General features: G+C 44.1%; 2 protein-coding genes and 1 pseudogene across 2 annotated transcripts; 1 reads left to right on the top strand and 2 right to left on the bottom strand.

Moving 5' to 3' along the window:
* Positions 1-4,377: 4,377 nt before the first annotated feature.
* On the top strand, positions 4,378-6,587 carry LOC106583371 (somatomedin-B and thrombospondin type-1 domain-containing protein-like; annotated as a pseudogene).
* A 6,195-nt stretch (positions 6,588-12,782) lies between these two features.
* Positions 12,783-80,722, bottom strand: LOC106583532 (potassium voltage-gated channel subfamily B member 1). Its single transcript, XM_014167832.2, has 4 exons — positions 80,346-80,722; positions 75,779-76,452; positions 15,502-15,712; positions 12,783-15,340 (listed from the first exon to the last, which is right to left on the bottom strand). The coding sequence occupies exons 2-4, from the start codon at positions 76,352-76,354 to the stop codon at positions 13,530-13,532; spliced, it is 2,598 nt and encodes an 865-aa protein (XP_014023307.1). The 5' UTR covers positions 76,355-76,452; positions 80,346-80,722; the 3' UTR covers positions 12,783-13,529.
* Positions 80,723-91,244: 10,522 nt separating this feature from the next.
* On the bottom strand, positions 91,245-103,759 carry LOC106583533 (prostacyclin synthase). Its single transcript, XM_014167834.2, has 10 exons — positions 103,549-103,759; positions 101,171-101,294; positions 100,710-100,885; positions 99,637-99,783; positions 99,285-99,412; positions 98,628-98,836; positions 95,993-96,158; positions 95,336-95,517; positions 92,681-92,832; positions 91,245-91,646 (listed from the first exon to the last, which is right to left on the bottom strand). The coding sequence occupies exons 1-10, from the start codon at positions 103,617-103,619 to the stop codon at positions 91,496-91,498; spliced, it is 1,506 nt and encodes a 501-aa protein (XP_014023309.1). The 5' UTR covers positions 103,620-103,759; the 3' UTR covers positions 91,245-91,495.
* Positions 103,760-116,105: the final 12,346 nt, after the last annotated feature.

Below are 116,105 nucleotides of genomic sequence, written 5' to 3'. Positions count from 1 at the left end.
ATGTAACTTTGCTGGTTGCATCACATTTCCCAAATCATTAATAAAAATTGAGAACAACACAGGAGCTAAAATGGAACCCTGGGGCACACCTCTATTAATGTCAAGAAAGCTAGTCTTGTGATTGTCAGTATATACACATTGTGTTCTGTCAGAAAGATAGTTCCAAAACCAATTTACTGCCCCTTCACTGAGACCAATGTTCCTGAGTCTAGCTAGCAACAATTCATGGTCAACTGAATCAAAGGCCTTTGATAAATCCACAAACAGAGCAGCACAATGTTGCTTTTTATCAAGTGCATTAATGATATCGTTTGCCACTGCCATAGCTGCAGTTGTGGTGCTGTGCCCTGATCTAAAACCAGACTGAACCCCCTCAGTATGTTCTTTTCAATTAAGAAGTTTTAAAACTGTGAGTTCACTAGGGATTCATAGACTTTGGCCAGGATAGGGAGTTTAGAGATAGGACGATAGTTATTAGTATCTGAGGGATCTCCACCCTTTAGCGGTGGGAGGACATAAGCATTTCCAAATGCTGGGTATGGAATTGGTCAAGAGACTCAAGTTGAAAATGTGAGCCACAGGTTAAGTAATAATACCAGCTACTATCTTTAAGAGGTAGGGGCCCAGGTTTTCTGGACCTGCAGACTTTTTAGTGTCTATAGCCTTTAGTGCTTTATAGACCTCAGTATAAGAAACAGGCTCAATGTTAAAATGGTTCATAAGGGCCTGTATCATAGTTGACTGTAACAGAGTTTACATTAGAGGCCTGGGCCCCACCATTATCAAAAACTGAACCAGCAGATATGAAGTGCTTGTTAAAAACCCCTACAATATTGGCTTTATCCTTCACTTCATTAGAATCCATCATTAAATGGTCAGGAAGGCCAGAGGATACATTATAACCTGAAACTGATTTGATTAGTTTCCAGAACTTGGTAGGGTTGTTTAGGTTCTCTGTAACTGCATTTAAATATTAATCTGATTTCAACTTCCTGATCAATCCTGTGAATTTGTTTCTTAGCCCTCTGATGGAGGCCCAGTCAACAGGAGCATTTGTATGTCTAGCTTGAGCCCAATAGATATTTCTCTTTCTAATTAATTCTGCCAAGTTATCTGAAAACCAGGGATTGTCCCTTTCACTGATTCTAAATGTCTTCACAGGGGCATGCTTATCACAAATCGACACAAATTTCATATAAAAATAGTCACAGGCACTGTTAACATCGGGAATCAGACTTACTCTGTCAATATTATGGTACAGATCATGTAAGAACGCTTCTTCATCAAACTGTCTAAAATGTTTTTAAAAAATATAACAGGGTTTGGCTTTGGTCAGTTTTGTATTTCTAACACAAGCAATTACACAGTGATCACTGACATCATTACAGAATATCCCAGTCGATGTGTATTTGTGAGGGGTATTCGTTAGAATAATGTCCAATAGCGTTGATTTGTTAGGTGCTCTGGGATTCAGTCTTGTAGGCACATTCATTAATTGAGCGAGATTCAGAGAGTCACACAGTTCTTTAAAAGAGTCCGATACAGATGTTAGCATATCCCAGTTCAAATCTCCTAAAATAATGAATTCAGAGTAATTAGCTTGTGTAGGACATCAGAAAGAGAGTTAAGTGCGTCTCCCGAAGCCGAGGGCGGTCTGTAGCAGCCGACTACAGGGATGTGGGAGTCCTTATATATGTTCACTTTAACTGCAAGCAATTCAAAATGTTTGGCTTTGGTAATCGAGAGAATTTCAGAGGTGTTAAACTCGGATTTCACATAAATTGCAACCCCTCCTCCTTTACTCATCCGATCCGTTCTAAAAACCGTGTACCATCAATAGAAATCAAGTTATTTGACACAGATTTCTTTAGCCAAGTTTCTGATAAAACCATTATGTCTGTGTTTGTCGTTTTGGCCCATATTCTAATCATGTCTATTTTTGGAAATAAACTTCTGACATTAACATGCAAGAGGCCAACACCTGCTCTGTTTTTAAAATCATATGGAGTCGGTAGAGATTGCATGGTATCTACCGGCCCAGGGTTTGATTGCACATTACCTAAGATCAACAATAAACGCGTAACAATATATCTCAGTTGCCCAATGCGTGACGACTTGGTGGAGCCAGCACCATTGTCAATAAAACAGACTGAGTCTTTCGACAAGTTGAGGAGACTAAATTGCTTGGTCTATACCTAGATTGTAAACTGACATGGTCAAAACGAATTGATGCAATGGTTGCTAAGATGGGGAAATGCTCTGCTTTCTTGACATCACAATCAGCCAAACAAGTCCTACATGCCTTAGTTTTATCACACCTGGACTACTGCCCAGTTATATGCTCAAGCTCTGCAAAGAAGGACATAGGCAAATTACTGTTGGCCCAGAATAGAGCAGCATGGCTGGCCCTTAAATGTACATATCAATCTCTCCTGGCTCAAAGTAGAGGAGAGATTGACTGCATCACTACTTGTATTTGTGAGAAGTATTGATGTGTTCAAAGCACCAAACTGTTTGTTCAAACAGCTAACACACAGCCCGGACACCCATACATACCCCACAACACATACCACCAGGTGTCTCTTCACAGTCCCTAAGTTCAGAACAGACTCCGGGAAATGCACAGTACTACATGGAGCCATGACTACATAAAACTCTCTTCCACATCAGATAACTCAAGCTAGCAGTAAAATTAGGTTAAAAAAACAGGGAAACTACACCTCACAGCACAACGTGGACTGTGAAGAGAGACACACACACTCTAACATACAAACTCTACACACACGCACACATTGTAATATTTTATTGTTGAAATATTGTACATTTTATATTTACAATTTGTAATGGTGAAGCAGTAGCCATTTGTGAAGTGCAGAATGTCTTGTGTGATGTATTGTTTTATTTATTTATTTTGCCCCTAGAGCCGCATTTGGTCTTCAACGAGATCCGGAGGGCCGCACCAATTTTTGGAAATATTTCTTTGCCGTCAAAATTTGCAATAAATGATCCCCTATCCATCGTTTCTGTCATTTTTTGTGCTCCCTGACTGTCTAGCTTCTATTTTTTATTAGCAAGCTGGACACAGTCAAGGAAATGTATGAATGAAGAAGGTCCATTAATATTCCTACAAAGTTTCGATTTGGTTTTAGTCATTTTAAAGTGTATTGAGTTTGCCCCCGCCCTGCTTGATACAGAGACAAAAAGAGAGGAACAGAAGGAGTTTGAGAGAGAAGGAGGCAGAGTTATTGCTGCTATGTATGCCACTCAGAGAGAAGTCAATATATAACACAAATCTTTCAACAGGTAGACTACAATTATGAACTGATAATTCTGAATTATTGAATGAGTTTACTATGTGTGACGCTTATCTGATGACCTGGGGAAACTACCAAAGTAACATTTGATTGCACTTTGAATACGGTCTGTGTCTTTGGACTGTCTGTGACAGTTGGAGCTGACTAGGGGTTTATTAGAGTGGTAAATGCAAAGGTTCTTCATAACTCCCAGTGTACACCAGGACAGAGCCCCTCACACTGTTGATATGTGTGTGGAGAGAGAGGCACTGCAGTCAGGTCAATGCTTGGGAATATGCCCCCCCCCCACACACTCAGTCTTTAAGTAGCTGGGAAATGTGTATCCGAGTGGAAGCCCTGTGCTACCGCATTGTTCACAGTATTGTTTTTTTTCTGCATGAATGGCCCTGGCCATAGGAATTTGATTAATCCACTCCTTTCACATGTTGAGGAACAAACAGCCAGGAAAACTGACAGCCAATGGGTAGAAAGGATGGGCTGTGCAAAGCAAACAAGCTATTCATGCCTCCCATTAATTTAACCAGGGAAAATTGACATGTGGCCCCTGCTACACATACTGTCACTGTAGGCTACTGAGCATAACATAAACCTCATGGATATATACAGTAGGCCTAAGTAAAGCTGCTCATAGGCATGTACCACGATCATATACATTTTTAAATGCACACCCACATACCATGCAATTATTACAATATAGTAAGGAGTAGTCTGCTTAATTGCCATGTTATTTGTAATTAGGAGCCCTGCAGGATAGGCTCTTATGCAAATATGCAAATAAGGAAAAAGCTGTGATTCACAGCTGTACTGTTTTAATTTATTTAATAGACTACCTACTGGACACACACTGGTTGAATCAATGTTATTTCCACTGAACCAACATGGAATAGACATTGAATTGACGTCTGTGCAGGTGGGTAATGAGCTTCCTTGTAGGGAGCGCTGTGGTTAGAGAAACTAACTGTCCCTTTAAGAGAGAGAGTGAGAGAGACATGGGGTTGACATAGGCCATTGCGTAGGCCAGAGATTGCAGCATGATTGCCCGATGACACTTCGACCCAGCGCACAGAAGTAGAGGGTACAGCAACAGCCTGCCAGGGTGGTTTGTCTGAGCAAGAAGAACAATTTGACATTTGAATTCATGGGGATATTTGGCTGAACAAACTTGGTGTCAAAAACATTTCTGAATGATATATATTTTCTAAAATCGAATTACAGAGATGAACAACATCAGAAACTCTCTCAATTTGAGCGTGTGAACGAACTGCTCTCTGGGATTTTACAAGTGTTGACTGCGGTGCCAAGTGGCACACGCGGAAGTAGGCTACTCCTCTGTGCCATAGCCATGCCCCCGTTCAGGTATACTGTTACCGGCCGCTGGATCTATTATTGTGTCGGGCTGATGGTTTTCCTGGTCGTTTTTTTGGATGCAGGGTGTGAGGAGGCTGGTTTCTGCTGTACCGGCCGCGACCCGTCGTGCATCAGTAAGGGATAGAGAGCTGACCGTTCGTATGGCACCTGCTATTGCGACCAGGCTTGTACCTCTACCCTGGACTGCTGTCATGATTATGAACTAGCCTTCCCAGGTAAGAAGTTTGACAAATTATATGTCGCCCAAATTGTGTCAATTTCAACAACGCCACACTAACCATACATATGGTGATTTTTAAACCCAGTTTGGGGCAAAGCTAACTGAGTTTCTCCTGGAAGTGGGTTTATTCATTTCTGTGTCAGACATGATTTGTTTGTAATTCATATATGTCTTGCTTATAGATGTACTGTATACCAATATACTTTATCTCTCTCACTTTGACTACATGCTTTTTCAGTAGCAACATGGTAGAGGACACTACCATAGATTCATGCTTGTATTTGCTTTTATTTCCTCCCTGCTATGTCCTCACCCAGTCCTGTCCTCCTTCCTAGCGGTGTCCTGTGTGGTGAGTGAGTGGAGTGTGTGGTCTAGCTGTGCTGAGCCTTGCAGGGCCACAGTTCGGATGAGGAGCAGGCAGGTCCTGCAGGAGCCCCAGAACGGGGGGGTGGAACCCTGTTCACACGTAGAGGAGCATGCCGGCTGTGCAGAGTACAGGGACCACCACCGGCAGTGCAACAAATCACTGGGTAAGTACCACAGCCATACATATAGCCTTAGGTTGCATCTAGCGTTGGTTAGGACCTTACCCATATGCCGTTAATGGCATCTTGTCTATGTCAAATATTTCTCTGTCTTCAAATAAAGGTTACCTTCCCAGGTCCCTCTTGGGAAAGAAGTCTTCTGACCTCTATGATACTACCTGGTTAAATAAAGGCTGAATAAAAAAAACATATTGTGTGTGGGGGAACTAAATCTGTTGTTGTTGTCATGATGTTGTTATTATGGATGTTGTTGTCTTTGCAGTACCGGCTCTCATCCCTACCCTTGGCTATGGCAATGCCAGGAAGAAGAGAGACATCCCTGTTAACAATGATGATGATGTCACAGGGTGAGAGGCCCTGTTTATGTGTTTGTGTTATTCCATGGTATTCCTGTTATCTTCAGAGAAATATGATATCTAACCCGTGTTTATGTGTGGCAGGTAGCCTAGTGGTTAGAGTGATGGGCCAGTAACCGAAAGGTTGCTAGATCAAATCCCCGAGCTGACAAGTTAAAAACCTGTCGTTCTGCCCCTGAACAAGGCAGTTAACCCACTGTTCCTAGGCCGTCATTGTGAATAAGAATGTGTTCTTAACTGACTTGCCTAGTTAAATAAAAAATAAAAATGTGTATGTCTATATATATGTGTGTGTGTGTGTATGCTTATCCATGTACTGTGTGCTGACCTCCCTGACCCCTGGGTGCCAGCGTAGTGTGGGGCAACACACACGCTGGATGCAGTACCTGAAGGAGGGCCAACAGGTGTGTGTGGAGTGCCAGCCTCCTGCCCTCGCTGCCGGGCAGAGTCATTGCTCTGGAGACGGTGAGGAGGAGGAGAGGTAAGACAGGCTGGGCCCACAAGGAGAGGCTATAGATATGTAGTAAAGATTTAAATAATGTTTACATACTAACCCAATATTGTGTTTCTTGTTTGGAGAGTCAGATTTCAGCCACTAGGTGGCAGGCATAGTCTAAACGAGTGCCTGATAAAAACTGTCTAGTTAACAACAGTTGTTTCTCTCTCTCCAACTCCCACCCCCTCCCCCCTCTCTCTCTGATTTTCTCTCTCTTTCCCTCCCCCCTCTCTCAGTGGCAGGCAGTCTCTGCAGTGGCAGGAAGTGGGTAACGTGTTTGGAGACTAGACTCCTGCTCCTGTCCCACCGTCCACAGCGTCCTCTTCATATAACCCTGGACAGCTTCCTCTTCATATAACCCTGGACAGCTTCCTCTTCATATAACCCTGGACAGCTTCCTCTTCATATAATCCTGGACAACCTCCTCTTCAGATCATCCTGGACAGCTTCCTCTTTGTATTATCCTGGACATCTTCATCTTCATATAACCCTTGACAGCTTCCTCTTCAAATAACCCTGGACAGCTTCCTATTTATTTAACCCTGGACAGCTTCCTCTTTATATAACCCTGGGTAGATTCCTCTTTATATAACCCTGCACAGATTCCTCTTTATATAACCCTGGGTTACTGTCTACCTCCTCTTCATGGACATACAGACACAGGACAGCACATGGATCAGGCATAATCAGAAAGCCGCTCAGACAGTGTGTGCATGCATATGGACCAGACTGTACCAGTATCTCCCATAACAATTGGTATGAAACCTCTGCCAACATATCATTTTGAAAAGAAGGTTGACGATATCCGATCCTCGTTTGCTAAGTCAAACGACACCGCTGGTCCTGCTCACACTGCCCTACCCTGTGCTTTGACCTCTTTCTCCCCTCTCTCTCCAGATGAAATCTCGCGTCTTGTGACGGCCGGCCGCCCAACAACCTGCCCACTTGACCCTATCCCCTCCTCTCTTCTCCAGACCATTTCCGGAGACCTTCTCCCCTTCCTCACCTCGCTCATCAACTCATCCTTGACCGCTGGCTACGTCCCTTCCGTCTTCAAGAGAGCGAGAGTTGCACCCCTTCTGAAAAAACCTACACTCGATCCCTCCGATGTCAACAACTACAGACCAGTATCCCTTCTTTCTTTTCTCTCCAAAACTCTTGAAGGTGCCGTCCTTGGCCAGCTCTCCTGCTATCTCTCTCAGAATGACCTTCTTGATCCTAATCAGTCAGGTTTCAAGACTGGGCATTCAACTGAGACTGCTCTTCTCTGTGTCACGGAGGCTCTCCGCACTGCTAAAGCTAACTCTCTCTCCTCTGCTCTCATCCTTCTAGACCTATCTGCTGCCTTTGATACTGTGAACCATCAGATCCTCCTCTCCACACTCTCCGAGTTGGGCATCTCCGGCGCGGCACACGCTTGGATTGCGTCCTACCTGACAGGTCGCTCCTACCAGGTGGCGTGGCGAGAATCTGTCTCCGCACCATGCGCTCTCACCACTGGTGTCCCCCAGGGCTCTGTTCTAGGCCCTCTCCTATTCTCGCTATACACCAAGTCACTTGGCTCTGTCATATCCTCACATGGTCTCTCCTATCATTGCTATGCAGACGACACACAATTAATCTTCTCCTTTCCCCCTTCTGATAACCAGGCGGCGAATCGCATCTCTGCATGTCTGTCAGACATATCAGTGTGGATGACGGATCACCACCTCAAGCTGAACCTCGGCAAGACGGAGCTGCTCTTCCTCCCGGGGAAGGACTGCCCGTTCCATGATCTCGCCATCACGGTTGACAACTCCCTTGTGTCCTCCTCCCAGAGTGCTAAGAACCTTGGCGTGATCCTGGACAACACCCTGTCGTTCTCCACTAACATCAAGGCGGTGACCCGATCCTGTAGGTTCATGCTCTACAACATTCGCAGAGTACGACCCTGCCTCACACAGGAAGCGGCGCAGGTCCTAATCCAGGCACTTGTCATCTCCCGTCTGGATTACTGCAACTCGCTGTTGGCTGGGCTCCCTGCCTGTGCCATTAAACCCCTACAACTCATCCAGAACGCCGCAGCCCGTCTGGTGTTCAACCTTCCCAAGTTCTCTCACGTCACCCCGCTCCTCCGCTCTCTCCACTGGCTTCCAGTTGAAGCTCGCATCCGCTACAAGACCATGGTGCTTGCCTACGGAGCCGTGAGGGGAACGGCACCTCCGTACCTTCAGGCTCTGATCAGTCCCTACACCCAAACGAGGGCACTGCGCTCATCCACCTCGGGCCTGCTGGCCCCCCTACCTCTGAGGAAGCACAGTTCCCGCTCAGCCCAGTCAAAACTGTTCGCTGCTCTGACACCCCAATGGTGGAACAAGCTCCCTCACGACGCCAGGACAGCGGAGTCAATCACCACCTTCCGGAGACACCTGAAACCCCAGTAATCCTTCTAACCAGACCCCCCCCTTAAAAGATTTAGATGCACTATTGTAAAGTGGTTGTTCCACTGGATATCATAAGGTGAATGCACCAATTTGTAAGTCGCTCTGGATAAGAGCGTCTGCTAAATGACTTAAATGTAAATGTAAAATATAAGTCTTGTTTATATGGGTGTTTTGGGTCTTTTTGTTCTCTGGTTGGACAGAATCTTCCGTCTGAAACATGCTATTGTAGATCTGCTTCTTTCCTAAGAGTATATAACTATCAGTTCAATTTTTCTTTATCACTGAAAGCCTTCAATAATGCCTGGAATACATGTCAATAATCAAAACCATGAATTAATTAGATTTTATTTAACTGTCAGTCATCTAAGCGGAATGTAAAGAAAGATGTTGGGACATTGAGACACTTTTTACAGGACAGGGAAACCGGAGTTGTGTGTGTTTCACAGCCAGTCACGGCTCCAAAGTTACAACATGCATTGATAGAACAACAGAACATTTATACAGAAACAACTTACAGCATAGGAAAGACAACAGGTAGAAACATTACAAAACAAACAGTAGCCTAGAGACCTACAAACAGTAGAAGAAGAGGTGTAACGTACACAATTTCCCTGGAATTTGTGTATGTTACAATGACTGGTGGATTCAGCAAGGTTGGAATTAATTTCATCTATTTAAATTCTCTTCAAATTTCTAATTAAATTATTTAATTGAATTCTAATTTACCAAAGCATTTCAAATGGACCCCAACCCTGAAATCTAACACATTTCAATTGCATTTGGCTAATTCCTAATTGTACGTTTTTCATATCTTATATAAAAAAAAGAGAGATAAAAGAAGTCATTTGATTGTGCTTTCTCATTAAAACATAACATTTACAAATCCGTTGACACCAGAAATCCTCTTGTACAGGATAACAGTAGAAGTTAAAGGTCTTGTACACTACAGCAGTGTTTCACTACCCTGTTCCTCCAGTACCCCTAACAGTACACAGTTTCATTGTAGCCCTGGGCAAACACCTCATTCAACTCATTGAGGGCTTGATGATTAGTTGACAAGTTGAATCAGGTGTGCTTGTCCAGGGTTACAACAAAAATATGTACTGTTGGGGATACTCGAGTCCCAGGGTTGGGAAACACTGTACTACATGACATTTGGATGTTGGGTGACTTAGAGATGGAAGAGAGGACTGATGTAGAAAATTGTTTTTTTAGACATACCAGTCAGCGGTCACAGTATAGTAGTAAAGATATTTGACCTTGTCAGAATATTTTCCAGAGTCGACCCTCCTACCCAAACAAAAATATATAAAGGCTATAAGTAGATACTTGACCTGTATGTGTCTGTATGTCTGTCCATGACATGTGATCCAGTCAGTCTGTCCATCCTATGACTCTCCATTGGATCTTCTCTTCACAATGCTACAATTTATTTCATGTCTATTCATGAGGATTTGATTGTCATCATTCTTTAAAGAGATAGTTTCCATGACAAAGCGGTCCCTGACTCCCACAATATATTCTTACAGTGAAAGCATATATTGATGTATGGTAATGTGAAACATAGGGGACAGGAACACATATCTCAGTGTTAGACAATGCTCAATACCAGAACCGAGCACGAGAAGCTAGCGCTCTACAGATGACAGCTAATTCAACCACCAGGGCAGTCAAAGGAAGGATTTGAAGGAGGATTTGAAATGCATTGTGAACACAATGAAAATAAACCTGTGACATTGTACTGTATGTCCACCCTACAGCTGAAGTCATTCATGTTAACATTGTTAAACAAAGTGGAAGTTATCTCTCTCTCTCTCTCTCTCTCACACACACACACACACACACACACACACACACACACACACACACACACACACACACACACACACACACACACACACATACACACGCATGCACACCACTGTGACTGTTCAGGCCTAAGCATTAAATAGGCTGTGAACTACAGTGTTATGTGAAGGTAGAGATTGCCTTGAAGCGCTCTACAGGCAGAGAAAAAAACTGTAGCCAGTGAAAAAGCAGTGCTCAGTATATAGGCAAATGGTGTTCCCCAGATATTACTGTAACTCTAGTCACCGTTGATGATAACAGGTGCAGTCTGTAGGGTTGAAAACGACATACACCCTCTAGATCAGAACTATCTCGTCCATTACGAACATATGTACACACACACACACACACACACACACACACACACACACACACACACACACACACACACACACACACACACACACACACACACACACACACACACACTGGAAGCAGCTCAACTTCCTCCACTAAACAGTAACCACAGCTCTAATCACCAGCTCTCTGCTTGGCTGAGCAGCAGTCCCTTTAGAAATGATCAACACACACACACTTTTTCAGAGGTTCTGCCCCTTCCGCAGTCATTGCTATTCCTTTCACACCTCAGCTCAACTCGCTCGGATCCAGCTCAGACAGGAACAGGAGTGATACATTTGACTCTGGAGATGCAGAATCCCGCCTTTTCTCTTTTCCTCAGAGCGAAAGAGAGCAAAGGACAAACACATGGACGTTTATGTGGACAGTGTTGTGGGACTGTCTATGATTTTAAACAATATCTACAGTATGCACTGTGATGTCTATTATTCAGAAAGCATTATCATGGATATATTCAAAACCAGGGTTGCATTATACCTGTATCTGAATTACAGAACAATGCAGGGGGGCTGTGGCTTCATGAGAGATATTTATCTATGTACATACCTGTGTACTAACTACAGTATGTTTGAGAGTTTTCAAACTGTATAAACGGATGAGAATGCATGCATTTTGATACAATCAGACTACCCACCCAAATTAGCAGAGCTATGCAGCCCTGGTATCAGCCTTGCCAGGAGAGAGCCTGTTACTATGGAAACTGGGCTGGAGCTTTCTTGAAGATGTCTGCCATATAAGACCTGTGTATCAGCTGGCCTTTAGTGTATGAATGTCTGTGTGAATGAATGCAGACGCACTCAAATAACACTAGACATGCTATTCAATCCAAACCTATAACCAGGTTTGGTTACGTAAGCTCTTCCCTTTATGAATTAATATGCTGTTCAGATAGCATTCTGGATTAATTTATGGCTTGTATGGCAAACCCAAGGAGTACCGCATGTAGGATCTCGCTCTCAGTGTCTGTCTCTCTGTCTCACCCCCTCTCAACGCTCAGTCCCCCCCACCCCCTCTCTCAACACTCAGTCTCTTTATGTTGTTCAAAGGAAAATGATGATGATGCATGTTGGGGCAGCTGTGTATCAATGTTTCACACTGTTTTAATATGAGCATATATCCTAAATGTTTGCTTGGATTTGGAAATATAAATTCACTACATTCTTTATAAAATACCATAAAAATAAACAGGTTATTTTTCCTTTGCACATCTCAGCATTTCGTCTGAAGCGATTCTTTTGAACCCTTGTGTCTTGGTGGTATCACTAGGAGGAAGAGGCAGGCTGTTCGGTACATGGACGCCTTGGAGCAGAGCTCTCCTAAATGTGTGCTTGATACACAGATCTTCAGGGATGATTATGATTCCTCACTTTGATACCAAAAATGTACAGATTATTTCAACCATTCCCCTCTGACTGAAACTCAGTGTAACACAAAACAACAGACAATCAAGACATATTCACAGACAGAAATGGAAGATCAGATGTGGTACTCTACACTCACCACGAGATAAACAAACTGTACCAAGAAGAACAAGACTCACCGACTGGTTTTCCCCTAAAGCAAGTCTGGTTGAATCTCCAATAACTGTCTGACAAGAAGAAATATCTCATACAGAAATACGCAAACAGATACGGTCATGACACAACAGACTAGTAAACCTCAGATTCATATAGGTAACCTCCTTTATCTATATAAAAATAAATTAATCAGGTAAGACAATCTCAAAATGTGGATACATAAATTATCCTTTAAACATGTGCGTGCGCACACACACACACACACACACACACACACACACACACACACACACACACACACACACACACACACACACACACACACACACACACACACACACACACACACACACACACACACACACACACACACACACATATGACTAAGGGCAGGTTTGGGGCTAGGGGGGCTCTAGTAAGTAGCTTATTGGCGTCTACCGTAACTCTTCTTCTGGAATCCCTACTACAGTGTGAGCTGGGCTGGGGCTCAGGCTGGAATGGGACAGTGGTCACCTGAGATAGGTAGAACTGTTGGAGAATATAGGGGATGATTGTCTTTCTATCCCTCACAACATGAATCTCTCCTTGCTCTTCCCTGCCTCCTGGTTCCCCCCTTCATCCATTCTGCCTCACCTCTTTCCCCCTACCCCAGAGCCAATGAATTGACCTGAACCACCACAGCCCAAACCAACCAACAGACAAAGTTTCCCTTCCCAGGATGCTTTGCTTTGACCTTTGACCTACTCCCTACGCCCCTGCTCAGATGGGTCCCTGGGAGTGCTCTCTGCAGTTTTGTGATAGCTAGTGTACTGTGGCTAATAGGGAGGGAGAGTGGTGTTCTCGATCTGTTCTACAAGTCTTTTCCCAGAGTATTCAACACCACAGCCCAAACTCTGCCCTGAATCTCTCTCATTTCCTGGCCCTTTCTGTTAGTTTGTAAAGGGACTCGGCACAGTGTGTCTCTCTTTCCTTCCATTTCTTTCTCTCTCTTTCTCTTTCTATCTCTCTATCACTTTCTCTTTCTCCGCCTTCCTCACACGGCTAGTCCGTGTCTCTCTGGATGTCACTGGATGTCCCTCTGCAGCTCAGAGGCTCTGGTCCATGGTACTAGACTTTCCTCTGTCCCCTTTGGGCCTGCGGGGCAGCTCCGGCACCACATTGTTCTCCGTGTGGCCCCCGCTCCCCCGCGTCCCCCCATCCAGGCTGGGGAACAGGCAGTTCTGCCCCAGCATTCGCTGGGTGGTGCTTGATGCCAGGTGGTTGATGCCTCTATGGTTGTAGCCACTGTTGATGTTCCGGCTGCATTTGGGGGCGCTGGAGCCGGCCAGCAGGCACTCCGAGGGGCTTGTGGCATCCGACATGTCCCTCAGGTGCTCGTCGTCATCTGTATCGGCGTCAATGTACTTACTGATGGAGGAGTCATGGAAGGTGAAGACAACCGGGGTGGAGGTCGGGGCCGTGGTCAGGGTGGAGCTGTCCGGAGACTTGGGTGGGGTCCTGCTACTGGCCGTGGTGTAGATGGACGTCTCCGGGCTGAGCAGGGAGCGGTCAGACAGGATGCCTGAGAGAGGATCACCGCTGCTGGGCGACCGACCTGGTCCTGGCCCCGACTCCCCTCCACTGCTCCGGTACTTCACCTTGTAGGAGTGGCTGCCACCTTTCAAAGGTTTGTTGAAGTTGTGAGTGTTGTCCGAGACTGAGTTTTTTGCAGCAGAAAAAAACTCATGCTCCAGGGTGGTCTGGAGGCCAGGGTTGGTGCTGACCCGCCCAGAGAGGGCCATGGCTGGGCTGATATGGGAGAAGCGGCTGGTCTCCTGGGCAAGGAGGGCCAGGCCGGAGGCTGGACTTAGGGGGTAGACACCACGTGGATTCTCCTGGAAGTCTGCAGCACAGCTGATGTAGCTGTCAATACTAGACAGGCTCTTCATGTCCCCCACCCCCTCTCGACCCCCTAGCATAGGGTCCCCTGGACCTCCAGGGATGGCCCCCAGCTCTATCTCATCCCTCTGTCTGCCAGCCCTGGAGCTGTTGTCGTTGGCGTTGAGGTTGGGCTGTGACTGGGTCTTGGCCATCTGGTAATACATCTCCTCCAGCTTCTGAGCGTTGAGCCCCTGAGGACTGGAGGCCCTGGCCTTGCTGGGGGAACCCGTCTGGGACTCCACAGGGTTGAAGGAGTGGGCCGAGCTGGTCTCTGAGGCGTTGGCAGCCCGCTTGGGCGTCCACTTCCAGTGGCTGGGCGAGAGGTGGTTATCTTGCGTCAGCAGCCTCTCGCTCTTCTCCACCACCACGTTCATCAGCTCGGCACTGCGGGCAAACGCCTCCTTCATGTTCATGGAGACAATGCTCCCATTGCGTTTCGCCCTCTCCAGTGCCTCCCGACGCTTCACAGCTTTCTCTTGACGCTTCTGCTCCTTGTAGAACTCCGAGAAGTTGTTGACGATGATGGGGATGGGCAAGGCTATCACCAGCACCCCTGCAATGCAACAGAGACCCCCCACAATCTTCCCAAGCAAAGTCTTAGGGTAAATGTCCCCGTAGCCCACCGTGGTCATAGTAATGGTGGCCCACCAGAAGGAGGCAGGGATGCTTTTGAACTTTGTGTCATCCTCGTCCTTCTCGGCAAAGAAGACTAGGCTGGAGAAGATCATGATGCCCATGGCCAGGAAGAGGATGAGTAGACCCAGCTCATTGTAACTCCTCTTCAGGGTGAAACCTAGAGACTGTAGCCCCGTGGAGTGACGTGCCAGCTTCAGAATTCTCAGGATACGCATTATCCGGAAGATCTGAACCACCCTCCGGACGTTCTGGAACTGTAGAACACTTTTGTTGGACTCTGTCAGAAAGATTGTGATGTAATAAGGAAGGATGGCCAGCAGGTCGATCACGTTCAGGGGACCTTAAAGATAAGATAAGATAAGACAGTACTTTATTCATCCTCAGGGAAATGTGTTTGCACCAGCTAAAATATAAAACACCAATAAATACACAACAGTGGACACACAGACAGACACTAAAGGTAGCACATGTTAAAAGTACATTAAAAACAGAAGTGTTCACCTTTGATGAACTTCCATTTGGTGGGGGATGAGAGGAAGCGGAGGAGGTACTCCATAGTGAACCAGGCTATACAGATGGCCTCTACATGGGCCAGTTGGGGGTTGTCTGAGGCATGGCCAAACTCATCTGTGTCCTGCAGCTCAGGCAGGGTGTTGAGGGACAGGGCGATGGTGGAGAGGACAATGAAGAGGATGGAAATGATGGCTAGGATCTGGAGGAGAGAGAGAGAGAGAGAGAGAGAGAGAGAGAGAGAGAGAGAGAGAGAGGTTATCATTGAGGATGATTTGCGACAGAGACAATGTATGCGTCCCAAATGAAACCCTATTCCCTATATAGTGTACTTCTTTTTACAATTCTGTGCCATTTGAGACTCAGGGTCATTATCAAAGACATTATCAGTGTCATTGATATACGCTATTTAGCAGACGCCTTCATAAAAAGTGACTTACCGTAAAGTACAATATGTGCGCAAGTAGCAGTGGAGATGTCAGGAGAAGAGGAGGACAAACAGAGGCTCTGTGAGCCCCATGAATGGGAAAACAAACAACATACAACTTTATTGTCTAATGTGATTTGCACATTCGGTTTTTGCTGTCGTGTGTTATTCTGGACAGATCTGCACATCTGACACATACCTAGATTCAAATTTATTGAGGAAAAATTGAGAAGAGTAGTATTAGAGAAAAACTCTGAATGCATTATAAAAATGCATAGTCTTGAAAACAAGGTTCCTGGTTCCAATCAACCACCCCACAATAAAAAAGCTTACACCAGTTTTTGTGTGTTTGGGTAGGAGTTCAGCCTAATGCAGGGGGACTGACTTGGAACAGTTATTAACTCATGACCCACTTATCTGACTACAATTGCCTCCTCGCTATGAATGAGCGTTAGAGTGAGAGATAATGCTTAGCCAGCAGAATGGCAACAACAATCTAACATTTCAATCAAAATTTAAAAAGGGCAAACAATGGATGGAAATATCTTTAAGAGCCTGACAAGTCGCAGAAAAATCTTATTTCCAAATTCATTTTGGCTCCTGAGTGGTGCAGCGGTCTAAGGCACTGCATCTCAATGCTTGAAGCGTCACTACAGACACTGGTTCGAATCCAGGCTGTATCACAACCGGCCGTGATTGGGTGTCCCATTGGGCGGCAAACAACTGGCAGAGTCATCCGGGTTTGGCCTGTGTAGGCCGTCATTGTAAATAAGAATTTGTTCTTAATTGACTTGCCAAGTTAAATAAAGGTTAAATAAAAAATAAAAAAATATATACATTTCATAACTGTTTTATTCGCTCTATCTAAAAGGTTGAATACAAACACATACTTTAATGTTACCCCTTCCTTGTGTTTTTTTGTAATAAATAATATATTTTAGAACAAACAAGCTTTGTTCAAAATGATTCCAACTGTATTCAAATTCAAATGAATTCCAATGATAATGCCCATGATAGATCCCAAGGTAACTGTTAATCTGACCTTGATGTTATCCAACAACAGTAGTGCTTTAACCTGGGGTTTACTGTAGTATCACTGCAGATAATCCATCTCTCCAAAGCATGTGTGAAAAATGTCTGTGCCTGTGTTTGTTTATCTGTTTGTGTATACATTGTGTGTTTGTGTGTGTGCATGTGTGTGTATGGAACGTTACTTGAAAATTAGCCACAGGCTCATTGAGGCTAGTCCAGTATGACAGTTCTAAAAGAGCCCATTGCCTTCCACATGTCACACACTCACACACACTTTACATTTTAGTCAACTTAAGGATCTGGCCCTTTTTTGCAATTATCGCCTAACATGACATACCCAAATCTAACTGCCTGTAGCTCAGGACCTGAAGCAAGGATATGCATATTCTTGATACAATTTGAAAGGAAACACTTAGAAGTTTGTGGAAATGTGAAATTAATGTAGGAGAATATAACACATGAGATTTGGTAAAAGATAATACAAAGAAAAAAACGTATTTATATATATAAATAAATAAATAAATAAATATATATATATTCCCATCATCTTTGAAATGCAAGAGAAAGGCCATTATGTATTATTCCAGCCCAGCCATAATTTAGATTTTGGCCACTAGATGGCAGCAGTGTATGTGCAAAGTTTTAGACTGATCCAATGAACTGTTGCATTTCTGTTCAAAATGTTGTATCAAGTCTGGCAAAATGTGCCTAATTGGTTTATTGATAAATTTTCAAGTTCATAACTGTGCACTCTCCTCAAACACTAGCATGGTATGCTTTCACTGTAATAGCTACTGTAAATTGGACAGTGCGGTTAGCTTAACAAGAATTTAAGCTTTCTCCCCATATCAGATATGTCTATGTCCTGGGAAATGTTCTTGTTACTTACAACCTCATGCTAATCACACATTAGTGCACGTTAGCTTAACTGTCCCGCAGGGGGGATACTGACCCCCCCCCCCACAGAGAAGCACAAACACAGGCACACTGGGGAACACTTTACTGTCTGTCTGGCCTTTCAATCCTTTTTCATTGATAAGAGCATTAGGAAGAGATCCTGGAATCAGCACTACTCAATCCCATAGCCTGAGGCACAAATCCAGTCTGGTCCAGTCAAGTTCAGCCAGTCCAGTCCAGTTAGTCAAGTGCAGTCCAGTCCAGCCAGTCAAGTCCAGTCCAGAAAAGTCCAACCAGTTCAGTCCAGTCTAGTCTAGTATATTAGGATATACTGCTACTCTATGGCCTACAACTCATCAGTATATTAGGATACACTGCTACTCTATGGCCTACAACTCATAAGTATATTATTAAATACTGCTACTCTATGGCCTACAACCAGGGCTGGCCCTCCCATTAGACCTATGGCGGCACTTGAATTTGGGGCGGAATTTTAGGGGCGGGTCTGGGGGGCAAGGCCCCTGTGATAACAATTTTGAACCCCCTTGTGGCCCCCCTAAATGTGGAGTATGACATTTTTTTGACATAACACATTTTTGCTATCCGTTATTAGACAGTGGCAATGCGGAACACTAATGATTATGAACATGGTCTTTTACCTGCTAATGCCTGCAATGCAGTGAAGAAAACGATATGACAACAATAACGTCTAATGTAACTGGCCTCTCTAACAGTACAACTGGCCCCAGCTTGGCCCCCCTGTTGAAATGGTCTAGAACCGCCGCTGGGCATTTTGACAATTGGCTGCCGCCCTCAGGCGCCCCTGATCAGCTACTACACTGCCAGCGGCACCCCAGCCAACAGCTCATAGCGTTGCTGCCGTTCCCGCCCCCACCGCGTTCCCGCTTCTCCTGAAGTTCACTCCCACTATCCTAAGGTGATGTGTGTGTTTATATGGGATTATCCAAGTGTGAAACATTAATAAAAATGAATCTGCCAATGAAATTATTGCATTGGTTTTTTATGTTTGTGTGTGACTGTAAGGACCGAAGCCGGAGATGAGAAGCAGGTATGGGGATCATCATTTAACCAGGAACAGACAGGTAACAGAACAGGAAAAGCGTCAGCACACGGGTATACAAAGACAAGTGACAATTCACGCTAAAGGAGGGGACAGAGCGAGGAACCAGGCATATATAGGGAAGGTAATGACAGAGGTGATTGAGTCCAGGTGAGCCCAATAATCGCTGATGCGCGTGATGGGGGGGAAGGCAGGTGTGCGTAATGATGGTGGCAGGAGTGCGCAATGCTGGGGAGCCTGGCACCCTCAAGCAGCAGGGGGGAAGAGCGGGAGCAGGCGTGACAGTGACGATTAGAGATTAAGGCAGTAGCTTAACCTAGCCTGTTAACGTTAGCTAGTTACTAATAGTGGATATAATTTTTGCTAAAAGTAAGCTATAGAGATTTGAAACAATTTGCTACCATGTCTAAAAGACAAAAACTATCAGGAAGCGAATATTTTAAAAAAAATGGATGAGAAAAGAGCCACAATCTCTAAACCAAAGAAATTCGCTGCTGAAATGTATCAGCGTGCAGCAATGTCCATCAGCCGGTGTGGAGAATGACAAGCCTCCAGGGACAGGCCATTCATTCGCGCAAGAACAACGAGCCCCCGTTCGCTGATTCTAGCAGCGAAGAGGGCAAACCGGAGGAGTCCGAGCCATGCACTTCCACCGATGATGACAGCTCTCTCGCTGGAAAATGACAAGTGGTTACACCAGGCCTAGCCACACCTCCAAACAATGCCGGCAGAGACCCTACTATCTTGGACCCGGACTCAGATTCGTCAAGCCTCGTCCCCGATGACAGTGGCGGTGCTGCTGCTAAATCCAACTTCCAGACAAAAAAAACTAAAGATCCCGGTGAGTGGCCAAAATATATGAATGGATCTTTATGGGATATGTTAGTGCAGGCTGGGCCACATCAGGATAAAGAGGGGAATTTCCCAAGGGATGAGGGGCATCGAAAGTTACAATAGGAGGATGGCGAACAGGGAGAGAGTGGAGAGACCATTGCTTTTTTTAACAGGATTGCAAATCTGCGCTGGTCAGGGATGGAAGCAGGGACTGGAAGAATCTGTGCCCCCTCCTCAGCTCGCATGAGAAGTAGCATTACCACCAAATTAGTTTCCAGAGGTGGAAGGAGCTGGAGATCAGGCTGGTGTCAAAGCAAACTATCTTGTCCCAAGCCTAACGGGCTATTGACGGAGAGACTGTCAACTGGCATCAGGTGCTGCAGAGGCTCATAGCCCTGATACGCGTAATGGCCACCGAGAACATTGCATTACGTGGGACCACCGACAGGCTGAACGAGCCAAATAATGGGAACTTTCTGAAGTTTGTGGAAATCTTGGGTATCTTTGATGGAATCATGAAGGAGTACTCAATTATGAGAGATTATTCTATCACCTGTTTACATTGTATTTTTTTTATTTAAATATACTACATCCTAATCTCGTTCTCTCTCTCTCCCCTCTCTATCTCTCTCTGTCTCTCTCAGATGATTTGATTTCAGGACCATGGACAGCTACAGAGAGAAAACATCGCTGACTGCAATGCAGCACCACAGAAGAGGAAAGAGGCCACTTTAGGCGGAGACTAAATAAATAAATGCTGAAACTGATGTTGGACAATCAAATTCGATATGTAAATAAACAAAATTCGTTAACGGTGGGTCATTGACATAAAGCTTATTTTACATTGCTCCAGCAAAACGAGGCCCACCATGCATTTATGAAAGCACTTATTTCTGAAGCTCAAATGATCTTACTATTTTTTTTACAGTTCTACGGGAATATAAAAATGTGTTAAATATGTTATATAAAAGTGTTATCTTTATTGTAACAATTATGGGATGTGTGATAACAGGGGGCCTTTTATAAATAAGACACTCGGTTACCTACTATAGGCAGTTCGCTGCATAGTGATAGCAACATTGTAACTCTCCAATGCAGGGGTTAAAGTCAAATATTCCCTTCTGCCTGGTAAGGGACCTCCTATATGTGCACGCGTGCACCAACATTTTCTATGGGCATAATCATAGAATTACATGTATAATCGGAGCCCATTTCTTCGTATTCCCAAAAAATAAGTGGAAATCTTACCTGTTTGACAGACACAATTATGCTATTCATAGATTTTGGTATAGCCAAATACAATACTGTCGCATGCACTGATTAAATACCTCCGTATCTGGGAAGGGCTTGTTGTGTTTGGTTAAAACCAGGGCTCGATTTGAGTGAGGGTATCACATACCCTTTGTTAAAGAAAAGGGCAAAAAGGATATCTATTGTTTGCTTTATATTTTGAAATAAATACATGAAACGTATCCAGATTATATCAAGTGTTCTTTAACAATGCTTAACTCGTTGATGCCTAATGGTAAAAACAAGCTCTAAAGTGCCCGAGAAAGACATAACTCCGATGCATATGGGGATAGATTGGTTTGATAGATTGATTCCTCTCTATGGCATTCTGAAGCTGAGCTGCAACCTATAATATTCGAGGAGATAAAAAAAAAAGTACTTTGCTATTCTGTCCCTATCAATTGAGCATTTATATTTCTGAAAAGAGAAGATGTTTGTTTAAACCCAGGCAGCTTTTAGGGAAACACTTCTGTTGTTGGGTTATGCAATGGACGAGTAGCCAGCAGTTGAAGCTTACATTTTTCTGCTCTGTCTGGGTGGAAAGGTCACTTTTGAAAGTGCCATGCTTAGATTCATAAGGATGTCTAAGATGTAATTATTTGCAAACAGCGTTGCAAACAAGACACTCTGGTATGACATTAAGAAATATGGCAAGAATGGGGGGCCAAATTCTTTTTTTGGGGGGGGGTTCGTCTCGCCTAGGGCGGCAGAGCGTCGAGGGCCGGCCCTGCCAACAACTCATCAGTATATTAGGATACACTGCTACTCTATGGCCTACAACTCATCAGTATATTAGGATACACTGCTACTCTATGGCCTACAACTCATCAGTATATTAGGATACACTGCTACTCTATGGCCTACAACTCATCGGTATATTAGGATATACTGCTACTCATCAGTATATTAGTATACTAGACAACAACTTAACTCACCCTGACAATTTGCCAATTTATCTGTAGTATTACTCACCTGTATTACATGCAGTCTTATAAAAGGACTAGTTTATAAATGAACAACCAAGCCATCTCTCTCTCTCTCGCTCGCTCGCTCGCACGCACACACACACACACACACACACACACACACACACACACACACACACACACACACACACACACACACACACACACACACACACACACACACACACAGATGTAGAGCTTGATGTTAAAAACTAGCGAGGAGATAAGAGCCAAAACAGTGCAATAGGAGTGGTTGTTAGGAAGTGATTGACAGCGAAGGCCTTGACAACGGTCTCATAATAATTTTTCCGGCTCAGTCTCCCAGGAGATGAAATGATGACCAGCCAGGCCACCTTATCTACGACCAATCAGAGACAGAGCACACTGTTGCCATAGTGTCACGGCAGATGTGAATAATGACCCTATCTGTTTATCTTCATCTGTTTATCTTCTCCTCCTTCTCTCCATTCTCTCCTTCTTTCAGCTTGAAATCTGGTGTTTGGCTTAAATGCTCGCGGAGCAGAGAAGTGCAGCCAGGGCCTGGAGACTGGTGTGTGTGTGTGTGTGTGTGTGTGTGTGTGTGTGTGTGTGTGTGTGTGTGTGTGTGTGTGTGTGTGTGTGTGTGTGTGTGTGTGTGTGTGTGTGTGTGTGTGTGCCGGGCAGGAAGGAACAGAAGGGGCGGTGGAAGGGCCACAAGGAATGGAAATGTATTATCCTAATAAAACAGGCAGTGAGTCGCAGACTGTACGGTTCTGAACTGATTTCTCCGTCTTTACAAATAGACTACGGTGACAATGTTTTTCGTGAGTAAGTCAGGGGTCAATGACGACAAGCTACAGGGGTAGGGTACACAAAGAAATTGTTCGGGAAAGAGCTCAAGATGAAATTGTATTTTGGATTAGTATTTATTACTCTTCCTGGGGTCCAGCAAAATTAAGGCAGTTTATACAATTTTAAAAACATTACAATACATTCACAACACACTGTGTGCCCTCAGACCCCTACTCTACCACTACCACATATCTACAGTACTAAAGCCATGTGTATGTATAGTGCGTATGTATGTGTGTGTGTGTGTGTGTGTGTGTGTGTGTGTGTGTGTGTGTGTGTGTGTGTGTGTGTGTGTGTGTGTGTGTGTGTGTGTGTGTGTGTGTGTGTGTGTATAAATGTGTCTGTGCCAATGTTTGTGTTGCTTCACAGTCCCCACTGTTCCATAAGGTGTTTTTTTAATCAGTTTTTTTAAAATCAGATTTTACTGCTTGCATCAGTTACTTGATGTGGAATAAAGTTCCATGTAGTCGTGGCTCTATGTAGTACTGTGTGCCTCCCATACTCTGTTCTGGACTTGGGGACTGTGAAGAGACCTCTTGTGGCATGTCTTGTGGGGTATGCATGGGTGTCCGAGATGTGTGCCAGTAGTTTAGACAGACAGCTCAGTGCATTCAACATGTCAATACCTCGCAATAATACAAGTAGTGTTGAAGTCAATCTCTCCTCCACTTTGAGCCAGGAGAGATTGACATGCATATTATTAATATTAGCTATCTGTGTACATCCAAGGGCCAGCCGTGCTGCCCTGTTCTGAGCCAATTGCAATTTTCCTACGTCCTTTTTTGTGGCACCTGACCACACGACTGAACAGTAGTCAAGGTACGACAAAACTAGGGCCTGTAGGACCTGCCTTGTTGATAGTGTTGTTAACAAGGCAGAGCATCACTTTATTATAGACATACTTCTCTCCATCTTAGCTACTACTGCATCAATATGTTTTGACCAAGACAGTTTACAATCTAGGGTTACTCCAAGCAGTTTAGTCACCTCAACTTGCTCAATTTCCACATTAATTACTACAATATTTAGCTGAGGTTTAGGGTTTAGTGAGTGTTTTGTTCCAAATACAATGCTTTTAGTTTTAGAAATATTTAGGGTTAACTCATTCCTTGCCACCCACTCTGAAACTAACTGCAGCTTTTTGTTGAGTGTTGCAGTCATTTCAGTCACTGTAGTAGCTGACGTGTATAGTGTTGAGTCATCCGCATACATAGACACTCTGGCTTTACCCAAAGTCAGTGGCATGTCGTTAGTAAAAATTGAAAAAAGCAAGGGGCCTAAACAGCTACCCTGGGGAATTCCTGATTTTAACTGGATTACATTTGAGAGGCTTCCATTAAAGAACACCCTCTGTGTTCTGTTAGACAAATAACTCTTTATCCATATTATAGCAAGGGGTGTAAAGCCATAACACATACGTTTTTCCAGCAGCAGACTATGATCGATAATGTCAACAGCTGCACTGAAGTCTAACAAGACAGCCCCGCAATCATTTTATCATCAATTTCTCTCAGCCAATCATCAGTCATTTGTGTAATTGCTGTGCTTGTTGAGTGTCCTTCCCTATAAGTATGCTGAAATTCTGTTGTCAATTTGTTTACTGTGAAATAGCATTGTATCTGGTCAAACACAATTTTTTCCAGAAGTTTACTAAGGGTTGGTAACAGGCTGATTGGTTGGCTATTTGAGCCAGTAAAGGGGGCTTACTATTCTTGAGTAGCTGAATGACTCAGCCCACTCCTGTACTCCCTGTTCACTCATGACTGCACGACCAGGCACGACCCCAACACCATCATTAAATTTGCCGTTGACACGACAGTGGTAGGCCTGATCACCGACAACAATGAGACATGCTATAGGGAGGAGGTCAGAAACCATGTGGTGCCATGGCCATGTGGTGCCAGGACAACAACCTCTCCCTCAACGTGATTAAGACAAAGGAGATGATTGTGGGCGACAGGAAAAAGAGGACCGAGCACGCCCCCATTCTCATCAACGGGGCTGCAGTGGAGCAGGTTGAGCGCTTCAAGTTCCTTGGTGTCCACATCACCAACAAACTAACATGGTCCAAGCACACCATGACAGTCGTGAAGTGGGCACGAGAAAACCTATTCCCCCTCAGGAGACTGAAAAGATTTGGCATGGGTCCTCAGATACTCAAAAGGTTCTACAGCTGCACCCTCAAGAGCATCCTGACTGGTTGCATCACTGCTTGGTATGGCAACTGCTCGGCCTCCGACCGCAAGGCACTACAGAGGGTAGTGCGAACGGCCCAGTACATCACTGGGGCCAAGCTTCCTGCCATCCAAGACCTCTATACCAGGCGGTGTCAGAGGTAGGCCCTAAAAACTGTCAAAGACTTCAGCCACCCTAGTCATAGACTGTTCTCTCTGCTACCGCATGGCAAGCGGTGCAGGAGCACCAAGTCTAGGTCCAAGAGGCTTCTAAACAGCTTCAACCCCCAAGCCATAAGACTACTGATCATCTAGTCAAATGGCTACCCAGACTATTTGCATTGCCCCCCTCCCCTCTCCACACCACTGTCACTCTCTGTTGTCATCTATGCATAGTCACTTTAATAACTCTACCTACATGTACATACTACCTCAACTAACCGGTGCCCCCGGACATTGACTCTGTACCGGCACCCCCCTGTATATATTGTTATTTTTTACTGCTGCTCTTTAATTACTTGTTACTCATCTCTTATTCATGTTTTTTTAAACTGCACTGTTGGTTAGGGGCTTGTAAGTAAGCATTTACATTTTAGTCATTTAGCAGACACTCTTATCCAGAGCGACTTACAGTAGTGAATGGGGTCACAAGGGGTCTGAGGATCTCATCTCGGTACCTAATGGCAGTCAGGCTACCTCTGGCGAGCACATGGAGGGCTGTGCGGCCCCCCAAAGAAATGCCACCCCACCATGACTGACCCACCGCCAAACCGGTCATGCTGGAGGATGTTGCAGGCAGCAGAACGTTCTCCACGGCGTCTCCAGACTCTGTCATGTCTGTCACGTGCTCAGTGTGAACCTGCTTTCATCTGTGAAGAGCACCGGGCGCCAGTGGCGAATTTGCCAATCTTGGTGTTCTCTGGCAAATGCCAAACGTCCTGCACGGTGTTGGGCTGTAAGCACCTCATGGAGTCTGATCTGACCGTTTTAGCAGACACATGCACATTTGTGGCCTGCTGGAGGTCATTTTGCAGGGCTCTGGCAGTGCTCCTCCTGCTCCTCCTTGCACAAAGGCGGAGGTAGCGGTCCTGCTGCTGGGTTGTTGCCCTCCTACGGCCTCCTCCATGTCTCCTAATGTACTGGCCTGTCTCCTGGTAGCGCCTCCATGCTCTGGACACTACACTGACAGACACAGCAAACCTTCTTGCCACAGCTCGCATTGATGTGCCATCCTGGATGAGCTGCACTACCTGAGCCACTTGTGTGGGTTGTAGACTCCGTCTCATGCTACCACTAGAGTGAAAGCACCGCCAGCATTCAAAAGTGACCAAAACATCAGCCAGGAAGCATAGGAACTGAGAAGTGGTCTGTGGTCACCACCTGCTGAACCACTCCTTTATTGGGGGTGTCTTGCTTATTGCCTATAATTTCCACCTGTTGTCTATTCCATTTGCACAACAGCATGTGAAATGTATTGTCAATCAGTGTTGCTTCCTAAGTAGACAGTTTGATTTCACAGAAGTGTGATTGACTTGGAGTTACATTGTGTTGTTTAAGTGTTCCCTTTATTTTTTTGAGCAGTATACTTGGATGTGTAGTGTCAGCGTTTGTTGCTGGCATGTCATCCCTAAGTTTGCTTATTTTGCCAATGAAAAAGTAGTTATAGTAGTTTGCAATATCAGTGGGCTTTGTGATGAATCTGATTCAATGAACAATGAAGCCGAGTTGTCTTTTTTCCCCAAAGTTTCATTTAAGGTTCCCCAAAGCTTTTTACTATCATTCTTTATATAATTCATATTTGTTTTATAGTGTAGTTTTATTTCGTTTAGTCACATGATTTCATAATTTGCAGTACGTTTGCCACTCAGTTGGCTGCCAGACTTATTTGCCATACCTTTTGCCTCATCCCTCTCAACCAAACTCATTTTTCAATTCCACATCAATCCAAGCAGATTTAACAGTTTTTAAAGCCATTCTCTAAGTGGGTTTGTGCTTATTAGTAACTGGAATAAGTATTTTCATAAATGTGTCTGGTTGCTCCTCATTACACACCACAGACCAGCAAATGTTCTTTACATCATCAACATATGAATCATTACAAAACTTCTAGTTTGAACTCTTATACACTATATTAGGCCCAGCCTTTGGAACTTTGGTTTTCCTAGATATGGCTATTATATTGTGATCACTACATCCTATGGATTTGGATACTGCTTTAAAGCAAATATCTGCAGCATTAGTAAAGATGTGATCAATACATGTTGACGATTTAATTGATTGGGAAGCCACCAAGGACGAAGGTGCCGGAACCTCTGGATCCAGGGCGGCAAAGCTGTTTCTGGTCTGTGTCAGTTCCGGGAACATCTCCATGAAGACCCCTGTTGCCAGAGGACGCCTTCTTTGACTTCCATGGCGAGTGACGTACCTCCATGGCTGGTTGGTTGGGTCGAGAACAGCTCCGTTCTCCAGGGAAGGGGGAGACCCATTCGGGGATGGAACCCTGCCTAGCACCAGCCAGTCGGCTGTGGAGAGCTGACACGGCGGCGTAACTTCCACCAGACCAGAGCGGTGTCTGGCTACTGGGGTGGAAGAAAAATAAAAAGTAGGTGGGCATGGGTTCCCCAGTAGCTTATGTAGATTTGCTACTTGCTTGCTAAGAGTAGCTACTTCGCTCCTGTAGTCCTCCGCAAGCAAGCAGTGGCTATATTGAAAGTCAGCGCGGTCCACATTGTCCCGGAATAAAGCAAAGTAAATACAGCTCATGCAACGCTGGAAATGTTCAATAGTGGCCTCCATTTGAGACCGCCGAGCCAGCTAGGCTAGCTGGGCTTTTGCGTCTCTCCCCCTATACAGAATCTGGCAGGATCCAGGGACAGATAGCAGCGCTCACAGCAATTTAGCCCAACAGAGCCGCAGGATTCCAAATAAAATAAAAGTATATAAAAACACTGTCAGCTTTTAAACCGAGGTCTTAAGTTCGAGTTTTGGCGTTCGACAGCGATCAACAACAACAAACATACGTCGCGCAAACGTATGTGGACTGCCGCACATGGTGGAACAATCTGGCAGACGTGTAGCACAATGCTGTTTGCAATGGTAAGGCAGGAGAGCTCTTTGCATGCAGCCATTTCTGCTAGAATTTCATCCAGCGTCACAAGTGGGCATGTCGGATCAATCCACTTGTCGAACCGCTTGCACATTTTATTCTGCGCTTGCAGATTTAGCATTTATAATTCTACATTTTGGCATTAGTTTTAGCAAAACTCTGTTGGAGCCAATTTTGTTACTGTAGGCCTAATAACTGCATTTAATTCAAGGGGGTTTGTACAGGTTTAGCATAAACAATGCGTGTGCATTGAATATATGGCGCAAGTTGTTGTTCGTTTGTATAACAGCACACACACTCAAATCAAATACAATTTTATTGGTCACATACACATGGTTAGTAGAAGTTATTGCGAGTGTAGCGAAATGCTTTAGCCACAACAAAACCTAATATCTAACAAATTCCATAACAAAACCTAATACACACAATCTAGTAAAGGAATGGGATAAGAATATATACATGTAAAATATATGGATGAGCAGTGACAGAGCGGCTAAGATGCAATTGATATTATAGAATAGATGTTTAGGAACAAGTATACAGTATACAATCTGATGGCCTTAAGATAGAAGCTGTTTTTCAATCTCTCTGTCCCAGCTTTGATGCACCTGTACTGACTTTGCCTTCTGGATGGAAGCGGGGTGAACAGGCAGTGGCTCGTGTGGTTATTGTCCTTGATGACACCGCAGACCGCACCACCCTCTGGAAAGCCCTGTGGTTGTGGGCGGTGCAGTTGTCGTACCAGGTGTTGATACAGCCCGACAGGATGCTCTTGATTGTGCACCTGTAAAAGTTAGTGAGGGTTTTTGTTGACAAGCAAAATTCAACCTCCTGAGGTTGAAGAGGTACTGTTGCGCCTTCTTCACCACACTGTCTGTGTGTGTGGACCATTTCAGTTTGTCGGTGATATGTACGTTGAGGAACATAAAACTTTCCACCTTCTCCACTGCTGTCCCGTCAATGTGCATTGGGGGGTGCTCCCTTTGCTATTTCCTGAAGTCCACGATCATCTCTTTTGTTTTGCTGACATTGAGTGAGATGTTATTTTCCTGACACCACACTTCGAGGGCCCTCACCTCCTCCCTGTAGGCTGTCTCTTCGTTGTTGGTAATCAAGCCTACGACTGTTGTGTCGTCTGCAAACTGGATGATTGAGTTGGAGACGTGCATGGCCATGCAGTCGTGGGTGAACAGGGAGTACAGGAGGGGGCTGAGAATGCACCCTTGTGGGGTGTTGAGGATCAGTGGAGTGGAGATGTTGTTTCCTACCTTCACCACCTGGGGACGGCTCATCAGGAAGTCCAGGACCCAGTTGCACAAGGCTTGGTCAAGACCCAGGGACTCAAGCTTAATTATGAGTTTGGAGGGTACTATGGTGTTGAATGCTGAGCTGTAGTCAATGAACATCATTCTTACATAAGTATTCCTCTTGTCCAGACGGGATAGGGCAGTGTGCAGTGTGATGGCAATTGCATTGTCTGTGGACCTATTGGGGCGGTAAGCAAAGTGGAGTTGGTCTAGGGTAACAGGTAGGGTGGAGGTGACTAGTCTCTCACATGATGACAGAAGTGAGTGCTATGGGGCGATAGTCATTTACTTCAGTTACCTTGGCTTTCTTGGGAACAGGAACAATGGTGGCCATCTTGAAGCATGTGGGTACAGCAGACTGGGACAAGGATTGATTGAATATGTCCGGAAAACACACCAGCCAGCTGGTCTGCGGATGCTCTGAGGACGCAGCTAGGGATGCCGTCTGGGCCAGCAGCCTTGTGAGGGTTAACACGTTTAAATGTTTTACTCATATCCGCCATGGAGGAGAGACCACAGTCTTTTATAGCGAGCCGCGTCGGTGGCACTGTACTGTCCTCAAAGCGCGCAAAGAAGTTGTTTAATTTGTCTGGGAGCAAGACGTCGATGTCCACGGCGGGGCTGGTTTTCTTTCTGTAATCCGTGATTGTCTGTAGACCCTGTCACATACGTCTCGTGTTTGAGCCGTTGAATTGCGACTCCACTTTGTCTCTATACTGACACTTTGCTTGTTTGATTGCCTTACGGAGGGAATAACTGCACTGTGTATTCGGTCATATTTCCAGTTGCCTTGCCATGATTAAATACGGTGGTACGTGCTTTCAGTTTTGTGCGAATGCTGCCATCAATGCCAGATTTCTGGTTAGAGAATGTTTTAATAGTCCCAGTGGGTACAACATCTCCCATCCACTTCCTTATAAACTCGCTCACCGAGTAAGCGTATACGTCAATGTTGTTCTCTGAGGTTACCAGGAACATATCCCAGTCCAGGTGATCGAAGTAATCTTGAATCGTAGAATCCGATTGATCAGACCAGCATTGGATAGACCTAAGCATGGGCGCTTCCTGTTTTAGTTTTTTCCTGTAGGAAGGGAGCAACACGATGGAGTCATGGTCAGATTTACCAAAAGGAGGGCGGGGCAGGGCCTTATATGCATCGCAGAAGTTAGAGTAGAAATGGTCGAGCGTGTTACTCGCTCGTATACTGCAATCGATATGCTGATAGAATTTAGGTAGCCTTGTTCTCAAATTAGCTTTGTTATAATCTCCAGCTACAAAAAATGCAGCCTCAGGATATATCGTTTCCAGATTGCATAAAGTCCAGTGAAGTTCCTTGATGGCAGTCTTGGTATCCGCTTGGGGTGGGATATACGCCACTGTGACAATAACTGAGGAGAGTTCTCTTGGGAGATAATACGGTCTGCATTTAATTGTGAGGAATTCTAGGTCAGGTCAGAAACTCAAAAAACTCAAAAGGACTTGAGTTTCTGCATGTTGTTACAATTACACCATGAGTCGTTAATCATGAAACATACAGTTGAAGTCGGAAGTTAACATACACAAGGTTGGAGTCACTAAAACTCGTTTTTCAACCACTCCACAAATTTCCTGTTAACAAACTATAGTTTTGGCAAGTCGGTCAGGACATCTACTTTGTGCATGACTGTCCTGACCAGTAAAGGGGTTATTTGTAATTGTAGTATGGTCAGGGCGTGGCTGGGGGTGTTTGTTTTGGGGTTGTTTGGTTCTAGGGGATTTTTGTTCTAGTTTTCTATTTCTATGTTTCTTTTTCTATGTGTGGCCAGGTATGGCTTCCAATCAGAGGCAGGTGTCTTTCGTTGTCTCTGATTGGAAGCCATACTTAGGCAGCCTGTTTTTCCTGTGTTTTTGTGGGTGGTTGTTTTCGGTATAGCCTATGTGCCTTACGGAACTGTTTATTGTCGGTTTGTTATTTTTGTTTTAAGTGTTCACTTTATTAAATAATGAAAGAAGATGAGCACTTTACCCGCTGCATTTTGGTCCCCCTTCATTGACACTTATGGCAATGACACAAGTCATTTTTCCTACAGTTGTTTACAGACAGATTATTTCACTTATAATTCACTGTATCACAATTCCAGTGGGTCAGAAGTTTACATACACTAAGCTGACTGTGCCTTTAAACAGCTTGGAAAATTCCAGAAAATGATGTCATGGCTTTAGAAGCTTCTGATAGGCTAATTGGCATCATTTGAGTCAGTTGGAGGTGTACCTGTGGATGTATTTCAAGGCCTACCTTCAAACTCAGTGCCTCTTTGCTTGAAATCATGGAAAAATCTAAAGAAAGCCAAAACCTCCACAAGTCTGGTTCTTCCTTGGGAGCAATTTCCAAACGCCTGATGGTACCATGTTCATCTGTACAAACAATAGTACGCAAGTATAAACACCATGGGACTACGCAGCCGTCATACCGCTCAGGAAGTAGACGCTTTCTGTCTCCTTGAGATGAACGTACTTTGGTGCGAAAAGTGCAAATCAATCACAGAACAACAGCAAAGGACCTTATGAAGATGCCGGACGAAATAGGTACAAAAGTATCTATATCCATAGTAAACCGAGTCCTATATCGACATTAACCTGAAAGGCCGCTCACCAAGAAAGAAGCCACTGCTCCAAAACCGCCATAAAAAAGTCAGACTACGGTTTGGAACTGCACATGGGGACAAAGATCGTACTTTTTGGAGAAATGTCCTCTGGTCTGATGAAACAAAAATAGAACTGTTTGGCTATAATGACCATTGTTATGTTTGGAGGAAAAAGGGGAAAGCTTGCAAGCCGAAGAACACCATCCCAACCATGAAGCACGGGGGTGGCAGCATCATGTTGTGGGGGTGTTTGATGCACGAGGGACTGGTGCACATCACAAAATAGATGGCATCATGAGGTTGGAAAATGATGTGGATATATTGAAGCAACATCTCAAGACATCAGTCAGGAAGTTAAATCTTGGTTGCAAATGGGTCTTCCACATGGACAATGACCCCAAGCATACTTCCAAAGTTGTGGCAAAATGGCTTAAGGACAACAAAGTCAAGGTATTGGAGTGGCCATCACAAAGCCCTGACCTCAATCCTATAGAACATTTGTGGGCAGAACTGAAAAAGCGCGTGCGAGCAAGGAGGCCTAGAAAACTGACTTAGTTACACCAGCTCTGTCAGGAGGAATGGGCCAAAATTCACCCAACTTATTGTGGGAAGCTTGTGGAAACGTTTGACCCAAGTTAAACAATTTAAAGGCAATGCTACCAAATACTAATTGAGTGTATGTAAACTTCTGACCCACTGGTAATGTGATGAAAGAAATAAAAGTTGAAATAAATCTTTCTCTCTACTTTCTCTATACTATTTCACATTCTTAAAATAAAATGTTGATCCTAACTGACCTAAGACAGGGAATTTTTACTAGGATTAAATGTCAGGAATTGTGAAAAACTGAGTTTAAATGTATTTGGCTAAGGTGTATGTAAACTTCCGACTTCAACTGTACACCCCTGCCTTTCTTCGTACTGGAGAGAATTTTATTCCTGTCGGCGCGATGCACTGAAAATCCGGTTGGCTGTGATCATACAGATAGCGGAGCACAGAATACAGTAGAGAAGGCAAAATTAGACCTTGCATATCCTGTAACAGTTCCATTTCACTTCACGGTGTTAATATAAATTATTGATTATAATTTATTGGTTTCTCGCAGTTATTTATCTCAGAAAACAGGCGTGGGTGTGGGTGGTACATCCTGGTAACCTGGTTCCCGCTATTAAACCCTTCTGTGTGTGTGGGTCTTTGGGAGCGTGCCTGTGTGTGTGTGTTTGTGTGTGTGTGTGTGCGTGTGTGTGTGTGCGTGCGTGTGTGTCTGTGTGGGTTTTCTGTGTGTAAGTGTCTATGTGAGGGTCCCAAGGAGTGGGGCCCATGGGGAAGAGGTGCCTGTGTAGGACAGGAAAGGATAGAGCTAATAGGATTGGAAGGCTGCTGTAAAAAGGTTGCTAAGACAGGGAGTTGCTGCCTCTGCTGCTGCACTATGTTCCACTATAGGAGGAAAGCCTGTAGTGTGTTGTGTTCCTTCTGGCACCTTCTGCCCTTGTTGCCATCTAATGGGAATTCCCTCTACACATGACACTCTCTCTTTCTGTCAGTTTGCTTTATTGGCATGACGCAACAGTGTACATATGGCCAAAGCTTACTATGGAGATTTACAATGATAACATAATTCAAATAATAATAATCAATATTGTCAACAGGACAACAGTAACAACAATAACCATACATTGAACAATAACAATAACAATGGCCAAGAGGACATGTGCAGGTTGGTTGGTCTGTCAGACACTGTCCCTCATCTTATGGCATCTTCTCTCATCATCTGATCATCTCTCTCTGTCCCTTTTTGTCAGTCTTCTCTCCATCTCTATCTGTCCCTTTTTTCAGTCTTCTCTCTGTCTCTCTCTGTCCCTTTTCTCAGTCTTCTCAGTCTTCTCTCCGTCTCTCTGTCCCTTTTCTCTGTCCCTCTTCTGTCCTCTCTATTCTCTGTCCCTCTTCTGTGTTCTGTCTATTCTCGGCTCTCTTCTGTCTTCTCTCTATTCTCTGTCCCTCTTCTGTCTTCTGTCTTCTCTCTATTCTCTGTCCGTCCGTCTGTCTTCTCTCTATTCTGTCCGTCAGTATGTCTGTCCGTCTGTCTTCTCTCTATTCTCAGTCAGTCAGTCAGTCAGTCAGTCAGTCAGTCAGTCAGTCCGTCTGTCCGTCTGTCTTCTCTCTATTCTCTGTCTGTCTGTCTGTCTGTCTGTCTGTCTGTCTGTCTGTCTGTCTGTCTGTCTGTCTGTCTGTCTGTCTGTCTGTCTGTCTGTCTGTCTGTCTGTCTGTCTGTCTGTCTGTCTGTCTGTCTGTCTGTCTGTCTTTTTGCTCTCTCTGTCTCTCTGTCTCTCTTTATTTTTGCTCTGTCTGTCTCTCTGTCTCTGTTTCTTTTTGCTCTGTCTGTCTGTCTGTCTGTCTGTCTGTCTCTCTCTGTCTGTCTTTCTCTGTCTGTCTCTCTCTCTCTCTCTCTCAATTCAATTCAATTTGCTTTATTGGCATGACCTAACAATGTACATATTGCCAAAGCTTAATCAAAATTGTCAACAGTCTCAACAATAACCAAGGGTCAAAATAACCATAAATTGAACAATAACAGTAAGCATACAGTAAGCATGCAGGTTGATTGGTCTGTCAGACACTGTCCCTCATCTTATGGAAGGCAGCAATGTAGTGCGCTGCCAACCCACAGCTCTCTGCGTCCTCCCCCAACAGGATGGGTAGCCTACTCTCATCAGAGAGGTTTTTGAAACATTGAATAAGGGTTTCAAATTTGGGGAAATGACAGTCTCTAATTGTTTTATATTTTTGACATTTTGTCAGGAAATGCAGCTCTGTCTCAGGTTCTGCTGTTGTGCAATGGTTGCACAGCCTTTCCTCTACAGGGAGCCAGGTTTTCCTGTGTCTACCCTTCTCAATGGCAAGGCTGTGCTCACTGAGCCTGTACTTTGTCAAGGTTTTTCTAAGGTTTCGATCAGTTGACCATGGTCAAAAAGTTTGCAATGGTGTACTGTCGATTTAGGGCCAGATAACACTGCATTTTGCTTTGTGCTTGTGCTTCAATGACACATTCAATTCGTTTTAGCCAAATTTTAATAGGTATTTCAATTTCAATTTGTTTTTTAATGGTGTAGAATGCCCTGCGTGCTTTCACTCTCAGTTCATTCACTGCCTCATTAAGGTGTCCAGTTGAGCTTATTTTTAAACCTAAGTAATTGTAGTGTGTGTGAGCAGTACTCTATATACTTTGTACCAATTGAGAACTTTGGTCTAATTCCCTGAGATCTGCATCTTCTCTGGAAAATCATTATTTTAGTCTTTTTGGGGTTTACTGCCAGGGCCCAGGTCTCTCTCTCTCTCTCTCTCTCTAAGTGAGGGCAGTAGGTTGTTAGTAAGAGAGAGAGAGAGAGAGAGAGAGAGAGAGAGAGAGTCCTCTCACCAACCAAGAATTCACGAAATGGGAAAACACCAAATTGAGACTCTGCATGCAGAATTCTGCAAAACTATCCTCAGTGTACAATGTAAAACACCAAATAATGTATGCAGAGCAGAATTAGGCCAATACCCACTAACAGGGGCGGAAATCCCGGGGGAGACGGGGGGGACACGACCCCCCCATCCTGGGAAAAATATGATTTGTCCCCCCCAATATATCACTGAAACATAACTATGTCATTTAAATAATATTAACAATACGCAATGAAAGCAATTGTGCTGATTATAGACACTTAATAGCGCGTTTTTAAGTTTCAAAAGATTGCGACCCCCCCACCCTTTTCCTCACAATGGTTTGATCCCCTGCCAGTTCCTTAGTTGGCAAGGTAACAGAGGGGTCGTATCTACTGTCTGAAAGGCACTCAATGAACGTAACTGACGTGAGGTTAATCCAGTCAATCGCGCACACACACTAGCTGAATATGCAGAGCTAGCGCGCAAATATTAACTATTAAGCTAGCTAGTACCTATTCCCTTTATGTGGCCTCGTCAAAGATGGAATCTTTGCTATCGTCAATTTATTCCAAGATCAGCATGCAGATGATGTAAGTTAGTGCTTCAAAGTCCCTGTGATAAGGTTAGCGATAAACTGAAGTCCAAACTGAACAGAACTACACTCTCTTCTACCATTGTCTTAAATATATTTAATGGTCTCGTTGCAAAAGCTAAATTGTCGCAAGGGAACTTTTATTTATTTATTTTATTTCACCTTTATTTAACCCGGGTAGCAAAGATTATAGCAAACACCACTGAAATGGAATTGGTGCTCGCTAGCTTTGCAAATTCAGCTATTGTTGGAAGCCAGCCAATATGAAACAAACTATTAAAATTACAAAAGGTTGCAGCATATGTTGTGTAAATGGTGAACTCATACAGCTGTCAACTCTTGTCATTTTAATCCGTTTCACATTTGCTAGCTACCTTTTAGATCGAAGCCCAAATAGAATGATAAAAGATAAGATGTGTGTGTGTAGCCAGCCAGCCAGCCAGCCAGGTAGAAAAATGGCAGAAAAATAAAAGACGGACATCAGAGTATTTTTCAGTACACCAAAACGCAAAGAAAGAACCCTAGTAGCCTAATATCTCAAAGACTAGTTGATAAAATGTTCATAAGAAAGAAATGAAATTCTAATGGAAATGTTTCACAATGACGTCATTAGGCAGAGCAGGCAACAGATGGCACACAGACAGCAGAGTTCGGGACAGATATGCAGGGACAGACTGGCAGAGACAGGGAGTCTCAGGTAAGTTTGTTGAGTCTTTGTTTGGCAACATTATGAAAGGTTCTACATTTTTTTGACTTGTAAAATAGGAACATAATTGGAAAATGCCATGGATACCCCCACTCAAAACTTAAACTGGTGACTGAACTAAGATTTGTTAAAGGCAATGGTATTGCTGTTGTGATTAGTTGTATAGTTTTGGGTACCGGTAGTTAGGAGTACGGCAAACACCTTATTTCTTTGGTTCCTCAATATACATTTACCATATTACAATGTAGGCTATGTGTTACAGCACTACTTTTGGTGTCCCCCTCAGGAATTGCTCTTGAGAAAATTTCATGTAATTGTCCCCTCCAAAGTTGATATCAGATTTTCGCCCCTGCCCACTAATGATCAAAATCCAGAAAAGAGCCATTAAATTCTACAACCACCTAAAAGGAAGCTGGTCCTGGGGATCTGTTCACAAACACAAACAGACCCCACAGAGCTGCAGGACAGCAACACAATTAGAACCAACCAAAACATGAGAAACCAAAAGTATAATTTGGCCCTAAACAGAGAGTGCAGAATACCTGACCACTGTGACTGACCCAAACTTAAGGAAAGCTTTGACTATGTATAGACTCGGCGAGCATAGCCTTTCTATTGAGAAAGGCCGCCGTAGGCAGACCTGGCTCTCAAGAGAAGACAGGCTATGTGTTCTGTTTCATGTCCATTGTTCATTAAATGTTCTCCCTGTACCTGCTTCTCGTCTACTAGTGTCAATCCTCACAGAATGCTGACACCACTATACTATGCATCAGGGAGGGGTTTTTACGTCGGGTCCAGCTGCCGCCGCCGATGGTGGTGCCTCAGCTGGCTCGTCGGGCTTTCATGCCTTAGCTGGCTCGAGAGGTTTGCTTGCCCCGGTTGGGTCGGCAGGCTCCCATCCCACGTCCTGCCTCAGCCGGCTTGTCGGGCTACTACGCCTCAGCCGGCTCAACAGGCGCCCATCCCACGTCATGCCTCAGCCGGTTCATCGGGCTGCCACACCTCAGCGGGATCATCAGGCTCCCATGCCGCTGCTGGCTCATTGGGCTTCTACGCCCCAGCCGGCTTGTCCAGCAAACATGCCTCGGGTGGCGACCCTGGGGGAGGGGGGGTACTGTCAAGCCTGCTACCGCTTTCCCAATCTGGCGCTCAAAGGTGCCAGGCAGCCCTTTATTACGCCCACCTGTCACCATCATTACGCGCATCAGTGCTCACTGGACTCACCTGGACTCCCTCATTTGTTGATTGACTTCTCTATTTCTGTCTACTCCTCACTTTGTTCCCTGTGCCAGCATTGATGTCATTATACACTGCTCCAAAAGGGAACACTTAAACAACACAATGTAACTCCAAGTCAATCATACTTCTGTGAAATCAAACTGTCCACTTAGGAAGCAACACTGATTGACAATACATTTCACATGCTGTTGTGCAAATGGAATAGACAACAGGTGGAAATTATAGGCAATTAGCAAGACACCCCCAATAAAGGAGTGGTTCTGCAGGTTGGGACCACAGACCACTTCTCAGTTACTATGCTTCCTGGCTGATGTTTTGGTCACTTTTGAATGCTGGCGGTGCTTTCACTCTAGTGGTAGCATGAGACGGAGTCTACAACCCACACAAGTGGCTCAGGTAGTGCAGCTCATCCAGGATGGCACATCAATGCGAGCTGTGGCAAGAAGGTTTGCTGTGTCTGTCAGCGTAGTGTCCAGAGCATGGAAGCGCTACCAGGAGACAGGCCAGTACATCAGGAGACGTGGAGGAGGCCGTAGGAGGGCAACAAACCAGCAGCAGGACCGCTACCTCCGCCTTTGTGCAAGGAGGAGCAGGAGGAGCATTGCCAGAGCCCTGCAAAATGACCTCCAGCAGGCCACAAATGTGCATGTGTCTGCTCAAACGGTCAGAAACAGACTCCATGAGGGTGGTATGAGGGCCCGACGTCCACAGGTGGGGGTTGTGCTTACAGCCCAACACCGTGCAGGACGTTTGGCATTTGCCAGAGAACACCAAGATTGGCAAATTCGCCACTGGCACCCTGTGCTCTTCACAGATGAAGCAGGTTCACACTGAGCACATGTGACAGACGTGATAGAGTCTGGAGACGCCGTGGAGAACGTTCTGCTGCCTGCAACATCCTCCAGCATGACCGGTTTGGCGGTGGGTCAGTCATGGTGTGGGGTGGCATTTCTTTGGGGGGGCCGCACAGCCCTCCATGTGCTCGCCAGAGGTAGCCTGACTGCCATTAGGTACTGAGATGAGATCCTCAGACCCCTTGTGAGACCATATGCTGGTGCGGTTCGCCCTGGGTTCCTCCTAATGCAAGACAATGCTAGACCTCATGTGGCTGGAGTGTGTCAGCAGTTCCTGCAAGAGGAAGGCATTGTTGCTATGGACTGGCCCGCCCATTACCCAGACCTGAATCCAATTGAGCACATCTGGGACATCATGTCTCGCTCCATCCACCAATGCCACGTTGCACCACAGACTGTCCAGGAGTTGGAAGATGCTTTAGTCCAGGTCTGGGAGGAGATCCCTCAGGAGACCATCCGCCACCTCATCAGGAGCATGCCCAGGCGTTGTAGGGAGGTCATACAGGCACGTGGAGGCCACACACATCACTGAGCCTCATTTTGACTTGTTTTAAGGACATTACATCAAAGTTGGATCAGCCTGTAGTGTGGTTTTCCACTTTAATTTTGAGTGTGACTCCAAATCCAGACCTCCATGGGTTGATAAATTGGATTTCCATTGATTATTTTTGTGTGATTTTGTTGTCAGCACATTCAACTATGTAAAGAAAAAAGTAATTAATAAGATTATTTCATTCATTCAGATCTAGGATGTGTTATTATAGTGTTCCCTTTCTTTTTTTGAGCAGTATATTTCCCCTCTCCAAATGCTGTTCCAGCATCAATCCTCACACAACCCATATTTGTGTTTATTTATTTTCCCTTTTGTACTTTAACTATTTCCACATAATATGACATTTGAAATGTGTGTAATGTAATGTTTACTGGTATTTTTTTAATATATTTATTATTTCACTTTTGTTTATTATCTACAGTGCATTATGAAGGTTTTCCACATTTTGTTACTTAACAGCCTTAAATTGCTTTTTTCCCTCATCAATCTACACACAATACCCCATAATGACACAGCAAAAACAAGTTTTAAGAATTTGTTGTTAATTTATTCAAAATAAAAACCTGAAATATGACATTTACATAAGTTTTCAGACCTTTACTCAGTACTTTGTTGAAGCACCTTTGGCAGCGATTACAGCCTTGAGTCTTCTCGGGCATTACGCTATAAGCTTGGCACACCTGTTTTGGGGAGTTTATCCCATTCTTCTCCGCAGATCCTCTCAAGCTCTGTCAAGTTGGATGGGGAGTGTTGCTGCACAACTATTTTAAGGTCTCCCCAGAGATGTTCAATCAGGTTCAAGTCCGGGCTCTGGCTGGGCCACTCAAGGACATTCAGAGACTTGTCCCGAAGCCACTCCTGCGTTCTCTTGGCTGTGTGCTTAGGGTTGTTGTCCTGTTGGAAGGTGAACCTTCGTCCTAGTCTGAGCTATTTAGTGCTCTAGAGCAGGTTTTCATCAAGGATCTCTCTGTACATTCCTCAGTTCATCTTTGCCTCGATCCTGACTAGTCTCCCAGTCCCTGCCACTGACAAACATCCCCACAGCATGATGTTGCCACCAACATGCTTCACCGAAGGGATGGTGCCAGGTTTCCCCCAGACGTGACGTTTGGCATTCAGGCCAAAGAGTTCAATCTTGGTTTCATCAGACCAGAGAATCTTGTTTCTCATGGTCTGAGAGTCTTTAGGTGCCTTTTGGAAAACTCAAAACGGGCCGTCATGTGCCTTTAACTGAGGAGTGGGTTCCATCTGGCCACTCTACCATAAAGGCCTGATTGGTGGAGTGCTGCAGAGATGGTTGTCCTTCTGGAAGATTCTCCCATCTCCACAGAGGAACTCTAGAGCTCTGTCAGTGTGACCATTGGGTTCTTGGTCACTAAGAAGGCCTCCTTTTAAATTTATTTAACCTTTATTTAACTAGGCAAGTCAGTTATGAACAAATTCTTATTTACAATGACGGCCTACCCCGGCCAAACCCGGACGACGCTGGTCCAATTGTGCGCCGCCCTATGAGACTTGCAATCACGGCTGGATGTGATGCAACCTGGATTGCTCAGTTTGGCCGAGCTTCCAGCTCTAGAAAGAATCTTGGTGCTTCCAAACCTCCTCCATTTAAGAATGATGGAGGCCACTGTGTTCTTGGGGACCTTCAATGCTGTAGACATTTTTTGGTACCCTTCCCCAGATCTCTGCCTCGACACAATCCTGTCTCGGAGCTCTACGGACAATTCCTTCGACCTCATGACTTGGTTTTTGCTCTGACATGCACTGATATAGAGAGGAGTGCACCTGTCCAAATAATGTCCAATCAATTGAATTTACCACAGGTGGACTGCAATCAAGTTGTAGAAACATCTCCAGGAGGATCAATGGAAACAGGATGCAGCTGAGCTTAATTTCAAGTCTCATAGCAAAGGGTCTGAATAATTATGTAAGTAAGGTATTTCTGTTCTATATTTTTTATACATTTGCAATTATTTCCACAAACCTGTTTTCACTTTGTTATTATGGGGTATTGTGGTATTGTGTGTAGATTACTGATGATTTGTATTTATTTAATACATTTTAGAATAAGGCTGTAATGTAACAAAATGTGATAATATATTAAAGCCCTTCAATTGAAATTGAGACAGACAGACAGACAGACAGACAGACAGACAGACAGACAGACAGACAGACAGGCAGGCAGACAGGCAGGCAGGCAGGCAGGCAGGCAGGCAGGCAGGCAGGCAGGCAGGCAGGCAGGCAGACAGGCAGACAGACAGACAGACAGACAGACAGACAGACAGACAGACAGACAGACAGACAGACAGACAGACAGACAGACAGACAGAGACAGAGAGAGAGAGAGCGAGCGAGACAGAGAGAGACAGACAGAGATAGAGATGGAGACACACAGATAGAGAGAGAGACACACACAGACAGACAGAGAGAGAGTCACAGACAGAGAGAGTCACAGAGAGAGAGAGAGAGAGAGAGAGAGAGAGAGAGAGAGAGAGAGAGAGAGAGTGCCAGAGGGGGTGATGTGGCTTGTTGGGACACATAGATTAACAGCACCTGCCACACAGAAACTACACACACCCGGAACCTTCTTTCGTCTACTGGCACGTTTCCACCGCACCAGGCACACCACAGCTCTCTCACAGTACTGCAGACAGCGCCTAGACATTGTGTTAGACAAGGTCGTCCCAACCTGCACCAAGCTATTTCCGAAGATTCCCCAGACATTGTTGGTGGGCGTACCAGTCCAGATAAGCAGACAACACAACACTAAACAGCTCTAAAGGAATAGGCAGTCTGCCAACATAGCCACTGATAGCCACTGTAATATTGTACTGGTGTTCTGAAGTAATGTAATATACTATGTTTTATTGTGTCATTGACAAGATGTGCACTGGAGTGATGTTTCCTTGAAACAATGACGACCTAAATCAAAGGAGATTTAATAACATTGAAGATCATGTTAATTCCAGACAAAGGCGTTATTCATGAAATCATGACGATCTTCTACGATGATACAATTCACAGGGGTGCGTCCATAATGGCACCCTATTCCCAACATAGTGCACTGCTTTTGACCAGAGCTCTATGAGTCCTAGTCAAAAGTAGTGCACTACATAGGAAACAGGGTGCCATTAGGAAGGCAGAGTTTTGATCTACAGAATCCTCTATGAAAGGCTTCACAGTATAATGGTTGTACAATGTATTATTACAGGATGTGTGCCACTTAAAGTTGCAGTCTTGAATCTTAAGCACTTAAAAATTTGTAACATATTGTGCGAATTGGACAAAAAATATATATTATTATTAGTTTATTACTTTTTCAATTCGTAACATACTGCATCATACAAAATAGATGATGTAGTACACAATTCTGCACAATTTCTGGGTACCTGTTTTGGCTCATGAGCACTACTTTCAAAATCACTGGCTCAAATTATACAAAACCATTGGAGCATCAATTTAATACAACTACTTCAATATGCTTCTGCATTATAAGGAAAAGTATAGCCTAATTAGCACCCAAACCTTTTCAAAATGAGCTCATTTGTTCCTGTTCACTGCTTGAATTGGCAATAACAGTCTCTTTTTCTCTCCTACAGACGGTATACTATCCTCTCTGTTTATCTCCTACAGACTGTATACCATCCTCTCTGTTTCTCTCCTACAGACTGTATACTATCCTCTCTGTTTATCTCCTACAGACTGTATACTATCCTCTCTGTTTCTCTCCTACAGACTGTATACCATCCTCTCTGTTTATCTCCTACAGACTGTATACCATCCTCTCTGTTTCTCTCCTACAGACTGTATACTATCCTCTCTGTTTATCTCCTACAGACTGTATACCATCCTCTCTGTTTCTCTCCTACAGACTGTATACTATCCTCTCTGTTTCTCTCCTACAGACTGTATACCATCCTCTCTGTTTCTCTCCTACAGACTGTATACCATCCTCTCTGTTTATCTCCTACAGACTGTATACTATCCTCTCTGTTTCTCTCCTACAGACTCTATACCATGCTCTCTGTTTCTCTCCTAGACTGTATACTATCCTCTCTGTTTCTCTCCTACAGACTGTATACCATCCTCTCTGTTTATCTCCTACAGACTGTATACTATGCTCTCTGTTTCTCTCCTACAGACTGTATACTATCCTCTCTGTTTATCTCCTACAGACTGTATACCATCCTCTCTGTTTCTCTCCTACAGACTGTATACCATCCTCTCTGTTTCTCTCCTACAGACTGTATACTATCCTCTCTGTTTCTCTCCTACAGACTGTATACTATCCTCTCTGTTTCTCTCCTACAGACTGTATAGTATCCTCTCAGGACATACCCTACTTAGAGCTGAGTCCTAGTAACTATGAATCCTTTGCTCCACTGTGTGTGAGTAGGCTACAGCTCTGATCAGGGCAGGGGTTTTACGCAGCGGAGTGCACATCCTGGAAAGTGTTTTGTCATCCCAGAGGGCAGGGCAACAAGAAGGAACTCGGAGACCTCGAAGCTGGCATCCATCTCATTACCAGGCCCAACTGAGTGCTGTGTGTGTTTGCATGTGTGTGTGTGTGTGTGTGTGTGTGTGTATGGTGTGCTCTAACCAGACTGTTCCTGAGAATTCCTCCTCCACCATCCTCATTGAACTCAGTACCTGGTCGGCCCTCAGGAAGCCGTGACACTCCACAGGGATATTGCTCATATTGTGTCCATCTCTCTCCATCTCGCTCACTCTCTCCCTCACTTTCACTATCTCACTTACTCACTCTCTCTCCCTTACTTTCACTATCTCACTTACTCACTCTCTCTCCCTTACTTTCACTATCTCACTTACTCACTCTCTCTCCCTTACTTTCACTATCTCACACTACCCAGGTCCAGAACAAATTCAAGGAAACGTACAGTATTATACAGAGCCAGGAATGCATGGAACTCTCTTCCATCTTATATAGCTCAAGTGAACAGCAAACTTGGTTTCAAAAAACAAATAAAGCAACACCTCTCCCCCATGTGACCTACTTGTTATGTGTATGTACTGACATGTATGTGGAACTGATAGATGCACACACACTACATGTTAATGTTTTTAAATGTGTGTTGTCTGTAATGTCTTTTTCGTTATGTGTCGGAACCCAGTAAGACTAGCTGTCACCGTTGGCGTCGGCTAATGGGGATCCTAATAAATCAAACACGAAAATCTCTCTCTTCTCTCTTTCCCTCAATCTTTCTCCCTCCTTCTCTTTTCCTCCATCTCTCTCTGCCACCCTCTCCTTCTCCCTCTCTGATAGAGGTCGACCGATTAATCGGAATGGCCGATTAATTAGAGCCGATTTCAAGTTTTCATAACAATCGGTAATCGGTATTTTTGGACACCGATTTGCCGATTAAAAAATAAATACAAAAATCTCACATTTTTATATTTTTAAATAAATACTTTTTTACAGCTTTATTTAACTAGGCAAGTCAGTTAAGAACACATTCTTATTTTCAATGACGGCCCAGGAACGGTGGGTTAACTGCCCTGTTCAGGGGCAGAACGACAGATTTTTACCTTGTCAGCTCAGGGATTCAATCTTGCAACCTTACGGTTAACTAGTCCAACGCTCTAACCACCTGCTTTACATTGCACTCCACGAGGAGCCTGCCTGTTACGCGAATGCAGTAAGAAGCCAAGGTAAGTTGCTAGCTAGCATTAAACTTATCTTATAAAAAACAATCAATCAATCATAATCACTAGTTAACTACACATGGTTGATGATATTACTAGTTTATCTAGCCTGTCCTGCGTTGCATATAATCGATGCGGTGCGCATTCGCGAAAAAGGACTGTCAATGCTCCAACGTGTACCTAACCATAAACATCAATGTCTTTCTTAAAATCAATACACAAGTATATATTTTTAAACCTGCATATTTAGCTAAAAGAAATCAAGATTAGCAGGCAATATTAACCAGGTGAAATTGTGTCACTTCTCTTGTTTTCATTGCACGCAGAGTCAGGGTATATGCAACAGTTTGGGCCGCCTGGCTCGTTGCGAACTAATTTGACAGAATTTTACGTAATTATGACATAACATTGAAGGTTGTGCAATGTAACAGGAATATTTAGACTTAGGGATGCCAACGGTTAGATAAAATACGGAACGGTTCCGTATTTCACTGAAAGAAAATACGTTTTGTTTTCGAGATGATAGTTTCCGGATTCGACCATATTAATGACCTAAGGCTCGTATTTCTGTGTGTTTATTATATTATAATTAAGTCTATGATTTGATAGAGCAGTCTGACTGAGCGGTGGTAGGCACCAGCAGGGTCGTAAGCATTCATTCAAACAGCACTTTCGTGCGTTTTGCCAGCAGCTCTTCGCAATGCTTCAAGCATTGCGCTGTTTATGACTTCAAGCCTATCAACTTCCAAGATTAGGCTGGTGTAACCGATGTGAAATGGCTAGGTAGTTAGCGGGTGCATGCTAATAGAGTTTCAAACGTCACTCGCTCTGAGACTTGGAGTAGTTGTTCCCCTTGCTCTGCATGGGTAACGCTGCTTCGAGGGTGGCTGTTGTCGATGTGTTCCTGGTTCGAGCCCAGGTATGAGCAAGGAGAGGGACGGAAGCTATACTGTTACACTGGCAATACTAAAGTGCCTATAAGAACCTCCAATAGTCAAAGGTATATGAAATACAAATTGTATAGAGAGAAATAGTCCTATAATTCCTATAATAACGACAACCTAAAACTTCTTACCTGGGAATATTGAAGACTCATGTTAAAAGGAACCACCAGTTTTCATATGTTCTCATGTTCTGAGCAGGGCACTTAAACATTAGCTTTCTTACATGGCACATATTGCACTTTTACTTTCTTCTCCAACACTTTGTTTTTGCATTATTTAAACCAAATTGGACGTTTCATTATTTATTTGAGGCTAAATTGATTTTATTGATGTATTATACTACGTTAAAATAAGTGTTCATTCAGTATTCTTGTAATTGTCATTATTACAAATAAAAAATAAAACAATCGGCCGATTAATCGGCACCGGCTTTTTTGGGCATCCAATAATCGGTATCGGCGGAAAAACATAATCGGCCGACCTCTACTCTCTGACACACCCAGCACAGTATCAGTCAGTCAGTCAGTCAGTCAGTATGTCACTAATTAGTGTGCTCAACTGGACAGAAAGACACTGCCTGAACCAATCCCATCCCACCTCATCTCCTTTCTCCTCAATAATTCATGCCTGGCGAAATGAGGAGATTCCAGACTCAGCAGAGGTCTATATTCATATCATTCACGGACTGCATGCCTGTCACACACACACACACACACACACACACACACACACACACACACACACACACACACACACACACACACACACACACACACACACACACACACACACACACACACACACACACACACGGCAGGCCCATGCCCAGGGCAGTCCTATAAATAGAAGCATCAGGCAGAGGGTCTCTCTCTCTCTCTCTCTCTCGCTCTCTCTCTCTCATTCTCTCTCTCTCAAAATGTAGCCTACAAAAAAGAGTAAAAGAGGCCGACTAAAGGGTAGAACAAAATACAAGAATCAAAGGTTGACATCTAAAGGTATTTTTCCACCAGACAGCCCTGCCTGACCCCTGACCTCCAGTTTTACTCACGCTGAGGCAGGGACAGCCATGTCTGCCACAGGTACTTCATGCCACGCTCTCAGACGCTGGGATACCATGACAACCCCCTTGATGCTCGACAGGAGGTAGCTATGTGGAGCTATTTGTGAAAAGCAAGTTTGACAGTCTCTCTCTCGCTCTCTCTCTCTCACACACACACACACGAACGTGCACGTGCAAGCATTCTCTCTCATTTCTCTAGCTGTGCTAGTTCACTTTGTGCTCACAGTTTCAAGCCATCATCTCTCTCCTCTCTAATTCCATTTCTCTGCTTTCTCTCTGCTCTGTCTTTCTTTGAACTGTCTCTTTCCCCCTCTCATTATGTCCTCCTTTCTCTTCTCTTCCCTTTCTTTTCTTTTATCAGCTGAAATAAACTACAGATATTGTATTGTTAGTTGTATTGTTTAGAAACCGTAGAAGGTTCTAAAGGCAGTCAAGCTGCGCTGGTCTATGGCTGCATGTCCAACCCAAACAGCTGAATTGACCGTGATAGTGATATGTAACACTGGCTTTAGCTAGAGGAACTATCCATCTCTGTTCTTCACCAGACAACAACCCTTCTGAGAGCTCACTGTACAGAAAACTGCCTGCAGCACGACTCAACGTTTCTGCAAACTCCTCTGTGTTTGAACGTCTCACTGTAAAATCCTAGCATATGCATGGGGATATGATGATTCATTGCAAATGGCATAACATTTTGATTTGTCATCCAGGTTTGCTAGAAGGCATGTGATTGGTGACATCAGAGTGATACTGTGTAACACTGTTGAGCGGAAGATAATGTGACGTAATACAGCCTGCTGATTGTGAATGTAGCAGTTCAGACATATCTCCCTCCCTCCCTCCCTCCCTCCCTTTCTGAAAGAGATGGGGTTACCATGGAGATGGGAGGAGAACTTGTCTTCCACATTTCCCACAGTGTGATGGCTGAAACAACACACAAAGCGACACAAACAGGCACACACACACACACACACACACACACACACACACACACACACACACACACACACACACACACACACACACACACACACACACACACACACACACACACACACACACGATAGCATACGTACTATACACACACGTACATATGGATTTTGTACTGTATATATGTGGTAGTCGTGGAGTAGGGGCCTGAGGGCACACAGTCTGTGAATGTATTGTAATGGTTTTAAAATTGTATAAACTGCCTTAATTTTGCTGGACCCCAGGAAGAGTAGCTGCTGGCATGGCAGGAACTAATGGGGATCTATAATAAATACAAATACACTTCTAAACACACACATGCATATACACACACAAACACACACAAATGCATAAACACAGGCACACACACACACACACACACATGCATGCACACAAACACACACAAGTTCAGAAACAAAGGCACAAACACACAAACAAACAAACCAGCCACGAAGACCAAATACCAGCCAAGACTGGGACATTGTTGATACAGCTGTGGCCAAATCGCCCCGGAGTCTACAGGGATAGAATACAGCTGTGTAGGACTCTCTCACACACATACACCCTCCAGTCTCTCTTTCTCACTCTCCCACTTCCTTCCCTTCTCTTCTCTCTCCAGGGGTCTTTTCACAGTACCCAGGTCCAGAACAAATTCAAGGAAACGTACAGTATTATACAGAGCCAGGAGTGCATGGAACTCTCTTCCATCTTATATTGCTCAAGTGAACAGCAAACCTGGTTTCAAAAAACAAATAAAGCAACACCTCACGGCACAACACCTCTCCACCATGTGACCTACTTGTTGTGTGTATGTACTGACATGTATGTGTAACTGATAGATGCACAAACACTACATGTTAATGTTTTTAAATGTATGGAAATTGTGAAGTGCTTTGTCTGTAATGTCTTTTTTATATGTCCGACCCCAGTAAGACTAGCGGTCACCACTGGCGTCGGCAAATGGGGATCCTAATAAATCAAATAAAAAAATCTCTCTCATCCTTTTCCCTCAATCTCTCTCCCCTACCCTCTCCTTCTCCCTCTCTGACAAACCCCATCCCAGTATCAGTCAGTCAGTATGTCACTAATCAGTGTGTTCAACTGGACAGAAAGACACTGCATGAACCATTCATCTCCATCTCCTGAACCAATCCCAACCCACCTCATCTCTTTTCTCCTCAATTATTCATGCCTGGCGAGATGAGGAGGAGATTCCAGAGGTCTATATTTATATAATTCACGAACTGCCGGCCTGTCACACTCCCGCCACTGAGGGTCTGGTCCTCTGGTCGTCACTCCCTCCACTGAGGGTCTGGTCCTCTGGTGGTCACTCCCTCCACTGAGGGTCTGGTCCTCTGGTCGTCACTCCCTCCACAGAAGGTCTGGTCCTCTGGTCGTCACTCCCTCCACTGAGGGTCTGGTCCTCTGCTCGTCACTCCCGCCACTGAGGGTCTGGTCCTCTGGTCGTCACTCCCTCCACAGAAGGTCTGGTCCTCTGGTCGTCACTCCCTCCACTGAGGGTCTGGTCCTCTGGTCGTCACTCCCTCCACAGAAGGTCTGGTCCTCTGGTCGTCACTCCCTCCACTGAGGGTCTGGTCCTCTGGTCGTCACTCCCGCCACTGAGGGTTTGGTCCTCTGGTCGTCACTCCCTCCACAGAAGGTCTGGTCCTCTGGTCGTCACTCCCTCCACTGAGGGTCTGGTTCTCTGGTCGTCACTCCCTCCACAGAGGATCTGGAGGAGACTGACGTGAGGAGGACATAGTTAGAACCTTGTGTGTGTGTGTACATCCAGCCCCTCCTCCTCCAGCGGCCAGAGACAGGATGGATGAAAGCCCGGAGGGAACAGGAAGAGTGACAGGCAGCAATGCTTCTGCTCCTAGGCTGGTCTGAAGTATGAGCTAAAACTAGTTTTCATGTGATGCACAACTGATATCAGAAGTGATATCATCTCCTTCCTGGCATGGGCCAAAAACGCCTGTGAATTCACTCATCATGCATGACATGGGAGAGTGGCTTATACAGTGGAGCTGTCCAGTGCTGAAACACTGGGAAATGGATGTGTTGATGCTGGGCAGATGTGCCAACATTTGTTTTTAGACCAAAAATTGGTGACCAACAGTGATGGTTTTAACTGCCAGGCCACCTACTGAGCTCCTCTGCTCTGTCTAACTCTGTCCTTCACAGCCAAACCCACACTGGCTACAAACACGCCAAATCTACCAAATCTACCATTGATTTGATTTGATTTGATCCTCCTACAGAATCATACAGTTCAGCTTGGTTACTTAGAGACCGCAAGTGGATGAATAAACGTGATGGTCCTCGTGTTTTGCCAGCTGAGGTTTACACCTGCCAGACTCCACGGCCAAAACAACACTGGCTCCTAACAGGCTAAAATGGAAAATCTCTCTAGCCTCGTCTGATATCTATTTGTATAGGATTTGGCAAGGCAGCAGAAACAGATTTGGGTCCATGTTATCATCCTCCTATCCCTACAGTCAGTCAGTCAGTCAGTCAGTCAGTTTTCTGTGAAGGTCTGATCATCACCTGCAAGGAGTGTGGGAGTGTGATGTTGGCACACGTCTGTCACCTCAAAACAGATTTTGAGAAACAGATAATGTGACTGTTAGAGATATACATCTAAGACATGTAGAAAAGGTTACTGGCAGAATCTAAACTAGAACAAAGATAACCAGAGCCACCCATACTCCTTTTCAATGATATAGACAAAAAGAGAGGACTGACAGACACATAGACAGACACATACCTAGACCTTCAGACAGACAGACAGACAGACACACACACGCGCGCACACGCACACACACACACATGCACACACACACGCACACATTCCTCAGAGTAGACAGCAGTGTTTTCAAGCATGGCAGCAGTGACAGACAGTTGCTATGGTGATAGTGGTGGTAGGCTTTTTAGCAATGCAGAGATGACACAGAAATGATGGAGACATTCACATTCACAAAACCACAAAAACAAAAGAGGAGACAACCACCACTATGGCTGATAAAACAGAGATGGTTATTATATTGATTCACTGATAGGGAACAAACACAGCAGAATGTATCCGCTTAACCCTTGTGTAGTCTTAACATTCTGTATACTCCGCTTATCCCAAGGATAAAAAATGACCCGCCTTCACTAAACCCCTAAAATAAAGCAGCTTAATTGAATTTTAAACCCCAAATCTTGAAACAACCTGTCACTCCTCACAAACTTTGTGAATATCTGGGTTTTCCCTCTTCACAATGCAGAAAGATTGCATTTAATCAGTGGACACCACTCATGTTTATTACAACACACCTGTCATAATTGTTTTCTTTACTAAAGTAGAGGTTTATTATTATTATTATTATTGCTAAAGGTACTGCATAGGTGTAAACATGACTTTTTGAAGAGATAGCACTTGTATAGCCTAAGAAAGTAGCAGAAATGTGCAGAAAGTAGTTTTGAATGCATTTTATTGAAAGGAAACAATAGTCTTTAACTTTTTGTCAACATAGTGATATATTCTTATATACTGTACAATGCGGAATTCAACTACAAAATACTAGTCTTCTCCCATTTTTTTGTACCATTGGCCCCACCCACAAGGTGTATAAACAACAATAAATAACAATAAAATAAGATAATAGATATAAAACAAAAACGTGAATAACATAAATCAATCAACTCCAATTAGCACATGTAGGACAATATGGACGTCTGTGTGCATGGACTTTGCAGATGTATTTCTCACATGTGCAGCACATGGTATTTGTTTTACAGTCCTTCTTTGGGGGGCAGAATTGGCATCTCCTCCTCTTGCCTGCCCCAGCTGCAGCCTCAGGTGTATCAGGACAAGATTCAGCCCCCTGAACAGCTTTCACAAGCACTGCAGAGGCTGCTGGGCGGGGGAGGCGCTCCCTTCTTTCAATGTGTGGGGTTACAAGTGCCTTTCCCAGCTGCTCTAGGAACACCCTCCTCGTGTTCCGCTTATCAGGCATCCAGATAGGGTTGATCTTGTTCCGTATCACAAAGGCAATGTATGATGACATATCAATGATGTTATGGAAGATGACCAGCGGGCAGTCATCAACGGGCAAGTTCCAATCACCTTGTCCAGGTTGTCCACGCCTCCTTTGCAGTGGTTGTAGTCCAGATTGATGGCTGGCTTCCTGTCCTCACAATCACTGATCTCAGCCGTTTTTTCTGCAGGGCTCAGTAGGACCACATTCTTGTTCCTCTTTGGGAGGTAATAAATTAGAGTGGTGGTGGGGGTTAAGGCAAACTTTGATGAGAAGGCCTGTCTCCCCCTTGTTGTGAGGAGTGCAGGGGGAAGCACAGACTTGTTCTTTCTAACTGTGCCAACCATGGTGATCTTCCTCTTCAGAAGCTGCTGGCTGAGTTCAATCAGTAGCACACAATCTCAATTACTCATTGTATGTGTGTCTTTGTGGTTTTTGTGGTGTGTAAATGATTTTATAACTGCCGGGTCAAAAATGACCCCAAGACAATCTTTGTACCCTGCTGGTGTACAGCTTTCATGGAAATATGAACAAAGGCAATGTTTCACCTTTCTAATGTTGGGGTCACTCTAGGAAAAGTTATCAAATTTAAATTTGAAAAAATATAATTTAAGGGTTTTCTCTGCTGTTAACATAGTGGAGGGTCATTTTTGACCCTGAAGACAACACAAGGGTTAAGCACACACAAGTGCATTTATGTTGATCTCATTTGAACAATGCTGAATATGCCTTAAAAATATAAAGATGGAGCTGAGAGTGCTTTTCACCTCTTTTTCGTGATATCCAATTGGTAGTTACAGTCTTGTCCCATCGCTGCAACTCCTGTACGAACTCGGGAGAGGCGAGGTCGAGAGCCATGCATCCTCCGAAACATGACCCAGCCAAGCCGCACTGTTTCTTGGCACACTGCTCGCTTACCCCGGAAGCCAGCCGCACCAATGTGTTGGAGGAAACACTGTACAAGTCAGCGTGTATGTGTCCCCGGTCCGCCACAAGGAGTCGCTAGAGCGCGATGGAAAAATGGATTCCCTGCCGACCAAAACCTCCCCTAACCCGGACATCGCTGGGCCAATTGTGCAACGCCTCATGGGTCTCCCAGTTGCAGACGACAGCGGCACAGCCTGGGATCGAAACTGGGTCTGTAGTAAGGGGAAGCCCTTTATCACAGGGCGTTCCCTGATTCCCTGGCAGTTTTCCCTAATCACATTGAGACTGTAAGGAACACTAAAACTGTTCAGATTAGCTGGCAAATCCTCCATGATGTTGTAATGTTGGATAGACGTTAAGCAGCGAGGAGCTTCTATGTCTGTGTTAAAATGGTCATGACTCAAACTGCTGCCTGGCTTTTAGTGTTTTGTCATTGAATCCTCACCCTGTGTCCTAGACATGGCACTGACTGACTGTGTTATTAACACTGACTTTACTAGTGTATTAACACTGGCTTTACTAGTGTATTAACACTGACTTTACTAGTGTATTAACACTGGCTTTACTAGTGTATTAACACAGACTTTGCTTGTGTATTATTATTTATTTTATTTTTATTTCATCTTTATTTATCCAGGTAGGACAGTTGAGAACAACTTCTCATTTACAACTGCAACCTGGCCAAGATAAAACAAAGCAGTGCGACAAAAATAACAACACAGAGTTACACATAAACAAACTTACAGTCAATAACACAATAGAAAAATCTATGTACAGTGTGTGAAAATGTAGAAGATTAGGGAGGTAAGACAATAAATAGGCCATAGTGGCAAAATAATTACAATGTAGCATTAACACTGGAGTGATAGATGTACAGATGATGATGTGCAAGTAGAGATACTGGGGTGCAAAAGAGTAAAAAGAGCAAAAAGATAAATAACAATATGGGGATGAGGTAGTTGGGTGTGCTATTTACAGATTGGCTGTGTGCAGGTACAGTGATCGGTAAGCTGCTCTGACAGCTGATGCTTAAAGTTAGAGAGGGAGATATAAATTTCCAGCTTCATTGATTTTTGCAATTCGTTCCAGTCATTGGCAGAAGAGAACTGGAAAGAAAGACGGCCAAAGTAAGTGTTGGCTTTGGGGATGACCAGGGAGATATACCTGCTGGAGCGCATGCTATGAGTGGGTGTTGCTATGGTGACCAGTGAGCTGAGATAAGGCGGGGTTTTAGCTAGCAAAGACTTACAGATGACCTGGAGCCAGTGGGTTTGGTGACGAATATGAAGCGAGGGCCAGCCAACGAGAGCATACAGGTCACAGTGGTGGGTGGTATATGGGGCTTTGGTGACAAAATGGATGGCACTGTGATAGACAGCATCCACTTTGCCAAGTCGAGTGTTGGAGGCTATTTTGTAAATGACATCGCCAAAGTCAAGGATCGGTAGGATAGTCAGTTTTACGAGGGTATGTTTGGTAGCATGAGTGAAGGAGGCTTTGTTGCGAAATAGGAAGCCGATTTTAGATTTAATTTTGGATTGGAGATGCTTAATGTGAGTCTGGAATGAGAGTTTACAGTCCAACCAGACACCTAGTTAATTATAGCTGTCTGCATATTCTAAGTCAGAACCGTCCAGAGTAGTGATGCTTGTCGGGCGGGCGGGTGCGGGCAGCGATCGGTTGAAGAGCATGCATTTAGTTTTACTAGCATTTAAAAGCAGTTGGAGGCCATGGAAGGAGAGTTGTATGGCATTGAAGCTCGTTTGGAGGTTTGCTAACACAGTGTCCAAAGAAGGGCCAGAAGTATACAGAATGGTGTCGTCTACGTAGAGGTGGATCAGAGAATCCCCAGCAGCAAGAGTGACATCATTGATATATACAGAGAAGAGAGTCAGCCCAAGAATTTAACCCTGTGGCACCCCCATAGAGACTGCCAGAGGTCCGGACAACAGGCCCTCCGATTTGACACACTGAACGCTATCTGAGAAGTAGTTGGTGAACCAGGCGAGGCAGTCATTTGAGAAACCAAGGCTATTGAGTCTGCCGATAAGAATGCGGTGATTGACAGAGTCAAAAGCCTTGGCCAGGTCGATGAAGACGGCTGCACAGTACTGTCTTTTATCAATGGCGATTATGATATTGTTTAGGACCTTGAGCGTGGTTGAGGTGCACCCATGACCAGCTCGGAAGCCAGATTGCATAGCGGAGAAGGTACGGTGGGATTCAAAATGGTCGGTGATCTGTTTGTTAACTTTTCTTTCAAAGATTTTATAAAGGCAGGGCAGGATGGATATAGGTCTATAACAGTTTGGATCTAGAGTGTCTCCCCCTTTGAAGAGGGGGATGACAGCGGCAGCTTCCCAATCTTTGGGGATCTCAGACGATACCAATTTCGGTGGATCATTTTAGAAAGAGAGGGTCCAGGCCTGCTCGCTGAAGTGTTTTAGGGTGTGTTTGACAGTGATGAGGGGTGGTCGTTACGCACACAGGCAGTGATTGCTGAGATCCTGGTTGAAGACAGCAGAGGTGTATTTAGAGGGCAAGTTGGTCAGGATGATATCTAAGAGGGTGCCCATGGTTACGGATTTAGGGTTGCAGCTGGTAGGTTCCTTGATAATTTGTGTGAGATTGAGGGCATCTAGCTTAGATTGTAGGACTGCCGGGGTGTTAAGCATATCCCAGTTTAGGTCACCTAACAGTACAAACTCTGAAGATAGATGGGGGGCAATCAATTCACATATGTTGTCCAGGGCACAGCTGGGGGCTGAGGGGGGTCTATAACAAGTGGCAAAGGTGAGAGACTTGTTTCTGGAAAGGTGGATTTTTAAAAGTAGAAGCTCAAATTGTTTGGGCACAGACCTGGATAGTATGACAGAACTCTGCAGGCTATCTCTGCAGTAGATTGCAACTTCGCCCCCATACATACTTTACTAGTGTATTAACACTGGCTTTACTAGTGTATTAACACTGCCTTTACTAGTGTATTAACACTGGCTTTACTAGTGTATTAACACTGACTTTACTAGTGTATTAACACTGACTTTACTAGTGTATTAACACTGGCTTTACTAGTGTATTAACACTGGATTTACTAGTGTATCAACACTGACTTTACTAGGGAATAAACACTGACTTTACTAGTGTATTAACACTGGCTTTACTAGTGTATTAACAATGTCTTTACTAGTGTATAAATACTGGAATAAAACTAGTGCAGCTTGTCTTGAAGTTACCTGTTTCACTTAAAAAAACCAAGGCTATAGTGAAGCATGATTTGCTTTTACTTGTGCCTAGTATGTGTGTGTGTGTGTGTGTGTGTGTGTGTGTGTGTGTGTGTGTGTGTGTGTGTGTGTGTGTGTGTGCGTGTGCCTGCGTGCCTGCGTGCCAGCCAGTCTGAGTAGCGTTTTGACAAGGTGAAAGACCTCTAACGGTTTTGGCTCCCGAGTGGCGAAGCGGTATAATGCACTGCATCTTATCCTTCACTCTTATCCTTCAGTTTCTCTCCAATCAGACGTCCGTTGGCTGTCTTGATGAATGTTATCTCCAATCACGTCTTTAGAACAGCTGCTACCAAGAGAATTCCACCAATGAGGGAGGCCATGAAATCAAGAAGAGCGGGGTTGTGTTCCCAAACGTTCTGAACATGCCCATAGTGGCCTATTCCAGGTCCATGTGGACACCGTGGTAGAGCCAAATTACTGTAGACCAAAAACTATCCATTACTAGAATAATAGCCTACAATTTTATATTGGGTATTATTCTGTATATTTGAAGATTAAATTCCTTGTAATGTCCATCCTACCCATGCTAGATTACGGACACATAATTTATAGTTCGCAGGTAAGGGTGCTATCGGGCGGCTAAATGTGCTTTACCATTCGGCCATCAGATTTGCCACCAATGCTCCTTATAGGACACATCACTGCATTCTATACTACTCTGTAAACTGGTCATCTCTGTATACCTGTTGCAAGACCAACTGGTTGATGCTTATTTATATAACCCTCTTAGGCCTCACTCCCCCATATCTGAGATACCTACTGCAGCCCTCATCCTCCACATACAACACCCGTTCTGCCAGTCACACAGATCCCTGGGTTGCTCCTCTTTTCAGTTCGCTGCAGCTAGCGACTGGAATAAGCTGCAAAAAACAGTCAAACTGGACGGTTTTATCTCCATCTCTTCATTCAAAGACTCAATCATGGACACGCTTACTGACAGTTGTGGCTGCTTCGCGTGATGTAATATTGTCTCTATCTTCCTTCCATTTGTGCTGTTGTCTGTGCCCAATAATGTTTGTACCATGTTTTGTGCTGCTACCATGTTGTGTTTCAACCATGTTGTGTTGCTACCATGCTGTGTTTTCATGTGTTGCTGCCATGCTGTTGTTGTCTTAGGTCTCTCTTCATGTAGTGTTATGGTGTCTCTCTTGTCGTGATGTGTGTTTTGTCCTAAACTCAGCAAAAAAAAGAAATGTCCTCTCACTGTCAACTGCGTTTATTTTCAGCAAACTTAACATTTGTAAATATTTGTATGAACATAAGAAGATTCAACAACTGAGACATAAACTGAACAAGTTCCACAGACATGTGACTAACAGAAATTGAATAATGTGTCTCTGAACAAGGGGGGGGGGGGGGTCAAAATCAAAAGTAACAGTCAGTATCTGGTGTGGCCACCAGCTGCATTAAGTACAGCAGTGCATCTCCTCCTCATGGACTGCACCAGATTTGCCAGTTCTTGCTGTGAGATGTTACCCCACTCTTCCACCAAAGCACCTGCAAGTTCCTGGACATTTCTGGGGGGAATGGCCCTAACCCTCACCCTCCAGTCCAACAGGTCCCAGACGTGCTCAATGGGATTGAGATCCGGGCTCTTCGCTGGCCATGGTAGAACACTGACATTCCTGTCCCGCAGGAAATCATGCACAGAATGAGCAGTATGGCTGGTGGCATTGTCATGCTGGAGGGTCATGTCAGGATGAGCCTCCAGGAAGGGTAACACATGAGGGAGGAGGATGTCTTCCCTATAACGCACAGCGTTGAGATTGCCTGCAATGACAACAAGCTCAGTCCGATGATGCTGTGACAAACCGCCCCCAGACCATGACGGACCCTCCACCTCCAAATCGATCCCGCTCCAGAGTACAGGCCTCGGTGTAACGCTCATTCCTTCGACGATAAACGCCAATCCGACCATCACCCCTGGTGAGACAAAACCGCGACTCGTCAGTGAAGAGCACTTTTTGCCAGTCCTGTCTGGTCCAGCGACAGTGGGTTTGTGCCCAGGTGTGCAAAGCTCTTAAAAACGTACCCAAAAAGACACAGCTGCCAAATGTGATTCTAACATGTGTTGACTCAGGGTTTAATACTTATATAATCAAAATATGTAAAGATGTATTTTCTATTCATCTTTAAAAACAATTACAATATATTTTGAGTATTTTGAGAAGATCTTTGAAAAAAAGAGACAATTCAATCCATTGTAATCCCAATTTGTGACAGAACAAAATGTGGAAAAAGTCAAGGGATGTGAAAACGTTCTGAAGGCACAGTATACTCCCTGTTCACTCTTATACTTCAGTGCAACACACACACACACACACACACACACACACACACACACACACACACACACACACACACACACACACACACACACACACACACACACACACACACACACACACACAGGTATGTGTGAATCTTACAGTGCATTCGGAAAGTATTCAGACCCCTTGACCTTTTACACATTTTGTTACGTTTAAGCCATACTGTAAAATTCATTTAAAAAAAATGTTTCCTCATCAATCTACACACAATACCCCATAACGACAAAGCGAAAACAGGTTTTTGAATTTTTTGCAGATGTATAATAGAAATACCTAAAAACCTTATTTACATAAGTATTCAGACCCTTTGCTATAAGACTCGAAATTGAGCTCAGCTGCATCCTGTTTCCATTGATCATCCTTGAGATGTTTCTACAACTTCAATGGAGTCCACCTGTGGTAAATTCAAATGATTGGACATCATTTGGAAAGGCACACACCTGTCTATATAAGGTCCCACAGTTGACAGTGCAATGTCAGAGCAAAAACCAAGCCATGAGGTCGAAGGAATTGTCCGTAGAGCTCCGAGACAGGATTGTGTCGAGGCACAGATCTGGGGAAGGGTACCAAAAAATGTCTGTAGCATTGAAGGTCCCCAAGAACACAGCGGCCTCCATTATTCTTAAATGGAAGAAGTTTGGAACCACAAAGACTCTTCCTAGAGCTGGCCGCTCGGCCAAACTGAGGAATCGGGGGAGAAGGGCCTTGGTCAGGGAGGTGACCAAGAACTCGATGGTCACTCTGACAGAGCTACTCTGTGGAGATGGGAGAACCTTCCAGAAGGGCAACCATCTCTGTACCACTCCACCGATCAGGCCTTTATGGTAGAATGGCCAGATGGAAGCCACTCCTCAGTAAAAGGCACGACAGCCCACTTGGAGTTTGCCAAAAGGCACCTAAAGGAATATCAGACCCTGAGAAACAAGATTCTCTGGTCTGATGAAACCAAGAATGAAACCTTTGGCCTGAATGCCAAGCGTCACATCTGGAGGAAACCTGGCACCACCCCTACAGTGAAGCATGGTGGTGGCAACATCATGCTGTGGGGATGTTTTTAAGCGACAGGGACTGGGACACTAGTCAGGATAGAGGGAAAGATGAACAGAGCAAAGTACAGAGAGATCCTTGATGAAAACCTGCTCCAGAGCACTCAGAATTTCAGACTGGGGCGAAGGTTTACCTTCCAACAGGACAACAACCCTAAGCACACAACCAAGAAAATGGAGTGGCTTCGGGACAAGTCTCTGAATGTCTGGCCCAGCTTGAGCCCGGACTTGAACCCATTCGAACATCTCTGGAGAGACCTGAAAATAGCTGTGCAGCAACACTCCCCATCCTACATGACAGAGCTTGAGAGGATCTGCAAAGAAGAATGGGAGAAACTCCCCAAATACAAGTGTCTGAATACTATCCGAATGCACTGTATTTCTCAGCCTAGTGTCCCCACTTGCGCCAGCAAATAGCTAGCATTTCGCGTAGCGCTGACTGGTAAGACGCTTCAGGAGGGCGGTCACGTGCGCTATCAAGGCAGAGGTCCCGAGTTCGCGCCAAGTATTGGCTGAATCGGGAGGAAGAGGCACACAAACAGGAGTCAAAATGGGAGAGTGTCTTTATCCTCAGGCTACAGGAGGATTACATGAAAAGTACAGTATAATACTGCTACATAATCTATAGTATAATAATTTATAATTATGCGACAATAAGCTTATAGTACATTGATTGATCTAAGAATATCTAATAAATAGCTTGTAGTAGAGGAAAATGCCTGTGTCATGGAATTCAGTGGTACACATGAGGAACCAAGAGAAATCCAGCTGTATTAAGTAACTTCATCCATCCTCTTACTCACCATCTCTCTCACTCTAATTCAGTGCCTGTCTGCCTTTCTTTAATCCTTTCTGTCTCTCTTTCTTGCTTTGTGTCTCTCTCTCTCTCTCTCTCTCTCTCTCTCTCTCACACACACACTTCAAATCAATGGGGCTTTATTGGCATGGGAAACATTTTGTTAGTTTTTTCACATTGTTTGTAACTCATTTTGTATGTAATGTTGTTGCTACCATCTCTTATGACCTAAAAGAGCTTCTGGACATCAGAACAGCGATTACTCACCTTGAACTGGACAAAGATTTTTTCTTTAATGAGTCTGACGCGAAGGATATACTGCTTTGTCAAGACAAGGCCCAAATCTCTGTCATCAGCGTGAAGAAAAGACGGAGAAAAAGGGGGGAGGAGGGCGGGATGCCTTGTAAGAATTCACTGACGCGAAGGTAAACCACCACTACACTCCGTATTATTGGCCAACGTGTAATCATTGGAAAACAAACTGGACAATCTACGATTAAGACATTCCTACCAACGGGACACTAAAAACTTTCACAGAGATTTGGCTGAACGACGACACGGATAATATAGAGCTGGCTTCTCCGTGTTTCGGTAGGAAAGAGCAGCTACATCTGGTAAGACAAGGGTCGGGGGTGTGTGTCTATTTGTAAATAACTACTGGTGCGTGATGTCTAATATTAAAGAAGTCTCAAGGTATTGCTCACCTGAGGTAGAATACCTCATGATAAGCTGTAGACCACACTATCTACCAAATCAAATGACATTTTATTGGTCACATACACATGGTTAGCAGACGTTATTGTGAGTGTAGCGAAATGCTTATGCTTCTAGATCCGACAGTGCAGCAGTATCTAACAGGTAATATCTAACAATTCCACAACAAAACATAATACACACAATCTAGCAAAGGAATGGGATGAGAATAAATAAGTATAAAATATATGGATGAGCAGTGACTGAGCGGCTAAGATGCAATAGATAGTAAAGGATAGATAGTGAAGGATACAGTATACAGTATATACGTACATATGAGATGAGTAGAGATATGTAAACATTGTTAAAGTGGCATTATTAAAGTGACTAGTGTCCAATTTATTAAAGTGGCCAATAATATCAAGTCTGTAGGTAGGCAGCTTCCTCTCTGTGCTAGTGGTGACTGTTTAACAATCTGATGGCCTTGAGATTGAAAAACAGCTTCAATCGCTCTGTCCCAGCTTTGATGTACCTGTACTGACCTTGCCATCTGTATGGAAGCGGGGTGAACAGGCAGTGGCTTGGGTGGTTATTGTCCTTGATGATATTTTTTGTCTTTCTGTGACATCGCTGTTGCGCCATCTTCACCACACTGTCTGAGTGGGTGGAGCATTTCACTTTGTCGGTGATTTGTACACCGAGGAATTTAAAACGTTCCACCTTCTCCACTGCTGTCCCGTCGATGTGGATAGGGGGGTGCTCCCTCTGCTGTTTCCTGAAGTCCACGATCATCTCTTTTGTTTTGCTAACATTGAGTGAGAGGTTGTTTTCCTGACACCACACTCCGAGGGCCCTCACCTCCTCCCTGTAGGCTGTCTCATCATGGTTGGTAATCAAGCCTAGCACTGTAGTGTTGTCTGCAAACTTGATGATTGAGTTGGAGGCATGCATGGCCATGCAGTGGGTGAACAGAGAGTACAGGAGGGGGCTGAGCACGCCTAATTGTGGGGACCCAGTGTTGAGGATCAGCGAAGTGGTTGTTTCCTACTCTCAACACCTGGGGGCGGCCTGTCAGGAAGTCCAGGACCCAGTTGCACAGGGCGGGGTCAAGACCCAGGGTCTCAAGCTTGATGATGAGTTTGGATGGTACTATGGTGTTTAATGCTGAGCTGTAGTCAATGAACAGCATTCTTACATAGATATTCCTCTTGTCCAGATGGGATAGGGCAGTGTGCAGGGTGATGGCGATTGCATCGTCTGTGGACCTATTGGCGCGGTAAGCAAAGTGGAGTGGGTCTAGGGTAACAGGTAGGGTGGAGGTGATATGATCCTTGACTTGTCTCTCAAAGCACTTCATGATGACAGAAGTGAGTGCTAAGGGGCGATAGTCATTTAGTTCAGTTACCTTAGCTTTCCTGGGAACAGGAACAATGGTGGCCATCTTGAAGCATGTGGGGACAGCAGATTGGGATAGGGATTGATTGAATATGTCCGTAAACACACCAGCCAACTGGTCTGTGCATGCTCTGAGGACGCAGCTAAAGATGCCGTCTGGGCCGGCAGCCTTGCAAGGGTTAACTCGTTTAAATGTTTTACTCACGTTGGCCACGGAGAAGGAGAGCCCACAGTCTTTGGTAGCGGGTCGTGTCGGTGGCACTATATTGTCCTCAAAGCGCGCAAAGAAGTTGTTTAATTTGTCTGGGAGCAAGACGTTGATGAATGGTTTTCTTTTTGTAATCCGTGATTGTCAGTAGACCCTGCCGCATACGTCTCGTGTTTGAGCCACTGAACTGCAACTCCACTTTGTCTCTATACTGACACTTGCTTGTTTGATTGCCTTATGGAGGGAATAACTACACTGTTTGTATTCGGTCATGTTTCCAGTCGCATTGCCATGATTGGTGGTACGTGCTTTCATTATTGCGCAAATGCTGCCATCAGTCCACGGTTTCTGGTTAGGGAAGGTTTTAATAGTCACAGTGGGTACAACATCTCCAATACACATCCTTATAAACTCGCTCACCGAGTCAGCGTATACGTCAATGTTACTGTCTGAGGCTACCCGGAACACATCCCAGTCTACGTGATCGAAGCAATCTTGAAGTGTGGAATCCGATTGGTCAGAGCAGCGTTGGATAGACATAAGCACGGGCGCTTCCTGTGTTAGGTTCTGCCTATAGGAGGGGAGCAACAAAATGGACTCATGGTCAGATTTTCCAAAAGGAGAGTGGGGGAGGGCTTTGTATGCAACGCGGAAGTTAGAGTAGCAGTGGTCGAGTGTGTTATTCGCTCATGTACTGCAATCGATACGCTGACAGAATTTACTGTAGGTAGCCTTGGTCTCAGATTAAAATTCCAGCTACAATAACTGCAGCCTCAGGAAATATGGTTTCCAGTTTGCATAAAGTCAAGCGAAGTTCCTTGAGTACCGTCTTGGTATCCGCTTGCGAGGGGATATACACGGCTGTGACGATAACCAAGGAGAGTTCTCTTGGGAGATAATAAGGTCGGCATTTGATTGTGAGGAATTCTAGGTCAGGTGAACAAAAGGACTTGAGTTCTTGTATGTTGTTACCATTACAACATGAGTCGTTAATCTTGAAACATACACCCCCGCCCTTCTTCTTACCCGAGAGATGTTTGTTCCTGTCGGCACGATGCACTGAAAATCTGGTTGGCTGTATGGACTCAGACAGGATGTCCCCAGCTAGCCATGTCTCCGTGAAGAGACTTCTCATCTATATTATTCGTAGCTGTCTATTTACCACCACAAACTGAGGCTGGCACTAAGACCACACTCAATGAGCTGTATAAGGCCATAAGCAAACAAGAAAATGCTCATCCAGAAGCGGCACTCCTAGTGGCTGGGGCCGAACAGGCCCCATTAACATCTACGGGACTGAAGTGGAGCGGGTCGAGAGTTTCAAGTTCCTTGGAGTCCACATCACCAACAAACTATCATGGTCCAAATACACCAAGACAGTTGTGAAGAGGGCACGACAACACATTTTCCCCCTCAGGAGACTGAAAAGATTTGGCATGGGTCCCCAGATCCTCAAAAAGTTCTACAGCTGCACCATGGAGAGCATCCTGACCGGATGCATCACCATCTGGTATGGCAACTGCTCAGCATCTGATCACAAGGCGCTGTAGAGGGTAGTGAGTACGGCCCAGTACATCACTTGGTTCCTGACATCCAGGATTTATATACTAGGCGGTGTCAGGGGAAGGCCAAAAATTGTCAAAGACTCCAGTCACCCAAGTTATAGATTGTTCTCTCTGCTACCGCACGGCAAGCGGTACCGGAGCGCCAAGTCTAGGACCAAAAGGCTCCTTAACCTCTTGACGGTCGCCTAGGATAGGGGGCGCCACAGCGCATTTTGAAAAAAATGTGTGCCCATTTTAAACGGCCTACTACTCAAACTCAGAAGCTAGGATATGCATATAATTAATACTTGTGGATAGAAAACACCCTAAAGTTTCTAAAACTGTTTGAATGGTGTCTGTGAGTATAACAGAACTCATATGGCAGTCAAAACCCCGAGACAGATCGAAACAGGAAGTGGAATTCTGAATTGCGAACTCAACTTCATCACGTTGCCTATTAATCACACCGTGAGCTATGGTTCATTGAGCACTTCCTATTGCTTCCACTAGATGTCCCTAGTCTTTACAAAGTGGTTTGAGTCTCCTACTGTTAAAACTGAATGAATGAGACGCTGTGGAACGTGGTCACATGGAGAGGGCCATCACCATTATGACGCCGGCGCCCCTGGTTACCCTCCCCTTTCGAAACGTTTTGAAACACAATGCAATCGTCCCCCTCGAATCTTATTGGCTCTCTTGTTGAAAAACGCCCTGAAGATTTATGTTATACAACGTTTGACGTGCTTGAACGAACCTAAATGGGAAAAAAATGCATTTTCTCGAAATGGCTGTCCCGCGGCCAACGGAGCATTTTGGATCAGCCTTCAGACGCGCTAACAAGAACAAGCTCTTGGAACATAAAGGAGTAATTTTTTCAAACGAAAATACATTTGTTGTGGACCTGGGATTCCTGGAAGTGCTTTCTGATGAAGACAACCAAAGGTAAGGGATTATTGACAATAGTATACAAGACTAGATGTGATATGCGATTGTTCCAAGATGGCGCTGACCTGTAACGTTAGCCTATTTTTCAGAGTATCGCATCCCCTTTCATCGCAAAGTATGATTACCCAGTAAAGTTCATTTTAAATCTGGCATTACAGGTGCTTTCAAGAGATATTCATCTATAAATCTTAGAATAACAATATTACATTTTAAAAATGTTTTCGAATAGTAATTTAGTAAATTGTAGCTCTGTTTCATTGGATGCATTTGAGGGAAAATAGTTAGTCAACGTTACGCACCGATGTAAAATGCTGTTTTTATATATAAATATGAACTTTATCGAACAAAAGAATGCATGTATTGTGTAACATGATGTCCTAGGTGTGTCATCTGATGAAGATTGTCAAAGGTTAGTGCTGCATTTAGCTGTTTTTTGGTTATTTGTGATGCATGTGGTTGGTCGGAAAATGGCTATGTGGCTACTTTTACGATATACTCCTCTAACATAATCTAATGTTTTGCTTTTGCTGTAAAGCCTTTTTGAAATCGGACAACGTGGTTCGATTCAGGAGAGGTGTATCTATAAAACGATATAATTTGAAAAAAAAATGAAAAAAAAAATGATAATATTTTGTTATGATAATGGCGATATGATTTTTCGCTGGATGTCCGTCCCGAGGCCGCACAGGGGTTAAGAGCTTCTACCCCCAAGCCATAAGACTGATAAACAACTAATCAAATGGCCACCCCGACTATCTACATTGACTCTATTTCTTGAATTGCATTGTTGGTTAATGTCTTGTAAGTAGGGATGCACAATATATCAGTAAGCATATCGGAATCGGCCAAAATTAGCTAAAAATGCAACATCGGCATTGGCCCGATGTCTAGTTTAACGTCGTTGTGCAAAACCCATGTCAAAGCATATCTATATAAAGTAGGTAGATGACATATGACGCCACGAAAAATATAGCGATACACATGCAACACAGCATTCCTGTCAAGCCCTGACCTGAGAGAGCCTTTTTATGTCTCTATTTAGGTTTGGTCAGGGTGTGATTTGGGTGGGCATTCTATGTCCTTTTTTCTATGTTTTTGTATTTCTTTGTTTTGGCCTGGTATGGCTCTCAATCAGGGACAGCTGTACATCGTTGTCGCTGATTGGGAGCCATACTTAGGCAGCCTGTTTTCCTTTGGGGTTTTGTGGGTAGTTGTTTCCTGTCTTGTGTGTTCACCTGGCAGAACTGTTGGCTTTCATTTTCTTGTTTTATTTAAAGTGTTTCATTATAATAAATTATGACCACTTACCACGCTGCATCTTGGTCCCCTCTTTCAGATTATCATTACAATTCCAAACCTAGCCCACAATGTCTGCTGTGTGGATCTAGAATCAACAAGTCGAGCAGCCATTTGAAAGAGTAAGAACATTTCAGTGAGACAACTCAAAGGCGAAATCCATTAACTCTAAGATAATGGAATTCATTGCCCTTGACAATCAACCTTTCTCTGTCGAGGATGATATTGGCTTTCGCCGACTTGTCGAGCACCTGTACACACTACCCAGTAGGCGCTATTTTTCAGATGTTGCCCTACCGGAGTTACACAGCATTGTTGAAACTCAAATCCATGAGCGTCACTGCTATTAGCTTCATGACTGACATTTGGACCAGCAATGTCAGCCCCATGAGCATTATGAGTCTGACAACATAGTGGGTCGACGAGGATTTTGTACTGAGGAAAGGTGTATTGCATGCTCAAGAATGTACTGGTTCTCATACCGCTGCTGCCATTTCAATGGCATTTCAGAACATGTTTGAAACTTGGAAACATGAACACTCCTAGCTCCATTGAAGCAGCTGACTCGAGAAATAAGCTCAACTGCGTCTGCAGCAGACGTGATACCCTGTCATGGCATTGAAACACCTGCTCAACAAAAATGCCAACACAGACCGTCGGGTTAACTTGGAAAAGTACTCTACTACAGTTCTCTCTGAGCCTCGACTGTGTCGCCACCATGCTCCATGCTAGGTACAAGAACCGCTACTTCGATGCAGACAAGAAACAGGGTTTACGTGAAATGTTACAGACACAGCTGGACAAGATGGAAATGGACACAGTGACAGTGCGCACTGAGGAAGAGAGGCCACGGACAGACAGAGATGAAACTTCACTGATTGACATGTATGATGAAGTCCTGGTTGAGACTGAACAAATGAACAACGAAACAGCACAGCAAGTAAGTGAAAGAAATAGGTATTGATTATGTTTTACTGGTAAAGGGGACATACGTAAATGTCAACAAAATAACTTTTTGGTCAGTGTGTGTCACGTCCTGACCAGTAAAGGGGTCATTTTGTTATTGTAGTTGGTCAGGACGTGGCAGGGGTGTGTGTGTTTCGGGGTTTTTGGTTTATGTTCTATGTTTTCTATTTCTATGTGGGTTTTCTAGTTTGTCTATTTCTATGTTAGTTTTGGGAACGACCTCCAATTAGAAGCAGCTGGTTGTCGTTGCTTCTAATTGGAGGCCATATTTAAGTGGGGTTATTTTCTCTTGTGTTTGTTTCTTTGTATAGTCGTAGTACCTTACAGGACTGTCGTTCGGTATCTTCTTTTGTTTAGTGGTCACGATTAAATAAAAATATAAATATGGACACTTACCATGCTGCGTATTGGTCTGATATTTCTTACTCCTCATCTGAAGACGAAGCTTGTGACAGTGTGTGCGTTTCAACTATTTAACTGTACCAGAATGCTTAAAAGGCCGCACATTTTAGGTATTGTTTTTTTTTTTTTGGCAAGGAAAATATTGGATATTGGTATCGGCCAAAAATGTCATCGGTGCATCCCTACTTGTAAGTAATCATTTCACTATAAGGTCCTGTCGTATTTGGCGCATGTGACAAACTTTGATTTGATGTGTTTATATGGCCAAAGCAAGTGACATAAACAAACTAAAGTGGCAAGACACAACATCAACAAAAACACTATTAGAGATTAACAGTAAACATCTCACGTTTCAAAACGATAGACATTAAAAGTATTATACTATATTATCAGTCATGTACAGGGATTTAGTACAAATGGTAAGAAAAGTAGGGGAAGATAAATATACATATTGGTGGTATTTACAATGTTGATTGTGCTCCACTGGTTGCCCTCTTATGACTACAGGCCACAAATATTGCTGCAGGGATTGCACATTGAGGTATTTTGCCTAACAGATATGGTTTGATTCGTTTTCAATTTCGTTGTGAGTCTGTGGGAAATATGTATTCGTAATGTGGTCTTCCTGTACATTTGGCAGGAAGTGCAGCTCAGTCTTTCTCAGTCTCTCTCTCTCTCTCTCGCTTAGCCAGGCTGGGCTCCCTGTTCTCTCTCAGGCAGTTGTGCTAATGGTGATGCCTGGTTGCTCATCGCTCACTGCACAACACGACAGATCCACTCTGAATAATGGACAAGATGTGGCTAGTAAGTTCATATTCACCACCTCCTCCTTACCCCACTCTCTACTCACTCTACACTCTCTACTCTCTACTCAGTATACTCAATACTCTCTCTACACCTTCTACACTCTGGTCCCTCTCTACTCCCTACTCTCTCTACTCCCTCTACACTCTCTCTACTCCCTCTACACTCTCTCTACTCCCTCTGCTCTCAGAGGTCTTCATGGGTCCAACAGATCTGAGATTCTGAGGTCTGGGTCCTAAATTTGGACTTTTGTCTTGGATCAAGATCGGGTCTGATATAATTGCCACAAGTATCGGGTATGTGCAGTTCAAATTAATTTACTGATTGGACCTGTCCTCTGTTAATTTACTGTTTGTGTGATGAGAACTGCGCCAGCTTTTTATCTGTGTCAGCCAATTGCAACTCCATAAAACCATATAGCTTATGTCCAGCTGAAACTGGTTCCAGCTGCTCACCTCATTTGTGTCTGCTGCTGAGGAGAGGGAGTGAGAAAAAGGAGCCTTGGCCTAGACTAACGTTGATTGCGAAGATGTTATTTTTCATTTAAGTAAAACTGTCACACCCTGATCTGATTCACCTGGCTTTGTGATTGTCTCCACCCTCCTCCAGATGTTGCCCATCTTCCACATTATCCCCTGTGTATTTATACCTGTGTTCTCTGTTTGTCTGTTGCCAGTTTGTTTTGTTTCATCAAGCCTACCAGTGTTTTGACCTCTGTTCCTGTCTCTCGATTGTTCCTGTTTTCTAGTTAATCCGGTTTTGACCTTTTCTGCCTGCCCTGAGCCTGCCTGCCTGCCAAAAGTTAAAGAAAGACTATAGTTAAGCCGACAAGGCGACTGTCCTCAGGGACAAGTTTTAATATTATAGTGGACAAAGATGAGAAGAACGTTGGCGAGGCCAAATGCACTGTGTGCATGTCACAAAGTCTACCGAAGGTGGCTCCTCTCCCTGTTCGGGCAGCGCTCGGCGGTCGTTGTCGCCAGCCTACTAGCTGCCACCGATCCTCTTTTCCTTTTAGTTTGGTTTTGTGTTACACCTGTTTTGAGTTAGGTAATTAGTGGGGTATTTAGTCTTGCTGTTTAGGTTTTTGTGCGGGATTGTTCGTTTGTTGCTTTTCGTGGTGTTTATGTGGGGTGTTTTAGTTTTCTACAGTATTTTTGTAGAGGACGTGATTTCTGTTATGGGACTGCGCTCCAACCGCTTTAGGTGGACATTGTTATTTTTGTCTGGTACGGGTTTTCCTTGTTTATTTTTTCACATTTGGATTTTGTGTGGAATTAGGAAAATAAACACCCTACTCCGTATATGTGGTCTCCTGCGCCTGACTTCACCCCCATCACTCTAGTGAGCCGTGACAGTGCAACTCGTTATTCAGGTTTGATGCAGCATCAAGCAATCAATAGCTTACAGGAATCTGATGTTAATATAAACTCTGTACTCGTTACATGATACCCTAATATAAGACCTGGTAAAAGGTCTGTACATGATTCCTTAATATAAGACTTGTTAAAAGGTCTGTACATGTTACCCTATAAGACTTGGTAAAATATCTGTACATGATACCCTAAGAGTTACTTAAAGGAAAAGGGTGATATGGTTTTTAAAATAAGGTCTTAGGAACGGTTCAAGTCTTTGGATCTGACCAGTCACTATTGACTTTCAGGAGTTGGGATGCACTTTCTCAGCCTCTGGCTTCCTCCCACATGGCACCTTATTCACTATATAGTGCTAAATAAGGAATAGCCTGCCATTTGGGATGAAGCCCCTGATTCTAACCCTGATTCAAGGGGACATTGCCCTTATAGACCACTTGCTCTGCTGTTGATGGAAAAATGCCATGAGGGGAGAGACCGCCAAGACCGCCCGTCTGCCACGAAAGCAGCAGCAATTGCTTGGCCACTCAATCTTCCCCCTGCACAAATGTTAGGGGCCTGTATCTGTGGACTGCACTAACCCCTTGGAAGGCAGAGAGGCAGGAGATCAGGCTGGGAGCACCGTGATAAGTGATTATTTATACTTCCCTTTCCAGCCACTGTCCAGCAGCCATAAATTCACACACACACACCCGACTCACAGCTTGGTGTCAGGCCAGATGTCCGTCGGGTTTATGAGTGGGAATAAAGACAAACAGCTTTAATTTGTCATCTAAAGTATAACACGAGAAAGGCATAATTGGAATTTGTTGCCTGGACGTCTGCCGCACAATGCCTGTTGACAGCGCTGTAATTTGTAATTCCCCACTGCTCAGTTGGACAGGGACAAAACAAAGCAAAAGTGCCACTATTATTCCTTCTGTCTTTGTTAGTTATGTTTGCTCTGAACACTTCCCTGGAGCCAAACTCATCTAGATATTTAATTCTATTTCTCAACTTAACATCAGTTCCAATTTAGTGTGTCAGAGGGTAGCTTTCAGAGACAGTTCATTTCATCATTGCCCTACAGTTAGCGAAAAAAAAGCATACAATAAGGTTAATGAGTATTGAGAAAGCGTATTATGATACCTTAAACTTACACAATCAAGTTGGGGATAGGTCAGTATTGGATTGAGACGGTGACAGTCAGTGACAGAAACAGTCAGGGGCTCTACGTCCCCCTCCTAGGATGGAGGCACAAATGACCTTAAATGTAACAAGGAGTGACCAATCAGACAAGTCACATCTCAGCAGCACACACAGCCAACCATAACTACATGTCATTATCAGATAACAGCTATGAGTCAGACTACATATCAGTCCTCCAGAGATCTGTGTAGTCACAGCATGGAACATAACTCTCTAAGGCTTACAGCAATTTGAACCAAACCATCACATGTATTGCTCTGTTCCACTGAATGCATTACTCCATCCCACTAAATTATATGGTTTATTGACATTGCCGGGCCATGGTAAGGTTTGTTAGGTTAACAGAAGTGAATGTGAAAAAAAGCCAGGTCTAGGCTGGGAGCAGACACTGATACGCCTGCGGTCAGGCACAATCTCATTGTGTAGTATGGCCATAGACCCAAATCTGATTTGAGACTGAGGCAGACTTGCCTGTGGCCAGGGGAGAGGGAGAGGAGGCGAGGGAGAGAGAGAGGGAGAGAGAGAGGGAGAACATATTCCCTCCATGGTTATTCATATTATCAAGACCGAGTAAATGTTCACTTCATGCCAAAATCATTCACTCAGAGAGAGTCAAAGAGAGAGAGAGAGAGTGATAGGAAAAGAAAATAATAAGAAGGGAGAGATGTTAAAGGAGGGACAAGGTAAGTCCGGCACAGACATACATAGCATCAATGTTTTCAATTTCTCTCTTGTGTACTGACTGGGGACACGTGCTTACAGTAAGTGAAGAGTACTGAAGGTCTCTTGTGCATTAATGTTTAAAACTCAATTAAAAATGTAATTACACATCTTAGTGCTTGGCCAGCAGCCACTGGCATGGGCTAACTAAGTAATGCAAGAGTCAGAATGATGTGTGACGCTCTCTCTCAATCTCTCTGTCTCTTTGTCTCTCTCTCTCTCTCTCTCTCTCTCTCTCTCTCACACACACACACAAACATAGATACAGTATACCCACACTCAAACTCGCACACATGCACACAAACACACACACACACAAACTGACGTTCTGTGACTACCCCTTTTATAAAGATTATAAAAGAATCTTGTTGCCAGGTGACCATCTGTTGATGGGTTATTGTGTGTGTGTGGACGTGTTTATTCTTGTAAGCCCCCACAAGAATAGTAAACAAACAAAAATTTGACCAACTGGGAACATTTTGTTAGTCCCCACAAGGTCAAATGCTATTTCTAGGGGGTTTAGGGTTAAGGTTAGAATTAGTGTTATTCTAACCAAATTACATTAAGGGGTTAGGAGCTAATGTTAGTTTTAAGGTTAGGGTTAGGAGCTAGGGTTAGGTTTAGGGTTAGGTTTTTCGGTTAAGGTTAGGGTTAGGGTAAGAGTACGGGAAAGGGTTAGGTTTAGGGGTTAGGGAAAATAGGATTTTGAATGGGACTAAATTGTGTGTCCCCACAAGGTTAGCTGTACAATAGTGTGTGTGTGTGTGTGTGTGTGTGTGTGTGTGTGTGTGTGTGTGTGTGTGTGTGTGTGTGTGTGTGTGTGTGTGTGAGTTCGATGATCACACCATTAGCCAAGGAGAGTGGTACGTTCACAGGGACACAGGTGAAGTCAAGCAGAAGGGCTTGGGGCTTAAGGTGCTGGTGAGACTCAACTCAACATTTTTTTTTTACATTTTAGTCATTTGCCCACAGTGTACACAGTTTGCCAACTGAAACAAGGTTGGTAGGAGAAATGCATCAGCTGTATTAATGCTTTTAGTAGTTTTGTGGTTTTAATTTGTCCTTTTAAACTAATTAGGAATTGATAAACACTCCCACATATTGTGTAGATGCTGCCGTTTTTCCTGGCACACACATTACAAGTCTCCAGAGACTCCGAGGAGTGACATACATTTACAGTATGGCCAAACGGCTATCTGACCGAAAGTGCTGCAGCCAGGCATTACATCAAGACATTACGTCAATGGGTTGTTAACTACACAGTCAGCTTGCCTTCGATGGAAGTACTGGTGTAAAAAAAATCTAACCCTCATGATAGAGATTTCAATACTTCTAATATCAATAGCTTATAAGATATCAATAATGTCTAATTAGGTAAGGAATTTGACCAGCCTGAAGTTTCTCCATTGACTTATTAATTGAAGAGATGTGATTGAAGAATGGTCAATTGCCAATGTCAGAATAACTAAGACAGAACGGTATAAGATCAACCTACTTACAATCTTACAGTAGCACTACAACATAACCTCAAGTTAACCTGATAAACATTGATTTTGCATCTCCTTGATGCCTATGTGAACGAGTCATTACGCTGATACACTATACTCACTGATCTCATCTACTCCACAGCCTGTTTGTAAAGTACTGACAGCTCTCACTTTTACAGTAGCGTAGCTACTTCCTATAAAGCTTCAGCAGCTGACATCGACTCCTGCTCTAATTCTATTTCCGTGACAAGGCAAGAACAGCTATAGGTCGAACAAATAAGCAGTGTGTGCTAATTTGGGGTATTATCACAGTAAAATACTCTGAAATGTTTTACTGCAGCAAACTGTAAATTCTAAAGCATTGTGGGGAAATGATGTGGGCGGAGCAAAACATTGCTGTATTTCGAATGGTACTGTAATTCCAACATACAGAATACAGTACCGTACCATATCTTTGGCGCGCAAAAAACCTTTTGACCACTAGTGGGTGTATGGTATTGTTGTTTCTGGCCTTGTACGAAGCTATATATGTTGCATCGAGTTGGACCGCAGAGTGATGGAAAGTGCTCAGCATATGTGGGAACTCCTTCAAGTCTGTTGGAAAAGCATTCCAGGTGAATCTGGTTGAGGCATGCCTTGTACGAAACTATATATGTTGCATCGAGTTGGACCGCAGAGTGAAGGAAAGTGCTCAGCATATGTGGGAACTCCTTCAAGACTGTTGGAAAAGCATTCCAGGTGAATCTGGTTGAGAGAATGCCAAGAGTGTGCAAAGCTGTCATCAAGGCAAAGGGTGGCTACTTTGAAGAATCTCAAATATATAATATATTTTGATTTGTTTAACACTTTTTTGGTTACTACATTATTCCACATGTGTTATTTCATAGTGTTGATGTCTTCACTATTATTCTACAATGCAGAAAATAGTAAAAATAAAGAAAAACCTTGGAAAGAGTAGCTGTGTCCAAACTTTTGACTGGTACTGTATGTACTGTAACATAGTGTAATGTGTAAACACTTTACCTAACAGCCAACCTGCTTGCAACAATCTCTTGTAATTACAGGAAAATACTGTGAAATACAAACCCCTCCCCCTCAATGGATTTCATTTATCCATTAATTCATTCCAATTATGGTAGTATTTACTTTTTTATTACATTTTTACAGTATAATACAGCCAATTGTATGGTTTTGTACTGTGTGTCATTACACAGTACTTGCTTTGATACTGCATTTATATTACTGTACCTTAGGTGTACTCTAATATGAAATACAGAATTTTACTTCCCACCGAGCTGCCTGTAAGCTACTGTCAAATTCATGGTAACCCCTTTACAAGTGTATGCTCCTTTTCACATCATGAGAAGGGGTGGTGGAGGGAGAATCTTTCAAATACTTTTAATTAGCTTGAACCTGCCAAATGGGCTGGGGTTTGCACTTTCGGGCCTATGCCATTGTGCCAGGCAAATTTAATCAAGCACAGCTTAAGTATTTGAAAGATTTCAAATATAATTTGAACCCAGGTCTGCAAGCAAGGCAGTACTACTAACCCTTTAAATGTCATTAGCAGGAGGGGGCATTATGTTTGATCCCTCCAGTCCAGCTAAGAACCAGATGGGAGTGAGAGACACAGTTCTTTGCTCTGCTCCCCCAGGTCGCTTCTCCAGGTAATATTCAGTGTTCTGCTGTGTGTACTCAATGCCTATACCTACTGTATGTCTCTGTCTCTCCCTCTCCATCTCTGTACCTCTCAGCTTCTCTCTCTTTCTCTCTCCCCCTTCTCTCTCTCTCTGGGCAGCGTGAATGTCTGCAGTATTGAAGAAAGCTAGCTCCAGCTGAGCCCTCCTGACATGGCCTTAGAGGAAGAAGTAATGAACAGTGCTGGCTGAGCTCATCCATTCCAGTTTACACCTGATCACATCACTACTGGGGCTCATGGTTGGGATTACGTTGAGATAACACAGCAAAGGAATAGTGATTGTATTTCAGCAGGCCCGATAAGACCCTAATATAAATAAACCCATCATGACCGCACAGAAGCTATGACTGTTTTCTGATTGATTTGCTTAATTCTGATTAATTTAGTCAATAGTCACACACGTTTAATTACTCAGTTCTCTCTCTGTCTCTCTCTCTCCCTCTGTATCTCTCTCTCTCTCTCTCTCTCTTCCACTGCTATAACGTGGAGCAATTCTAGCAATAAAAATAAGTCATGATAAGCAAGTTAAAGGCATACTGTCCGCATGATTTTTAGAATGAAAGGTTACCTTGGCTGCGACAGACGAACTGGGCTTTTCCAGAAGGTCCCAGAGTTTCTTTCGTTTCTCAGCACAACACGTGTTGTCGAACTCTTCTCCCTCTCTGTCGTTCAAGGTGTCTTGCTCTCTTTTGAGCTCCTCATTCATCTGTTCTTTCTTTTGGTGGTACCTGGCCTGGCAGCAGGACTCCAGGTAGATCTCATCTATGCCCCAGTAGTCCAGCTCCTGACTAAACGACAGGGCGCACATCTCCTCCATCATGTGGAGCTTACCGGTCCGGTAGAAGTTCAAAATGGATGTGAACGCCCCTGGGTGCCGGTCAAAAAAGTACTCGTTCTCGTCCAAATTGTAGTCGTCACATACCTCCATGAGTGAGTCGTGGGTGTTGCAGTCTCGTAGTTTCCCTAACCGGGTGCGTGGTAACCTATCCAATGTTCGCCAGAGGACCTCATGTGGAAGACCCCCAACGTTGAGCCTTACCCGGCGGTAGCATGACTTGCTGTGGATTATGTCCGCCGGTTCCGGGGGTAGCGATGCGGTTGATCGCGAGCCATTCTTATTCAATCCCGTTGAGGATTTCTCCATTTTGAACTAACAAGAGTTCCACCGAGTTCCAATAGGCAAGATCCGGACGGGGAGAAGTTACAGTCTACATTTGTGCTTGCTTTCTTTCATCCTTGAATCTGGGGGAAGAAGGAGGGAAAAAAGAGAGGAGATTGAGAATAAGAAAAATGTCAATGACAAGATTTCAAAATAGAGCTGTTAGCCCAGGCAGTCACAGTGACCTATAGTCAGAACATTTCTCGAGCCATGCTACAGGCTTATCACCTAATCAAAAGAGTGAATAGAAAGATGATGGTAATACACTCAAACTGAGAGTGCTGTCCTGTCCACACACTCTTTCTGAATAGTGAGTGGGGACGTGGCAGCGGCTCAAGTGAGCGATGTCCACTCTGCACTGGTGCTGAAACGACAGCGTGCGCTGTTCACTCGACTGCGTGAAAGGAACCAGGGCCAGGGCGAGTTCACTTGGGGAAAATAAGCATGCTTCTAAATATTTAATGGTACACTGTTCACGTTGCTGTATACAGTTGTGGAAAAAATACCCAATTGTCATACTAGAGTAAAAGTAAAGATACCTTAATAGAAATTACTCAAATAAAAGTGAAAGTCACCCGGTAAGATACTACTTGTGTAAAAGTCTAAAAGTATTTGGTTTTAAATATACTTAAGTGTCAAAAGTAAAAGTATAAATCATTTCAAATTGCTTATATTAAGCAAACCAAATGACACAATGTTCTTGTTTTTCAGACATCATTTACAGATAGCCAGGGGCACACTCCAACACTCAGACATCATTTACAGATAGCCAGGGGCACACTCCAACACTCAGACATCATTTACAGATAGCCAGGGGCACACTCCAACACTCAGACATCATTTGAGAACTTGTTCTCAACTTGCCTACCTGGTTAAATAAAGGTGACATATATATATATATATATATATATTTTTTTTTTACAAATGAAGCATTTGTGTTCAGTGAGTCTGCCAGATCAGAGGCAGTAGGGATGACCAGGGATTGTTAAGTGTGTGAATTGAACCATTTTCCTGTCCTGCTAAGCATTCAAAATGTAACGAGTACTTTTGAGTGTCAGGGAAAATGTATGGAGTAAAACATACATTCTTTTCTTTAGGAATGTGGTGAAGTAAAAGTTGGAAAAAATATAAATAGTGAATTAATGTACAGATACCCCAAAAAATCGACTTAAGTACTTTAAAGTATTTTTACTTAAGTACTTTACACCCCTGGCTGTACAGACGGGTTAGTTGACAACGTCACGAAAATGATGCACACGATTCAATAGGGCAGAAGTCCATGTGTTGTGATTCTGGATGGCCAGATATCTAGCAACAATGACAAAAAGCTGCCATATAGGAAATTGTAGGTGGCTCTTTCAGCTAGTTTTATCTTGTTCTTGATACCATGTCTTGTTTTGACTGATGTTATGTTTATGCTAATATGGCTCAAATTCGCTAGCTATCTAACCATCAACTGTAATGATATATTTGAGAGACAAGTGCTCATTGTGCAAATGTATTTATGTTTCAATAAACATTGGAGACTAAGTATAGTTTACATGTTGTCAACAATCTAAGCCAACCCGTCTGTTTTTCCCCATCTGTTGCTGAACAACCAACCCGTCTATAACACCTACAAAAGCAGTTCATAAGTGATAGAGCCATGATACCCAAAACTCTGTAGTCACGCAAACCCATTTTTCCTTGAAGAAATAATAGGCTAGAGATGTTTGGGACTGAGGAGGCCATTTTTAACCATGCCGAAGAACTGAATACATATACTGTATAAGGTAAGCTTATGACACAACTGAAAGCTACTATGGCAGGCCTTTCCTAAATCTGGTGTTTTAATGGTGTCCCTCTACAACTCAGACAAGACGTTTTCTCTCACCGTTTATAACGACTTCCCAAATCAAATCAAACCATCACTTCCCACCCTCTCTTTCAGTAGCCTGCTCTGCTGTATATGGAATGCTTTGGCATGATCACAGATCCATACAGTACCAGGGGAAGGATCCACAATGTCTGTTGAATATGGATGTTGCGGCATGCTCTGTCCCTCCCTCACTAATGAACCATTTGCATGCATTTGTATTCAAATTATGGTTTCAAAATCAAAGCACCAATGTTCAACAACTGTACAGAACACATTAACATGCACAGTACATGCATGGATAGGATGTAGACCTATCCTTTCTGTCTTGAGGATACAAAAAATGTGGTAGACTACTGTATTTTCCATTCCAGACAATCAAGTCCTACATCAATACTGTTGTGTCAATGAAGTTACACAATGTATTTGCTCTCTGCAGTATGTACAGTGAGCTCCAAAAGTATTAGGACAGTGACACATTTATTGTTGTTTTGGCTCTGTAGTCCAGCACTTTGGTTTTTAAATAATACTGCTACCTTGATTACGGATAATCCTGATACAATGATTACGGATAATCCTGAAATAATTGTGAATAATGATGAGTGAGAAAGTTACAGAGCCATAAATATCAACCCCCTCCAAAGAATGCTAACCTCCCCTGTTTTTTAAATGGTGAGAGGTTGGCATGTCTTGGGGCTCTTTGTGCTTCTGTAACTTTCTCACTCATCATTATTCGCGATTCATTCAGGACTATCTGTAATCATGTTAGCATCGCATTCATTTAGAAGTGTTTAGAAACATATTAGATTCGTATTTACAATAAAAGTGACTCCAAAATGACACAATACAATATTTACCAATAATTTCAATTGGACACAAAACTATCTGAAACACAACCAAAACAAACAGCAAAGCATCCAACAAGTTTGTAGAGTCACAAGGTTGATGTACCACCACGTCGGAATTAGACATTCTCACGTCGGAATTAGACATTCTCACATCGGAATTAGAGGTTCATCCACGTTTCTCAAATGTCAAATTTCAAAGTTGTTCCAAGTGACAAATGTTGAAGTATTTAAGGTTAACATTAGGCATGAACTCAAAATGTTTAAGGTTAAGTACAGGCATCAACTCCAAATTGTTAAGGTTAGGCATTAACTCTGAATGGTTAAGGTAAGGGTTAAGTTTTTGGATAGGCATAAAACAAAAATATAAATAATTACTTTCTATCAAGGATTCAAACTTGCTACCTTTGGAATCAGAGGCTGGATTTGAACTTGCAACCTTTGGAATCAGAGGTTCCTTTGTGGCAGGTTTCCATGTCATCTCCCAAAGTCCTCAGTTGAATACTGACTTGTATCACGGGTGACTTGGCTATGATGTAATCATTGCATGCTAGGAATATGGGACCAAATACAAAACTTTTGACTACTTTAATACACATAGTGTAGCTGCCTTATGTCTCTCTTTATGTAGTGTTGTGTTGTCTCTCTTGTTGTGATGTGTGTTTTGTCCCATATTTATATTGTATTTATTTTGTATTTTTAATCCCAGGCCCCCACGGGGACTTTTGCCTTTTGGTAGGCCATCATTGTAAAAAATAATTTGTTCTTAACTGACTTGCCTAGTTAAATAAAGGTTAAATATAAATAAAATATCGTCTTATACCTGGCCTGTTTTTTCCAGGATGTCAATATTGTACATTCATCAACCATTGTTGAAAACCGAAATAACCAAATGTATCTGTAATTGTCTATTGATCTGGCTATGTGAGAGTTGTATAGGCTACACAACGTCCTAATGTGCATCTTCAAAAATACAGGATTTTAATGCTGTACCAATTCCCCTGCGATTTCCCCTGCACTGAAGGACAATTCCTCAATGTTGATTTGCATTTTGCGTTTTGCCCATTCAATAGGTGTTTGTTGCCCATTAATGTCATCCTTGGTGTAGCCTAACATGCTATTCATATATAGCAGGCCAATATTTCCGTATTAAAAATAATGACGTTACATTGATAACAATAGCAATATAACCATTTAGCAATACTTGTTTTATAAAGGAGAACAACAAATAGGACCTGTTATTTTAATATATGGAACAAGCCTCAGTCCCGCGTACCTTAACTTTAGGTTGGCTCATCAGACCGTAGCGAGAGACAGTGTTGAAAACATGAAATATCCGAGGGAAAAGGAGGAAACGGCATTAGGTTTATTAGCCTACTCTCGGCACGGTTTATGACCCATTCCGTTTCAAACGGCGTTACCTCCGTGGCACTCTGGATCTCCTCCGCCTTATGGTTAGATAAGAATCCTCCTATACACTGATTTAGTCCGCCTAGGATGACGCCCGCCTATTTTAATAGAGAAGATCAACAAGTATGTTGTGAATCCACACGGTTTTCCGCACCAGGGTCTTCCCCATCTCCTGTCTGGGAGTAGGGCGGCGCGACTGGTATGCTACTCTAGCGCAAAAGGTCGAAACGCGGCGCGGCAAGCAGCTTCACTGCCCAGCTTCACGTTGATGCGTTTAACCCTTACGTAACAGAACCAAGGAGCTGCAATCGTATTCGTCACAATATAACATGTTGTTTGGCACAAAAATGCCACCACAGGCTGGTGGAAACGAGCAATCAATGATTCCAAGGCAAGAGATTATGTGGTACACTATATTCAAGAATCGCTTTCCAATCCATACGAACACAACCAACCCTAGAGAGGGAGTATTAATACCCTCCCATTCATCCAGACAGATGTAGGCCTACTATTTGTTGAAATATTGCATTGAATTCTGTCCCCTGAATGTCGTCGTGCTTCAAAGCCTATTAGATGCAATGTGTTTAATTTTCCATGACTATGATGATGTGCACTTCATTCAAGGCATTTAGTCTTGAGAGACACAAGCAACACAAACAATGAATTTAGATATATTGGCCCTACATATGCAAGGCGTGTATTATTCAGAGATATACATGGGATATAGTTCTAATGTAAAAACAATATTTACAATATAAATACAAGCATGGAACTGATTTGGATAGAGTGCAGTCAGTTTCAGGAAGAGGATACGTGATGAAGTCATGTCATAGCCTGGTCCCACATCCTATGGTAATTGTGACTTTCTTAGTTAAGTAAAGGTGAAATTAAATAAATAAATAAAGTTAAGTAAAGGTTAAATCAAATAAATAAATAATAATGCCAAACATGGGTATACAGCACAAACAGATCTGGGACCAGGCTAGTCATGTCCTAGTTCTATTGCAGCAATTTGTATTAGTATTTATTATGGATCCCCATTAGCTGGTGCCAAGGCAGCAGCTACTCTTTCTGGGGTCCAGCAAAATTAAGGCAGTTTATACAATTTTAAAAACATTACAATACATTCACATATTTCACAACACACTGTGTGCCCTCAGGCCCCTACTCCACCACTACCACATATCTACAGTACTAAATCCATGTGTATGTGTGTGCATTAGTGCATATGTTATCGTGTGTGTGTGTGTGTGCATGTGTCTGTGCCTACAGCATGTTTGTGTTGCTTCACAGTCCCCACTGTTCCATAAGGTGTATTTTTAATCTGCTTTTTAAATCAAATTTTACTGCTTGCATCAGTAACTTGATGTGGAATAGAGTTCCATGTAGTCATGGCTCTATGTAGTACTGTGCGCCTCCCATAGTCTGTTCTGGACTTGGGGACTGTGAAGAGACCTCTTCTGGCATGTCTTGTGGGGTATGCATGTGTGTCCGAGCTGTGTGCCAGTAGTTTAAACAGACAGCTCGGTGCATTCAACATGTCAGTACCTCTCATAAATACAAGTAGTGATGAAGTCAATCTCTCCTCCACTTTGAGCCAGGAGAGATTGACATGCATATTATTAATTTTAGCTCTCTGTGTACATCCAAGTGCCAGCCATGCTGCCCTGTTCTGAGCCAATTGCAATTTTCCTAAGTCCTTTTTTGTGGCACCTGACCACATGACTGAACAGTAGTCAAAGTACAACAAAACTAGGGCCTGTAGGACCTGCCTTGTTGGTAGTGTTGTTAAGAAAGCAGAGCATCGCTTTATTATAGACAGACTTCTCCCCATCTTAGCTACTACTTTATAAATATGTTTTGACCATGACAGTTTACAATCTAGGGTTACTGCAAGCAGTTTAGTCTCAACGTGATCAATTTACACATTATTTATTACAAGATTTAGTTGAGGTTTAGGATTATGAAGGTTTTGACCCAAATACAATGCTTTTAAGTATTATAAATATTTAGGGTTAACTTATTCCTTGCCACCCACTCTGAAACTGACTGCAGCTCTTTATTAAGTGTTGCAGTCATTTCAGTCCAATCAAATCCAATCAAATCCAATTTTATTGGTCACAATCACATGGTTGGCAGATGTTAATGTGAGTATAGCGAAATGCTTGTGCTTCTAGTTCCGACAGTAGAGTAATATCTAACAAGTAATTGAACAATTCCCCAACAACTACCTAATACACACAAATCTAAAGGGATGGAATAAGAATATGTACATATAAATATATGGATGAGCGATGGTGTAAGAGGTGCGTAACTGGCTGCAGAGAAGTCAGGCGCAGGAGAGCAGAACTAGGTAACAACCAGAGCAGTTTAATGAAGCAACACAAACTGCATTCAGAACAACAAAATACGGGTTAAAAATAACCCGTGGCAAACCAGTCTGAAGTGCACACACACTTACAACAAACAATTCCACACACAGACATGGGGAGAACAGAGGGTTATATACACGTCACGTAATGAGGGAAGGTAAACCAGGTGTGCGGGAAAACAAGACAAAACAAATGGAAAATTAAAGGTGGATCGGCGATGGCTAGAAGACTGGTGACGTCGACCGCCGAATGCCGCCCAAACAAGGATAGGAACCAACAGCAGCGCCGACACCGGCCTCGGGGACGACCCGGAGGGCGAGGTGCAGCACGATCTAGACGGGGACGGTGGAACTCCCGCAGCATTGAAGGGTCGAACACGTCCTCCATCGGAACCCAGCATCTCTTCTCCGGACAGTACCCCTCCCACTCCACGAGGTACTGAAAGCCCCTCGCCCAACGCCTCGAATCCAGTATGGAGCGAACGGCGTATGCCGGGTCCCCCTCAATGTCCAGAGGGGGCGGAGGAACCTCCCGCACCTCAGACTCCTGGAGCGGACCAGCCACCACCGGCCTGAGGAGAAACACATGGAACGAGGGGTTAATACGGTAATCGGGGGGGAGCTGTAACCTGTAACACACCTCGTTCAGTCTCCTCAGGACTTTAAACGGCCCTTCCAACCGTGGACTCAGCTTCCGGCAGGGCAGGCGGAGGGGCAGGTTTCGGGTTGAGAGCCACTGCGGTGATGGTCTGCTCTGGCTTTCTGGTGCAGCACGGTGCGCTGAAGGTGAACATGGGCGGCGTCCCATGTTCACCACGCGCCGGAACAAGTCGTCCACAGCAGGAGCCTCGGTCGGACTCTGATGCCAAGGGGCCAGAACCGGCTGGTACCCCTGTACGCACTGGAAAGGGGAGAGGTTAGTAGAGGAGTGGTGAAGCGAGTTCAGGGCCATATCTTCCCAGGGCACGAACGCCGCCCACTCCCCCGTCCGTTCCTGGCAATAAGACCGCAGAAACCTACCCACATCCTGGTTAACTCTCTCCATCTGCTCGTTACTCTCGGGGTGAAAACCTGAGGTAAGGCTAATCGAGACCCCCAGACGCTCCATGAACGCTCTCCAGACCCTCGGCGTGAACTGGGGACCTCGGTCAGACACTATATCCTCAGGCACCCCGTAGTGCCGGAAGACGTGAGTGAACAAGGCCTCGGCAGTCCGTAGGGCCATAGGGAGACCGGGCAGAGGAAGGAGACAGCAGGACTTGGAGAAACGGTCCACAACGACCAGGATCGTGGTGTTACCCTGTGAGTGGGGAAGATCTGTGAGAAAATCTATCGACAGGTGAGACCATGGCCGTTGTGGAACAGGTAAGGGGTGTAACTTACCTCTGGGCAGGTGCCTAGGAGCCTTACACTGGGCGCACACCGAGCAGGAGGAAACATAAACCCTCACGTCCTTGGCCAAGGTGGGCCACCAGTACTTCCCACTCAAACAGCGCAGTGTCCGACCGATACCTGGATGACCAGAGGAGGGTGACGTGTGAGCCCAATAGATCAGCCGGTCACGGACAGCAGAGGGAACATACAGACGCCCAGCGGGACACTGGAGGGGAGCGGGCTCTGCACGTAACGCCCGCTCAATGTTCGTGTCCAGCTCCCATACTATCGGCGCCACCAGGCAGGAGGCCGGGAGTATGGGGGTGGGATCCATGGGCCGCTCCTCTGTGTCATACAGCCGAGATAGTGTGTCTGCCTTGACGAAAGGGTGAAAACAAAGCGGGTAAAAAACATGGCCCACCTTGTCTGGCGAGGATTCAGTCTCCTCGCTGCCCGGATGTACTCCAGTCTGCGGTGGTCAGTCTAGATGAGAAAAGGGTGTTTAGCCCCCTCAAGCCAATGTCTCCATGCCTTCAAAGACTTGACGACAGCCAACAGCTCACGGTCCCCCACGTCATAGTTTTGCTCCGCCGGGCTGAGCTTCCTCGAGAAGAAGGCACAGGGGCGGAGCTTCGGTGGCATACCCGAGCGCTGAGAGAGTACGGCTCCTATCCCAGCCTTGGACGCATCCACCTACACTGTGAACGCCAAAGAGGGATTCGGATGGGCCAGCACGGGAGCCGAGGTAAACAGAGCCCTTAGGTGACCAAAAGCCCTGTCCACCTCAGCCGACCACTGCAAACGTACTGGGCTCCCCTTCAGCAGTGAGGTAATGGGAGCTGCTACCTGACCAAAACCCTGGATAAACCTCTGGTAGTAATTGGCAAACCCTAGAAACCGCTGCACCTCCTTTACCATGGTGGGAGTCGGCCAATTACGCACGGCTGAAATGCGGTCACTCTCCATCTCCACCCCTGAGGTGGAAATGCGGTACCCTAGGAAGGAGACGGACTGCTGGAAGAACAGGTATTTCTCAGCCTTGACGTACAGGTCATGCTCCAACAGTCGACCAAGCACCCTGCGCACCAGGGACACATGCTCGGCGAGTGCAGCGGAGTATATCAGAATGTCATCAATATACACCACTACACCCTGCCCATGCAGGTCCCTAAAAATCTTGTCTACAAAGGCTTGGAAGACTGATGGAGCATTCATCAACCCGTACGGCATGACGAGGTACTCATAATGCCCTGAGGTAGTACTGAATGCCGTCTTCCACTCGTCTCCCTCCCGGATACGCACTAGGTTATAAGCGCTCCTGAGATCTAGTTTGGTGAAGAAGCGCGCACCATGCATTGACTCAATCGCTGTGGCTACGAGAGGTAGCGGGTAACTGTACTTCACAGTGATCTGGTTTAGGGCTCGATAGTCAATACAAGGGCGCAGACCAGTGGGGTCATGACAGGCTAACCAGGGTAGGCCTAGCACCACGGGAAACGCAGGAGAGTCAATGAGGAAGAGACTGATTCTCTCCTTGTGACCCCTTGCGTCACCATGCCCAGGGGAGCGGTGGCCTCCCTAATCAACCCTGACCCTAATGGTCGACTGTCTAAGGCGTGAACTGGGAAGGGCACAGCCACTGGAACAATGGGGATCCCTAAACTATGGGCGAATGATCTGTCTATGAAATTCCCAGCCGCGCCTGAATCGACGAGCACCTTATGCTGGGAATGCGGGGAAAACTCAGGAAAAGTAACAAACAAAAACAGGTGTGCAACAGAGGGCGGTGGGTGAGAATGGTGCCGACTCACCTGGGGTGACGCCAGAGTGCCCTGCCTGCTGCCTCGACCCCAGAGGAACTAACCTGGCACTGACCGGCAGTGTGACCTCTGCGGCCACAGATGGTGCACATGATGGAACCTCCTCCGGTCTCCCTCAGCGCAGCACCCCCCAGCTCCATGGGCATCGGAGCGGTGGTGCTGGGGGATGGAACCGACAGACCCCGCTCTGGACGTCCGCGGGTAGCCAGCAGGTTATCCAGCCGAATGGACAGGTCCACCAGCTGGTCAAAGGTGATGGTGGTGTCCCTGCAGGCCAACTCCTGACAGACGTCCTCGCGCAAACTGCAGCGATAGTGGTCGATCAGGGCCCTGTCGTTCCATCCCACGCCGGCAGCCAGGGTCCGAAAGTCCATCGCGAACTCCTGGGCACTCCTCGTCCCCTGCCTCAGATGGAAGAGATGTTCACCTGCCGCTCTTCCCTTGGGCGGGTGGTCAAACACTGCCTGGAAGCGTCAGGTGAAATCCTCGAAATGGTCCAGCGCTGCATCTCCAACTCCCCACACGGCGGTGGCCAACTCCAGGGCTTTCCCTGAAAGGCACGAGATGAGGGCGGACACCCTCTCACGACCCAAAGGAGCCGGGTGGACGGTTGCCAGGTATAGATCCAGCTGCAACAGGAAACCCTGGCAGCGTGTAGCCGTCCCATCGTACTCCCGGGGAAGGGCGAGACGAATCCCACTGGGACCAGGTGCAGGGGGGGCGAGTAGTGGAGACCCTGGTTGTGCTGGTGGGGGCGCTGGAGGAACTCCCTGTCTCTCCCAGCAGTCCATGGTTTGGACGACTCGGTCCATGGCGGCGCCGAGATGGTGGAGCATCGCCTCGTGCTCCTGGACGCGCTCCTCGACCCCTATAACAGGGGCACCTGCTCCTGCTGACTCCATATATAGGTGTGGAATTCTGTAAGAGGTGCATAACTGGCTGCAGGGAAGTCAGGCGCAGGAGAGCAGAACTGGGTAACAACCAGAGCAGTTTAATGAAGCAACACAAACTGCATCCAGAACAACAAAATACGGGTTGAAAATAACCCGTGGCAAACCAGTCTGGAGTGCACATACACTTACAACAAACAATTCCACACACAGACATGGGGGGAACAGAGGGAAATATACATGTCAAGTAATGAGGGAAGGTAAACCAGGTGTGCGGGAAAACAAGATAAAACAAATGGAAAATGAAAGGTGGATCGACGATGGCTAGAAGACTGGTGACGTCGACCGCTGACCGCTGCCCGAACAAGGAGAGGAACCAACTTCGGCGGAAGTTGTGACAGATGGCCGAGCGTCATAGGCAAGATGCAATAGATGGTATAAGATGCAGTATATACATATGAGATAAGTAATGTAAGATATGAAAACATTATTAAAGTGGCATTGTTTAAAGGGACTAGTGAGTCTCTATGTAGGCAGCAGTCTCTCTGAGTTAGTGATTGCTTGTGGAATTTAAAACGTTCCACCTTCTCCACTACTGTCCCTTCGATGTGGATAGGGGGGTGCTCCTCTGCTGTTGCCTGAAGTCCACAATCATGTCCTTTGTTCTGCTGACGTTGAGTGAGAGGTTGTTTTCCTGACACCACACTCCGAGGGCCCTCCCCTCCTTCCTGTAGGCTGTCTCGTCGTTGCTGGTAATCAAGCCCACTACTGTTGTGTCGTCTGCAAACTTGATGATTGAGTTGGAGGCGTGCATGGTCACTCAGTCATGGGTGAACAGGGAGAACAGGAGGGGGCTGAGAACATACCCATGTGAGGCCTCAGTGTTGAGGGTCAGCGAAGTGGAGATGTTGTTTCCTACCTTCACCACCTGGGGGCGGCCTGTCAGAAAGTCTAGGACCCAATTGCACAGGGCGGGGTTGAGACCCAAGGCCTCCAGCTTAATGATGAGCATGGAGGGTACTATCGTGTTGCATGCTGAGCTGCAGTCAATGAACAGCATTCTTACATAGGTATTCCTCTAGTCCAGATGGGATAGGGCAGTGTGCAGTGTGGTGGCAATTGCATCGTCTGTGGACCTGTTGGGGCGGTATGCAAACTGAAGTGAGTCTAGGGTGGCAGGTAAGGTGGGGTGACATGATCCTTGACTAGTCTCTCAAAGCACTTCATGATGACAGAAGTGAGTGCTACGGGGCGATAGTCATTTAGTTCAGTTACCTTTGCTTTCTTGGGTAAAGAAACAATGGTGGCCATCTTGAAGCATGTGGGGACAGCAGACTGGGATAGGGAGCGATTGAATATGTCTGTAAACACACCAGCCAGCTGGTTTGTGCATGCTCTGAGGATGCGGCTAGGGATGCCGTCTGGGCCGGCAGCCTTGCGAGGTTAACACGTTTAAATGTCTTACTCACATCGGCCACGGAAAAAGAGAGGGGGGGAGGGCGCAGTCCTTGTTAGCGGGCAGCATCGGTGGCACTGTATTATCCTTTTCCGTGGCCGTCGCTGTAGTAGCTGACGTGTATAGTGTTGAGTCATCCGCATACATAGACACTCTGGCTTTACTCAAAGTCAGTGGCATGTCGTTACTAAAAAATTTTAAAAGCAAGGAGTAGCCTAAAAATCTACCCCAGGGAATTCCTGATTCTACCTGGATTGTGTTTGAGAGGCTTCCATTTAAGAACACCCTTTGTGTTCTGTTAGACAAGTGACTTTTTCTACACATTATAGCAGGGGGTGTAAAGGCATTACACATAAGTTTATCCAGCAGCAGACTACTGTATGATTGATAATGTCAAAGCTGCACTGAAGTCTAACAAGACAGCCCCCACAATAATTGTATAATTAATTTCTCTCAGTCATTTGTGTAAGTGCTGTGCTTGTTGAGTGTCCTTCCCTGTAAGCGTGCTGAAAGTCTGTTATCAATTTGTTTACTGTGAAATAGCATTGTATCGGGTCAAACACCATTTTTTTCCAGAAGTTTACTAAGGGTTGGTAACAGGCTGACTTGTCGGCTATTTGAGCCAGTAAAGGGGGCTTTACTATTCTTGGGTAGCGGAATGACTTACACTTCCCTCCATGCCTGAGGGCACACACTTTCTAGTAGGTTTAAATTGAAGATGTGCAAAATAGGAGTGGCAATATCATCTGCTATTATCCTCAGTCATTTTCCATCCAGATTGACAGACCCCGGTGGTTGTTGATAGACAACAATAATAGTTTCACCTCTCCGCAGTGACTTTACGGAATTAAAAAGTTAAATTCTTGTCTTTCATAATTTGGTCCAATATACTTGAATGCGTGGTGTCAGCATTTGTTGCTGGCATGTCAACCCTAAGTTTGCTTATCTTGCCAATGAAAAAGTAATAAAGTAGTTGGCAATATCAGTGGGCTTTGTGATGAATGAGCCATCTGATTCAATGAATGATGGAGCCGAGTTGGCTTTTTTCCCCAAAATGTAATTTAAGGTGCTCCAAAGCTTAATACTATAAATCTTTATATAATTGATCTTTGTTTCATTGTATAGTTTATTTTTATTTAGTTTAGTCACAACTTCTATCACGTTTAGGTAAGACCCAGATGCAGACAGTGTAGAAGTAACAAGAGTTTATTACAACCACAGGCACAGGTGAACGACAGGTCAAGGCAGGCAGGGGTCAATAATCCAGAACGGTGGGGTAAGGTACAAAACGGCAGGCAGTCTCAGGGTCAGGGTGGGCAGACCGGTCAAAACCGGGAAGGACTAGAAAACAGGAAACAGGCAGGAGCAGGGAAACAAACGCTGGTAGGTTCTACGAACAAAACTAACTGGCAACAGACAAACAGAGAACACAGGTCTAAACACACAGGGGATAATGGGGAAGATGGGCGACACCTGGAGGGGGGTGGAGAAAATCACAAAGACAGGTGAAACAGATCAAGGTGTGACAATTTCTTCATTTGCAGTATGTTTGCCAATCAGTTGGGCTGCCAGACTTATTTGTCATACCTTTTGCCTCATCTCTCTCAACCATACAATTGTTCAATTCCTCATACATCCAAGGGGATTTAACAGTTTTTACAGTAATTTTCTTAATGGGTGCGTGCTTATTAGTAACTGGAATAAGCAATTTCATAAATGTGTAAAGTGCAGCTTCTGGTTGCTCATCATTACACACCACAGACCAGAAAATATTATTTACATCATCAACATATGAATCACTACAAAACTTATTGCATGACCTCTTATACACAATATTAGGCCCAGCCTTTGGAACTTTGGTTTTCCTAGATATGGCTATTATATTGTGATCACTACATCCTATGGAATTGGATACTGCTTTAAAGCACATTTCTGTAGCATTAGTAAAGATGTGATCAATACATGTTGATGATTTAATTCCTGTGCTGTTTGTAACTACCCTGGTAGGTTGACTGACAACCTGATCCAGGTTGCAGGCACTGGTTACAGTTTGAAGTTTTTTCTTGAGCAGGCAGCTTGATAATAGCCATTCAATATTTAAAATCACCCAGAAAATATACCTCCCTGTTCATATCACATACATTATCAAGCATTTCACACATATTATCCAGATACTGACAGTTAGCACTTGGTGATCTATAGCAGCTTCCCACAAGAATGGGATTTAGGTGAGGGAGATGAACCTGTAGCCATATTACTTCAACAGTATTTAACATTAGATTGTCTCGAAGCTTTACAGGAATGTGGTTCTGAATATAGACCACAACACTGCCTCCGTTGGCATTTCTGTCTTTTTGGTAGATGTTATAACCATGTATTGCTACCACTGTATCATCAAAGGTATTATCTAAGTGAGTTTCAGAGATAGTCAGAATATGAATGTCATCTGTTACAACCAAGTTGACTTCATGGACCTTGTTTCTTAGGCTACATATGTTAATATGGGCTATTTTTAGCAATTTTCTGGGTTGCTTGATTGTTTATAATGCTTTACTGAGAAGCTTATCAGAAGTAGACTTACTCATGTTATTTACATTGTAGCTGATGGTGAAGGATGTGCTGCACAAAGTGGTCTTCCTTCTAGGGGACACCGCCTCAGTGCTAACAGTGTAACTCTGGTTCGTAGGCTCATGATTACTGCATGCAATAGCTGTAGGATAAACAGAATTATTTGGTGCAATTAGGGGTACATCAATTAAATTACTTACATTGTGTTTGCCAATGCCCCTAGGATCATGTATATTTGATACAGCATTATGACGACTCATTGTCACAACGGTAGGAAAAGTCATTGTTTCAACACAGCCTTGAAATGCATGGACAGAGTCCAGGAGCCAAGATGATTTGGATGGACTCCGTCATTCCTGTAGAGTATCTTCTGTTTCCAGAAGGTGTCAAAGTTACTCCAGTATGTGTAATGCCAGCAGTCTGCTGAATCTTTCACACCCGCGGCCCAATGATGGTACTGGACCTGAAATGATTGGCCGTTTTTTGGAGTCTTTTAATGCTAAAATCAGGATGGTGTGTGGGGTCAGGGGTCATGACCTAGTGCAGAGTCTTGAGTCTGTAGTGGACCTCCAGGTCTCCATCGGGCTGGAGCATCCCGAATCCATATCGACTGGGGTTGACCGGAGGAACGGTGGCAGTCGGGTCACACAGCTCCAGGTCCAGCCGGGAGAGGACCATGAACGCAAACCTGACAGTCACAGAGAGGGGAGAGAAGCATGAGGTGAGAAAAGATTCAGACTTGAATGCATCTTTGAGTACACAGTTGTAGATAGAATGTAATCTGAATGCAGTCTGCCATGTAATACAATATTTGCATATCTCACATATGGTAAAGCCTAGAAATTGCGACCCCATACTGTATGTCTACAGCTGTTCTACCACCTGCCTCTTACTCTCACTGTGGATTAGTAGGATTTGACATTTAAACTACTAATATCTGCCACAGAAAGGCACACTCATCAGCAGTTTATGATTGTCTTCGAGGACCCCTATACAACTACACATCGATACAGCATTAACTATAGCACTCACAGCCGTTAATGGCCATTTCAATAATTTATGACAAATTTTAACTCTATAGAGATACAGGTGTAGGATCTTAATTTGAGTCAGTTTGCTACAGGAAAATAATCCTACAGCAACAGGACAACAATTATTATGTTGATTATAATTAATGGACATATTTGTATGGATTGATAATTTTTTTCTCAAGGGAAAAACAAGTCTGAAATTGCAAAATGACAAACTTCAGAATCCTTTTTAAACCTCAAAAACACTACAAGTAAAGAAATTCCTGAATTGCAGGTACATTTTCCTACAACAGAGTGATCAAATTAAGATCCTACATCTGTACCAAACATTTGACAGCTAAGCAGACAGAATGATTAATATAAATAAAGAACAGATCCTGAGAAGTGGATTTGCTTAGTTGTTTTATACAGCACCACACACTACAGCTACATAGCCTAAGGTAGCGATCTTGATGTGGTTGTAAATGCCTCATGAATCATTAATACCTTACTAATGAACTCCTTCATTAGGGAAACATCCATCTTAAAAACGTTATGCAATAGCATAACAAACGTGGAGTGGTTAGGATGTACTAAGCTTAGTGTGAGGTAACCTGCCTCCGGATCTGATTGTGCTGTCTTGCCAACACCTATGGTCACTGTCAATAACACTGTCAATAACAACAGGTGGAGAATGTCATATTATACTCACTGTTTGATGCCACTGACTGCAAAGTGTCTCCCAACACACATGTTCTTGTCTGCACCCCATGGCATGGTGTAATATTTCAGTCTCTCCCCATCTTTATAGAACTTCTTCTTCTCTGTCCCGTCTGCGTTTAGGAAGCGGTCATATTGAAATGTCTGTAAAGCAGAGAAGAAGAAAAGACAAGTAAATTTGATGATGACACTGAGGTGCTACAGAACAGTGAGTGGTACAGTGCTGTGATGACACAGAGGTGATACAGGACAGTGCTGTGATGACACAGAGGTGCTACAGAACAGTGAGTGGTGCAGTGCTGTGATGACACAGAGGTGCTACGGGACAGTGAGTGGTACAGTGCTGTGATGACACAGAGGTGCTACAGGACAGTGAGTGGTACAGTGCTGTGATGACACAGAGGTGCTACAGGACAGTGAGTGGTACAGTGCTGTGATGACACAGAGGTGCTACAGAACAGTGAGTGGTACAGTGCTGTGATGACACAGAGGTGATACAGGACAGTGCTGTGATGACAGAGGTGCTACAGAACAGTGAGTGGTGCAGTGCTGTGATGACACAGAGGTGCTACGGGACAGTGAGTGGTACAGTGCTGTGATGACACAGAGGTGCTACAGGACAGTGAGTGGTACAGTGCTGTGATGACACAGAGGTGCTACAGGACAGTGAGTGGTACAGTGCTGTGATGACACAGAGGTGCTACAGGACAGTGAGTGGTACAGTGCTGTGATGACACAGAGGTGCTACAGGAGAGGGACAGTGCTGTGATGACACAGAGGTGCTACAGAACAGTGAGTGGTGCAGTGCTGTGATGACACAGAGGTGATACAGGACAGTGCTGTGATGACACAGAGGTGCTACAGAACAGTGAGTGGTGGAGTGCTGTGATGACACAGAGGTGCTACAGGAAGTGAGGGTACAGTGCTGTGATGACACAGAGGTGCTACAGGACAGTGAGTGGTACAGTGCTGTGATGACACAGAGGTGCTACAGGACAGTGCTGTGATGACACAGAGGTGCTACAGGACAGTGAGTGGTACAGTGCTGTGATGACACAGAGGTGCTACAGGACAGTGAGTGGTACAGTGCTGTGATGACACAGAGGTGATACAGGGACAGTGCTGTGATGAACAGAGGTGCTACAGAACAGTGAGTGGTGCAGTGCTGTGATGACACAGAGGTGCTACAGGACAGTGCTGTGATGACACAGAGGTGATACAGGACAGTGCTGTGATGACACAGAGGTGCTACAGAACAGTGAGTGGTACAGTGCTGTGATGACACAGAGGTGCTACAGGACAGTGCTGTGATGACACAGAGGTGCTACAGGACAGTGAGTGGTACAGTGCTGTGATGACACAGAGGTGCTACAGAACAGTGAGTGGTACAGTGCTGTGATGACACAGAGGTGCTACAGAACAGTGAGTGGTACAGTGCTGTGATGACACAGAGGTGATACAGGACAGTGCTGTGATGACAGAGGTGCTACAGAACAGTGAGTGGTGCAGTGCTGTGATGACACAGAGGTGCTACAGGACAGTGCTGTGATGACACAGAGGTGATACAGGACAGTGCTGTGATGACACAGAGGTGCTACAGAACAGTGAGTGGTGGAGTGCTGTGATGACACAGAGGTGCTACAGGACAGTGCTGTGATGACACAGAGGTGCTACAGAACAGTGAGTGGTACAGTGCTGTGATGACACAGAGGTGCTACAGGACAGTGCTGTGATGACACAGAGGTGCTACAGAACAGTGAGTGGTGGAGTGCTGTGATGACACAGAGGTGCTACAGGACAGTGCTGTGATGACACAGAGGTGCTACAGAACAGTGAGTGGTACAGTGCTGTGATGACACAGAGGTGCTACAGGACAGTGCTGTGATGACACAGAGGTGCTACAGAACAGTGAGTGGTGGAGTGCTGTGATGACACAGAGGTGCTACAGGACAGTGCTGTGATGACACAGAGGTGCTACAGAACAGTGAGTGGTACAGTGCTGTGATGACACAGAGGTGCTACAGGACAGTGCTGTGATGACACAGAGGTGCTACAGAACAGTGAGTGGTGCAGTGCTGTGATGACACAGAGGTGCTACAGGACAGTGCTGTGATGACACAGAGGTGCTACAGAACAGTGAGTGGTGCAGTGCTGTGATGACACAGAGGTGCTACAGGACAGTGCTGTGATGACACAGAGGTGCTACAGAACAGTGAGTGGTACAGTGATGCTGCATCATCCTCACCCCACAAGTAAGCACACACACACACACACACACACACACACACACACGCACGCACGCACGCACTCACGCGCACGTACGCATACATACACACTGTGTAGACACGCTCGGCTGGCTACTGCCATCACACTAGGTAATAATTCAAAGCTATTTTGAAATGAAGGACTCTCTGATCCACCTAGTAGTCAATAGACCGGAATAACTAAGTAGGGTGGAGGTTAAGGTTAAAGACACTGTCACGCAGAGTCATTGTATTAGATTCATTGTATTAGCAGGTGGTGGATTAGACTGAATAGTAATGTAAAATACATCTGTATACTGGTATGCTTCCAGTGCTTAGATTATTATGACATTATTTCAAAACCAACTGGGTGTTTGTCAGGTAATAGTATTGTGCTGTATTACCTGTGGGTCGTGGTGTATCTGAGGGTCCATCTGCGGGCTGAGGAAGGGGAACAGACATACCCTGTCCCCCTGTCTGAGGTGGTACTCCTGTCCACTGGCCAGACGAAGGGTCGTGTTCTGGATCACCTCTCTGTTGATGAGGGCAGCAGCAGTCAGACGCAGGGTCTCGCTCAGAACACTGTCTATGATTGGGGAAAGGTATCATACACATGATGAGAGAGGGTTGGGAGTGTGTGGGAGTGAAGGGGATCATAATCATTACCTTTGGCCCAGATTGGTTTATAATGTAAAGCCAACTCCAGTGGTAGACAATGACCATATGAGTTAGCTATAGCACAAACAGACCTGGCACCAGGGTACTTAATCATAACACTAGAGGTATTCCCTTCTGGAAAGCTGTGGATACATAAGAAGAGGATAATATCACATATTTTAACTTCATTAAACCACTGCTAAAAACATATTCATCCATCTTTACTTATTCAGCTCTCTGAATCTCTTTCATTTTCTCACTGGTTATCCCCCCCCAGTTCAGAGCTTCAGTTCAATATTTTACAGCATGTCTTTGGCTGGCTGGCAGAGCTAGGCAGAGAGCCCTGAGAGCTCTGAGGTGGAAGGGACAGCGAGTGAATAATAGAGGTTGCCTGGGGCTCTTACCAAAAACAGGTGTGCTGTGGTGCTCCAGTGTGTCCAGAAGGTGGTGCTGTAGGGAGCCGTCCTCCTGCAGAGCCAGGCCTCTGAGCTCCTCCTTCACTGCTCTCATGGCCTCAGGGTTGGTGAGCAGGAAGCCCAGCAGCCAGAAGGCAGCAGGCCCAGCGTTACCCTGGAATAAAACACAACATAGACTCAGAGTCAGTTCAGAAACTGCAGGTGTATTACAGAGCATAACTCTAAGGTTAGACATATCCAACACTGCACTTACTCTGAGCCCATCAAAGACAGTGAACCCATTACCAAGCATGATGTTGCAGTTATACTGTAAGGTTAGACAAATCAGACAAATCAGAGTACATATACTGTACTGTTTGAACACACTGCCAGAAGCCTCAAGGAGAAAATGGAAGTGTGTTTAGAGAAATCTATAAATGGATGTTCTCTTTTCCCCCCTTTTTTTCAGTCTTTTATTCTCAGTTTTAATCCTTCCTTACATCATGGTACTGCGGTAGTGTACTGTAGAAGTGTTCTGATCTGAGGGGCAGCGAGGAGCCTTTAGAGCTGTCAGGTCTGTGTAGACCGGGCGGTCAGAGTCTACAGAGGGCTGAGAAGTCTGTCTGAACAGTCAGACGATAATTGCTGTCGGTTCAGGGAGCCTCTCTCTTCACCATTTCCTCTCACAGGTCAGGTCTTCACTGATCCAATGACAGCCAGGGCTAATGCAAGGCAAAGACCAGGTCCAATGGCTCTCTGGGTGACTCACTGGCCTGTCCCATCACAGATCCCATATGATGAACACTAGGCTACACAAACTGGAAGGCTTCATCTCAGTTTACTTTAGGGGGAACAGTAGGAGTCTTACAGTATAAATAGTCAATGAATATGCTGCATGTTTTTACTGACACTTTAGTGTTTTCCTGCAAATCAAGAATAAATTAAGATTCAACAACTTGGAATTCCAATTGAAAATTCACTGGTCTACACAGTAAGACACTTTGTCTCCTCCTCAACTCTTCTGAGTGTGTATTTGTGTACTGGTGTAGTTGTGTTGACAGCAGGGGAGCAGTCAAGTGTGTGATGGACTGAGTATGACACTGGCTCAGAGATTCACTGGGCTGTGGAACTGCCTCCACCCCAATCCTCAACAACACATACAGAGCCATAAACATAAAGCTCTCATAACTATGTTGCAATACATTTTTATATTTTGTATCAACATGAGAGCATGTTGGGTGTAAAGCATGTGACGAAGCATCTGCGATGGAAGAGACTGACATTCAGTCAGTATTGTATTTTATACTGAGGAAGCCTACCTCTGCTCTGTGTGACTGGTCATGACAGAAACTACAACGCACTACCTTCTCCTCACCCTCAGTTGTAATATGTTTCAGTGGTGCTCCTCTTCCTGGCACTGTCTGACTGTGACTGGGCCAGATTCCCAGCAGAACAAACATCTATAAGCAGGATACACTGATGCTAAGGGACAAGCTGCCCTCTCCTATCCCAGCCTGGCAAGAGATTCAAGGTCCCGAGAGGCAGAGGTACCGTGTTGGCCAAGCACTCTCTAGCGCTCCCCTGGTCTGAGTGGGCCGACTAGGGCTCCAGTGCTCCAGGCTGAACAGAGCAGCCAAAGTGCCAGAGGGAGCAGAGAGGGCCTGGTACAAATTGCACCTGTGCGTCTTTGCTGCTCTGAAACTGATGGTGAGACAGACAGACAGACAGACAGACACAGACAGACAGACAGACAGCACAGACGACCAGCGACACAGCACCCACAACACAAAAAAAAAAGATGTTCCATTGTTTGAGGAAGGAAGCCACAAGGAACCTTTATTAAAACTCTGAGCTCAGAATATGCTGCTCTGAAACTGATGGTGAGACAGACAGACAGACAGACAGACAGACAGACAGACAGACAGACAGACAGACAGACAGACAGACAGACAGACAGACAGACAGACAGACAGACAGACAGACAGACAGACAGACAGACAGACAGACAGACAGACAGACAGACAGACAGACAGACTAGCTCTCCCATCTGGTTTGAGGAAGGAAGCCACAAGGAACCTGTTATTAAACCACCTCTGGAGCTCATGAATATAGAGTTGGAGACAACTTCATTGATGTGATCTATATTGGATTTTGACATCAACATTTACAGATGATACCTCTAAATTGTCCTTCAATTTGCACACTAGGCCTAATGCTTGATATCATTTTGAGAACACATTCTGATGCCTCAGATGTATTCTGGCACATTTGTCCATTTCTGTTTGAAATTAGACAGGTTGGTTTGGGTGTCCTGCCAACTCTTCTTTTTTCCACAGAGGGCTGGGATCTGTGCTGTTCTGGAATGTGTGGACCCATTGTCTAAGACAACACATAACTCCAAACAGGTGCCATGGAAACACATGAATGGAAACTTTTTTCACATTTATTACTTCTCACATAATGGCATCATGAGTCAACTGTGCTGACATGGACATTATGAGTCATTGGGAGAGAAAAATCCTGTGAACTCATTCATGCCAGGGCCACTAGTAGCAAAGAAGGCACAGGAAGAGAAGGTGTATTTGGTCATCGGGGTGTGCCAGAACATTGTGTGAAAGGATTAGTCTGTTCTGTCTTCTGTCACCTGGGTGGCCCAGAGCTGAAGCAGCATGGCTCGTCTCTGCATCTCTGTGTCCACTCCTTCCCTCTGTAGATGCCTGAGGTAACTCTGCTGCCAGGAGCTGCTGTTTAACCCATGATCTATGCTCTCTGACCCCTTTCCTCTGCTCAGCCAGGCTGGGGACAGCAGCTCCCACAATCGCTCCTGGGACAGGCTTGCTGTCCTCTTCTCCTCTATCAACATAGAGAGAGAGACACAGATTAGAGAGGCCAGATCACACACAGAGAGACAGGCAGACAGAGAGACAGATAAACAGAGATATGTACACAGAGAGACAGGCAGGCAGAGAGATGTAAACAGAGACAGGTACACAGAGAGACAGGCAGACAGAGACACAGGTAAACAGACAAGTACACAGAAAGACAAGCAGACAGAGAGACAGGCAAACAGAGACAGCTACACAGAGAGACCGTCAGACAGAGAGCCAGGTAAAAAGAGACAGGTACACAGAGATGACAGGCAGACAGAGAGACAGGAAAACAGAGACAGCTACATAGAAAGACAGGCAGACAGAGACAGGTACAGAGAAACAACTGGTGTTTATGAATAGATAAATACTGTATACATATGAGTAATGTACGACTACATATTGTATATTAGATTAAACTCTGTATTATGTACCTTGCTTAAGGGTTGAACGAGCCAGTTTTGTGAGAAGACCATCAAACTTGCGGAACTCTTTGTAGACAGCAGCGAGTTCAGTGACGTTGCTGCTTTTCTCTGTACCAAACAGTGTGAGATACCCAGCCCTATAAGGACAGAAATAAGTGTAACTCTTGTGTAAGAGTAGGTCTTAACTATTCTGTGTAAGAGTTATGCAATTTGGTCCAAGCATGATACTCTAATTTGACCCTAAATTAACCCCCAGGCCAGTGACTCTGAAAAATGTCTGATGTTACCTGAAGAGCAGGATGACTATTAACACATGTACAGTAGCTGGCCAGCACAGACAGAATGTAGTTCTAGTTTTTACCTGAAGAGCAGGCTGTAACAGAGGCTGAAGAGTCCGTCCTGCCTCCACTCTGCTGGGCTACAGCTCCTCTCCTCTTCCCTTAGCAAGGTCTGGAGGTGGAGGTGCATGCGGCTGCTCAGTCTGGCCAGGCTGGGGCCTTGGAAGTGCCTGGACAGGGATAAGATGTAGAGGACATATTACAGCATGTTAACACAGAGGGAATTAGATGAATGTGCATGTAGTCTTCTGGTGGAGAAGAATTTCTTATTAGTTACAATATAAGAAAATAGAACATAAACTATTGTCCTTGTCAGGGAACTGTACATTACGGTGTGAGGTCAGGTGTGTGTGGATAGGTGTGAGATCAGATGCAAGGTCAGGTGTGAGGTCAGGTGTGTGTGGATAGGTGTGAGATCAGGTGTGAGGTCAGGTGGGTGTGCATAGGTGTGAGATCAGGTGTGAGGTCATGTGTGAGGTCATGTATGTGTGGATAGTTGTGAGTTCAGGTGTGAGGTCAGGTGTGAGGTCATATGTGTGAGGTCAGGTGTGAGGTCAGGTGTGAGGTCGTGTGTGTGGATAGGTGTGAGGTCAAGTGTGAGGTCATGTATGTGTGGATAGTTGTGAGGTCAGGTGTGAGGTCAAGTGTGTGTGGATAGGTGTGAGGTCATGTGTGTGTGGATAGGTGTGAGTTCAGGTGTGAGGACGGGTGTGAGGTCATGTGTGTGTGGATAGGTGTGAGGTCATGTGTATGTGAATAGGTGTGAGTTCAGGTGTGAGGTCATGTGGGTGTGGATAGGTGTGAGTTCAGGTGTGAGGTCATATGTGTGTTGATAGGTGTGAGTTCAGGTGTGAGGTCATGTGTGTGTAGATAGGTGTGAGTTCAGGTGTGAGGTCATGTGTGTGTGGATAGGTGTGAGGTCAGGTGTGAGGTCATGTGTGTGTGGATAGGTGTGAGGTCATGTGTGTGTGGATAGGTGTGAGGTCAGGTGTGTGGTCATGTTTGTGTGGATAGGTGTGAGGTCAGGTGTGAGGTCATGTGTGTGTGGATAGGTGTGAGGTCAGGTGTGATGTGCATACAGGTCTAGAACACCTACTGTTCCATCCAGGCCCTCTCTGTGTCTGGGTTGTGATTGGGTAGTCTCAGGTTGAAGATCCTCTGCTTCAGGACCTGGGCGTAGCGACTGAAGTCCAGAGAGGCTGTGTCATCGAGGACCGCGTCATAGGAGTTAGGGTCCAGCAGTACAGTGACGTAATGACCACAAACACGCACCTGGAAGACATTATTTCAAATGTTAAAGTCATGGCATTGTCTATGCACGACTGTCAGAGTCACATTACACATTACAATAGTATTGTTTGTGAAAGCAAAAGCAATGTGAATTGGAGATACACATAGCACTAGATGCCATAAAGATGAAAGAAGCGTTTGAAAGTCAAATAACTTCTACAGGTTCACAGCAACCCTTTCTATGTCACTAGCAAAGACATAAAGAAAGTGTTGAAGATTGACGAGGTAAACAGGTACCTGTACACAAAAATGTATAGAGAATCCTACCGTAAAAATGTCACCATGTTTTTGTTTCATCCGTGTTAGGAACTTTGCAGCATCTTTTCCAAACTCCAGGGCATGACCCAGCCATGGAATAATGCCTTTGACTAATGGTGGCTCATTTTTCTTTCTGGGAGAAACAGACATACAGTTGCCAACCAAGACTAACACTTCACCTCCCACACAAAACCAACTGGTTTCAGAGCTACAGTTCGGGAGATGCCCTAAAGTAGTTGGATGTGTGGGCTCTCCTTGAGCTGTTCTTGTCTATTAATATCCTGTATCATGTTATGTTTTATGTTTTGTGTGGACTCCAGGAAGAGTAGCTGCTGCATGAGCAACAGCTTATAGAGATCCAAATAAATACAAAAAAAATACTAACAATAGTACTGCAGTGTAGACATATGAAATATGGTTAACAATGGGTTTTGGATAACCATATAATTATGGTCTAATGGTCTATGCTGCATGTTCAACAATGTTGTATATTCAGTGAGACATTTATAACCCTGACATTCTTTTCATGAATTGATTTCTGTGTAGAAAGTCAATCTCTTTGTAACTGAGGAAGTAAGCAAAATGTTAGACATTGGTTACGGTTTTCACAACAATGTTCAATATTAGAAAGAGAACACGTTTACAATATCTTAAATATACAGTTGAAGTCGGAAGTTTACATACACAAGGTTGGAGTCATTAAAACTCATTTTTCAACCACTCCACAAACTTCTTGTTAACAAACTATAGTTTTGGCAAATCAGCTAGGACATCTACTTTGTGCATGACACATGTCATTTTTCCAACAATTGTTTATAGACAGATTATTTCACTTATAATTTACTGTATCACAATTCCAGTGGGTCAGAAGTTTACATACACTTAGTTGACTGTGCCTTTTAACAGCTTGGAAAATTCCAGAAAATGATTTCATGGTTTTAGGAGCTTTTGATAGACTGATTGACATCATTCGAGTCAATTGGAGGTGTCCCCGTGGATGTATTTCAAGGCCTACCTTCAAACTCAGTGTCTCTTTGCTTGACATCATGGGAAAATCAAAATAAATCAACCAAGACCTCAGAAAACAAATTGTAGACCTCCACAAGTCTGATTCATCCTTGGGAGCAATTTCCAAACGCCTGAAGGTACCACGTTCATCTGTACAAACAATAGTACGTAACTGTCATACCGCTCAGGAAGGAGACGCGTTCTGTCTCCTAGAGATGAACGTACTTTGGTGCGAAAGTGCAAATCAATCCCAGAACAACAGCAAAGGACCTTGTGATGATGCTGGAGGAAACAGGTACAAAAGTATCTATATCCACAGTAAAACAAGTCCTATATCGACATAACCTGAAAGGCCGCTCAGCAAGGAAGAAGCCACTGCTCCAAAACCACCATAAAAAAGCCAGACTAAGGTTTGCAACTGCACATGGGGACGAAGATCATACTTTTTGGAGAAATGTCCTCTGGTCTGATGAAACAAAAATAGAACTGTTTGGCCATAATGACCATCGTTATGTTTGGAGGAAAAAGGGTGAGGCTTGCAAGCCGAAGAACACCATCCCAACCGTGAAGCACAGGGGTGGCAGCATCATGTTGTGGGGGTGTTTTGATGCACGAGGGACTGGTGCACTTCACAAAATATATGGCATCATGAGCGAGGAAAATGATGTGGATATATTGAAGCAACATCTCAAGACATCAGTCAGGAAGTTAAAGCTTGGTTGCAAATGGGTCTTCCACATGGACAATGACCCAAAGCATACTTCCAACGTTGTGGCAAAATGGCTTAAGGACAACAAAGTCAAGGTATTGGAGTGGCCATCACAAAGCCCTGACCTCAATCCCATAGAACATTTGTGGGCAGAACTGAAAAAGCATGTGCGAGCAAGGAGGCCTACAAACCTGACTCAGTTACACCAGCTCTGTCAGGAAGAATGGGCCAAAATTCACCCAACTTATTGTGTGAAGCTTGTGGAAGGCTACCCGAAACGTTTGACCCCATTTATAGGCAATGCTATCAAATACTAATTGAGTGCATGTAAACTTCTGAACCACTGGGAATGTGATGAAAGAAATAAAAGCTAATAAATCATTCTCTCTACTATTATTCTGACATTTCACATTCTTAAAATAAAGTGGTGATCCTAACTGACCTAAGACAGGGAATTGTTACTAGGATTAAATGTCAGGAATTGTGAAAAACTGAGTTTAAATGTATTTGGCTAATGTGTATGTAAACTTCCGACTTCAACTGTATCAAATTACACTGACTTCATCCTTGAAATATTGTAGGCTATCCTTATTTGAACTCAAATAACCTAAATTATTTACAATGTTTTGTTTTGCAATCCAAATGTTCCAGAAATATGAAGAACAATTACCTTGAGCGGGAAGAGTAAAGCATGATGAGAGCGAGCAGACCACTGACCGTTAAAAGTATAGTCCATAACATGGTCCCTGTTAAAAAAGAGATTGACAGTGTTATGCGTTCCTCTGGAGTTGTTGGCTTTATAGTCAAGTGGCAGCCCTACAGTAGAACAGAGGCGTGGGGTGGAGGTGGGCGGGGTTGGTGACAGGTGTGTGTCATCTTTGTTTCTCTCTGTCAGTGAAGCTCTACCAACATGTTGTCTGCATGACAACAAGGGTACTGAAATGAACATCCTCCATAAGTATTTCTCAAGAATGATTCAAACATATATATTAGAGGGCTTTGGTCATTCTCTGCAGATGTTCCTAACAGAAAAGTTAATTGTCTTAAACATCTCCTTACTATTGTGTGTGAAAAAAAGGTAATAATTCTTGTCCTAAAATCCCATTTAGTCATATAATTAAAGGGCTTTGGAACTTGGCAGTTGCTTCTGAACAGAAAAGTACCCAATCTGAATCATCTCTCCTCTGTTGACTTATCCTGTCTCACTCAACCATCAGAGTAAGAACATTCCATTACAATGAGATAACCTAAATAAAGGGACTCCTCCTCTTCTAGTTCTAGAGCTCTTGTAAAGACATGCCTCTCTCTACTCTGCTGTCTACTTTTTCACAAACATCATTTTCAGCAATAAATCTTTGCAGCAAGGATTCCCACTGCCTTGAGAATGGTTGTGAATATTGTGTGACAGTTTGGCAAATGGCAGTTTATTTTTCCACACATGCTTGCTGATTAAGCTGACATTGAACCCACACAAAGCAGAACTTGTGCTGTTTCGATTATGCAATAATGAGAAGAAACACAGGAATCTCATCACTGAATTTTCCCTGGAATGAATTGTCATTAATTCCATGAACAAGAGTTAGTTGAATTTCCAATGTGTTATCACTATGCTTTCAACCATCCAAAAGCATAACCAAATTCCAGTGGAAAAACAATGTCTGATTTTGGTTTAGTTGTCACCCAAATGTCTATCACTGTGCTTTAAACAATTTAAAAATGGTTGAAAGTTCAAATGGGAATACAATGTCAGATATTTTGCTTATTTTTTCATCAGACTGAAGTGTTATCCCTGTGCTTCCTAATAGCAGAACCAAATTAACTGGATTGCAGATGAGAATACATTAAAACCTGTTGGGGATACGGGGCAGTATTGAGAATTTTGAAAAAAATATGTGCCCATTTTTAACTGCCTCCTACACCAACTCAGAAGCTAGGATATGCATATTACTGTTCAGGTTTGGATAGAAAACACTGAATTTTCTAAAACTGTTTGAATGGTGTCTGTAAGTATAACAGAACTCATATGGCAGTCAAAACCCTGAGACAAATTCTGACAGGAAGTGGATACCTGATGTGTTGAATTACTTTTAAGCCTATGCCATTGAAACACACAGGGGCTTATTAATCGTTGAGCACTTCCTATGGCTTCCACTAGATGTCACCAGTCTTTACAAAGTGGTTTGAGTCTTCTACTGTGAGATCTGACCGAACAAGAGCCTTGGAACGGTGGTGGCCGATAAGACTCTGGCACGCGAGTTCATGTTGGGTACTCTCGTTCCAATACGTTTTAAAAGAGAATGCAATCGTCCGCCTTGAATATTATTCATGTTCTGGTTGAAAAAGGCCCTAATGATTTATGCTATACAATGTTTGACATGTTTGAACGAACGTAAATATTTTTTCTCCCCTCTTTCATGAAGACAAGTCCGGCGGGCTTAGATCATGTGCTAACAACACGGAGTTTTTGGACATAAATGATGAGCTTTTTCGAACAAAACTACATTTGTTATGGACCTGGGATTCCTGGAAGTGACATCTGATGAAGAGAATCAAAGGTAATGGATTATTTACATAGTATTTTCGATTTTAGATCTCTCCAACATGGCGGTTAGTCTGTATCGCAAAGCGTATTTTTCTGGGCGCAGTGCTCAGATTATTGCAAAGTGTGATTTCCCAGTAAGGTTATTTTTAAATCTGGCAATCCGGTTGCGTTCAAGAGATGTAAATCTATAATTCTTTGAATGACAATATAATATTTTACCAATGTTTTCGAATAGTAATTATTTAATTTGTTGTGCTGATTTGACTGGCGGTATTGGAGGGAAAAGATTTCCTCAACATCAACGCCATAGTAAAACGCTGTTTTTGGATATAAATATGAACTTGATAGAACAAAAAATGCATGTATTGTCTAACATAATGTCCTAGGAGTGTCATCTGATGGAGATTGTCAAAGGTTAGTGCATAATTTTAGCTGGTTTTCTGCTTTTGGTGACGCGTGTCTTTGCATTGACAAAACATTACACACAGCTATTTTCAATGTACTGTCCTAACATAATCTAACTTTATGCTTTCGCCGTAAAGCCTTTTTGAAATCGGACGACGTGGTTAGATTAAGGAGATGTTTATCTTTCAAAGGGTGTAAGATAGTTGTATGTTTGAGAAATTTGAATTATGACATTTAATTGTTTTCAAATTTGGCGCTCTTGATATTTCACCTGTTGTTGATAGGGTGTACCAGGGGTGGGACGCTTGCGTCCCACATAGCCCATAGAGGTTAAAAGTACATGGTGCAAGTGTTCCAAGACATTCGAGATTCTGTGCAGATTATTACAGCATTTGTGAAGATGTCCACAGACCTGCGTTGTCCTATGTATGCTATCTTGAACATGCACGCTTTATATGATTGCATAAGAAGACATTTAAAGTTATTGTTACCTCAAAATGTGGCCATGGATGTGTTACTCATTTTAATGTTGAATGTTAATGTTAATGTTGAATATCCGGTTGTAGCAAACTGGCTCTAACTAAGATCCTACGTATGGATACTCAGAGTCGATATTCACATCACATGAAGGATTTCCCTTCGACCCCGCCCACAAATTGGGGAAAACAACTTCATCGTAGATTTTTTGTTATACAGAAAGAATAAACACGAGGAAAAGCTGCTGTTGTTCCTCTGTGGAGAAAAGGTACAATCTCTCCAGCACACCACAAATCAGGCCTTTATGTTCGAGTAGAAAGACGGAAGCCACTCCTCAGTAAAAGGCACATGACAGCCCGCTTGGAGTTTCACATGACAGCCCGCCTAAAGACTTTCAGATCACAGAAACAAGATGCTCTGGTCTGATGAAACCAAGATTGAACTCTGTTCTGAATGCCAAGAGTCACACCTGGAGCAAACCTGGCACCATCCCTACCGTGAACAATAGTGGTGGCAGCATCATGCTGTGGGGATGTTTTTCAGCTGCAGGGATTAGAAGACAAAGATGAGCGGAGCAAAGAACAGAGAGATCCTTGATGAAAACCTGCTCCAGAGCGCTCAGAACCTCAGACTGGGGTGAAGGTTCACCTTCCAACAGGACAACAACCCTAAGCACAGCCAAGACAACACAGGAGTGGCTTCGGGACGAGTCTCTGAATGTCCTTGAGTGGCCCAGCCAGAGCCCAGACTTGAACCCGATCGAACATCTCTGGAGAGACCTGAAAATAGCTGTGCAGCAACGCTCCCCATCCAACCTGACAGAGCTTGAGAGGATATGCAGCGAAGAATGGGAGAAATTCCCCAAATACAGGTGTGCCAAGCTTATCAAGCTTATGCCACACATATCTCCCTCACTAGCCTGTTTAGGATAGGGGGCAGTATTGACACGGCTGGATAAAAAACATACCCGATTTAATCTGGTTACCACTCCTACCCAGTAACTAGAATAGGCATATACTTATTACATATGGATAGAAAACACCCTAAATTTTCTAAAACTGTTTGAATGGTGTCTGTGAGTATAACAGAACTCAAATGTCAGGTCAAAACCTGAGAGATTCCTTTACAGGAAGTGGCCTGTCTGACCATTTCTTGAACTTCTTTTCCATCTCTATCATTTACTAAGGATCTCTGCTCTAACGTGACACTTCCCACGTCGTCCATAGGCGCTCAGAGCCCGGGAAAAAACAGAATGTCGTCATTCCAGCCCCAGGCTGAAACACATTATCGCCTTTCTCAAGTGGCCGATCAAGGGACACTGGGCTTAGGCGCGTGACCCGACCGCCCCGCCTTTGGGATTTTTTCCTCTGTTTGCCGAAAAGGAGATTCCCTGTCGGAATATTATCGCTTTTCTACGAGAAAAATGGCGTAAAAATTGATTTTAAACAGCGGTTGACATGCTTCGAAGTACGGTAATGGAATATTTAGAATTTTATTGTCACGAATTGCGCCATGCGCGCGACACTTCTTTACTATTTCGGATAGTGTCTGGAACGCACGAACAAAACGCCGCTATTCGGATATAACGATGGATTATTTTGGACCAAACCAACATTTGTTATTGAAGTAGCAGTCCTGGGTGTGCATTCTGACGAAGACAACAAAAGGTAATCAAACTTTTATAATAGTAAATATGATTATGGTGAGTGCTAAACTTGCCGGGTGTCTAAATAGCGAGCCCGTGATGCCTGGGCTATGTACTTAGAATATTGCAAAATGTGCTTTCACCAAAAAGCTATTTTAAAATCGGACATATCGAGTGCATAGAGGAGGTCTGTATCTATAATTCTTAAAATAATTGTTATGCTTTTTGTGAACGTTTATCGTGAGTAATTTAGTAAAATGTTAGCGAATTCCCCGGAAGTTTGCGGGGGGTATGCTAGTTCTGAACGTCACATGCTAATGTAAAAAGCTGGTTTTTGATATAAATATGAACTTGATTGAACAAAACATGCATGTATTGTATAACATAATGTCCTAGGGTTGTCATCTGATGAAGATCATCAAAGGTGAGTGCTGCATTTAGCTGTCTTCTGGGTTTTGGTGACATTATATGCTGGCTTGAAAAATGGGTGTCTGATTATTTCTGGCTTGGTACTCTGCTGACATAATCTAATGTTTTGCTTTCGTTGTAAAGCCTTTTTGAGAGTCTTGTCTTTAAATAGCTGTAAAATAGTCATATGTTTGAGAAATTGAAGTAATAGGATTTTTAAGGTTTTGAAAATCGCGCCACAGGCTGCAAGTGGCTGTTACGTAGGTGGGACGAATTCGTCCCGCTTAGCCCAGAGAGGCTAGCTTTAAGCACCAGCTGTCAGAGCAGCTCACAGATTACTGCACCTGTACATTTCCCATCTATAATTTAGCCCAAACAACTACCTCTTCCCCTACTGTATTTATTTTGCTCCTTTGCACCCCATTATTTCTATTTCTACTTTGCACTTTCTTACACTGCAAATCTACCATTCCAGTGTTTTACTTGCTATATTGTATTTACTTCGCCACCATGGCCTTTTTTGCCTTTACCTCCCTTATCTCACCTCATTTGCTCACATTGTATATAGACTTATTTTTCTACTATATTATTGACTGTATGTTTGTTTTACTCCATGTGTAACTCTGTGTTGTTGTATGTGTCAAACTGCTTGCTTTATCTTGGCCAGGTCGCAATTGTAAATGAGAACTTGTTCTCAACTTGCCTACCTGGTTAAATAAAGGTGTAATAAAAATAAAATAAAATAAAATAAATTATAGCATCATACCCAAGAAGACTCAAGGCTGTGATCGCTGCCAAAGGTGCTTCAACAAAGTACTGAGTAAAGGGTCTGAATACTTATCTAAATGTAATATTTCTGTTTTTATTTTGAATAATTTAGCAAAAATGTCTAAAACCTGTTTTTGCTTTGTCATTATGGGGTATTGTGTGTTGATTAATGAGAGAACAAAAAAAATTAAGACATTTTTTAGATTAAGGCTGTAACCTAACCAAATGTGGGAAAAGTACGGAATACTTTCCGAAAGCACTGTACATGTAATCAGGACAAAAATCCTGACCTATGGTTCGTAATGTACCCATGTAGGGAAATAGATCCTGCGAGAAGAGCCTCGTGGCTTCAGGCTATTCGGTCTACACATAGGTGTGGCTATGTGTGTGGAAAACATTTAATCAGAGGTAAGACATTTAACTTGTTTATTACAGTCCATTTGTAACTCAACTCACTAATTGTAGATGTTCAGTCTAGCTTAAAGGTGCTACACATAGGATGTTTTTTTGCATTATAATTTCAGAAAATGTCCATAATACCCAAAACATTAAGTACACTTCCTCTTTCCATGACATAGACTGACCAGGTGAATCCAGGTGAAATCTATTATCCCTTATTGATGTCACTTGTTAAATCAAATTCAATCAATTTAGATGAGGAGACAGGAAAAATAAGGATTTTTAGGAAGGATTTTTAATCCCTGAGACAAGTGAGACATGGATTGTGTATGTGTGCCATTCAGAGGGTGAATGGGCAAGACACTAAGATTGAAGTGCCTTTGAACGCTACCTTGTCTCAGAACATTTTGTATTATTCTGTACGTAAATCTAAGACATTCCATTTAGTATCATATGCTACGTTTGGTATGGTTACATAAGATAGACGGTTACATAAGGAAAAATCAAAAGTAGGGTGGTTGGTCTGGTGGATGATTGGGGGTTGCGAGTTCAAATCTCATCACAGACAACTTTAGCATTTTATCTAATTAGCAACTTTTCAACTACTTACTACTTTTTATCTACTTTGCAACTACTTAGCATGTTAGCTAACCATTCCTCTACCCCTACCCCTAACCTTAACCCTTTAACCTAACTCCTAAACTTAACCCTAACCCCTAACCCTAACCCTAACCCTTACCATAGCTAAAGTTAGCAAGCTAGCTAACGTTAGCCACCTAGCTAGAATTCGTAACATATCATACCTTTGCAAATTCGTAACATATTGGACATTTGCAAACTTGCAATATATAACACGATTTGCTAATTCATAACATATAGTACATTTTGCAAATTCGGAACATATAATACGAATTGTAATTCTTAACATCTCATCTGAAATGGGTGATGGACATTCGCAAATTAATATACCAATACGAAACCTAACGTATCATACTAAATGGAGTGTCTCAGATTTACATCACAGAATAATATAAAATGCTCTGGTGCCAGGTTGTTGAACAGGGTATGGTAGTAGATGCCAGGCGTACCAGTTTGTGTAAAGAACTGCTACGCTGCTGGGTTTTTCACACTCAGCAGTTTCCTGTGTATCAAGAATGGTCCACCACCCAAAGGACATCCATTCAACTTGACAGAACTGTGGGAAGCATGGGGAGTCAACATGGGCCAGAATCCCTGTGGAATGCTTTCGACACCTTGTAGAGGCCATGCCCAGATGAATTGAGGCTATTCTGAGGGCAAAATGGAGGGGTTCAAGTCAACATTAGGCTGGTGTTCCTAATTTTTGGTATACTCAGTGTATACCTGCAGTAATAGTGGAATTATAGTTTTTCACAGAATTACTTACCCGCCAGTGTTGTGATTGGCTGTAATATTCGCCTTTTGATTGGACCAAAACAGAAAGTGAAAGGCTCAAGCACTAATTGAGCCTTTTACTTTCGGGTTTTGGTCCACCAGCTTCGAACAGCTATAAAAACAATATATATTTTTTAGATGGTACAATGATTCCCTACACTATTCACTATTCTTGTTTTCTCACATAAACTGAAATTGAGCGAACAGTGTAGAATTTTAGCAACCAGGAAATGATAGAGGGATTTCCACTAGATAACACAGCCACAATGTCAAAACAGCTTTCCCATTTTGACAACAGATGTTGCTCCAGCGGGAGAAATCAATAGGTGAAAATCACAGCCAATCACAACACTGGCAGTGAAGTAATACTGTGTAAAACTATCTTTCTACTATTAGCGACAGATATGTCATTATCCAAGAAGCCCTAGACCCACTCCAATTTGCAAACCGCCCAAACAGATCCACATATGATTCAATCTCCATTGCACTCCGCACTGCCCTTTCACACCTGGACAAAAGGAACACCTATGTGAGAATGCTACTCATTGACTACAGCCCACATTCAACACCATAGTGCCCTCAAAGCTCATCAATAAGCTAATGACCCTGGGACTCAACACCTCCCTCTGCAACTGGATCCTGGACTTCCTGACGGGCCGCCTTCAGGTGGTAAGGGTAGGTAACAACACATAAGCCACGCTGATTCTCAACACAGGGGCCCCTCAGGGGTGCATGCTCGGTCCCCTCCTGTACTCCCTGTTCACTCACGCGCGGCCAGGCACGACTCCAACACCATCATTAAGTTTGCCGATGACGAAAAAGTGGTAGGCCTGATCACCGACAGCGATGAGGCAGGCTATAGGGAGGAGGTCAGAGACCTGATCGTGTGGTGCAAGGACAACAACCTCTCTCTCAACATGATCAATACAAAGGAGATGATTGTGGACAACAGGAAAAGGAGGACCGAGCACGCCCCCATTCTCATCGACAGGGCTGTAGTGGAGCAGGTTGAGAGCTTCAGGTTCCTTGGCGTCCACATCACCAACAAAGTAACATGGTCCAAGCACACCAAGACAGTCGTGAAGACTGCTGCTCTTTAATTATATGTTATTCTTATCTCTAACTTTTTTTTAGGTATTTTCTTAAAACTGCGTTGTTGGTTAAGGGCTTGTAAGTAAACATTTCACTGGAAGGTCTACACCTGTTGTATTTGGTGCATGTGACAAATACAATTTGATTTGGATTTCATATGTCCAGGCTGTCACGCCCTGATCTGTTTCACCTGTCCTTGTGCTTGTCTACACCCCCCTCCGGGTGTTGCCCATTTTCCCTATCATCCCCTGTGTATTTATACCTGTGTTCTCTGTCTGTTTGTTGCCAGTTCGTCTTGTTCGTTCAAGCTAACCAGCATTTTTCCTGTCAGTGCCCATCGTTTCCCAGCCTCTCTTTCATCGTCCTCCTGGTTCTTGACCTTTGAATGTCCTGACCCTGTACCCGCCCGTCTGACCTCTCTGCCTGACCCTGAGCCTGCTTGCCGTCCTGTACCTTCGCTCCACCTCTGGATAACAGAACTCTGCCTGACCCTGAGTCCGCCTGCCGTCCTGTACCTTTGCCTTACCCTGGATCTTCGACCCCTGCCTGCCGTGACCTGTCTTGCCTGCCCCTGTTGCTACAATAAACAGTGTTACTTCGACAGTCTGCATCTGGGTCTTACCTTGATTCCTGATACAGGCTGTATCACAGCCCAGCGTCGTCCGGGTTTGGCCGGGGTAGGCCGTCATTGTAAATAAGAATTTGTTCTTAACTGAATTGCCTAGTTAAATAAAAAAAATATACACATTTGTAAAAAGTATTATGGACATTTTCTGAAATTACAGTGCGAAAATAAAATAAAAATCCTAATTGTAGCACCTTTAATGTTGCATAGTGTGAACGCTCAGGAGCAGGCAATGTTGAAAATGAGTCTTTAGACATGTTGAACTTTTCTTTAATGTTATCTTGTAATTAACTAAAACAAGCAGACAACAAGAAAATTGTGTTTGAAAAATGTGAGTTTTTTTTCCTATGAGCCAATGGGGTAACCTAGGTAACCACAGCTTGTTTCCCCACAGGCGGGCGGGACCATAACATTCTATCTAATACTGACTGGGACTATAGAGGGGCTGGAATATGTGAAAACCCACATTATTTATATAGATTATGTGAAATCCTATTTAGATCACTGTCTCCTTGGCTCTGTTTACTGCTGAGTGTTCTGTGGTGTGTACTATGATGTGTACTGGTACTGCTCAGTATGCTGTGTGTGTGTCATGGTAGAAGTTTCCACTTGAAGCATATTCTGTCAGTGTATGTTTTTCCCAGCAGAGGGCAGCCTGATGCTGGTTGACCATGTAGACGCAGCACAGTGAAATGCCATGCTTTGTAACCACTTCAATAACCTGCCAAAATAAATATCAGGAAATCTACATACACTGATAAAAACACATGTGCATGATAAAGACTGTGTCCAGAGAAGTAGGGGACTCATACATAGCCTAAACCTATAGGATGCCAGGGGCTTATAATGTGATAATAGATTATAAAATAGGCTTACCATTTCCACAAGACAACACCACATTCCGTTGTGCTTTGGAGCAATCACAGTGAACGCTGACATTACACAAAATCCACTAGTATTATCAAATGTAATATTTGTCTAACTTATTATGGACCATCTTCAAACAGTCGAGTCATGAAGCACTAATACAGAAGGGAGTTTAAAATGTAATCCAGTTGATTTAAGTATTTTCTCCCAAATCTACTGAGGCATTATTAGACTATGCCAAGAGGCCCTGTGGAGATTCCGAAAGAATATTGTAAGTGAAGAAGAATACTACTGTCACTCAAGAGGGTTCTGTGCAGTCATGGAAGTGGTGGACTCATAAGAGCAGAAAATGTGTCTGTGCCTGAAGTGAACCGTTGCGGCTTAATGTACTGTGTTTCATATAATGTGCATTGTGCACAAAGTATTCAACTCTGAGCACAGCAAGTGGAGGTTACTAACACACCCTGTAGTAAAATGTATACACCCAGAACAATGATAGGCAATCTGCTGTTTAGAAATTTGTTCATTTCAATGTGTCCTAGGCCTAATATTTCCTACTAGGAAATCCAAGTAATAAAGTTCTCACCAAAGTTATAGACTACAATCTCAATAATATAGCGACTAGATCAGGATCTAATCAGTGCTATAAAGTCACTGTAAATGTGACAGATTCCACCCCATACTGAGAGGAGACATATTACAGTAAAGTGTCTTGAAGAAACCTTGACATTGTCATCCTTTTTCAACCTAAAGTGACCTGTACTAATGATCTGGCACTTAACCTTGTGTCAGCAGTCTAACCTATCAGTGTTACCATCCCAGGGGTCAGTTCAGGGTCAGTCATTAAAAGCCTGTGTGTCTCTCCTCCACTAGTGGCTCATCTCACGGGTCAAATGTCATTTTACCAGATCCTGGCTGTATCTAAAAACATACAGTTGTTCACTAAATAAATTCCTCACCTCCCTCTCAAATCTTATCCGAGAGCAGCCAGACCTCCTCCAATGAGCTTTGAGAGGGAGGCAAGGAATTGAGGGATGAAGCAAGGATTTTACAGCTAGTAATGTTTTCAGACAGTCCCACCACACTGCATGGGATCCCCTGCTCCCCACTGGTCAGTCAAGAAGGTAAAATGGATAGAGGTCAGTTCCCATTGGCAAGGGAACCAGTGTATTAATGAGACCATTGAGAGATATGAAGAGTAGAGTGAGGTATTACTCAAAGGATATGTTATTACCAGGATAAATACCAGCAGGACAGTAAATTATGTGAATTAAAGTGGCATGACTGAAAATAGAATTGGGTAAATGTAATGCAAATGCTCCAGTGCCTCGCTCGCTTTCTGACTTCTTATTGTGCATTGTGCTTAAATATTTTTTATTAAAAACCCTGGGAGTGAGAGAGGATATTATATATAATGTGTTAGTCTTCAGACGCTCACTACAGTAGAGGTTGACCAGCATGGGCTCCCAAAGAGGCTAATGTGTTAATGAATTACTCAGGATGCGTCCCAAATAGCACCATACTCCCAATGTAGTGCATTACTTTTGACCAGAGCCCTATAGGTCCTGGTCAAAGGAAGTCCACTAAATAGGGAATAGGGTGCCATTTGGAATGCAGATTGAATGGGAAATGGACAATGGAGCCTTGTTGGGCCTCAAGAACATTGATGATGTCATTGTTTCCCAGGATCCTTCACTGCAATACCTTGGGGCTCTGAGTTGAGTTAGGAGAGATTGCATTTGGGAAAGAGAAGCTTCTCATTCAAGATTCACAGAAATTGCTTCTTGGCTATGTTCAAAGTCCAGTTGTTGGCTGCCACAGGTCAATATCTTGTTCCAAGTGTCTGAAAGAATGCTCTTCTAAAAAATACCACTCTGGAACCATGTGCTCTATTCATGATTTCAAATGCAGTGCCACTGCCAACATACTATACTGATTTTGATCCTGTCTTTTACTGTGATTTTAATGCTGTCTTTTTAATGCCCTTCATTGCATGACTGCTTATTTTGGATGATATTACAACTAATATCCTAACAGGAGTCATAGCTTTACTTGGAATCAGATATGACATGCAGTAATAGAATTTTAGTAAACTCTTCATATCATTCGTAGATAACATGAAACCTCCAGGCAATACAAATCTGTGGAACATGTCTTTAGACATTCGACCCTGTGCACAAGGTTTTGAGAAACAGCAATGCTCAAAAACAGAACGCCTCATGACACAGAATGGTAACAGTTCAAAGTCATCTTCTTTCACTGACTTAGTGGTAAATCTAATCTTCAAACTGTCTTTGAAATGAAGGCTATGTGAGTCATACAGAGTTATTGCTGAGTAATATTTTCCACTGGAGAAACATGAAAACCTATTAGCTTTCATCATTCAGACAGCTGTGTCAAAACATAGCATTCAGTATCATTGACAATTTTTACAACTGTCAACATTGTTGTTAAAAACATCAGCCATGTTGAGGTTAGTGATATTATTAGGCCTACATCAGATAACAAAAAAGCCCTGTCTGTTATGAGGGACATATTCAGAGGGCTGAATTGAGATCTATAAAGCAGCCTTTCCAGGTCACCAGT

Source organism: Salmo salar, chromosome ssa22 (assembly GCF_905237065.1).
Source record: "Salmo salar chromosome ssa22, Ssal_v3.1, whole genome shotgun sequence".
Taxonomy (NCBI): domain Eukaryota; kingdom Metazoa; phylum Chordata; class Actinopteri; order Salmoniformes; family Salmonidae; genus Salmo; species Salmo salar.
The sequence above is the reverse complement of the archived record's forward strand: the minus strand, read 5'-3'. Positions and strand labels throughout refer to the sequence as shown.

Coding starts and splice junctions, on each gene's coding strand:
- LOC106583532 (XM_014167832.2), bottom strand. CDS start 76,354: ATGGAGAAATCCTCAACGGGATTGAATAAGAATGGCTCGCGATCAACC. Junction 15,713..75,778: donor GTTCGTCTGTCGCAGCCAAG/GTAACCTTTCAT, acceptor TCTCTCCTCCAG/ATCCTAGCCATCATTTCCAT. Junction 15,341..15,501: donor CAAATGGAAGTTCATCAAAG/GTGAACACTTCT, acceptor CTTATCTTTAAG/GTCCCCTGAACGTGATCGAC.
- LOC106583533 (XM_014167834.2), bottom strand. CDS start 103,619: ATGTTATGGACTATACTTTTAACGGTCAGTGGTCTGCTCGCTCTCATC. Junction 101,295..103,548: donor CTTTACTCTTCCCGCTCAAG/GTAATTGTTCTT, acceptor TGTTTCTCCCAG/AAAGAAAAATGAGCCACCAT. Junction 92,833..95,335: donor AGATACACCACGACCCACAG/GTAATACAGCAC, acceptor TCTGCTTTACAG/ACATTTCAATATGACCGCTT.